The following is a 132,818-nucleotide window of genomic DNA, read 5'->3' on the forward strand; positions in this document are numbered from 1 at the left end:
TAGTTGTGAATTTATAGATATGGTCGTGAATTCAAGAACATTAATCAATTTTGTTAGGTCCTGAGGGTCTCGAATAGGTGTATGGGGGGGGAATACACCTATGGGCTATTTTTAAATCAATCCTCAATCAGAGGGATCTCAGTCAGAGATCAAAACGAAACTTTGCATGCAAACAAATACGCCTGTTTTACTGAAATCAGTTTTGACCAAACAGGGTTGACGACTGATACTGAAAGCTCTTCAGTAAAGAGTTATCAGTTAAGTTGCTGGAACTTAACTAATGCAAGTAAGGGCTTCAGTCGAGTTTGCTAAAACAGAGACGATAACACTCTTCCTGACTATCAGAAGATAGATAAGTCAGACTGATATCGTACGCAGCGAAAATTAAACTTAGTTTCGAAATAGCCTCGGTGGAGCAAGTTGTTGGTTATGGTTTCTCTTTGCAGTTAGTCAGTGTTCAGTTTTATCAATTGAAATAACACAAGTAAGAATGTAAAACTGAAAGCTGTAAACAACACATAGACTTTTACGTGGTTCGGAAAAACCCTTTCCTACATCCACGGTTGGTTGATCAGACCAACAATCCACTCCGCAAGTGCTTAACAGGTGCACTGCAAACCGAACCGTGTGCTTGCCGGGTGCACACAACCGTACACTGAAGAAAACCCTTCTCCAGTACCCACGCTTCACTCGCGTCGGATTTCCCTTGCTTAACACAACCCGTGCTAAGACTCTCAGAGTCAGAAAACCCTTCTGACCTCCGAATCACTCAAAACACTCTTATGTGGGGAGGTTTGAACGAGTGCCAACTATACTTACAAAGAACAAGTTCTTTGAAGCAAGTTTGACCTTTGGCTTCTGGGTAAACAGATATATGCCTAGGGTCTAAGAGAATGTGTGTAATCAGCAGTGACTGATTTTGGCTTTGGAATTCTCTTCTTCGATTCAAGCTTTGGGGAATTTAAGCTTAAGGCTGAGTAGCAATTTCGGCAGAGCTTCAGCTTATGTTGTTGAATCGGTGAAGGTTGAAGTGATCCTCGAGCGCTATTTGTAGGAGAACTCTTGAATAGATCCGTTGGCATAAATCGTCCTCAAGATTTCTTCCGTTGGAGAGCAATTCGAATTTGAGCTGAGGCTTCAATCTTCGAGGTTCCTTGTCTGGGTGGAAACGGCTCTCTTTGATGGACAGGAGATGTGACGTCTCTGAAAAGTAACCACCAGATAGGAATGACCTCTGCAGAGATAAGATTCTGAGATCTCTGCATTTAATGCGGCTGTACTTTGTGAGTACGTGGCTTCCTCTTAACATTGGAAGATCAGTCCTAGGAGGAATGTTCAACTGATACTTGACTTTAGTATCAGTCCTTTGCGCGCATTAAGTAATCAGTCTTCAACTGATTCTTCAACTGATACTTCAGTTGGTATCTGCAGTCTTCAGTCTTCAGTCCTTCGTTCTTCAGTCTTCAGTCTTCGACACCGCAAGCTAAACTAGAAACGAACTATAACACTTGAGTTCAAAACAATTCTAGTCTATTACAATTAAGTCCTATGATTTTTGGTATCATCAAAACAAGGGTTAGGATATTCCACAAGGTTCCCAACAATTTCCCCCTTTTTGATGATGCCAAAACCACACAGTAGTTCTAGACAGCAAAAAGACTGAACTCGCCGTACAAGTTCTAAACATGGGGTGAAAACAGTTCCCCCTTAACAATAGAACCTAAAAACTTGTACTAAGAGTTAAGAACGAAAACAGTTCTAAAACAGAACAAGAAGAAGATAGAAAGACATAATCAGAGCCTGGACAAAGAGTCATTGTCTTCAGGTTGAGATAAAAAAGAAGTTATTTTCATTGATAAAAGACTGATAAGTCATCAGTCTAAGTTACAACTTGAAAACGGAAAAGAACAATACAGAGGACATCCAAACGACTCACGGTTTCTGATTGTAGAGATTGAAAACTGCTTCCCAGATCTGTCTGTCGTCCCTGGAGTCTGGATGAATATTCCAAATCTTGCATAAGGCTCTGACTTCTTTCTTGATCCTTTCTCTGTCGAATCCATTCTTGATCCTTGGTGGAGTCACTATTTTCTTCTGAGGGTCAGGAATCCTTTTTCCATATATTCTCTGAGCGTCTTGCATTTGAAGAACTAAGTCTCGTTCTTCCAGTTGCAACAGAAAATACTTCCAGGCTTCATTCCTGTATTCCCTATCACCTTGGACGTTTGCAAAAACCATCCATTTGGTGTAGCATTCCTTAGTTTTCTCCCACTAGTCGTTCAACTCTGACAGTATCCAACTGTCTGGTCGCTCAAACTTTTCCAAGTATGATACCATTAATCCATTCTTGAAGTAGTGTTCAAGCTTCTGACCTTCCTTTAGAGTTGAAACGAAGTCGATTTTCTTCTTCTTCAGTTCTGGCTCATTTGAGGAGCTTTCTCTGCTTCTCTTTATGTTGGCTTCGACTGAGGCAAAAGTAGGAGCAACCCTTGCGATGATCTCTTCAGCCTTGTTTTCAACCCTATTAAAAATAGAGGGGATCATTTCCGCTTCCCTTCGGATGCGCTTCACTATATCCTCTTCGCCCTTTTTGGCATCAGCGGGAGGAAGTCGGCTTTGCAGCTCTTGAAGATCATTGAACATTTTCTGAAGGAGGGCGGAGTCAGGGGACTCTTGAGGTCGTTGGATTTGCCTTTCCACCTGCGCTAGTCGTTGCAGAAGAGGTTCTACTGTCTTTGTGATGAGGAGGTTGACTTCTGTTCTTGGCATGAATGTCTTCAGAAAGTCAATATGCATTTCTCTGATCTTCTCAGACAGCTCAATATATTGCGTCTTCCTTTGAATCTCCGATTCAAGAAAAAGTCTGTGCAATTCCTCGTGATCCTTCGTGATTTTGGGGAGACCTTTATTTGGATCAAGCATTTCTGCCTTGTATTTGATCAGAGCAACTTCTTCTGCTCCCATCCGATGTTCGAGCTCATTGATCAAGCCGGCATGATAGACCATGTCTGCGGTTGCTTGTTTCTCGAATTCTTCAAGTTTCTTCACAAACTTTTTACCATATATATGCTGTAGTTCGAGCTCGTGTTGGAGTAAGTCGATTTCAAGCCGTTGATCAGCAAGCTGTTCAAGCAGTGCATCCATCGATTTTTCAACATCATTATAAATCCGTAGTAGATTCCTGTGTGGCTGATTGTGTTTCCAGAGGGTAAGGCGCTCGTCAGTTTCTGAATCTGAATCAAATAGAGGAGGTACTTCTGCGCGAGGAAGCTCTACGTGTTCTATTGGAATGTCTGATTCAGCAGGAGAATTCTGCGCTTGCTGACGATCTTCATGGGCTTTGGATGTGGATGCCTCGGCTTGACTGGTTGGAGTAGGACGTTCCGCTCTTTCTTCAGCAGGGATCTGATAAGTTGACTGCTCTTGACTGATGTTGATGCCTTCAGGAGGAGTAGGCACATCAGTGTTCAAGAGGGGTGTCGATGAAGGCTGAGAAGACTCGAAGATGTCTTCGATTTGTCCTTCAGAAACTGGGTGATCAGCATTGTCAGCTGATCTCTGTTCGACTTCTGGTAGAGGAGCATCAACTTCAGGGATGCAAGTTCTGTCTGTTTCGGTAGAAATTGTTGGAGAAGTTGATGGCAAAATCGGCTGACTGATCGAATCAGTCATTGGTTGTTCAGCAGCAGCAGGATCAGCAATTGATTCCACCGGTTGATCAGTGTCACCAACTGGAGAGCTGAGAACATCGGTTACTTGTTCTATCATGAGAGGCTCTTCAGACGTCTTTGGCGTTCCAGCATCGTTGTTGAGTGACATGATACGTCTGAATTGTATGGAAGAATACAAGTAATTCATGGCAAATTTGTCAAAGTCATGAATTACATCCCAAACACTTTCAATTTGAAAGAGGCTAATTAGGGAAGCCTCTTCCATCTCGAACGAGTCTTCGGCTTCAGGGCTGTGAAGACTGTTGATTCTTGGGCATGGCGCCGTCTTCAGGAAGGTATACGTGAGAAGTCTATGAAGGTTCCGGTAGACTTTTAAGGACGTATCGACATCACCAATTAGACGTCGTAGGTGATTCGTAGCATTTTGTTGAGCTTCACTCTGAAGTTCAACAGCTTCATGGGTACCTTTTGAAAGAAAGATGGAGGCTGGTTCTGGGACAGCTTCCAACACTGCTTTGCCTTTGGATTTTGGAGAGAGTTTCCAAGGCATCTCAGTAGGTCTTTTGGAGGGTCTTTTAGGGAGGATGGTACGAACTCGGCGTGGCACATTCGTGCGAGCAGGAGGATTTGATGGAGGTGAATCAGGAGCTTCAGAGTCAGATGATGGTATAGAGGAGATATCAATTACCTTCGCCTTGGGAGAAGATTTGGGTTCTCTTCTTGCCAGTTTGAAGAGGCGAAGACTGTTTGTGAATTCGATCATCTTCGGCCATTGCACAAATTTGTGCTTCTTTGTTCCTTCGATGATGATTTGGCAGACCCTGTTCCCTTGTCGAACCATTGTCGCCGGCCTCGTGTTGTGAGCCTCATTGAAGAGAAGCTTCAGATAGGCTTCTTCCTAGTTGTAGGACTCCTTCTCCATATGAGCTGCCATGACATTCTTCTGAGGTTGTGAAGCTTTATCGGGAGTCTCGGTTGCGCCTATCCAGCACTTATGGATAATTTTGCCCAGCATGGCAAATTCCGGATGAAGATGGGAAAGAGTAACTTGACTTTCCGTCGATTCGGATTCATCCTTCAGTGCAGACTTGAGAGTTTTGTTTGCTTCCTTATCAGTTAGACTGGAGAAGGAATTTCCATTGTTTGGGAGATTAAACAATTTTATGACAATCTCAGAGACGTTGAGAGCCTCTTCAATGCAGATTGTCCCGTTGATGATACTGACTTTTGAGATCAGTTCTTCGGAATCGTTGAACTTGAGATTCTCGTAGAATTCTCTAACAGCATCGTCGAGTAGGTACTTTGGTTCACTGGTGATGAATTTGGTCCATCCGTGCCGGTGAAGAATTTTTGAGACCTTTGAATATTTTGGCTTCTTCTCAAATGATTCCTTGTGCACAGACTGCTCATATCTGACTTCTTTCTCTCTCGATGCCTCCTTCTTGTTGTCATTTTTCTTCATGTTGGTCTTGGCCATTTCGAATAAGAAATCTGTGAAGAAAATTATACAGGAAGTGATCTCACAGTAGAGTGCTGTGGATTTTGAAAGTTAGAGAGAATGCAAAAGTGATGGAAGATGTAATGGAGAAAGTGTGATCGTGGGAGATGAACAGTTTCCTAAGGCAATCGAAAAGACGTGGGCGGTTTGAAATCTGCGCGCCAAATCAGTTTTAATGAATTTTGACGTCCGTGATTAATGCCCGTCAGAGGAGTCCCTTAAAATAAGAGATATAAAAGCAGATATGGAATATTTGACATGATCTCTTACTGAAAATAGGCGGCGTACAAAGCGTGCAATGATTTGAAAAGATATGCATAAAAAGAGGTTTTCAGAATTTGGAAGTCCAATGCAATACGCAAAGTCGTCAGTTAATCATTATCACTTATAGGCCCTATTTTCTTTAATAGTTAAATCGAAAAGTGTATTTGAACAAGTTCCCAACAATCAGTCAGGACAACAGTCAAGTACTGAATGAGCTTAAACAGAGTTCCCCCTAAATAGATAATCCATACTTAACTCAAGTAAATATAGGCAAAGAGAACAAAGACTGAATAATCATAAATCAGCTTGAGATCAGTAAAAGACAATGTATCAAAAGTTGTGCAGAAGAACATAATAAGGAAGGATGAACTAAGACAATCTAAGAACATCATATACAAAATAAAGAGTTTTTGATAAGATGACATTCCTTGATCCTCCCGAGTCCTTAGTTGATGCGGAGTTGTTTGCTTGGCTTCCTTGGGGGACTTCTTTTTGGTTCTTCAGTCATCTTCCTTTTCCCTTTCTTGTCTTCTTCTCGTTTGTCTTTGTCATCAGACTCAGGAACCTCGCTGAATTTGTTTTGGATTTCAAGTTGCTGTTGAAGATGAGTGACTGTTGATTCAAGAATCGCTATTTTGACTCTCAGCTCACAAGTGGCTTCTTCTTGAATGACCAGCCTCTCTACCAGCATTTCAAAACTTTCATCAGTGCAGGGTCTTGCAGATCTTTGCTCTTCAGCTGGTGTTTCTTCATCTCTTGTGTCGGCTGGAGCCATCTGATGCGGTGGAGATTCATGATGGACTTCGGTGTCCTTAGCATCATCTTCTTTGAGAAGACCTCTGAGGAGTGTCAAGTGAGATCTTGACTGGAGATGACAAGTTGTTGAACTTTCTTTTGGTTGAGCCTCGAGTTTTGTATCGTGGCTCTGAAGTGAGGAGAGGGATTTTAGTTGAATTTCCTTTGACTGAGTTTTTCTGTCCTTCAAACAGGTGGATGGTGGACGACACTTGAGTGGTGTCTTTCCAGAAACATGGTGTCTCCTTTGCACTATAAAGAATGAGTGCCGAGACTCTAGTTCCTTGTCGCAGATGCTTGGTGGAATGGGATTCCTTCTTCTCTTCAGCAAGAATCTGAAGATAGGCCTTCTCCTAGTTGAATGGGCCTTTTTGAAGCAGGGTGATCAGCACCAGTTTGTGTGGTCTTGAGAGATGACCAGGGGATCCAAGAGTGCCAAACCAACATTTCTTGATCATTTTGGTAATGGTTCTGAGATGATGATGTATTCTTGAAATGCTCAGAACATTGGTGATGATGCGGTCGGCTGATGCATTGCTCATCAGAGCTTCTCTCATGAGCTCTGTGGCTTCATCATCGGTGAAGAATGGGGCTGGTCCATTAGTTGGGAGGCTGAACACTTCTCTTGCCGCTTTGAGAAATGTTGATGGAAATCCTTGTTGAGTCTGAGAAGTCTTCATTAGTGAAAACAGAAATCTCTGTTTTGAGTTCACTAGTCGATTCATCAATCTTGATGTTGTCGTAGAACTCTCTGATGATCGATTCGTTGAGAAGAAACTCCGGAGAACATTGAATGAACTTCATCCATCCATGTCGTTCTAAGATCTCGTTGATCTCGTTGAAATCAGCAAGATTCTGGAGTGACTCCAGTGTTACAAAAGATTCGTAACAGACAACTTGTTGAGATGCTGATTTTCCCATTTGAATTTTTGAGAGATTTTCTGCAAAAGTTTGCAAATTGGTTCTCACAGAGATTGAACTGTGGATTCTTACTGTTAGTCTTGCAGAGAAAGATACACTCAAAGAATTTTTGCACAAAAGATTTCTCTGAGATTGAGTAAATCTATAGTCGAAGATGAAACGTTTTTGAAGAGAGTGAGAGAGATCGTGCATGAGGCAGTTTCAATAAACGTTTGAAATCTGTGCAAATGGAGTCGTGACACGTGGATCACTCCGCTTGTTAGTAAAAAGGGCGGGATCGTGTGATCATGTGTCAACCGTTTTAAAATAAGTTTGCACGTGTCAATTAAAAAGATTTGAGAGTGTAAATAACATGACACGTCAGACTAAGCACAATTCAGCCGAAAAAGGATAAAGGAAAGCAGTCATAGATACAAGTGAAATCGTTGAGAGAAGCTTACACAGTGATTATCACTAGATACTTCGTTGTTTGAAGTGCAAGTTCCCCCTGAGTTTTATGACTGATTCTCCTTTGATTTCAAATCCGTTGGCTGTTGCTGCTCATTCCTTTCACGTTTCATCTTTCTTCTGTATTGAAGTGATTCTTCACGGATCACTCCTTCGAAGACTTCTGACGTCTTTTTGAATTCTGTCTCTGTTTCCTTGAGACGTTGTAGAAGTTCTTGCTTCTGAGACTGAAGAAGTTTCAGTCTGTTGATCAATCTGCGCTCCTGAACATCTCTTTTGTCTGCTTCGTCTTCATCTGTAATGAAGTGGCGCATGATGATCCTTCGAGCATCTTGCACAAGATCAATCTCTCTAATGATCTGTTTGTGCTCCCTAAGGAGATTTTCAAATCTCGTTCTTAGGTGTTGATACTCTAGTCGTGTTTGATCATTTCTGCTTGCTTCTTTTGATTGAGAATGGGTTGGATTCTGATTTTCTTCTGGAAAGATGAATCTATCTTCTTCATCAGAATCCAGTGTCCCTATCTCAAGTCCGTTGATTCCTCGGAAGTATGTATGAACATAATCGCTGGAGGAGTCTTTCTTGTTCCTGTACATTGTAGGGAAAACAGGGAGAAGCACACAGGAAACAGAAAAAGAACACGGAGCAAGCAATCTCAAGATGGATCTAGAGAAAAGATCTTGAACAAAAACAACAACTCCCTCAATAGGATCTAGTTCAATTAGAACCTAGTCAGATACAGGTAGTTCTTGCGAACAACCTGCTCTGATACCAATTGTTAGGTCCTGAGGGTCTCGAATAGGTGTATGGGGGGGAATACACCTATGGGCTATTTTTAAATCAATCCTCAATCAGAGGGATCTCAGTCAGAGATCAAAACGAAACTTTGCATGCAAACAAAGACGCCTGTTTTACTGAAATCAGTTTTGACCAAACAAGGTTGACGACTGATACTGAAAGCTCTTCAGTAAAGAGTTATCAGTTAAGTTGCTGGAACTTAACTGATGCAAGTAAGGGCTTCAGTCGAGTTTGCTAAAACAGAGACGATAACACTCTTCCTGACTATCAGAAGATAGATCAGTCAGACTGATATCGTACGCAGCGGAAATTAAACTAAGTTTCGAAATAGCCTCGGTGGAGCAAGTTGTTGGTTATGGTTTCTCTTTGCAGTTAGTCAGTGTTCAGTTTTATCAATTGAAATAACACAAGTAAGAATGTAAAACTGAAAGCTGTAAACAACACAGAGACTTTTACGTGGTTCGGAAAAACCCTTTCCTACATCCACGGTTGGTTGATCAGACCAACAATCCACTCCGCAAGTGCTTAACAGGTGTACTGCAAACCGAACCGTGTGCTTGCCGGGTGCACTCAACCGTACACTGAAGAAAACCCTTCTCCAGTACCCACGCTTCACTTGTGTCGGATTTCCCTTGCTTAACACAACCCGTGCTAAGACTCTCAGAGTCAGAAAACCCTTCTGACCTCCGAATCACTCAAAACACTCTTATGGGGGGGAGGTTTGAACGAGTGCCAACTATACTTACAAACAACAAGTTCTTTGAAGCAAGTTTGACCTTTGGCTTCTGGGTAAACAGATATATGCCTAGGGTCTAAGAGAATGTGTGTAATCAGCAGTGACTGATTTTGGCTTTGGAATTCTCTTCTTCGATTCAAGCTTTGGGGAATTTAAGCTTAAGGCTGAGTAGCAATTTCGGTAGAGCTTCAGCTTATGTTGTTGAATCGGTGAAGGTTGAAGTGATCCTCGAGCGCTATTTGTAGGAGAACTCTTGAATAGATCCATTGGCGTAAATCGTCCTCAAGATTTCTTCCGTTGGAGAGCAATTCGAATTTGGGCTGAGGCTTCAATCTTCGAGGTTCCTTGTCTGGGTGGAAACGGCTCTCTTTGATGGACAGGAGATGTGACGTCTCTGAAAAGTAACCACCAGATAGGAATGACCTCTGCAGAGATAAGATCCTGAGATCTCTGCATTTAATGCGGCTGTACTTTGTGAGTACGTGGCTTCCTCTGAACGTTGGAAGATCAGTCCTAGGAGGAATGTTCAACTGATACTTGACTTTAGTATCAGTCCTTTGCGCGCATTAAGTAATCAGTCTTCAACTGATTCTTCAACTGATACTTCAGTTGGTATCTGCAGTCTTCAGTCTTCAGTCCTTCGTTCTTCAGTCTTCAGTTTTCGACACCGCAAGCTAAACTAGAAACGAACTCTAACACTTGAGTTCAAAACAATTCTAGTCTATTACAATTAAGTCCTATGATTTTTGGTATCATCAAAACAAGGGTTAGGATATTCCACAAGGTTCCCAACAAATTTTTTATTTTTTATTTCTCTAAGTCTTGAAATAAACTTCTAATCTTAAAATAATCACCAGTTGAGAGAGAGAGTGAGTGAGAGAGAACAATGTGCCTGGAACCGCTGCGTCCAGAATAATAAATTCAGAACGCCGGCTCCAGAATAACAAATTCAGATCGTCGGCATCCATAATAACAAATTCAGATCACCGCGTTCAGAATAACAAATTCACACCAATTCAGATTGGAAATCAGAATAACAAATCGTAGAGCTTGCTCTCGTCCACCACCATAACTAATCGAAGCTGCTTTTCAACTTAGAACTCATGACTAACTGATTGGAGAAAATTGAAAGAAGAAGAGGGGATAGGAGAGCTTCGAATTCGTCGACAGTTGTGTGTGTTTGAGAGAGAACGTACAGAGCAAGAGGAGAGAGAAAGAGAGAGAGAGAGAGAGAGAGAGAGAGAGAGAGAGAGAGAGAGAGAGAGAGAGAGAGAGAGAGAGAGAGAGAGAGAGAGAGGAGCGCACATTCTATTGTGTCAAAGCTGAAGCATGAAAATTTTGTGGTACTTGGTTATTATGTTGATGGAAATCAATGTGTTCTGGCATATGAATTTGTAAAAGTATATTTTTACAATTCATTTACTATTGTATTCCTATTTAATTCTTTAATTTATTTCAACAGAAATATATTATTAAAATATGGATATATTAGAAAACTTACTCGTATATTTTCATTTTTAATTATTTTTCTTAATTTTTATGTAAATTTCAATCAACCTATATATATACACGTAACGAGAGGGAGTATAATTTGAATTTCCACAAAAATCAATATCCTCAAACCTCAATTAATAATTTAATACGTTTTTGCTTGGTCTAGGAAATTAAACGCTTTGTCGCATCACGAAAATTAATCTGTAACTTCTCAATAGCTCGATTTAAGAGATGTTTGTGATTTTCGGTACTCAGACATCCGATCACAAACATCTCTTAAAATATATACCCATTCTAAAATATATACCCATTTTAAACATCTGATCACAAACATCTCTTCATTTCACTTAGGAGGATGTACTCGTTCAGGATTTTAATAGATTTCTGCAGACTTTTAAAATCTGGGTGTATTCGTTCAAGACTTTTAAAAGACTATGAAAATCTAGAGGTATTCGTTTAAGACTTTTAAAATTCTATAAAAATCTAGAGGTATTCGTTTCAGACTTTTAAAAATCTATGAAAATCTAGAGGTATTTAAAAATCTATGAATTTTATAATTGGACTGATTTTCATTGATTTCATTCAAAAAATACACATGAACAAATCCGACCTCCGACGATGAGAATTCGCAAGATTTCATATTTCAGTGCCGGCTGGGTTACCACGACCGTGGCTCAAGAAGCCAGCGCCGGCTGGGTTGCAACAGTCGCTGGCACCCAGTTATTAGATCATGCAGCAGTTACTAACTATAGGTTGTGTTCTAGAATGCGAATACCTTATTTTCGTTCTACCTTAATAGATTAAAATGTGCAGCAGGTATTGATGGAAAACCAAATATGCATATACTTGTTTTGAAAAGCATTTTTTGTCGGCTGAAATTTGAGCACTATGTTGGAGATCATTATCAATTGTAGGTACAAAAAGTTTATTTGTAAACGACCTCCAGCAGTCATAACTACTGATCCTCAAATATAAGCCAGCGATCTCGGGCTGAAATATAAGCCAGCGGTCGCTGGCATCCAGCGATCACTGTGCGCTAGGTCCAGCGCTCACTTAAAGCCAACGATCGCTATGATTTTTTATTTTAAATCCGTAAAAATCACGTCAAATTCTTGTTAAAATCCGTCCAAAATCTATGTAGATTCCTGTTTAGAATTCCAAAATACATGAAGAATCTGTGTGAAATTCATAGATTTTTAAAATCCAGAAATTTTAAAAATCTACAGAATTCTTGAACGAATACAACCCCCTTAGAGCATCTGCAGCGCGGAGGGCGAAGGGAGCCTCGATCCGCGCCGAAGGAGACGGGCGTGCGCTGGAGACGCGGCCAGGTGCGAGGCGAAGTCGAGCGCTGGACCCGGGGCGAAGGCTGAAAAATTGATTTGCGTGGAAGCCACGCGCGTGAAATTAAAAAAAAAATTGAAGAGTGAATTGAAATTTGCAGAGCGGCTGGGTGGGGAAGTTGGGGAAGAAGGAAGGGAAAAAAGGCTGGGTGGGGTGGGGTGGGGTGGGGTCGGTAGGGTTTCAATTTTTTTTTTCTTTTAAAATCCTATTTATTTTAGTTAATGTAATATTGAATATTTCAATTTTTAAAATCCTATATTTTCTTTATGTATTTTTTTATTATTTAAATTATGTAATATTTTTTTATTGTAATGTTTGAATTTTATTTTTAATAAAAATTTGAAATTTTAAAATTAAAAAGTGTAGAATTGGGGATTTTATTTTAAAATTGGACTTGAAGGAGCACATTTGGTCTCGTTTTGGTCCGATTGAGCCCTAGAAAATTATTGTAATTTTTTTTATTATTATTGTATTTAAATTATGTCTTTAAATTATTGTAATGTAGAATTTTAATTTTAATAAAATATGAATTTTAAAAATAAAAGTGTAGAAATATGAATTTTGTGGAAATGGGGATCTAAGCACCCACCTAAGACACAATGCATTGGAGAGGGGTGTGTCTTAGGTGGGGCCCACTCCTAAGACACCCCTCTAAGCAACAAGTATTGTGGATGCTCTTAGTTTGACTTAAAAGGTATTGGCAGGCTTTCGGTTCTGAAATCTTTAATCCAAATTTTGCATATATACCCATTCTAAAATATAGTGCGATAATCATTAAATTATTAATTTAATCTGATTTTAATATCAATCGAGATTTGGACTAAATTTAATAATGACATAGCTATTCGAATAAATTGATATTGCATAATTTCAAATAGTGATTGCGATGTGTCATTACATACGAGGTTAATTTTATTCCCCGCTAATTATGACACGTCAATTTATTCAACTAGTCACGTCAGCATTAAATTTGGCTGAAATTTAGATTGATGAAAAAGTCAAATTAAATTAATAGTTTGGTAATTATTACGTTATATTTTAAAATTTGTATGTAAAATTAAAATTTGATAAAAGTTCAGTAATCACCACGCTGTCTTTTAAAGTTTGTATTCAAAATCAGAATTTGACGAAAGTTCAACATTTTACTTGCAATTACCCCTTTTTATATATATATTTTTAAGGAGAATTAATAACGATTCTCATTTTCATTGATGATGATTCGAATTTCCAACCTAATGTTTGAAGGGGGGGTGTTTACTTGTCCAAAATCAAAGTTATGAAAATTTCCTCCGCCTGGGATCCAGTTGTACGAAGAAATTATTCTTATTGGCACTCAAACCCTAGGGAAAATCGTCCCTCCCAACTTCTTCTTCTTGTCTGAGAAACCCTAAATGTCTCCGCGATCCCGACATCGATTCTATAAAAACGCAGAAACTATTTAGAAACGAGAAAAGAACATGTCTTTGGGTAGATTAATAAGCGTTTATCACGATGAACAGGTTCCAAGTATATCAGGTGGATGCTCTAGAGGAGGCGTTTCAAGAGAGAGACCATCTGTCTAGAGAGAGAAAGGCTGAGCTGGTGGATCGAACAGGACTGGATGTGGAGCAGGTTACGAGCTGGTTTAACCGGAGACGAAAGCGGGAGCGAGACAGGGAGACGAGGAGGAGGTCAGAACGGAGGAATTCGGAGCTGGAGGAAGCTCTGAGGGAGAGTAGAGAGAGAGAGGCAGTGCTGCAACGTGAGGTTGAAGACAGCAAGAGGAGAGAGACTGCGCTCACGGCTGAGATTCAGAGTTTGAGACACCAAATTGGAGGTTTTGGTCAGCTAATATACCAAGGTTTGTGAATGGATATCAACATGTGCCGGCCTCCAAATTCTATTCAAAATTTGTTCACCCTAAATCTAATGTGTCTGTCAAGTGTGTAATGCAAATAAAGAAATCATTAAATATAATATTATTCTCAATCGGATCGCGGTCGATCGAAATGTTTTATCAAATTATGATGCGCCCCTGAATATGAATAGGGATGGAGACTAACATGAGTTTGTGGTCATGGCGACTTTTTCTCTTATATTTTCATATTTGAATATTATCAATTTATCATACTATACTAAAATAGAGGACAGTGTTTATAAAGATGTGGTGTTATTGATGCTAATGTAGTAATGTGTGAATTGTGATACGATAGTGCTTTGTCGTATGGAAATATATTATATATCCATTGATTGTTTAAATTAATATTTAACACGTGTATTATTGATATAACTAATACATATTAATTTATTTAAATTCTATTTCAATATATAAAATCATTCATTCATAATCTTAGAATATGTCAAGATGATATCTAAGATTTGGGTGCCGGCGAAAGAGTAATGGTAAATATACTATCGAATTTAAAATAATACAAAAATAATATTATTGTTAATTTTTTTTAAAAATAAAATATTATGAAAAATAACAATAAATTTTAAAATATTCTCAATAATTTAAACATAAGAATAAATAGAAAATTAATTAAAAATAATTGTATATATATAAAGAAAAACAAAAAAATAAAAATAAATATTAACTTTGGTCGTTAAAATATTTTGAAAATAAAAAAAAATAAAAAATATTAACAACCGAAAATTCGGCCTTTAACAAAACATTAATTAAAAAATATAAAAAATATTAACGACCGAATTTCCGATCGTTAACAAATTTAAAAAAAATAATAATAAAATAAATAAACTAAAAAAAATATTAACGAATGAAAAATAATAGTATTAACGTTCGAAAATTCAATCTTTTGAAAAAATAAAAAAAAATAAAAACTTTAATTAAATAAATAAAATAATTAAAAATTAAAAAATAAAAATATATTAGCGATTCGGTCGTTAAAAAATAAAAAATAATAATAAAAATATTAATGATCGAATTTTCGGTCGTTAAAAAATAATTTATGATCAAAATTTCGATCGCTAAAATCTTTTGAAAAAAAAAATCGATCGTGAAATAGTCGTAAATCGGTCGTTAAGGCGGCTAAATTAACGACCGAAAATTTCGATCATTAATTTCGGTCGTTATACGCGTGTTTTCTTGTAATGTTCGAACGTTTAAACGACTAAGCCTAGTGTTTGCCTACGTTCCCCGTTCAATTTAATTCCATTAATATAAAGTGTAATTTGTATTCAGTTATTATCATTGATCAAGAAATTGAAAGGAAAATAAAATATATTAATAAACATATAATCCCTTCGTCCCATTGATCTTGTCCTGTTTTTTTTTTTTCTGGGTTGTCCCATTGATCTTGTCTTGTTTTTATATTTGGTAATAATTTTACATTATAAATAATATGATCTCATACCTTTACACATTTTTACTATATTAATTATATTTTTCTTAATAACTATGTTAAAAAAATAGAACAAGTTTAATGGGACGAAAATAATATTTTTTAGTATATTAAGAAAATATCATTTTGAAATGACCGAGTGATAGAGTGAGTTTTATATGACTAAAGATCACAAATTCGAATCATCCTATTTGTGATTCACAAAAGCTATATATTATATGCACATTGAAAATGTCCTTTTAAAACGACCGAGTGGTAGTTTCATAGTTTGAGTGGATTTGTCCAGTGAATACGCACTGAAAATAGTGGTTACAAATTTTCCATGAACCTCATAATTTTTTTTTTATGAGAATCATGATTACTTTTCCTCTCTAATCGATAGACGGATGGATGTAATTAGTAGTAATATTTTATACTTAACGACACCTTATTTAAGTGACAAAATTGAGGACATAAAGATTCTCTTTTATGAGAATTATTGGTTCTATCTCATCGGTGTGCAGTGTAGTCTTCTCATATTTATGTGGGTAGTGGTTCCGTTTGCATGCGGTTATTTTTCTACTTTTATGTGGTGTAGAGGTCTCGTCTATGTGCAGGTAGTTTATTTGATTATATAATTTTTTTTAGGGGATATTTGATTATAATTGATACTTCTTGAAATTCTAAAAAAGTACTCCCTCTGTCCACCAATTTGTGTCCTAATTTATCATTTTTGTTCGTCCACTAATCCGTGTCCTACTTATTTTTAATTATTATTTCTTTAATTACTATCCTTAGATTTTACACTTATTTACACATATATCATTGAGGGACCCACCACTTTTAATCTTAAAAAATGTCATTAGTCAACTATACTTACTAATTGTGGGTCTCTCTCTCCACTTAAGAAATACTCCCTCCGTCCGCCAAGATTATGTAAAAATTACTATATTTGGCGTCCGCCAAGATTATGTCACTTTCCTTATATGGCAATGGTCCCACCATCCTCTTTAATATTTTATCCTTACTAACACTCTTTATTTACAAAAAAACTCACTCAAAATTCAATCTCAACCACACATCTCATAAAGTGGTGAGATCAAAATCATCACCAATTTTATTAAATCTCGTGTCCAAGCAATTTTACATAATTTTGGCGGACGGAGGGAGTAAATAATACTACATTTTTTCTTAAAACTCGTGCCCTTTTTCCTAGGACACGAATTGATGGACGGATGAAGTAATATATTATACATGCACAACTATATATTTACATTAATTTACTAAACTTCTTTAAAAACAAATACATCCCTTCAATTATGAGACAAATTATTTTCTTGAAATATATGTCAAATTTGCATATTATTTCTATAAAAAAAATCTCGCTCCTCGAAGTTTAAAATTGTCTTTCTTCATTTGTCTCGATCACGAGGGGCCGGCTTGATCTTATTAATTTATCTTGGTCCAAGAGATGAGAAAATTTATTAATGCTTGATTAATTTAATTTGTTTGTAGGTTTATGCCTATGTATGATTGTCTTTTTTGTTGACTTATTATTGGCATCATTTTTTTTTTTTATAGATGAAATTATGTCAAAATCTATATAATATATAAAAGAGCAATTTTGTTCCACCAAAATTTTTCTCTCCTCACTTTTCTTTTTTTATTTTGATTCTCTTTTAAAAATCATAAACTTTGATTCATAATTTTTTTTTAATATAAATATTAAATTAAAGATGATGATAAGATCTTTAATTTGATGTAAAAATTATATAAAATAAATTTAAAATAAATAAGTTATTATCATTTAAAGTCACAAAATTATTTTTTTATCTCTTCTCTCTCATCTATGCTCTTCTTTCTCCTATCTTCTTTCTTTAAATGCTACGGTTCTTCATTTTTTTTTTCTATTTCATTCCTTTTTCTATTTTTATATTATTTTTTTGTTAGAAATTATTTTTAATATTTTTTATTTATATTTTTTTCTATTATAAAAATTTAAGGCAACTAAAAATATTAAACTTATATTTGTTCATTTTTATCAATTATAAATAAGGGCTAAGTATCAATTTGGCCCCTGACGTGGAGGCCCTTATTACATCTAGCACCTTATGGGCAATGATGTGCCAACTAAGCCCCTGAAGTACCTATTTTCCTTCAATTAAGCCCTCCGACTTAACGGAGAATTAACACCGTTAACTATTTTTATTTCTTTATTTTGTTGGTGGTGGGACCCACACCTTCTTCTTCACCAAACTCGCCGGAAACACGCCTGTCCGACCCCTACGCCATGAACTACCGCTTCATCGCCGCCGACACGCTTCAGAAGCTGATCGTCCTCACCGGAAATACGCCAGAATCTGGGAATGACAACAGTGGCGGCGTACCCTCCTCCGCCCGAACCCAACAGTCGCCCCTCTCTTCTCTAAATCTCATCGTCGTTGCTTCTCCTCCTGCAACGTCGCGCCACCTAAGTCCGACGCCCATCTCTCTCTCTACCATACGCAAAGCCCCAAATCTCTCTCTGGTAGCACTCGCTCAAGGCAAAAGGGCAAGCCCCAATTCCTCCCCTAAATCGAAATCGCCGCTGCCTGAGCCAAAATCCTGTAACGTAGCCCCTTTCTCTCTGGCATGGTCGATGCCTTCGCGCCGGAGGTCTACTCTGTTCCCCTTTCCCTTTCGATGTTGAGCCCTAGCCCTCCCCCTTTAAATCCGCCGCCGTGGGTTCTGTAATTCCGCCGACTGTATCGTTCTTCTCGGTTACCGGAGTCTCTCTCACCTTTCGAATTCAAGGAAGGGTGCATTCCAGCAGGTTGGAGCCGTAGCCCTTCCCTATCACGAATCATCATTGTTGTCCTCTTCGGAGTCGATCACGTCGTTGCTGGGTTCGGGCGGAGGAGGGTACGCCGCCACTGCTGTCGTTCCCAGATTCCGGCATGTTTCCTGCGAGTTTGGTGTGAAGAAGAAGGTGTGGGTCCCACCACCAACAAAATTAAAAAATAAAAATAGTTAACGGTGTTAACTCTCCGTTAAGTCGGAGGGTTTAATTGAAGGAAAATATGTACTTCAGGGGTTTAGTTGACACACCCCTACCCATAAGGTGCTAGGTAATAAGGGCCTCCACGTCAGGGGCCAAATTGATACTTAACCCTATAAATAATTAATTGGTAGTTCAAAAATTGAAAATTCAAATGTTTTCAGAGTCATGTGTTTATTGAGATTATGTTGTTCATAACTTCAATTTTTTATTGAGATTTATGTTTGCATTTATTTATATTTAAATTATATTTAATATATGTATTTATTTATTTAAAATATCGTTCGATTTCAAGATTGGTCGTGCATCGCACGAGCGGGCATACTAGTTTATTATAATGTCGACATTAATTCACCATGCATGCATTGCGTTTATAGCTGTCGGCAGTAATAGAGACTGATAATTATTTGCAACTAGGTTTAGTAAAATGTAATCATCAAATTGATTGATTGATTGATTATAATCCATCTAATTAAGTGATTACAGATGCAAACTTGGCATTCTGTGACTTTGAGTTGGTGATAAGGTAGCAATTAAGAAATTATACACTTTTGCAATCATTCAGATTAAAGAAGCTAATTAGGAGTAGTTCTCAACGAAATCTACTATTTTTGATGTAAAATCTTGAACTTGTACCACCTATATCTCATTGACAATTTGACATGTCTTAGTGATTTGAAACATTTCTCAAATCATAGTTAATGAGACATAAGAATGTATATATACTATTTTACAGTTTTCCGAAACAGTATGTGTCATCTATCATACTCCAAAAATTTCATTATTATACACAAACATAGCGCTATGATATGTTATCAATGAGTCTTCTTCCTCTCAACCTTTTGTTCATTTTTCCTTCATTTATTGTTTTTATTATATGATTTTCGATTTTATTATATTTAAAAAATACACATTTAAAGAATAAAAAGGCTTTTTTGTATATTTTAAAAATTATAAATCAATCTAATAATTCCGCCTTATGTGTATGCATGACTTTATTTATTTATTTTTAAATGGTAAATACATATAAACAAACTCCTAAAAACATAAATTAATTTAAACTAAATTGATTGACAATATCAATCTAACAAAATTCACACTTCTCCGTCCCAATCAGTTAAATTAAGAAACAATCTTTTATATAAAAGCATCTCTAAGCACCTCGTTAAGAGAATTTAAAATTGATGATTTCATGTCTTAACATTAAAATTTAAGGCTATATTGGTCCTATATATTTTATTATTTTGACAAAAAAAATTGTACATAGCATTTTACTAGTATAAATTAAATTAACTTTAGTGATACATTATATATAGTCTGGAAGGAATTAAAAAACACACTAGAGATGAATCGTCCTAAACAAGCATTATTCGAGGAACTCAAACTAAAAAGTCTTAGTGAATACTCATTTCCTCGAATATTGACACGTTTTCTTTTTTGAGTCGTCCCACGAATCTTGACACATTTCCAAATAAGGTAATAATTATTACATTCTCTTTCTTACTTTGTCACTTTTATTACCTTCTCTTTCTTACTTTATCAGTTTTATAGTAGTACTTCATTAACTACACATTTAATTTAAAACACTAATCTACAACTCCTTAATTTCCGTGTCGAAACCAAACGTGTCAAAATTCATGGGACGGAAGGAGTATATTCTTACCCTCGTAGTTAGTTTTTTTAGTGAAAGACTTAATAATTTTAAATATCATGTGACATCTTTACCATCTTAGTTACAAACTTATTCAATCCACCGATAAATTGCCGCCTCAAAATTGTCTTATTAATTAATTCCTTATTGTGCACAATTAATTGTATTTGGCTAAGTAATTCAATTATTGAACGAGATGTTAGCAACTCATTTGTTTTATTAGGACATTATTCGACTTCATTTTATATATTTTTGGGTATACGTAAGAAATGGCATATTATGCAATCATACAAGAGAGACAAGATCGGGTAGCTAGGCTCTCACATCAAACGAATAAGCGAAATTTGTTTTCTAACGAGTGAATATGCGGTTCTTGGAAATATTCTTTGTTAGTTGTAAAATTAACCACTTATTTAATTAATTACATATTTAATCTTCACACTTATAAATAATTTATATTAGAACATTGTATGTGCCAATGCAGCTGGCATTGACATGGAATCCACAATTCTCCAACTCTCAAGTTTCAATACCTAATCACATCCTGCACCCAAAAAAAATACCTATTCACATCTTAAATTATACTCCCTCCATCCACCAATTCGTGTCCTAGAGAAAGGGACACGGATTTTAAGAAAAAGTGTACTCCCTCCGTCCCAATATTGTTGGCCACATTTGGTTTCGGCACGGGAATTAAGGAGTTGTAGATTAGTATTTTAAGTGTGGGTAATATAGTATAAAAGTAATAAAGTAGGAGAGAGAAGGTGATAAAGTATGAGAAAGAAATTAATAAAATGATAAAAAGTAGGAGAGAGAATGTGATAAAGTAGGAGAGAGAATGTAATAAAGTGATAAAGTAGGAGAGATAATGTGATAAAGTAAGAGATTGAATGTGATAAATATTTCCATTTTAGGAAAGTGGCCAACAATAGTGGGACAAACTAAAAAGGAAATGTGGCCAACAATATTGGGACGGAGGGAGTATTATTTATTTATTGAGTGCAAAAGGGAATCCACAATTAGTAAGTATTGTTGACTAATGACATTTTTTAAGATTAAAAGTGGTGGGTCCCTCAATGGCATATGTGTAAATAAGTGTAAAATATAAGTGTAGTAATTAAGAAAATAATTACTAAAAATAAGTAGGACACGAATTGGTGGACGGACCAAAATAACAAATTAGAACACGAATTGGTGGACGAAAGGAGTATGTTTAGTCCAAAAAATGTTTTAAATCATCTATAATACTTCCTCCCTTCTTAAAATGCATACTAATTTAAGAATGATATAAATTTTAAAAAATTGGTTGAATGGGTTTTGGGCACTAACGATTTCTCTTAAAAACAGTTATGTATGAGCGCTTTTTGACAATAATTAATGGTTCGATAAATTTTCGTTATGTATGTAGTGTTATCTATATGCATATATAGCAATATATATGAAGCATTAATGTGTTATGTATAAGTGTTATTTATTAGTTATATTAGTTATATATATAAAGGAAATTAAATGGGTATACATTTCGGGTATGAACCAAAAATAAAATATGAGTATGCATTTTAAGGAGGATGGGAGTATCAATCAAAAGCTCAAAATTATTAAAACTACAACAAAAAATATTCTAAACTATATATATCTATAATATCAACTAGTGTATAACCCGTCGAAATTCGACGGGATTTTAAATTATAATTTAAATTGTTTATATTATTTTTGTATAATATAATTAATTTTTAATCAATTTAGTTTGATGTAATAAAATTTACATTATACTAATCTTAATTATATTCGTCAATTAAATATTAGTAATTTTTTGTTAGAATAGTGAAAATATCCGTTTATATAAATTTTGTACATTTTTAATATATTGATGGATAATAAATAATTTAAGATCTTATTTTTTATCTAAGCATCATCTCATCTCATGATCATCAAGAACTCGAAAGACGATATCTGACTTTTGAGCATTATCTCGTCTAGACCCTAAAATACTATGCTTGACTTAATGCGTCAGTCATTTGAACATCACTATCTAATGCTTTAAATATCATAATTCACTTCTAAACATCATTTTCATTATGAGCTTGAAAGACCAAGGTTGACTTGTGAGATTATAACTAACTTCTAAACATCATCTTGTATAGAGCTTAAAAATCACCATTTGTGCATCATCTTATTTAGAGCTTAAAATATCATAACTGAGTTTCAAGCATCATTTCGTTTGGAGTTTGAAAGAATAAAACTAATTCGTGAGAATCATCTTGTTTGAAGTTTGAAAGACTATAACTAAGTTATGAGAATCATCTCGTCTAAGGCTTGAGAAAATTGATGTGATATTCAAATTATATAATCAATGTGCTTATTTATGTTTTTTTTCATGGCAAAGTTCAATAAAGATCAATGTGAGAATGATAAAATATCAATGTGGGAACGATGATAAGCTAATGTATGAATGAAGATTAAATATTTTATTTAGATGTATCATTATGTGATTAATGTGGAAATGAAGATTTATTTCAAATTATATTATACGACCTAATTAAATTGAAGAATTTATTTATTTTATATATATCTTGGTATCATTTTCTTTATTTTATATGATCAAATTAAATTGAATAACTTATTTATTTAAAATATATGTAAGTATTATTTTATATGATCAAATTCAATTGAAGAACATATTTATTTCAAAAACATCTATACTTTTTTATTTAGGTTTGCAAATATTGAAATCTAATTACAATTTTTTTAGACCTTGAAAATTACGAAGTTTAACATAAATATAAATTTAATGTGAAATACTATTGCAACTATAAAAAAATGTGGTAAACTATTTTTTATCTTAAATACATATTATAAGTATTTCTTTATCAAGATTTTCTCATGATTAAATTTAATAGAATATCAATGTGGGAAAGATAGATGATCTAATATATTCACGAAGATTGAGCCTTTTATTTAGGTACTGAATTGATGAAGTTTAGTAGAAATTCAATGTGGGATATATGAAAACAAATGTAAAAATATCATAAAGTGTAGAATTGAGAGTGAAACAATACTAAATTGTGAAAGTGCCACTTATGATAGAGAATAGTGAAGAGCTCTTCAATATGTAGCTCTTTATATAATCAATAGATTATTTATTTAAAATACATCTAAGCATCATTTTATTTATTTTATATGGCCAAATTCGGCAATGGTAATTTATTTAAATTTATTTTTATTCAAATTTTGAATTGTGAGATTTAATATAGATTCAATATATGTTAGAATGTTTTAGATCAATTCGGAAATGATAATGTATTTGAAGTAATTTTTCATGAGTAAACTAAATAGAAGAATCTATTTATTTTAAATGCATCTCAAAAGAATCCTTTTATTTATATTTTTTAATGGCGAAGTTCAATAAAGATCAATGTAGGAATGACAAAATATCAATGTGGGAACAATGATAAGCTAATATATGAATAAAGATTAAGCCTTTTATTAAGATATATCATTGTGAGATTAATGTGAGAATGAAGTTTATTTCAAATTATTTTACATGATCAAAATTAAATTGAAGAAATTATTTATTTCGTATATATCTTAGTATCATTTTCTTTATTTATATGACCAAATTGAATAACTTATTTATTTAAAATACATTTAAGTATTATTTTTTATACGACCAAATTCATTTGAATAAGCTATTTATTTCGAGAATATCTATACTTTTATTTAGGTTTCCAAATATTGAAATCTAATTATAATTTTCTTAGGCTCGAATTATGAAGTTTAGTATAAATCTAATATGAAAAACTATTGTAACTATAAAAAAAATATGGAATACTATTTATTTGAAATACATATCATAAGTATTTCTTTATCAAGGTTAAATTGAATAACTTATGAAGCATTAATGCGTTATGTATAAGTGTTATTTATTAGTTATATTAGTTATATATATAAAGGAAATTAAATGGGTATACATTTCGGGTATGAACCAAAAATAAAATATGAGTATGCATTTTAAGGAGGATGGGAGTATCAATCAAAAGCTCAAAATTATTAAAACTACAACAAAAAATATTCTAAACTATATATATCTATAATATCAATTAAAGACCAAAAACTATTGAATTGTAACAAAAATGCCATGATTAATTATTTTTGTCGACGTAACGTGTATTATCAATATTTTATTATACAAATAATAAGTTTACAAAATGATCTTGTTTTGCACCATAATTAAAAAAGAAATGATGAAATTCGATAATTTTATAAATATTGTTGCTAATTAATTTGTTTTTATTTTACAAATTAACCATGTTGATTCCATTTGAAAAGTTGTTGTTGATTCGTCTAAGTTAGTGGGCAGCTAGAAGTTGTTGTCGACTTTTTTGAAATTTTATCATTCTTGATTTGTAATTCATTTGTTCTTGATTAAGATTCTTCACCAATTCTTAAACTGCAATTGTTATTTATTAGCTCTTCACAAAATCTCTTGTGCACCTGCGTGTACGGTATCGTACCAGACCTGAATCTTGATTCGGATCTAATCCAACTGGACTATCCTACCCGAATATCAAATGTTAGTGTCGTTTCGATATGATGTTAGTGTCATTTGTAAAACAAAATAGTATTAGTGTAGTGACCCGCTCTTTTATATATTTTAAATCTAGTAATGAGTGTTTATTTTTGTTCATCAGTGAATGAAAACGGTTTTTATCCTAATATGAATTCAGCTTATGATCCTGAATTTATATTGTTAAAGCAGTAAATGATATTATTTCAGAGTTATAACTGACTTAGCAAAGTCACGTTATTTATTTAAGCAAGATGAAATTAGATTTTATCTTTATTCAAGTCGTGATTTATTTCTGACTCGTGAGTTAATTAAATCTGCGGATTTAATTTAAATATTAGAACAACAAACGAATTAAATCTACGGATTTAATTTAGATTCATTTTATAATTTATCGATTTAAGCGAGAAATCACATGTCGAAATACGAGATTTATTTAAATAAACAGTATCAAGCATATACGAGCACACGATCCATCTTACAGTTACAGAATCACCGAGACAGAGAAAATACATCAATAATTCTCCTCTACATTTTTTTTCCTTTCTTTTTCTTCTCTTTTTCTTTCCATTAATTTTGTTCCCCACTCCATTTTACCACTAAATCTACTTTTTGACTTTCACCACCATTTTCCCCACCACTTTCACCACCAACTCAATTATGCAACAACACATATTGTTCCAGCCATCAAGTCTTTTCTTCCCTCACCAAAACGTGTAGAAGAAGTTGAGAAAGGGAGAGAGAGTTTCCTCCAACTCCAAATTGTAACTTGAAGAGGTATATACTAAGCTTCTTTATTTTGAATTCAGTTGCATATCATCCAAACGGTTCCCAAAACTTCTCAAATTAATTGTGTATCATCTTTCATACATTTTCTATATTTTGGTAAAATTTCAGAATATTTAGAGCTCGCATGATTTATTTATGAATTTGTAAACATCACTGCCCATCTGGAATACATTTTTGGTAAACAATCTTTGGGAGATCATAAGTAAAGTTTCAATCGGTGAAAACCTTTGAAACTTGAATATGTCACTCTAGACTCCCGTATCTTTCTTTTGACATCGGCCTCACCATTTTTGAGTAAGGGAAACAACCGGTATAAATTCTTGAAATCTAGTTCTTATTCCATGTACCATCCAGTAGATTTTACAAACCTACGACTTTGAGGTGGAAAAGGCCGACTTAAATATTTGATTCTCAAGCCTATCTTTCTACTAAATATTCACTGACATGTTGGGAACTTACTTGTTCAGTTTTAGAATTTTTGGTGAAGCTTAAAGTGGTTTTTTCCGATTTATGTTCTGAATCTGCCAAACTTGAACTCTTTTTGTACACTGAACTTTAGATAGTCATATCTTCTAAACCATGAAGGTTCTTAGAGTAAATCCAACTGGAGAGTGTTATGATCTCTCCCTAGTTTCCAGATTGACCTTTGGGGTTCCCAGTGGAGTTTTGTAAAGGGAGATATGAATTTTTAAAGAAAGCCCACTGACTTGGTTGTAATCTGGAAATATGAAATTTACAGATTTTTGCTTGTTAAATACCCATCTTTGAGAGGGCATATCTTGCTCGTTTGAATTGTTTTTCATTCGATTCAAATTGGAGAATGATCCTTGAAATGTCTAGTTTCCAGAATGTCTTTTGGAGCCTCATTTGGAGATCCGAGGTAGATTTGGTGTCTGTTGTAAAACAACCCCTTAAGAGCTCAAGTTGTTGAATTATTTTCTATGTATCAAAGTTTATTTTAAAGGATGTTTCGTGAAAGATTTAGTATATGTGCGTAACAAGTTTGGGACTATTTATTTTAAATGAGGTCCGTTCTTTATTTAAATTAGGATGGACTTTTAATGAATATTTTTGGGATTAAACTATTATTTCTTGATTTATATAAATTATTTTTAAGGACTTATAAATATGAATTTCGTAGGCCTACTGACCTACTGTGATCGACGGTTTGTCGATGTCTAACAGCTTTGAAAATTTTATAGAAAGTCCCTACATGAGTCTTGAGTACCCTGGTAAAATTTCAAGCCATTCCAACTTCGTATGATACTTCTTTAAAATGCAAAACCTAAACTGCACATTACTACTGAGAATTTCAGAGAACAGAGAAAAGAGTCATTTATTTCAGTAGCTTCCTGGGTGATCTAGCTTTCCAAATTTTTATGGTATTAACCTTATTGTGTTATTTAGATATCCACCAAAGTTGAGCCCAGTTTGACAACGTTTACTATTTTTCAAAAATACAAGTTTTCGATTGTTCAAAACTGCCGAACATGGTAGATCGTGGTAAAAACGTCATATCTCTCAAACCACTTGGAGTTTTCGACTCTATTTTTTTTTTATATGAAACTAGACTCGAAGATCTTTCTTTCGGTATGAGTCTCGAGTCCAGGAGATGTCGGAGTCAGAACAGATTAAATTTTGAAGTTGAGTCAGTGTAAAAGCAGAGCATGTTTTGATGATGTTTGATTGTGATTCTTATGTGCCTTATGTTGAGCCTTTTTATTTTATTTTATTTTTTTAATTTTATAACATTACTTGTTCTTATTTATTAAGCCCGATTAATTATGAGATTATAAAGCGAATAAGTTGAAGTATTTATTTTCTATTGACTACGAGGAACGGGGTTTATTTAATTGACGGATTAGAACACCCGATGAGAACGGATTGATTATGATAATCTATCCGACCTCATGTGACGAGCCTTATTTAAATTATTTTATTTCGACAATTAGGATTTATAATAGAATTTCCCAGATTATTATCTCAGAATAATAATTATCGGAATATGAGTCATGCATAGTTAAATTACGCATTCTCATTAATTGAGGATTTTATTCGAGCAGTATCTTATTTATATTCTCGTAATAAAGGTCAAACACGAGATTAATAATCAGTCAAGGAGCTACTGTACCACAGAAAATTTCTATCAGGTGGGCATTACTTTCATATATATCAAATGAGTTTAAATGTTACGTTCAAACAAGTTATTTCATGATAAAAATCTTTGAGTTAAAGTTATTTCAAGTATTGTCTTGCCATAAAATGTTTAAATTTTAGTATGATATCTATCTGCTTTGGCTTTGCCAATGATGCAATCGAATTCGGGTCCTGAGCAGTTGATAGCTATCCTGCCAGGGCTAGTGTACACCAGTGACCGTGAGTCATCTAGCGGGTTGGCCGGTCAAGTGACCGTGAGAGGTGGCCACCTCTCCGGCACAAAGTTCCAGATATGATAGATTACAAGAGAACTTAGTCTGCAGACGAACTTTAAGAATCACAAATGAATTTAGTAAGCTTGGGCCTTTTAGCGAAAAACTCCCTTGCTGTACTGTTTATGATGGCATGACAATTTACAGTTTTGAAGCATGTATTTTTATAATTAGGCATACGTGTCCACTGAGTACTTTTGTACTCAAGCCCTGCATATATTTCTAAATGTGCAGGTTGAGCAGCTGCCGATGGTGATGAAGTGACGAGCGGGATTCTTTTGTCTTATTATGTATTAATGAACTCTAGGGTTACATGTCTTCATACATGTAATCAGAACCTTATTCCGCTGCGTACTCAGAAGTTTTATGTTATTTTGGATAAGTCGGAGTTATCCGAACTTGTTAGTTATTTGAGTCTATACGACAAAAACTCTGTTATATTATAGATATCCATGTTGTTAACAATGATGAAATACGATCCTTTCTTGTTTGATTATTCCCCTTTCTACCCCGCTTCTAATCTCCCTCCATTAGCCACGATTTCCCGGCTTAATTATCCTTAATTAGGACTCGGTCGTGACAGAGTGGTATCAGAGCAGTTTATTTGCTCTGAACCCTAGAGTTAACCAAATTTTCTAGTATGATCACTAGTATGAAAGAGTCAGTCGACAAAAGCTCAGCACTTCATCACATCGTCATGCTCAGCAAGAAAGAATGTGGTAATGATTTTAAAACATTGAGAAGTTCACGTTTTATATGAATGTACTGATGCTTACATTCAAGTTTATGCATTATTGATTGATTAGATATCTCAATGAACTTAGATGCGTTAAGAATGCATGATCACTGTTACGAAAAGAACAATAGAAGCTAGGAACTCAGTCATATTTCACTATAGCCATGGTGAAGAGCTAAGAAAGAGGAAGAGAATCCAATGAAAGCAGTGCAAGCAGAGTGCCACGCACGAATCACTGAAGCAGGCATAGTTCTTCATTCAGGTTGTTCACGCAAGACGGAGCACCTAATCGACTATTGCCTTCGATGATAGTTTAAGTACAATATTGCTTATAAGTGATGAGTGCAACTGATGTAATCAGTTAGCTAATCCCTAATAAGCTGAGACTCGCTTCTAGCCTCGCTTATCACTAGCTATGGCTTGAGGATAACCTTCATGATTCATGTATGAACTTCAGAGTTAGACTTACGAGGGGTCAAAATGCTTTGTATATGATGTTATAATATTACGATTAAAGCTATCAGCTTATAGTTTCAGATATTCGGAACCATTCTACTTACAGTACCTATCGCAATAGATAAGGACATGACTGAGAATCCCTATTGATTACGATCACCTACTACGAATTGGAAAGACGAGATGTGATATGGGTACTAGCAGTTATCAACCATTATGATTGATCATAAAAGTTTACGCAAGTGTATAAGACGAGAGAAGTTCTCGAAGATGGTTTAGAGTTTAATAATAGCTAGAAGCGCCGACAGTGGATCAATGCTGGAACAAATGAATTAAGATTCTAATGAGACCCTAAGGATATACTCCAGATAAGTATATATACCTTAACCTATCGAGGACATCGTCTCAGTTAGAACGTCATGGATTATGCATTTAGTCTGGTAGCCGTAATGAGAGCATTGACTAAGGTCATTCCATGACTTAGTATTACACATGGAGACACATACCCTATAAGGTGCTCAGATGAGCAAAAGCTATTTCCTTATTGAATGCGTGATGATTCAGAAGGTCTTTTGCAATAACACGGAAGAGTGCTTCAAATTATATGGTTGCATTTCAAGCGCTATGTGAAGGAACACTAAGTACTAGAAGTACTACATTAAGATCATATAGAGGAACATTATTGAGTAAGGTCGAGCCTACCTTATTTCGCCTATAGAAAATGTTTAAGGATTGCATTAAACTAGGAGGCAGACTCCAAGTTTGAGAAGCTCTAGAATATTCTCAAGGACATGTTCAAGATATTAAGAAGAAAGTGGTGATTTTAGACCAAATATACCTTTTGCAGCCAAGGAACAAGAATTGCCAAGTTCGGAAAAGTATTTCCGAATGACTGAGAAGTAGTTGTGTCGGACCTGGCCAGTCCACATGGCCAAAATCTCAGTAGTCGTCATATATGGGTCTTTAAACCTATATATTTTAAACCTTCATCTGAAAAGCCAAACGGGTTCAGACTATTAGGTCATTTCGTTTCGACCTTTCAGTCAATTCATTTCTACCCTATGGTTATTCATTTTCAATTGTTTGGCAAATTATTGAAACACTTTGCCTAATTGCCATTTGTTATTTGAATCATTGCGATCTACTAGTTGTTGGTAGATTTTCTGTGACCCAAGGACAAACAGATACTTATCTGATTAAATCAGTCAAACACATATGCTTCAACCCAAGGGTCAAGCACGTAATGCATACAGACAATCTCTTGTGCATTTAGTAGGACCTTATTTGTGTATTTCAAAAACGATGATCATTTCGATGCTTTTGTATGCCCCTATGTTGGCTTAGTTATTTTGACTAGTATTAGTACGGAAACGCTGGTTAATAGGGCATTTTGGAACTGAGATCTTTCATGATGAATTTGCAAGATAGCCAGTTCATCATGTATAATGCTTGAATAGATCACCATATTTAGATTCAAATGTTGATGAAATAGTCCTCATTGATACTAATTTCCCATGTCTATGTAGCGACCCTATCAGTCTTTCGCGGCAAGTCGAACCGCTATGTTTTATTTATATGTTCGCTTAAGTTTTAGCAGGAGCAGAACTCGATGAGTTAAGGAGTAACTATAGAAACGATAGTATGTCCTTATTGCATTTTAATGCGCTGATAACTTGTGTTTTTACTCATTAGAATGCCACCAAGACGAGGGCGTCCGAGAGGAGGGGGAAGGATTCCCCGTAATGATGAGAGAGGCCCAGAAGCAGGGCCAGAACCTGAATTAGTTCAACCACCTGTTCAGCCAGAACGGCGGATTGAGGAATTATTCTTGCGACAGAACCCACCTACCTTCAACGGGACAGGAGACCCGGCAGAAGCTGAGACTTGGGTTCGCGCTATTGAACGCATTTTCAACTTCCTGCGTTGCACCGACCAAGAACGCCTGACTTATATGTCCTTTCAGTTGACTGGGTCAGCTGATTTCTGGTGGGAAGCAAGGATGAAAACGATGGCAGCAGAGCAGTTAGAAAACCTGACTTGGGAACAATTCAAAGCCGGTATATATGACAAGTATATACCCAAGAGCTACCGCAAGAAAAAGGAGGCTGAATTTTACAATCTGAAACAAGGAAAGATGTCGGTAACTCAATACGACAGGATGTTCTGCGATATGTCTAGATATGCACCGGAACAAGTTGACACAGATGAGAAGATGGCTGAAAAGTTTTGTGCCGGTCTGAGGCACGAGATTAGGATGGCTTTGGCAAGCCACGGAGGATTGTCTTACACTGAGTCGCTCAGCCGAGCGTTAGACATTGAGGCAGCCATGCCAGGAGAAAGACTTGCAATTATACCTGCGCCAGCACCTCCACATGATCAAAATCATAATCAGAATTTCAAAGGAAAGAGGAGATGGGACAACAGTAACCCGAACCAAGGCGAGAAGAGGCCATGGCAGGGACGGGTCTTCCAGTCACAAGGTTATGGAAGCCAGGGCGCACCGAAACAGATGGGAAATAACCAACAAAGAGCCCCACATTGTCCCAAATGTAACAAAAGTCATATGGGAATTTGTAAGGCCGGCAGTGATAGTTGCTATATCTGCAACCAGAAGGGGCACTATGCAAATCGGTGCCCGAATAAGCAACATGGAACGAGTTTAAGGCCAAACCCACCTATCCAGGCTCCGCATCTGCGAGCAATCCAAGCTCTGTCCCAACCATACCCAAGGCAGCAACCACAGTATCAGCAGCCACAGCAGCACCAACAGCTACAGTACCAACCACAACCTCAACAACCGTATCAGCAACAGGCCCGCCAACAACAGCAGCGACAACAGAAACAACATGAAAAGCCTCGTCATGCTAGAGTCTATGCTATGAGGCAGAAACAGCCCGAGAACAACCAGGGAAACCTGGCAGGTATGGGCATGCTACTCAATACTCCTGTTGTACTTCTATTTGATACGGGCGCATCGCATACTTTCATTTCAAGTACATGTGTTGACACATTAAAATTTAAAATGGAAAGAGCTGACCAGAAGTTGAGTATATCATCACCTATAGGAGGGATGACGACAGTAGATCATGTGTGCTTGAACCTAGAACTGAACATAGGGTCACTCAAGATTGTAGTGAACAACTCCTATGTTATACCGATGGGAGATGTGGACATAATCCTAGGAATGGACTGGCTAGTCGAGAACTATGCCACCATCCTTTGTAACGAAAGACGGATATCGTTTCGACCCCCAGGAAGGGAGCCGTCACATTTCCACAGAATTAGTATGGGAAGAAGAAAAAATGATCATCTCCGCCCTGCAAGCAACGAAAATGATGAAGAAGGGATACCCAGCTTACCTCGTATACTTGCACGGAGAATTGGGTACTGAAAAGAGTATAGAAGATGTAGAAATTGTACGGGACTTTTCAGATGTATTTCCAGAGATTCTGCCAGGACCACCACCGGACAGACCAATTGAGTTTACCATTGATTTGGAGCCCGGGGCAGCTCCCATTTCGAAGGCACCATACCGAATGCATGGCTCCTAAAGAGTTGGAAGAACTCAAGATACAACTGCAAGAACTTTTAGAACTTGGATTCATTAGGCCAAGTGTATCACCTTGGGGTGCACCCGTACTTTTTGTGAAGAAAAAGGATGGCACATTGCGAATGTGTATAGACTATAGAGAACTGAACAAAGTGACACTGAAGAACAAATATCCTTTACCAAGGATAGATGACCTCTTCGACCAGCTCAAGGGAGCAAGCGTGTTCTCGAAGATTGATTTGCGATCTGGTTATCACCAGCTGAAGATTCGACCAGAAGACGTACCTAAGACGGCATTTCGAACTAGGTATGGCCACTACGAATTTGTAGTTGTGCCATTCGGGCTAACCAATGCGCCAGCTGTGTTCATGGACCTCATGAATCGAGTGTTTCATCCGTACTTAGACAAATTTGTCTTGGTGTTTATAGATGACATCCTGATCTACTCGAAGAACGAGAAAGACCATGAGGAACATCTGAGAATTGTCCTAGAAACGTTGAGGACGGAGCGCCTTTATGCCAAATTCAGCAAGTGTGAGTTTTGGCTCAGCGAAGTCACGTTTTTAGGACATATTGTATCATCAGAAGAGATTAAAGTGGACCCTGAAAAAGTGCAAGCGGTGCGTGAATGGAGATCGCCTACTAACCCTAATGAGATAAGAAGTTTCTTAGGATTGGCAGGTTACTATCGGAGGTTTATGGAAGGATTTTCCAAAATTGCAAGGCCAATGACGCAACTACTCAGGAAGGGAATAAAATTTTCTTGGACAGAGGAGTGCGAGAAGAGCTTCCAAGAACTCAAGGAAAAGTTGACTACGGCACCAGTGTTAGCCGTCCCAACAGCTGATAAGGAATACGTGATCTACACATACGAGTCCAAAAATGGACTTGGTTGCGTGCTGATGCAAGAAGGAAGAGTGATAGCATATGCGTCACGATAGCTTAGGCCACATGAACTGAATTACCCGACTCATGATCTGGAGTTAGCTGCAGTGGTGCATGCGCTGAAGATTTGGAGACACCACCTATATGGAGTTAGGTGTGAAATATTCACAGACCACAAAAGTCTGAAATACTTTTTCGAGCAAAAGGACCTTAATATGAGACAAAGGAGATGGCTCGAACTAGTGAAAGATTATGACTGTGGTATTAACTACCACCCAGGCAAGGCCAACGTAGTGGCTGATGCATTGAGTCGTAAGACTCAATCTAAATTGGGAGCTCTCATCACTCGAGAGACGGTGCTCATAAGGAAATTTAGCAAAATGAGCATAGAAGTGGTTAAACCACCAGGGACGATAGCAAGCGTTGTGGCAACGGTACCTAACTTGAGGAAGACGATCGTAGAAGCACAAAGAAAAGACGGGAAGATGGAAAAACTACGGGAAACAGTAAGGAAAGGAGGCGTCAAGAATTATCAAGAAGCATCAGATAATGCTATCCTCTTTGAGGGAAGGATATGCATCCCCCACGATGATGAGCTTAAGGATAAAATCATGAGTGAGGCTCACGATACCCTTATACTGCCCACCCAGGGAGTACTAAGATGTATCAGGACCTAAAGAAACACTTTTAGTGGGAAGGCATGAAGAGAGACATAGCGTCATTTGTGGAGAAATGCCTGGCATGCCAACAGGTGAAGGCCTTACACCAAAGGCCATATGGAAAACTACAATCGTTGGAAATTCCAGAATGGAAGTGGGAGCACATCGCAATGGATTTTGTGACCAGTTTGCCCAAAACAAAGAGAGGAAACACTGTCATTTGGGTAATAGTGGATCGACTCACAAAATGTGCTCATTTTATACCAATACCGATCACACACGGGTCAGACAAGCTAGCTCAGTTGTATGTTCGAGAGATTGTACGCTTACACGGTGTACCCGTGTCAATCACATCAGATCGACACTCGAAGTTCACATCTAGATTTTGGATGAGCTTACAGAAGGAGTTAGGCACGAGGCTAAATTTCAGCACCGCCTTCCACCCGCAGACAGATGGGCAGTCTGAAAGGACAATTCAGACCCTTGAAGATATGTTGAGAACAGTGGTGTTAGACAGAGGTGGAAGTTGGGAAGCAGTGCTGCCGTTGATTGAATTTGCCTATAATAACAGTTACCAGGCAACTATCGATATGGCACCATATGAGGCATTATATGGAAGAAAATGTAGATCACCGCTTTATTGGGATGAAGTGGGTGAGAGAAAAGTTTTAGGACCAGACATGGTCAATGAGATGGTTGAGATAGTCCGCCAGATCAGAGGGCGAATAAAAGAGGCACAAGATAGACAGAAATCTTACGCTGATGCACGTCGAACTGAGTTATGTTTTGAAATAGGAGACAAGGTCTTCCTAAAGGTATCTCCTACCAAGGGGATAACTAGGTTTGGTGTCAAGGGAAAACTTAGGCCCCGATTCGTAGGACCTTATGAGATTTTGGAGAGAATAGGCCCAGTAGCCTATAGGTTGGCGTTACCGCCAAGCTTTGGAAACGTTCACAATGTTTTCCACGTATCACAACTCAGGAAATACGTTTTCGATCCAAAGCACATAATCCACCAAGAAGAGATGATCCTTTGTCCAGACTTGAGCTATGAAGAAAGACCAGAGGCCATTCTAGATCGAAAAGTACAACAACTCAGGAATAAGGCAATCACATCAGTGAAAGTCTTATGGAGACACCACGGACAAGAGGAAGCCACGTGGGAGCTTGAAGACAAAATGAAGGAGAAATACCCCGAACTGTTTTAGAAGAAATATGCAAATTTCGGGACGAAATTTTTGTTAAGTTTACGAAATTTTTTGTTAAGTTTACAAAATTATTTTTGTCGACGTAACGTGTATTATCAATATTTTATTATACAAATAATAAGTTTACAAAATGATCTTGTTTTGCACCATAATTAAAAAAGAAATGATGAAATTCGATAATTTTATAAATATTGTTGCTAATTAATTTGTTTTTATTTTACAAATTAACCATGTTGATTCCATTTGAAAAGTTGTTGTTGATTCGTCTAAGTTAGTGGGCAGCTAGAAGTTGTTGTCGACTTTTTTGAAATTTTATCATTCTTGATTTGTAATTCATTTGTTCTTGATTAAGATTCTTCACCAATTCTTAAACTGCAATTGTTATTTATTAGCTCTTCACAAAATCTCTTGTGCACCTGCGTGTACGGTATCGTACCAGACCTGAATCTTGATTCGGATCTAATCCAACTGGACTATCCTACCCGAATGTCAAATGTTAGTGTCGTTTCGATATGATGTTAGTGTCATTTGTAAAACAAAATAGTATTAGTGTAGTGACCCGCTCTTTTATATATTTTAAATCTAGTAATGAGTGTTTATTTTTGTTCATCAGTGAATGAAAACGGTTTTTATCCTAATATGAATTCAGCTTATGATCCTGAATTTATATTGTTAAAGCAGTAAATGATATTATTTCAGAGTTATAACTGACTTAGCAAAGTCACGTTATTTATTTAAGCAAGATGAAATTAGATTTTATCTTTATTCAAGTCGTGATTTATTTCTGACTCGTGAGTTAATTAAATCTGCGGATTTAATTTAAATATTAGAACAACAAACGAATTAAATCTACGGATTTAATTTAGATTCATTTTATAATTTATCGATTTAAGCGAGAAATCACATGTCGAAATACGAGATTTATTTAAATAAACAGTATCAAGCATATACGAGCACACGATCCATCTTACAGTTACAGAATCACCGAGACAGAGAAAATACATCAATAATTCTCCTCTACATTTTTTTTCCTTTCTTTTTCTTCTCTTTTTCTTTCCATTAATTTTGTTCCCCACTCCATTTTACCACTAAATCTACTTTTTGACTTTCACCACCATTTTCCCCACCACTTTCACCACCAACTCAATTATGCAACAACACATATTGTTCCAGCCATCAAGTCTTTTCTTCCCTCACCAAAACGTGTAGAAGAAGTTGAGAAAGGGAGAGAGAGTTTCCTCCAACTCCAAATTGTAACTTGAAGAGGTATATACTAAGCTTCTTTATTTTGAATTCAGTTGCATATCATCCAAACGGTTCCCAAAACTTCTCAAATTAATTGTGTATCATCTTTCATACATTTTCTATATTTTGGTAAAATTTCAGAATATTTAGAGCTCGCATGATTTATTTATGAATTTGTAAACATCACTGCCCATCTGGAATACATTTTTGGTAAACAATCTTTGGGAGATCATAAGTAAAGTTTCAATCGGTGAAAACCTTTGAAACTTGAATATGTCACTCTAGACTCCCGTATCTTTCTTTTGACATCGGCCTCACCATTTTTGAGTAAGGGAAACAACCGGTATAAATTCTTGAAATCTAGTTCTTATTCCATGTACCATCCAGTAGATTTTACAAACCTACGACTTTGAGGTGGAAAAGGCCGACTTAAATATTTGATTCTCAAGCCTATCTTTCTACTAAATATTCACTGACATGTTGGGAACTTACTTGTTCAGTTTTAGAATTTTTGGTGAAGCTTAAAGTGGTTTTTCCGATTTATGTTCTGAATCTGCCAAACTTGAACTCTTTTTGTACACTGAACTTTAGATAGTCATATCTTCTAAACCATGAAGGTTCTTAGAGTAAATCCAACTGGAGAGTGTTATGATCTCTCCCTAGTTTCCAGATTGACCTTTGGGGTTCCCAGTGGAGTTTTGTAAAGGGAGATATGAATTTTTAAAGAAAGCCCACTGACTTGGTTGTAATCTGGAAATATGAAATTTACAGATTTTTGCTTGTTAAATACCCATCTTTGAGAGGGCATATCTTGCTCGTTTGAATTGTTTTTCATTCGATTCAAATTGGAGAATGATCCTTGAAATGTCTAGTTTCCAGAATGTCTTTTGGAGCCTCATTTGGAGATCCGAGGTAGATTTGGTGTCTGTTGTAAAACAACCCCTTAAGAGCTCAAGTTGTTGAATTATTTTCTATGTATCAAAGTTTATTTTAAAGGATGTTTCGTGAAAGATTTAGTATATGTGCGTAACAAGTTTGGGACTATTTATTTTAAATGAGGTCCGTTCTTTATTTAAATTAGGATGGACTTTTAATGAATATTTTTGGGATTAAACTATTATTTCTTGATTTATATAAATTATTTTTAAGGACTTATAAATATGAATTTCGTAGGCCTACTGACCTACTGTGATCGACGGTTTGTCGATGTCTAACAGCTTTGAAAATTTTATAGAAAGTCCCTACATGAGTCTTGAGTACCCTGGTAAAATTTCAAGCCATTCCAACTTCGTATGATACTTCTTTAAAATGCAAAACCTAAACTGCACATTACTACTGAGAATTTCAGAGAACAGAGAAAAGAGTCATTTATTTCAGTAGCTTCCTGGGTGATCTAGCTTTCCAAATTTTTATGGTATTAACCTTATTGTGTTATTTAGATATCCACCAAAGTTGAGCCCAGTTTGACAACGTTTACTATTTTTCAAAAATACAAGTTTTCGATTGTTCAAAACTGCCGAACATGGTAGATCGTGGTAAAAACGTCATATCTCTCAAACCACTTGGAGTTTTCGACTCTATTTTTTTTTTATATGAAACTAGACTCGAAGATCTTTCTTTCGGTATGAGTCTTGAGTCCAGGAGATGTCGGAGTCAGAACAGATTAAATTTTGAAGTTGAGTCAGTGTAAAAGCAGAGCATGTTTTGATGATGTTTGATTGTGATTCTTATGTGCCTTATGTTGAGCCTTTTTATTTTATTTTATTTTTTTTTAATTTTATAACATTACTTGTTCTTATTTATTAAGCCCGATTAATTATGAGATTATAAAGCGAATAAGTTGAAGTATTTATTTTCTATTGACTACGAGGAACGGGGTTTATTTAATTGACGGATTAGAACACCCGATGAGAACGGATTGATTATGATAATCTATCCGACCTCATGTGACGAGCCTTATTTAAATTATTTTATTTCGACAATTAGGATTTATAATAGAATTTCCCAGATTATTATCTCAGAATAATAATTATCGGAATATGAGTCATGCATAGTTAAATTACGCATTCTCATTAATTGAGGATTTTATTCGAGCAGTATCTTATTTATATTCTCGTAATAAAGGTCAAACACGAGATTAATAATCAGTCAAGGAGCTATTGTACCACAGAAAATTTCTATCAGGTGGGCATTACTTTCATATATATCAAATGAGTTTAAATGTTACGTTCAAACAAGTTATTTCATGATAAAATCTTTGAGTTAAAGTTATTTCAAGTATTGTCTTGCCATAAAATGTTTAAATTTTAGTATGATATCTATCTGCTTTGGCTTTGCCAATGATGCAATCGAATTCGGGTCCTGAGCAGTTGATAGCTATCCTGCCAGGGCTAGTGTACACCAGTGACCGTGAGTCATCTAGCGGGTTGGCCGGTCAAGTGACCGTGAGAGGTGGCCACCTCTCCGGCACAAAGTTCCAGATATGATAGATTACAAGAGAACTTAGTCTGCAGACGAACTTTAAGAATCACAAATGAATTTAGTAAGCTTGGGCCTTTTAGCGAAAAACTCCCTTGCTGTACTGTTTATGATGGCATGACAATTTACAGTTTTGAAGCATGTATTTTTATAATTAGGCATACGTGTCCACTGAGTACTTTTGTACTCAAGCCCTGCATATATTTCTAAATGTGCAGGTTGAGCAGCTGCCGATGGTGATGAAGTGACGAGCGGGATTCTTTTGTCTTATTATGTATTAATGAACTCTAGGGTTACATGTCTTCATACATGTAATCAGAACCTTATTCCGCTGCGTACTCAGAAGTTTTATGTTATTTTGGATAAGTCGGAGTTATCCGAACTTGTTAGTTATTTGAGTCTATACGACAAAAACTCTGTTATATTATAGATATCCATGTTGTTAACAATGATGAAATACGATCCTTTCTTGTTTGATTATTCCCCTTTCTACCCCGCTTCTAATCTCCCTCCATTAGCCACGATTTCCCGGCTTAATTATCCTTAATTAGGACTCGGTCGTGACAATTAGTGTTATTTTCAAAATAGTGTCATTTGTAAAACAAAATAGTGTTAGTGTTATTCCAAGATCGTATGAGTGTTAGTGTCATTTCATAAAAAAAATGGGTTAGGATAATTCAACTGAGCCAGGATTCGGGTCGAGTACAAACACCCGGGTTTAAAGGAGACCACCTCTTAGCTCTTTTAGATTTTTTGAACTTGTGGTTATTAAATTATCTTTTGTTTAATATACAACACTAGCGTTCCGCCAACAAAAATAATATTGTACTATGTGATATCATGGATATCTTACTTTCCTTCATGGCCCTGTGATATTGTACTTTCTGATTTGAATTAATAATATTGTGTTTCTTCCCGCTCAAAAAAAAAAGTATACTACAACACTAGCGTTCCGCCAACAAAAATTGTTATCCATTATATTTTTATTACAACTTAATTTAATAGTTCGGGCATATGATTGATATTATCATAATTTTAGTATATTTTATAGACTATACAAATAGTTTACGACTTCAATATATTTATCCTTTTCAAATTAATATGAAAGAACGGTAGATATATTTGGAAGAAATTAATGGAGTAACCTTATGAATTATATATGATCATAAGAAACATTCCTTCACATATATGTAAAACTGAAGCAGGGTGGTATAGAAAGAGGTTTCCTAATATATTGCCCATATAATTTATTAAAACTTGTTTTGAGCTAACATTTGATAAGATATCAACTTGGCTGCTCGAAGCTCAATAAGTGGTGATTAAATTAAAACTAGTATACAAACACTACATGAGTTTGAGTTAGGTTTAGTTCAAGTAGTATTACTTTAATTAATTTGTTCAAACTTGACTATATTAAGTTATAACCAAACAAAATGAAGAGCATGCAATTATTGAATCTTAATGATATTTTAAACAAATTTTAAACTTAATGATCACTGGCTCCATTTGACTCGTCGACAAATTAACTCACAGACATGTGTATAATATAAATACATAGTGTGTGTATATATAAATGATGTTCATAGCAGCAAACTAGTAGGATCTCTTGTTACTTGCCTCAACACCATTTCACAATGTTCTTCAATTAGTATTTTGGAATATTTGAGCTCTAAATAAGCTCTTGCATTCGACACAACGACGTCGGATAACCGGCGGAAAAACTTATCCAGGCATGGGTATGGAGTATAACTTTAGTTATTTGTAGCTGCATTGCCATGGCTACACTCCATATCCAGTCCTGGCTAAGTTTCTTCTGCTGCTGCTGCTTCTTTTTTCGTATATGTCCAATCTCAAACTTAGGTAAATAACTGCTCCATACTTTCATATAATATAATATGTGTGAAGTTGAATTTAAAGAGAATTGATAATGATTTTCCATTTCCTCATGATGCGTCTTACCACTGAGGCTAGCTTGTGATACAATGCATTATTTTATCTCTAAACTCTAAACTAATCCAACAGCAATGCAATGGTTGGGCCTCATCTTTACCCAACTCTAAACTCTAGCTAATACATGTTCTTGAACTGAATTAAGTGACGTTGCACTACAATTGTTGATTTCCAATTCCTATATATTCTACTAGACTTGAATATATGTTTAAGAAATTCCTCTTCTTAATTATGTAAGGATTGGATTGAAAACCATATCTTTGGAGTATTTACTTTTGAGGATTGATTAGCCTAGAAATATAAGGTTAAAAGCACCTCCAAAGGCAGCGGTAGAATAGCAGCTGCCGCTATTTGAGCAGTGGAATCATCTCCAGCAGCGCACTTCACGCTACTGTAAAATAAAGGGACTGAACACTCGTGCTTCATGTATTCATTCTGCTACTTCTTTTTTTCTTCTTTTTTTATTGTATTTGTTTTTTCTTTTATGTTTAGAAATATGTGCTTATTTTTATTTGATTTAATTTGTGCAATTTATTTTATTAGTTTTTATAATTTATTTATATTTTTAAACAACATAAATAAAATTTAAAAATACAATAACATAAATTACAATATAAAGCACAATAACATAAAATTACAACAATATAAAAATACAATAATATTAAACTAATGATATAATAAACTATAGTTAGATTCAAGGTCACTTAACAATGCAATATAAAGCACAATAACGTAAAATTACAACAATATAAAAATACAATAATATTAAACTAATGATATAATAAACTATAGTTAGATTCAAGATCACTTAACAATGCAAGAACTAGCTAGATCATTTTCAAGAATTTCTTGGACGCTATAATAATAATAAAAAAAAAAATCAAAGATAAAGCATCTCATTTTGCGCTTCGTGACGCATTAGTCAATCACATGTGAGAGTGATGAGGAGTAAGGATCTCATCAGCGCAGGACCTACGAACATATATAAGCCTATATGATTAAACTAACAGCGCAGGACTATAATGATCACAAGGCGATAAGCTAAAGCGTGGAAGCCACAGAGATAACACGTCTGCGCAGTCTCAAAGGCAAGTGACCAAGCCATGCTGAGGAGTCGCCTGCGCTGTCTCGAAGGCAAGTGACCAAGCCGTGCCAAGGAGTCGCCTACGCTGACCTTGAAGATAAGTAGTCAAGTTGTGTCAAAGAATCGTCTGCGCAGAACTGTCACACAACATCATCGTCAACAAAGAACTTATCCAAGGATCGAAGGAAAGACAACATCACATCACGGGCTCCAAACACAAGTGAGGAGAACCAAGAGAGACGACACTTGTGCAGGCGAGATGATACCAGCATGCGTTGTCCTAAGGAGCACGTAACATCTGTAAAGCTGCAAAGTTAGTTATCAGAGAATATGCTTCAAATGACCCTTGTTCGTATCGCAGCATGTAGAGTACGTGAATTGTAGTAGAAAATCGGATGCACCATTTGCCCTTGTAATCTCCTATAAATACCCACTGTAATCTTCTTCAGAAGTTAAGTTGAAAGAAATCATATAAAAGTGTTGTAACGTTTTGAGTCTGCAAGTTTTCTACAAGTTTCCTCCGACAACACAGGTGATCTACGACGCCTTTATCAACGTTTAGTTAGGTGTTGGTGTAAGGCTTCACCAGGGGGAATTTTCTAATTTAGAAAATTAGTTGCTATTATCATTTAATTTATGCTTTGTCAAATTACGTAATGTTTAATTCTAAGAAAAAGTATTATAATGTTAGTTTTTATGTTATTGAAATAAATTAATCGTTCTGCAATATTGGAATTTATATTTTTTATCAAAAATATTTATATTTAATTATAGTTATAATTAATATGGTTGATCAGAAATATAATTATATTTATAAATATGCATGATATATAATAATTTGATTGATAAAATAATTTAATAATAGAAAGCATAAAAATGAAATATTACATTATAGATTGAAATATAGAGTTGATTGTTAGAGATGAAAATGAAATACTCTACAATAGAGTGAAGTACACTCTTGTAGAGTTATCCTTTGGAGATGCTCTAGCTAATTCCTTATTTACTACTTCATCCGTCCATAAAAAGTATGAAACTTTTGTCATTTTTTATGTCAATAAAAAATATGACACTTTCTTTTTTAGAACATGGCTCCGCATCCTTTTTTTTATCTTTTATCCTTACAAATACTCTTTATTTATCAAAACAATCATTCCAAAATGCAATCGTAATCACTTATTTCATACATGATGTCATCCTTTTGGTCGACGGAAGGAGTAAGAAAGATTGAAACTATGAGATATTTCCAGGCCCTTGATAATTTCTTTCACTTGAGCTAATTTGTTTGATTCAAATCTGTCACGACCGGCCCTAATTAAGGATAATTAAGCCGGGGAAACCGTGACTAATGGAGGGAGATTAGAAGCGGGGTAGAAAGGGTATAATCAAACAAGGAAGGATCACATTTCATCATTTAACAAAAGAAATATTTATAATATAACAGAGGTTTAATCGTATAAACTCAAATAACTAGTAAGTTCAGATATCTCTGACTCAGCCAAAATAACATAAAACTTCTGAGTACGCAGCGGAATAAGGTTCTGATTACATGTATGAAGACATGTAACCCTAGAGTTCATTAATACATAATAAGGTAGAAGAATCTCGCTCGTCACTTAATCACCATCGGTAGCTGCTCAACCTGCACATTTAGAAATATATGCAGGGCTTGAGTACAAAAGTACTCAGTGGGCACGTATGCCTAAGTATAAAAATACATGCTTCAAAACTGTAAATTGTCATGCCATAATAAACAGTACAGCAAGGGAGTTTTTCGCTAAAAGGCCCAAGCTTACTAAATTCATTTGTGATTCTTAAAGTTCGACTGCAGTCTAAGTTCTCTTGTAATCTATCCTATCTGGAACTTTGTGCCGGAGAGGTGGCCACCTCTCACGGTCACTTGACCGGCCAACCCGCTAGATGACTCACGGTCACTGGTGTACACTAGCCCTGGCAGGATAGCTATCAACTGCTCAGGACCCGAATTCGATTACATAACTGGCAAAGCCACATCAGATAGATATCATACTAAAATTTAAACATTTATGACAAGACAACAATTGAAATAATTTTCAGTTCAATGATTTGTAACGAAATAACTTGTTCAAAGGTAGCATTAAACTCGTTTGATAGATATATAAAACTGAAATTAACAGTTAAATCATCTCATGCATTCATTCGTATAAGAGGCCTACGACACGCAGGGGATCTCTATATACGTATAGTAAAAGTAATGCCCACCTGAATAGGCAAAGCCTGTCGTTTAACCTTATCTCTGAATCGGAATAGCAGTGCTAATCCTTCTGATGCTCAAAGCCTACAAGAAATCTATTCTCAATAGGTCTCCTTGAATCTAATCTTAAGTCACGGTGAGTTGCTTAATATTCTATGATTCACTTAGCCGGGTTTTCAAAATTTAATGAATAAATAATTGAAAACATTTCTCTTGAGTTAAGAACACCAACAATATTCTTACTCATATTTCTTTAATAATTGGAATTATAATTAAAACCAATTAAATACTTTTATTGCAAGTAAAAATGCAATTTCATGTCATGCTTAACATATAATAAGTAATTTACTTAAAATATGCACATAATAATAATTTAATATTATTATGAAAACTAGTCTTTGAAATAAATTAATTAAACTAATTAATAGTTCAATTAATTAAAATAGGAAACCATTTAAATAGATGAAATAGGATCCATGCTTAAATAAATAATAGCCCATATAAATTTAAAAGATGAGGCCCAACTCAATAAAATAGGAATGGCCCAAACTGAATAAAATAAATCGAGCCCAGCTAAATAAAATTAAAATCGGCCCAGGCTTTTAAAAATCGCAGCCCAAATCTATTTAAAAATCGGCCCATCACTCATAAAAATCGGCCCAAATACTCGGCCCAAATCATTGAAATAAATCGGCCCAACTCATTGAAATAAATCGGCCCAAATGATAGCCCATCACCCAAACCCAACTTTCAAGCCCAACAACCAAAACCTACATCTATTCTTCCTCAAACTCACGCCGCTCCATCACTCTTCTTCACGAAAAACACACGCACACACTCACACAAAAGCTGAATCTCTCTCTCTCTCTCTCTCACGGTTCACGCCAACCCGCCGCCGCAGCCTTCCTCCGGCGAAGAGCCGGCGACTGGACCTCTCCCTCTCCCTCGTTTTCCCTCTACCTGCACAACACGACAGTCGCAGCATCTGGAACCAACCACCGTCTCTGTCTCCCTCTCGGATTCAGGCTCGCCGAGCCCTTGCTCAACTCTGGCCGACGGCAGCAGCTTCATGCCGCCACCATCGCCGCCGAAGCTTGCCGTAGCAACAGCGGCAGCCGCTGACGACGCTCGGCTCTCCCCTCTCTCATCTCCCTCATCGCACCAACACCCACAGACGCCATCCCTCATACTCTCTCTATTCTCCGGCGACGCAACAACAACAGCTGCCGCCGACCGGTGACTCCGACTCTCTCTGAATCGACGAGAAACAGGAGCATCAAGCCACCGCCGCCGTCGCCAATCCTCCCTCTTCCGTCCTCCCTCGATTCTCAACCCCAGCTCTCTCAACTCCCCCTGTTCTAGGTTCGGCAGTCGCGGTCAGTGGCTCCACGCCACCACCGTCAGCACACCTCTCTTCCATCGCCCTCTCTGCCTTTCTCTCTTCGGCTGGTAACAGCCGCCCTCCGTGGTGCTCGCCGGAGGAGCAGCAGCGACAAGCCGCGCCACCCTCGGCGTCGCAGCCACCACGCCACCGTCGACAGCAGCAGCAGATGAGGCGGGCTGCCACCGGCGCCCTTCCCTTTCGCTCAAGACCGAAGATTTAAAACAGGGCTTCAAGACTAAATCCTTTCTTTTCATTTTATTAAAGAAAAACATGTTTCATATGTAGTATATAAACACAGATGGTATGCACATGTATATGAATGCTTTGTTCAAAAGTCTTCATTCAATTTATAAGTGAGAGTAAGTGACGTGCATACACAAAAACATGAATTGTTGTCTGCTGTACATTAGAGGTTTGAGTACTGGAGGAAATCACTGAAACTGAATTTGGGGTGCTAACCGTGCATGGAGGTAAAATGGGCAGAGTGATTTGTAGATGAAGTCTTTAGAGCTTTCAGCTGAGTTTGTGAAGTCCGTGTGGTATAGCTGAACTTCTGTGGGTGTAGCTCCGCACTTAGTTCCTTGGTATGTAGGAGAAATGGTGAGTGGAAGGGAAAGGGGGCAAGGTATCGTGTGAGTGGGGAGAGTGGAAAGGGTGAGTGGAAGTGAAAAGTGTGAGTGGGTGGGAGTGAAAAGTGTGAGTGGGGAGAGTGGAAAATGTGAGTGAAAGTGAAATAAAAATATAATAAAAAGTCTTCCGGTTTGTACTATGAAAACTGTAATAATCGTTCAGTGTTCGTTTAAACAAATAGCTCGTGTAGATGCTAAATGTTAAATTAAATAAATATGCAATGCATATTAATTCAATAACTAAATTTACAAATGTTTTTGTACATTATTTTTGTTGGAATTAAAAAAATAAATTCATTTTCTTTATATCCGGCGTGAAACATCTTACTTCTAAGTTCGAAAATAAATTCTAAATTTAGCTCGAGGAAACGGGGTATTACAAAATCATATTGAAAGAGTGAGATTATAGAAATCCTAGTTTTAATGATAAAAAAAACTTAATTATACTCTCTTCCTTCCTAAAAATTGTGGTATTGTTACTATATCGGTATGTCCCTGAAAATTGTGGTATTTCCTAATTGGAAAATGACCCCACAAATTTCCCCTCTCATTATTTACAAAAAAAATGTGGGAGCCAATCTTCACTCGAAACGTAACTATCACATTTTTTCTTAAAACATGTGCTATTTCTATTGAACTACAATTTTTAGGGATGGAGGGAGTATATTTTACTAATCATGCAAAGTAAATGTCTCTTGCCTTCGTTTAACTCTAGTCCAATCGCATAGTTCTTCAACTTTAATTATTGAATTAGTATGAGGCCATTTTTTATGCGTTAATTATTTGACTAGACCTGTTAGCCATAAGTTTAGCTAGAATTTTAATTGGTAGAAAAATCATATTTAATCGATAGTTCAACAATTATCACGCTAAACTTCATGTAAAATCAAATTAATTACCTCGTCGAACTTTAAAATTAATATGAAAAATCATAATTACATGAAAGTTCAATAACTAATGGGCAAAAACTAACCCAAAATTAACTACATTTTGGTTCATTCTCCCCTTAAAACGGAAAATCTGGTTAAATTTAAATATTCTAAAATTTTGTAACAATATGTAAAAACCTTCAATCTTATACCAACATATGTGATGGTAGTGTCTAAACTCCTCTCCACTTAGAGTTTAATTAATTTGGCCAAATTTTCTTCTTGGGTGAAAATGACAAACTGTAAGTCATGTTATTAGTTTTAAAAATTAAAGTTAATGATAAAAGGCTAATTATGGATAAATTTCATTGTTTTAGAAGCAGTTAAAGGGTTTATACTTTATAGTACCCACTGAAAAAGGTTCATAGTAGTTTCCAGTTTGACAACCCATTTTTTCCGTTGCAGACCAAAATAATTAGTATGAACACATCTCAAAACAAAGAGTAATAAAAAAATGCTAGGTCATTCTTAACCCTTAGCTCGTGCTAACAGTTCAAATTTTAACAAATTGATACAAAAAAAAAAAAAAAACCAATAAAATAAAATAAACATAAAAATTGAATTGGAATTGGTAGGGCAAAAACATAAAAATTCTATTTCGCATTTTGTAAAAATTATTAATACAAATAAACAACAAAAGAGAAGAGAGAGATAAAAATTAAACTGGAATTTGTTGGGGTGTCGTATAGACAGCCCTCCAAAAAGAAGCGTATGCCGCTTAAATAGCGACGAGCACACGGTATTCTTTAGTAAAAGGCGAAAGAATAGTTCGCTATGTGCTCAACGCGCGGCTGCTTGAATTTCACATCTTTCCGCTTCTTGTTTTATACTCTATCTTACACGCTGTACATCTTCTTAATCTCCGATGTGGGACTCAGTCCTCTTTATTCTTTCAACTTTAAAGTGTTCTACTCGTTACGTGTTTAGTAAAACGAGGTTTTGATAAAATTTTACTCCCGTTTTTTCTTTAGATGAACTTTCCCTTCCTACACGTTATGAAATGCACTTTTTAGTCTTTGAAAACTAGATATATTCCATTACAATATTTTTAAAAACTATCCTTATTAGACGACCATGTTAAGAACACTCTTCGTATAGATACTAAAAAAGATGAATATCATTCTCTATTTTAATCTTTAATGCCTTCTTCTTTTATCCTAATAATAAAACTTATCAATTTTATCTCAATCTTTTCAATATGTGTCAATTATATCATCAATATGATTATAGCACTTTTTCAAAGAAAACCCACGATTTCCACTATTCGCCATATTTTCAAATTTTATCATCGAATATCCAGCGGCAAAACAACTGAATCGAAAAGTTGAACATAGAAACAAACACCCGATAATTCTAATTGGAAATGCGGGTGTCTATATTTTCAATTTTATAGAAAGTTATGTTTTTATAATTTTGTTTCTGAAAATCTATTATTTTATTTATTATTTTTTTTATATATATATATATATATATAGAGAGAGAGAGAGAGAGAGAAAATACTTATATAGAAGCTACATTAATCACTCAGTCTACCTATATATAAACAACAACAAAATATGAAAATATTTATTTAAGTATAAAAAAATGCATATAGTTACATGAGAAACTATATATACATTCCGAGACGGATCTATGTTACCAGCTATTGGGGCACGTGCCCCCACAATTTTTTCATTTACTTTTTACTATATATATGGTCGCATTTAATGAAGACCATTCCCTTAGATAAAGAATAAAGACCAAATCAAGGCTATTCATCTCACTCTAATCAACGGTTCATATAATTTTCTGATTTGATTTTTCATGTAATTAAATATTGGTTAATTACATTTATTTAATTCGAAAAGGGCAAATATGTCCACTCAAATCCACTGAAATCTGGGATCACGTTGAACAAATCCCGGAAATTCCTCTCTTCCCATTCTGGGACCTGATCCGTCAATGAACATAATAGGTGAACATTAGATTAATGTTCATTTGTTTTCCTACGAACATATCGACGAACATTAGTATGTTCATTAGTATTTTCTACGAACACTACAGATTTGCAGATCCGGCGGCGGCGCGGCGGTTGCCACCACAAGCGTCCACGTGACCGCCCTGGACGGCCTGGTGAACGTGAACTCCCTCTTCACCGCCGCCGTCTTCGTCGGCCGCTCCTTGGCGACGCCGACGTCGACAGATTGGGGAGATTGGGGAGGGAAGGGAGAATGGAGGGGACAGCGACAGTCTCGAACTCGGAGGGAACGGCGGATGAGACAGAGGAGGAGATGGAGGCGAGGAGCAGCAGCAGCAGCAGGAGGAGATCCCGGTGGCTTCGCCGGAGAAGAACAGTGTGGGAGAGAGAGAGCGTGAGTTGGGAGAGAAAGAGAGAGAATGAGTTGGGAGAAGAAAATACGAAATAACAAACCTAACCTTTATTATATAAAATAAATGAAATAAAATCATAATTAAAGGTTAAATTATCACCCTTAGATTAAGCAAGATCAACGCACATGATTTCGTCTTTATTCTTTATCTAAGGGAGTGGTCTCCATTGAACTCTCCCCTATATATATAGGAAGAGGTTCAAGAAAGAACCACTAAATAAAAGAACGGAGAACCATTTTCAGTCATTCGATCATCAAGATCTATGGTGGATGCATCATCTTGTTGGATGAATGCAGATCCTGGGTTCGAATCCTGAAATAAGCAAAAAAAAAATATTTTTTTGAGTGCGTTAATTTTAACAGCGAATGCATTAATTTTTACAGTGGATGCATTAGATTTGATGGTTCTCACGTTCTCACAAATAATGTAGTTATCTCTAGAACCACACCCTATATATATATAATTAAAGTATTTAATAGTAAATAATTATTCCCAATTAATATAATACTTGGTTTGAAATGGTATTTTTTGCAATGAATACAAAAAAGAATCGTCTATGCAGTCGGATGAGAGATAAATGGATAATTGATAGATTGATTATATATATTGAGAAATAGATTTTTGATGGTCGATCATGCAAATATTTCAATCAATGAAAACTTGTAAACTGTAATTCTAATAAACTTAAATTATATGTAGTATAATTTTTTTTAATGTATTTTATATTAATAGTATGCTTAGATTTTGGGGCCCCATAATAAAATATTTCTGGATCCATCCTTGTAGTTGTAGACATCCTATATTGAAGAATGAGTTTCAAACTACAAATTAATACTCATAGTTCACGAAAGAACTTTCCTATTTTTATTTTCTGAAATGTCCTCAAAATAACTTGCTACCTATTTTTTGACTATACTCCACCACTTGTAATACTTCATTTACTCTTATTTTTCACCTTTTTTCACTCTCAATACTAATTAAAACACATTTTTAACACTACTAATATACTAAAAAAAAAATTATCCACTCTCAATACACTCGACAATATTTTCTTAAAATATGTATCACATCCTCCTAGGAAATTCTTTCATTGACGAAAGAAGTATATGTTTTTTTTTTTTGCAGCGGTGCATAACAATCATTATATAAAATAAAGGGTTAAATGAATGTAATATCACCAACTTTAATCGAAATCCATATCTAACACGAACTTAAAAAAAAATTATACACTAACTTTAGTTTGTGTTCAATTTTTGCACTGATTTCTGTTTTCTCCAAACTCAATCCTATGTGTCATTGACGTGGCTTGTCAGTATAAGCTTTTGTATTTTTTGGCTGACGAGCAAAACGATTGTTTTGTTACAAGCTTTCTCTCTCACACATTTGATTCTTTCCCTACTGCAGCCTCCCCACTTCATTTCTCACCACAACCATTATCTCATTCTCTCATTCCTATCCCTCTCTTCCCACCTCTGTCATATGCCGCTCCCGCTCGTCGCCGCCTCCTCAAACATTGTGTCGCCTTGACCCTCACCTGTCCCTCTCGCCGCCATCAGCCACTACTGCCTCCACCCTTTGCAAAACCCCCTTCTTAGTTTCGTCCGCCTTCTCAAACCCTGCGTCGGCTCCACCCTCTGAAGAACCCCCTTCCTAGTTTGGAAAATCTTTTTTTTGAAGGATCCTAGTTTGGAAAATCAACATTTCATTTTTTATTTTTTGTGGGTTTTAGTACCAGTTTTAATTTCAAGGAGAAGGGGTTTAAAATCTTGTGGGTTTTGTGGTTCTAAAATCTTCTGCAATCTTCGTCGGGCTCATAGCAACGACGCGACGATTTTGATTTGATTTTTGTCGGGCTTGTAGCAATTTCGTCGGGCTCGTAGGACTCCACCCTACACCAGATTTGAATTTTTGCTTCGTGGATTTTGGGATCTAGTGAGGTTTTTTATTTGCTATGTGTTTGTTGGCGGCCAGAGATGAAGGGAAGTCGGCGACCACCGGAGATGAGTTTGGCAATGGATGAAAGTGCATGTTGCCGGATATGAGTGTATCGTGTTTTTGTCTGTGTATGTATGTGTTGTCTCTGTGTAAATCGATTTGGAAGACAATTTGGAAGACACATCATTGCTACGTGATTTTTTAATATCACCGGAAAACAAATCGGTGCAAAAATTAAATACGAACTAAAGTTAGTGTATAAAAATGAATTTTTCTAAGTTCGTGCTAGATTTAGATTTCGATCAAAGTTGATGTATTACATGCATTTATCCCTAAAATAAATAAATAAATTTGGATTGGACATCAAATCTATGAGACCTCCTATCATGATTCAATTGGTTCAACAGTTATGTTAAATAAATAAATAAATAAAATACTCATTTTGTCCCCCAATTTAGTATATTTCCATTTTACTTCGTTCTCCAATTTAATAATTTTTTTTAATTTTTAATAGAAGTACTCCTCACAACCCTATAAAATGTGGATCCATTATTCTACTTTAATAACTTTAACACTCTTATAAAGATGAGACCCTTATTTCACTCACAACACACTCAAGTATTTTATTAAAACTCATGTAATTCTCAAATGGATACTAAATTGGAGGATGAAGGGAGTACATCATATAAATATAAAAATATTCATAACTTGATAATTTATAATGTAAAAATCCATAAAATTCACAAGAATTAAAAAAACCAAAAGAAATGGAGTATATATTATGTAGCCATTTTCATGGAGGTGATCTTCCTTTTCTTGTAAGCTTGATGCTTGGCCGCAATCCTGAGCTTCCTCTTGGCATTTCGTGTTGGATTCACCACTGCCATCACCTTCTCTGCTTGTTTCCTTTTGTCACGCTTCGCCTTTATATTTTTGCGTATCTTGCTGTAGATTTGGACGAAATTCTGCACTCCGATGATGTCTCTTATGCTTTCGCTCACCTCTTGCGCTTCTTGTTTCAGATCATCTGAAATAACTTGACCTGTGTAGCCTTCGCAGACCCTGTACAATGGCAACAACAGCTGATACGCAAAGCTACGGGCATCATCAGATACCCCGTAGCAATCCAGGAGTTTTGGCGATATTGATTTGTAAAACTTGAACACGATTTTCATCTGCAAGAAAGATCAATCAGAAAACGTGAAGCGAATGTAAAGATTTTTGTTTGAAATAATGCAGATAGCCACAAAGAATGTTATTTTCTAGGGAAATTGTCAATTTTGGACCTAAAAGTTTTAACAAAATATGAAATCCAGACCACTTTCAATATCATGATAAATGTAGCTTGGTATCAAATCTAGAATGGACTCAATATTATAAAATGTAGTCTAGATTTGATATCTTGTACCTGATTGACCTCCATCTGAAAGGTAAGCTTTCCCATTCTCTGGAGCAAATAGGAAATAAAGGGATGCTGGTTTTGATCATGTTCACCACTGGCATCAGAAATATAGGATTGAAGGGTTCTCTTTCCTTTTCTTGGATCAAGAACACCAAAAGCTTTAAGGAAACGATCTTTGTCGGCGTTGTCCAGGTTGGACCAGAAACTAGAAACATCCGTGTTCTGTAACGAGGAATGTAGAGCTGCAACTGAGAAGACAAGGTTTTGCATGATAATGATGCCAGTTTTGTGGTCGTCGTTGAATGGCACCTTCAGTTGACAGCATAAAGAAACAGCTATATGGAAAAGTATGCTGGGTTTCATGAGGTGGAATGCTCCTGCTGTGACTTTGGTTACTGCGGCGAAGTAGGAGGACAGAATCCGGCATGATATGTTTCGCAACCATATGTGAGGATGCAACAGGAATTCACACATAATTTCCCAAATATCCTCGAGCTCACTATCGATGAACATGTCATGAAATTGGCTTAGGATCTTCTCTAACATAACCAACGAATAATATGCCTCCTTCCAGAATGGAATAGCTGGATCATCTTGACTCGCACTCACAGCAGACTGAAGAATGTTTCTCATTGCTGGAACTACTCTAATGAGGTGCAATTGAAATCTCTTTCCAGTAACTTCCACTAGTAAACCCAAAACCTGTCAAGCCAAATCACAGAGTGGTACAAATTAAGAGATGAATAAAAGTTTATTAAAACAAATTTTCATACTGATCTACCTGTGCCGCAGCAGCCCGTAGGCTCAGTTTTCCATCAAGGTACCAGGAAAGGCTATGCTCAAGTATCAAGTGAAGAGAATGAGAGCTAACATGCCGAACAAGACACGTTATTGCAGCAGCAGACATGGAACGCACTTTTCTTTCATCATCATTCGCCAAACACATGACCAAATGTACAAACAGTGTTTGGGATTGTGCATCTACATCATTCCGTGGAAATTTTAATATAATAGCATGGAGCATCTCTAGGACAGATTCCCTCCCACTGGAATGCTTGTAACTGTAGGAGATATAGGTCAAACAAATTATGATTACATACGAATATCAGAAACACACACACCAAGTTCTCGGAGTTTACCTCAAATTTTCCATTAAGAAATTTAGATGGTGTTGCTTGAGCTTCTGAGAAAGATGATAACCAAGTAAAAACTGAAGCAAGATTTGCCTACACTTCTTACGGATAGGCTCATCTTGACTTTGTACCATTAGTTCTGCAACAATCCGCACAAGATCATATATCTCAGGAACAACCAGCTTTCGGTGTATGATAGCCTTCAACAGTGAAAGGGCGATGAATGAGGGGCTTTTAGCAAAATCAACAAACAATGGAAACTGGATCAGCATACGCAATTGATCAGCTGAAAGTGTGACTCTCTTGCTTCGTAGAAGCGTTGTTAACAACTTCATACATGACTCCGCCAGCTGACTGTTAACATTGACTGAACCTTGTGCTATAACCAACAAAGAGTTCTTTATCTTGTCAGCTTGCGACTGAAGTGATGGCAATGGCAGACTTACTATCAAAGAGAAACATCTAAATGCAGCTGTTATAATGTTATCATACTTGGAACTCAAACATTGACCCAATAAACTGACAAAAGGGTCAAGCAATGATATAAGTTGACCATCCTCAGGGTTAGGCTTCAGTTTTTTCAAGTAGTTATGCAAGACTCCGAGAGCAAATGCAGTTATCATATGAGAAAATTGTCGATCGACATTCACTAATCTCTTGGATGCAACTGTTTGGACGCTCTCATCATCTCTATTGTCTGCCCAGGAAATAGAACCATTTGCGTGTTCATTACATTCATCGCCAGTTCCATCTCTAATGAGGCAATATGAAAATATAAACAGCTCAGTCTGTTCCACCGATGGATTACATTCAATACCAGCAGCTACGTGATATAACATGTTCTCCAATTTTAACTTCAGCTTCTGGGTGAGCTGCTGCTTATGCAGATGAACTGTAACAGAGGAAACAAGTTTCAAAGCATGAGTTTTGAAAGTGACATTCTGGGCAATCAATTTTAGAGTTTCATAAGATTTCTGCTTTCTTGTCTCTTTCATTTTAGAAGCGATTTTATCGACCTCTTTCTCATCAGAAACACCCCCAAGAATATCATTCTCTACAACAGAAAGGAGGTCCCCTAAGCAATAATCCAACTTTCCACCAATGGAACTTGTGAGGAACTGAGACAGCAAGAAATTGAGTGTGTATCCTAGCACATGTAATTCATAGCCTCTCTTCAGTATTCCCTTCAAGACTTGGACAATAAACTGCAAATACTCCAATCCTAATTCCTTTAAGCAAGCAGACAATGCAGACCTAGCCTCTTCACGTACACTTTCCAAGCGATCTTTTAGAAAATTCGAAATGCGGTGAACAACAGTTGGAAGTTGAGAGTCCATGATATCACCGGGTAGCAATTTTAGAAGTTTCAGTGCAACCAGGCTGATGTTAACATTGATCTTGCCAGAATCAGACACCAACAACTTCTGAATCTTGGGGAAAATATTTTTGTGCAAACTCTGCTGTATGACTGGTAGTTCACCCCGATCAGTGGTCCTAATCAGAGTTGATGAAGAGTTCATACCAATGGCATATGAATCAGGTGCATCAGAAGCAGATACGGTAGCTTTCTGGATCAAAGAGGATTCCTCAAAATGGAAATGATCCAGAATGGCACAGATAACTCGCGACAAAAGCTTTTGCTTATCTGGTTTTAGTGCCAAATAGCGAAAACATTTGGCTAGCAAGGCGTAGTACTGATTCCACTTCATGCAACCAGATATTGATGACAGGGAATCAATACATGCACTTCTTATGTGCTCATCCTTCCCATCTTGTGCATCAAACAGCATGCTGAACAGCATTGGTACAAACACTTGGTAGGTGATGACCTAGTAAGTTCGGAAAGATTAGTGATGTTACATAACAGAAATAACTACTATAGTCAGCATATGCAAAAGATAATTTGAAAAACATACCTTGGACAGATTCCCTGAACTGACAATGTTGCTAAAGCGAGAGAGTGCTCTCGCTCTCCTGTGTTTCTGCATTAAGGAAAATGACAAAAAGCACAGATCACATGAGTATTGCTCTCAGTTGAATATAAAGATATTTTCCAGAGAACTAGAAGAGGATTTACCTGTAAGTGTACTATGTTTTTGAAGAAATCTTGTTCAGCATCATCACTACAGAGGGCCCAATATGAATCAAGGTTTGCTTCCTTTGGAAGCTTCAGCACCATTTCCCGAAGCAAATCAAGCCAGACCTGAAACCAACAAATACATGTTAAAAGCAGTGTTGCTTCCAATTAACCTTAAATAAGATGATAGCTTGAGCAGGTATTTTAAATTTTATAGATCTGCCGTAATTAGATACTCCTTGTAACATTAAATCAGGCACTTGAAGGTTCTAATCTCAACATATCCTTGATCTGGATAGCACAAAAAATCCCCATGGACAACTCAGATTTGCAATTAGCAACTAGCATGCTACAAAAAGGAACCACCTAAGGATTGGCATAAAAATAAAAGAAAAGGAGAAAATATAAACTTCAATACCTTTCTACTAGCACCTTCCTTGTTCATTGCATTTCCCATATGTTTAAACAAAAAGTTGTTCACTATGGGCTGAATACTGGCTCTAGACCATATTTCGTCAGATTCCAGAGATCCACTTAGAATCTCGCCACAAAATTCAACAAAGGAGAGCAGTAATCTGAATGCACTTTGCCGTAATATCATTTCTTCAGATGACATGTCATTTACTGCATGAGCCAAGACTGGCAATGCATGCTCTTTCTCAATAGTATAAAAAAAATTCACATTAACCTTCTCATAAGCAGAGAGTACTTTGTCATAGTCAAGACCACCCATCTCCATTGCAGAGGTTGCATTTAGTTCACGAAGAACTTTTGCCTGCATGCAATAAAGACATAGGAGAAACTTAAAAACCCTTTCTTCAAGGGGGAAAGAACATAAATTATTTATGAGAATTATCTAGAGACTTGCACTACCAATGTTAACAAAGAAGAATCATTTGAAGCAACAGCATCAAGGACATCGCATATAGAGTTACGAATAGCCAAATCAGCTGAAATAAGAAGTGGGGAAAGCGAATTCAAGATCTTTTTACTGCTGCCACTTCCCAAGACTGTTACCACTCGGCCGATGATTTGCAATATATTGACGCAGGTATCTGCAAGATCAAAAACATCAGTTGGTAATAAATTCAAGATAATAATCATATTTTAGAAGATTGGAATGGTCAGAGGCTAACCAAAATTAAGGCGTTTCTTTGAAAGAAATGGGAGCAATATATCAACAAATGTTTCAGCAGCTGATGGTTCCTTCACATACTCTGATAACAAGTTGAAGATGGTCATATCTCTTTTTACCGGGAATTTGAGCAGAGGCCTACAGGAAAAAGGTCCACGGATGTTAGAAGATTAACTGAAAGGTCAAATATTCAGAGAAATTTCTCCTATATTTGGACAAATCCAGATTTCTATAATCCTATTGGGTTGAGAAGGTGTAGAAACTTCAAAAGAAAGTCACATAAATATTTAAACATCATAGACACAATAACTTGATCCAAAAACCGGAGTTAGTTAAATTTCAACGTAAAAAGAACCCTGCACCCACTGGTAAATGACATTTCACGTAATAAAAACACCAAGACTCAGATACATGTTACTTATAATTTATCAGCTTAATTCAGATTTAGCTCATGTTATTTTGAGATCCAGGCAATGGAAGGGTCAAGGGACCACTACTCTAGTTATAAGTTCTACAACAGCATCTTCTGTTGGATCTTTTTGTATGCTTAGGTAACTTCTGGGATATTTTCATCTCTCAATCCTAAACCAGAATCTCAGGAGTGTTTCAGACATACATTGAAGTGTTCTTTTGTGCAGTCCTTACATAAAAACTAGCCACAGAATAACAATCACAAACTGCAGATGTTTCTCTCTCCTTCACATGACTACCATAGCATGCAATGCTTTTAGATGCAGTTAAAGGTGATGTATACATATCAGAAAACCTACTATTTGATCAAAAGCCACTCCATGATCATACACTACATAAGGTGGTTGTAGGTTTACAGATTGTTCTATGAGTGTCAGAGCAAATGTATGATTATAGACTACATAAGGTGGTTTTGTTTATAAAATATGGAATAAACTACAAATTTCTAAGAAACTAAAATCATATTCACACAGCACTGCACTGGCATATTACTAAATTACTTAGTTAAAAACTTAAAACATGTATCTATAACCCCAATATATTAGTCCCTATCCAATTACAAACAAGTAGGCTGTAAGCCTGTAACAATAATTTACTTTTGAATTATTAAGAAATGACTCATGATAGTTCCATTACATCTCATTTTCCACTTATGGTTTGAACATGTTACCCAGCTTAGAGACTCTAGTGACTAACATGGTATAGGCTAGCCCCCTGGATCAATTATAGTATTTGAAGGCTATAACTAAAATCCAAAACCCACCCAATCATTAAGAAGGAACACGACTAAAAACACCTAAGTTTATACATTCTGAAAAAAAAAAAAAAAAAAAAAAAAGAAGAAGATATTATTAAGGATGCAAAGAATTCACCCAACATGATTCATATGAAAGTAAATATTGTCACTTATTGCAAAACTTTTCTAGAAGTCCACCATCCTAGTACAAAAGACATTTGAAAAGTAATCGAAACGCATCAAATCGGATGGACTGAATTATGTAGCCAGAAAATAAGACAGCCATTAAGCAAATATGAGTCATGTAGACAATAATAAACATATAAGGATAAAAAACGTCATGTCATAGCTTCAAGATAAAAGGGCAATCTTAGGTCATTAACAGAATAAATTAACACCAGCAAACAAACAATATTGGTGGGGGGGACACTTCCACTAACAAGGATGAGAAGACAGGAATACCTCTCAGTCGCATTTTCTTTGGTGAAAATACAATGCAAGCCGCGCATAAGCTCATTGAGATGAGGAAGAAAAACTCTTTTGACAGTGACATCTTGGCTATCCAGTGCATTATCAAGCTTCAACAAGTTTTTTACGAACTTCAAGATACAAGACAAAATGGATTTTGAAGCTGGTGGAACACTAAGCATGGAGAAAACGTCAGGCACAAGATTCTCCTCCTTCGATAATAGTGGAACAAGTTTGTAACTTTTACTCATTGCAAGAAAACAATTAAATAGTGAACTTGGCTTTTGGATACAAAGACCTTCCTTCTTAAATTTAGCAACCAAAGATTTTACTGATGTAAAGAACAGGTTCCAAAATGCATCTCCAAAATCATGATCATCGTACTTATCAAGAACAAGATATATGACCCTAAGGCTTAAGGACCTCAAGTCCCTAATTTGCTTCCTCTCCTGCAAATTGATAAATAATAGGTCAGTTCATTTTAAGTCCAATCACCCATGACCTCATGCACAAACTCAACCATGCACAGAAAACCATAAAATAAATAGTTGAGCCAATATCTAGCTCAAATATTTGAATATGACTGCACATAAAGCAATTACTAAATGTTAGGGAAGTCCCAAAGCAGACTAGAAATTAACAATAAAAATTAAAATTAATAAGAGTTAACTCGTAAACTTAAAAGATACTGTTCTATATTTGTCTTTCCTACACAAACAATACACGATTCCAAGCATCACTACCAGTCACACTTGGAAAACACTCCCTATTAAACAGATATAACCGTGAGGTGGCATGACACGAGTTATCGAGAAAATAGCCTTCTGATCCAACAATTTAAATGACTTAAAACATACTGACTGGATCACTTTCTTATTGTACAAGAGATGCAGGTTCAATAATAGATTGCAAAATCCGAGAACAACGAAAACATACTGCCAATTGTTTCAACAACTTAAATCTTTCTCACCACCAAATAGCATGCATGAGATAATTCCTGATACAACGAAAAAGGCAAATGCAGAAAAGAAAAGAGAAGGCTGAAATTAAGCAAAATAATCCGCTGGTACAGAAGCGGATAACTTCACTGCTTATTATTACCTTGATCTTATTCTCATCATTGACTTGAACCTCGGAATCTTGACTGCCAAGAGCTGATGTGCAGCTAGATGAGATGAGAACCACACATGTCATCAGTAGATTAAGAAAGGGCTTAAGGCGAGATTCATCAAAAATTGCCAAAATATCTTCAACAACGTGCAGGAAACCATATTTCTTTTTCCAAGATAGAGTTTCTATGCTATTTGAGGTCAAATGCATCAAAATATGAGATGCATCAATCTTGAAGTTAGGACTCTTGGACGGTGCCCAGACAATTTTGCTGATTTCATCACCACCATGAGAGACAGGAAGTAAGGGCTTAACTATTAACCAGAAGAAAAGAGGAAGCTCGTCAAGATCAAGCTCTGCCAAAAATTCCAAAACTGCCTTTCGATGATGTACGCATGCATTCTGAAAAGGCGAAAGCACCTCATTGAGATTTACATTATATTATAGAAAATTTAAGTGAAAACCACACATAGAGAGTTATGAGCATGCCACATGTTTTATATAAGTTACCTTCTGGGTACCAAGCATTTTCAAATTTCTAACTTTGGGTGTTAGTATCCGTACGACTACAGGCACAAGAGAAATTCTATGTTGCTCATCAACAGAACCCATTGAGGTTCTGGATAAGCTCCACCTTGCAAGCTCATCCCGCAGATCTTTTGCATTAACTAGATTTTTCAAATTCTTGCTGTATGGAAGTAAAAAGTCATCCTTCCAGTTCAACAAGCAATCAAGAACTTTCATCTGTAAATCAGCATCATTTTGATCAAGAAGCCTGCAGTACCAATACGAAAAGCCCAGATCAAACACAAAAGGTAAGATATTAGTAATGTGACAAAAAATAGGGACAATGAACAAACTTGGCGATACTTATTACTCCTATGTCTTAAATAAAAAGTGAAGACAAAAGATACATAAAACACTACCAATCTAGCACTGCAGCCACTTATATAACCAACCTGTACAGAAGAACATCTCTCAAAAATCGACCTTGATAAAAAGCCCTAGGATTGGGCAACAATCTGAACAAACTTAACCATTCTTTAAGAACGCCCTTCCATTCTTTCCCTTTATGATCCAGTGCAAAAGATTCAACACTGCAAAAAAAATTGAGACATAAACTTACACATGGTCAACTAAAAAACAATAATATATGATGATAATTTCATACAAACAAGAAGAATCAGCAAATATAAAAGAAAATAATAAACATAAAAGCACCTTGTGAGTTCTTCAACACTGTAACCCAAAAATTTAAGAAATAGAGGTACTATTTGGCGAGAGTGAGATTCAACTATTGAAGGAACATTCTGTAAAGACTGAATCAAGAGGGACAAAATTGTTGCACATGGAGTACTGTCAAATACACGAATGATATCAGACCTGAAGCATCCAATCAAACCTACAAAATTAACCCAGAGTCAAGAGTTACTTGGGTTTGCAGCAACATAAGTAGTTATGATGTGGGAAGCTTATGTGGCACAAATGCAGTTCCATAAGAGACAAGAGACAAGGCAGAAACACAAGAAAATAAATTACCAGAGTCCTCAGTAGAGTCAATATCGCCTCTATCATGTTTGTGATGAGATGCTAGAAAATCAGATTGACAATGTTCGAGATAATTAATATATCTGGTCCACACGATCCCAAAATATTGGCCTACGAGGACATTGAGACACTCTAAAGCTGGATTCCAGATATCGCTAAATCGGTTATGAAGTATGCCAAAAATTCCATTTAAAGCTGCAATTATATACTGATCAGCAACTCTATGAGCACTCAAACTCGTCTGTAATTTAGAAATTCGTCGAATAACTGTGCAGCTTGTTGCAATTGAAATAGCAGTCTCTTCAACAGAACTGAGTAGTCTAAGAACCTATGATACCACAAAAAAATATATGATGAATTCGCATCTGACACGTGATATTATATAGAAGGCCGAAATTATGTAAATGAATCTTACATTATTATCAGGCCCATCCACTAGACTAGTCTCAGAGACATCAATTCCTGGATTATTTTCAACAGGCTGTTTCTTATCTGAATTTTGATCATGTATAGATTCATAATGGCACAGTATGCACAGGGTAGAAAGGCGGATCTCTCTATTGGAGTGGCTTAGATTGTCAGAGAAAATGTCTAGAGCAGCCAGTGAATTTCCAACTATATGCTCCGGAAGATACAATCGACCTTTCCCATGTGATGCGCTGAAAGACCAGAATATAGTGCCATGTCAAGAGGAAGTGTTATGCATTTAGGAGAAAGCAGAGACAATATATAAATTTATCGGGAAAATATATATCTTACTCAGAGACTGATTTCAAATGATCTGCTACAGCAGATAATATGTGAGGTGACAGCCTATATCTTTTTGCAAGATCCAAGAATTTTGTCATTGTAGACTCTTTAATACCCCTCCTAGAAGCCAACTTGTTATAAGAACACAATGCGGCCCCAAGCAAGCTATACCAAGTATTTTGTTGGAAGCCTGCAGGCTCTACAAAAATATCACATGCATATGTATCATTAAGCAAATAGCAAATAAACAGATAGAACAAATAAACAACACAAGATCTTTCTAGAAATAAATTGGCAATTCAATTACAGTGTGCTCAATTGTGATGCAAAAATGAACTTGAAAACTTAACCATAAATGATCTTTACTTTTAGGGCTTGTTTGCTATGTAGTACGGGAAAAAGGCTTGATATACTTGACTAGGATGTTTTTAACCATATAAGGTATCGCATCATGTTTGGTAGGGATGTATTAGAACATCTACAACATATAATCCATTGTTTGGTATGATGTACTAAATTATACTCCCTCTGTCCCAGATTAATATGCTCGCTTTCCTTATACAGACGTCCCAATTCAATAGGCTCATTTCCTAAAATAAAAACTACAATACCCCACAATATATAATGAATACCCTCAACGTAATATCATATATTACACACTATGCCACAAAAAAACCACTCTCTCCTAACACAAAATTGAATAGGCATTGGTTAATGACTTACTCGATTCCACCATAAGAAGCTTGTCAGTTGAATTTATGAACTCCATTAACAAGGATGAACTTTCTTGGCCATCTGCTAAATGAGAATAGCAGCCAATAACAGCCCATAAGACAGCCAACTTATTTTTTTGAACAGGATGCAAATTCCCTTTTACAAAAATATTGATTTCCTTAATCCAGTGATGAAGAGTCTCTTCAAAAAATACAAAGATCCTTGAGAACTCCTTGGATTTCCCATCCCAAAAGCTAGAGCCAGTCGCTTCCAGTTTCTCACAGAACTTCATCATTAAATACAAGACTTCTTCATCATACATTTTTATTAAATTATCAAATGCACTGCAATCAAATAAAAAAAAATTAGATAAAGAATGAAGATTCAGAAGAAATAAAAATAGCAGGAAGCTATTAAAGTTACCGCATTATATTTGTTCCAAAGACATGGTAAATACTGGGGTCCAGTGTTAGAAGATCTCCAATGAAAATCAGTAGACTGTAGCAAAGAATGTGTGAGAATCACAAAGCAAAGAGAGCAGATAACAAAATAATTATATGAAAAAGATAAGTTGAAAGCAATACCTTTCACTTGCTATATCAAACACCAACTCCCACTGTAAACAAACTCGCAGCAAAGCAGACATATTCTTAGAACTGGAGAGACCACCAATTACACAAAGCATTAGTTGCATAACTTTTTCAATAACTTGGAAGTGTGGGTCCACATTCTTCATGGTAAGACATGGAACAAAAAAAGTTTCCACTAGCTTGCCGATAAGTTCGATCAATGTTTCAGAATCTGTAGAGAAATGAGAACAAAACTTATATAATACCGCAAATCAGTAAATGGAAGTTAGAAAGAAGGTAAGCCACTTGAAGCCCACCTGCAATTTTGGCAAGATAATCATTTTGCAAAGTAGAAACAAGCAGGGCCAAAAGGCGAGTCAGGTGTTTAGAGTTCCCGTTTGTCAAAGACTCTGTTATCTTTTCCATCAAGCATTTTGATATGAAAGAATGTTCCACTGGATCCAGCTTGGCGTGCAGTCGCTCAAAGGTCAGGACAAGAACTTCAAGAACAGGTCTTGAGTCTGGATGTGAGCATTATATTTATGAATAGATCAAGGAATTACAAAATGAGGGACAAAGGAAATGGTAAATTCATAGGATGTAATAAGATAATGTTATACCAAGATCATGGGAAGCCAAAGTACATCTCTGTCACAACTTCAAAGGGGTATACTGTGTATCCAGATCTTTTGACACTCAGAATTTACTAAGTTATCCAATGTGCTTGTTATATTTAAACAGGAAAATACAAAATCTTTGTGAACTGGCAAATTTTACAGCATCAATATCAAGAACAAAGCCACTATTTTTTAATTTTGAAAAAGATGGCGAAAGACCCAATTTGCATTTTTCTAATCAGAATTTGCTAGTAATATTCCACAATTAAAGGCTAGCCAACTTTCAAAGGAACTGTGATCTAAAACGGCAACTCATTCAACTAAGGAGTTGACACTACAAACAGTAGCAAAATGTTGTGCTAATTGCTTGCTAAAAGAATTTCTGAGTCAGAACCAAGCAGTATAAGATCATGCAAAAATTACAAACCTTTAACCCTTTGACCATTGATATTGAAGGAAGATTCATCAACCAGAAGTGCCAATAATGTCTCAGCCGTTGAGTGCAATCTTGACGAGGTACTTCTCATAGCATGAGATAGTAGCGCACTAACCCCAGATTTCCTCATTTCCGATGGTTCCTCAACAACTTCAGTCATAAGTTTCAGAATACCTGCTCGACATATGCAATTAAAAATTGATCTCTCCTAAATAAACAACCTACAAACAAACAGAAGTACTAAAGAGCACACATAATTCGTCACACTTTTTTTTTACTATTTGATAAAGATTAAGAGTCAAAAACAGAATGGGCTAAACATAAAATATCCCCATCATTCCTTGCATATAGCATATATTAAATAATTTAAATGCTCTAATATGAGAGGGGAAGTCAGATGAATGGATATATTATGCAATGCATATACACCAAGTACTAATCATTCACATATACAAAGACTGAAGCTCACTCTTGGGAGTATTATTAAGAGAAAAACTAATGACAAGTTCACCAGGAATAAACATAATACATTTCTTTAGTTGCTGAATTCGCGCCTTCCTTTTTCTTAAAAAATATGACACTGACTCGGCCATCAATTCTTGAACACAATCTTTAGGGTAGTATCGTAAGCTTTCCGTGATTCTGTGGAAGAGTACAACATGAATAGAGAAAGCAAGTGAAGAAATAAAAAATTAAGCATGTAAGAAATCCAAAAATATTAACCCTTTCAAAATTGGATATGCTTTCTAAGGGACAGAGAATCCCTAGTTAGTCTTTGATGGGAGTAGCCCAGAAATCATAAAAATCATGCATAATCATATGACATCTATAGGCAATCCATAGACATAGACATCCATGGACATAACACAGTTCTTTCAGTGTGCTCCCATATTAAGTTATATGCTATACTTCACACAAAAATATCATGACTTCGGAAGTGAATGACTGATCAAATAAAATTAACTCTTGGCACCATGAATGCAAATATTGCTACCTGAGAATATGGTCGATTGTAAGATACTTCTTCAGATTTCTCATTACATGTGACCATGATGTGAATATCTGCAGCAAGAACAGCAACTTCGTATAAAATGTTTCCAGAATAAATGAATGACAGATACACATATTGAGACTGTTATACCTGCTTAATGATCTCTGGGTCCTTATCAGCACCACTTTGAAGAAGCAATTCCAAAGAATCAAGAATTCTTGAGAGAAATCTAAAAAATAAGGATGCAACAAACTAAAGTGAGTACTTAAAGACAGTAAATGGAAGAAAAAGGTCGAAAAAATAATACTCCTTCCGTCCCATAAGAGTGTGCCCTTATTTCTATTTTGGGACGTCCCACAAGAGTGTGCATTTGCCATTTTTGGACACTACCCCACCACTAACTCTTTATTTCTTACTCTTATTTTATAATAAAGTGAATCATTTTTTCAACTCTCAATACACTCATCTAACATTTTATTAAAACTCGTGTCACCAAAAGTAATGCACACTCTTGTGGGACGGAGGGAGTATATAGTTGGAGCATCCATTCTACAATTTTAACCAGATAGTCTGCCAAGGGTCATAGATAGACCAGGAAAATGAGTTGTTTCCCTGTCTCCACTCAGACCCAACCCACGCTATCTGGAATTGCAACATATATTACATGGCATTAGATTATTTTTGGCGCACCAAAAAGAGTTACACCAAACTGTACTTGAGCTTGAGCAAACTATTGCAAAATAAATCGCATCTAGAAAACATTACAATAAGACCAATGGATTTTGAGAGATTGAGAAACATAAATGGAAAAAAATGAACTTACGGTGTAAAATCGCCCAAGAGATCTTCAGATAAAGCAGGAATCAGCCTTGCAGACAAAAAGGAAATGCCAACAAGAAAAGAGTAAGGTCCTCAGACATAACAAAAATATAAGGAACATAAACTAACAGAAAGTAATGCTGTATCAGTATTATAAATACAGGAACTTGACCACGAAAGATACATAGAAGTTCATCAACCCAAGAATTTAAGCCAATTACAAGATTAAATCAGCATAAAAGAGGTCAGCAGCTGCAGCAATGCCTTGATATTAAATAAAGTATTTACATAAAGGGAAATGTGCATACATGCACTGACAAGTTAAATGTAGTTGATTAGAAGAAAAGTGAGCCCTCATTCCCCATCTCATCCAAGAAAGAAATAAAAAAGTATATGTCATCTAGTAGATAAGTACCTCAATATTGGCTCAAGTGAGAGCCTCTTTTCCATTTTCAAGACAGACAGAAGGCTTGATACAATCAAATCCTTCTGCAAGATAATTAGAGGAAGTGTTTGTACCAGAGGAAAAATCTCCTCGTAAAATGATATAAAATCTTTGGCAGTGTTCAGCTCCTGTCATGACGAAAGTTGCAGACCAAAGATATCAAACACTAAGGGCATACCACATGATTATCAAAATAGCTCATTATCAACTGAGTTATAGAAGAATTACTATGACCCCTTAATATGGAGGAATACAAGATATGTGAAAATTAGAAAAAACTGATGCAGTTTTGCATGAAAGAACAAGTTGCCGAATGTTGTGAAGGATGCGGCAGGAAAAGTAAGTATCCAAAAGAGTATAAGACTGTTGTACGGATTCTATATGAGTAAAGAATTGCTTATATCCTAGCAGTCAATGGAGTTGTCTAACTCTTTTGGGTATATCTTATGCACTTGAGTCAAAGCAATTAGTGGAATTAAATCATTTTTGCTAAATGGTAAAAGACATCAATGAAGAATCAAGAAAGATCGTGTAGTTACAACCATGTTAAATTGCATGCAGATTAGTTAACTTCCAACCATGTAAAATTTCAGGTAGGTGTACAAAAGGCTGAAGTTTGTAATTCACTAATTCTCAATCCAAAGAGCCCGTGATCTCATCCATCTGTCAGTTGGAAGTAGAATCATATTTTTCCAACATACATCATATACGGCTAATATAACAATATTCCAAAAACCCAAAGAACAGGGTTGCTAAAACAGTAAAAAAAAAAAGAACATATAAAGAGACATACTCTGCATTCTATAAGACAGTCGCGGAAATGGGACGAGCCTTCTGAGGTCTTATCTTTCAGTTTGTCCTCTCGTTTCTTATCTTTGTTGAGACTTCGGTACACATCTCTACCTATGTTGATTTCCTCAACTCCATGTGAAAACGTCTTGAACTAAACCACAGAGGAAAAACATTAATCAAGTAGCACAAAATGATAAAGCATTGAAAATTCAATTCTCCCCCAACATTGCAGCTACGAATCATAAACTCACAATACAACCATCAAACTATAACTATCACAAATCACACATACAAGAACTAAAAATTCCATAAACTCACAATACAACCATCAAACTATAACTATCACAAATCACACACACAAGAACCAAAAATTCTGTTCACGTGAACTTACAACGAAAAAATTCCATAAACTCACAATACAACCATCAAATAACTATCACAAATCACACATACAAGAACCAAAAATTCTGTTCACGTGAACTTACAACGAAGCGGCCGCGGCGGAGGCAAGTGGAGTCATTGTAAGACTTTACTGCCGCCATGAAATTCTTATGCTGGTCACCGGTTGCCTTGATTGCTGCTTACTGAGAGCTCCGGCGACGCCTTGCATGCAAGTCAGGGTTTTAGATTTGGACAAATTCTATTTTTTGGTCTATAGTAAGCCACTACTCATTTTATTTATTTTCAATTTTATAGCAAAACAATTTAAAAACATACAAAATTCGGTAAGAATAAAATTCTTTTCTTATTTTCTTCTTTTCAAATTTCAAAGCAAAATAATTTAAAAACATACAAAATTCCGTAAGAATAAAATTCTTTTCTTATTTTCTTCTTCGTTAATCTTTTCAGTGTGAGTTCTTTCTTCCATCTTATTTGTTTTACTCGATTATTTTCTTATTCCTCTATCACTTTTTCTTCTTATTTTTTTGATCCTTTTCTTCTTCTTATTCTGAAAGTACTAATTTTTGCACTTCTTAAAATAATTTGTTCAATTTTCTTCTTCTTCTCCAACACTTTACTTCTTCACCAGCATATGTTGCTTGTTGCCTTACCAGGACCAAAATCGGTGGTTGTAGCGTAGAAAATCAACTACGATAGTGGTACGCGCGTTGGACGGCGTCGCGTCGCGATGGGGTTTAGTGGCTCTAGACGACAGCGCGACTTGGCGAAGCTGTGATGATGAGATGAAGAAGCACGACAACAACAACGAAACGAGTAGCAGCAGCGGTGATGTAGCGGCAAATCGGTGATGGCGCTTGTCCGGCGGCGACGTCTGGGTAGTATACTACGCATGAGAATATTAATAGTTTAATATTAATATCAATCTATATATATAGATAAACACAGATTTGGTATTAGGTTAAGTTTTTAAGTATTGGTTAATGGGTATTCATCAAATATTTTCTCAATAAATAAATAAAAATTATTTATAAAAATCACTTTATATTCTTATTTAGTGATGAGTTCAATTATTAAATAAATTAGATATTGATTTAATAACAAAATAGTTTATTTGAAAGAAAATAGAAGTATAAAATACTTAAAATTATGTTTACAATATTATTTATATTTTTAAAATATTTTTTATTCCTATAGTTAATTGATGAACAAATCAATATATTTTGCATAATCTTAATATTTGTCTATATTATTTGAACTTAATTATGGATAATTGGATATTCTATTATACACAAGAAATTCGATAAGATATTCATATTGTGTAACATTAGTGGTGTAACTCGTCGAAATTTGACGGGAATTACTTTATGTTATAATTTAAATTACTCTATATTATTTTTATGTAATAAAATTATTTGTATATATATTATTATTTTAATTAATTTAATTTGATGTGACACATTTATTTTTGCCAGTTAAATGTCAAAGTCTAGTTGAAATAATAGAAGTATCATTTCATATCAACTTTTATTTGATGAAGTTTTGAGAGCCACAAGCTCTAAAGAGCTCTTTTATTTGATGACGGGCATAGACATTTATCAATATCACTAAATAATTTTTTTTCTAAATTTTTATTCTCTTATTTTTTATATTAATATTTATTATGTAATTGTTTGAATTTCTATTAAAATGGGTAAATTATGTGCGTGGGTAGTGAACACTAATCACTACACATTTTTATGATGAGAACAAGTAATAAAATTATTTTTTATATATCAAATTCAAATATATGGCTTCGATATAATATGGTTTCATTTACTATAACTATAAAAATAATTAAAGTGATTACCCATCGAATTTAGACAGGTTACACACTAGTTTTCATTTAAAGAGTTTTGTTAATAATTAGCCACCTTAGTATCATTTCGGAAATGGTTAATTGTATCAAAATACCTGACCTTTTTTCCAAAATTTGGTTTTTGACAAACTTTTTAATTGTAGCAAAAATTTTAGCTACGTTTCAATTTATTGCAATGTCCGTCCCGCGTATATTTCCGGCCAAATCCATTCATTTCCGGCCAATTTATTTTAGCTACGTTTCAATTTATTGCAATGGATTTGAGACGATAATGTTTCATTACCCGACACGACATGCCACCTAAGCTTTATGGAGGTCCACCTCAGCATGGATTTGGCCGGAAATATACGCGGGACGGACATTGCAATAAATTGAAACGTAGCTAAATTTTTTGCTACAATTAAAAAGTTTGTCAAAAAACCAAAATTTGGGAAAAGGTCAGGTATTTTGATGCAATTAACCCTTTCGGAAAAATATGTTAAGAAAATACTATCCAGTATGTGTATCAGAAAGCTTCTAGCTTATTAAGAAAAATGAAAACCAAAAACCTTGTCGTATTTTCATAAAAAAATGAAGGGTTAATAGCCGAAAAATACATGAACTATCACCGGATTTGCATATTGCACACGACCTTTAAAATTAGCCCCAGAATACATTACCTTTTAATTTAGTTATAAATTGCACACAGCGAAATTTCCGATCACTCTTAAGTTTGACCGGCGATGACGTGGACAATATTTAACATTACATGTCGTACTCGTGGCTTTTTTTTACACGCTGGCAAGCCACGTGGGCAAAACGACGTCGTTTTGATAAGAAGAAAAAATAAAAAAATAAATAAAATTAAAAATGACTCATGGCCTTTCTTGCGCCTCCTCCAGCGGCGACTTCTTCTTCAGCGGTTCGCCGGCCCAGGAGGAATCTTGCGTCCTCGTTGGAGACTCGATGGCGGAGGTCGGCGTCCTCGTTGGGCTCGTCATCAGATCTGGGGATCTGAGGGAATTGAGTTGGGGGCACTACGCCTAAGCCCTAGATCTACATGTTGCGACCGTCGCCGCCACCTCCCTCTGTCCACCGGCGACCGCAGCGAGCTACAGCCGTTGCCCTCGCTCCGCGGCTCCTCTTGTCTCCCTCACAGGCGCGCACGCACGGCCAACCACCGCCAAGCCCAGCCCAAAGCCCCCTTCTCTCCACACTCCGGCGACAACAATGGCTTCTTGCCGCCGCCGCTGCGCCGTAGCTCAGATTTCCAGCAACGACGTAAGAATCACCCACAAACCCGTCTCTAATCCCACCGCCGTGATTCTCACCTTCAACCCCAAGGCACTCAACAATCAACAATCAACAACCCCATCTCCCTCCTCGCCGCCGCCGGCGCCACCCCCCAAACACAGATGAAGTGCCTCCACCGCTTCCGATCCACCGCCTCGGCTCGATTTTAGAAATTAGCGTTTTGGTGGATTTGTGTTCCTTCAACGATTTAGAAATTAGCAGGAAGCATAGAAGCGATTTGGTGCACTGGATCGTGTTCCTTCAGCAATTTAGAGAATAGCATTTTTTTATTTATTTATTTATTTATTTAAAAAAGTTTTACAAAATGGCGTCGTTTTACAGGATCACCGGTGCGTCCACGTCTGCAAATTCCGGGAGACACGTCATCTAGGATTTAAGGGATGGTCAACGCATGTGCAAATTGCAATTAAATCAAAAAGTGGTGTATTTTGGAGCTATTTTTTAAGGTCATGTGCAAAATGCAAATTCGGTGAAACTTCATGTATTTTCCGGCTATTAACCCAAAAATGAAAACCAGAAATCTAATATCACACTCTTATCTTTATCTTTTATTTTACCATGCGGCTTAATAAAAGTATTCAATGAGCTCTTGAGAGCTTCTGGCTTATTAAGAAAAAATAAAATTGAATTTTTGATATCTTGTATCATGTATCATTTTGAATTTCATTGGAGTATATAATGTGATTTCTTTTCTTCTGTACTATTTCTTTTCTAAAAGATGACTTTATTCTACTCTCTTTGTTTGATCTTTATTCATTTTTTGTAGTTTCTTATATTCTTTGTTTAACATAGATTAAGAGTAGTTTTTGATTGATTTTTGTCCCCTCTATCTAGTAACATATACATGTATTTGTTGAAGCCGCTAGGCACTCCTATTGCAAAGGCGCATGAACTATATCTATATATTTAGGGCGCGTGTGGTAGCCCTGAAATGGGCATATTATATGCTTAGCAGGTCTTTTTTCAATGTTTGGTAGCCCACTAAATTTTGAGAGCAGGCCCGTCTAAAAGTCAATGGCCCGCTCCTAAACACTGTTCCACCATTGAAATGAAACCAGCCAAATGGGTCGGTTAGAAATTAAATGCTTGAACAATAATAATTTCCATTATGATTTTACCCTTCGAAATCTACAAATTCAAACATCAAAATTGAGGGCGGTCTTTTTTTTTCAAACAGAAGTCTTTGGATATTGGAGTTCGTGGGAGGGAGCTTCATATTTTGGGCGAATGCGAAGAAGGTGAGCCGGATTATGGGCATTTCTGTTGTATGTTCGAACTATTTTCTTCAATTCTATGTATCAGCACACGGCGTTTGTAATCGCAGAGGTGTAGTGGTTAGGGTTTTATTTTTACTTCGTCTGAAATAAGGTCTTTCTTTTCATTTCAATCATCTATATTTGAGGCATTCATATCGAATGTATTGAATTCTCCTAAAATATCATTAATTCATTGCAGCGTTGCTGGAGGGAAGCCACTGAATTCGAGCTACGATCGTCGTGCCTCTGCTACAAAAGGTATGACAAGTATAAGAATTGTGATACTGCCTCGGCAAAAAGGTGAAGCAATTTCCATTATTTCCACAAATCTTAGTTCACGTTAAGGCCATATTATGAATTGAGATAGAATAATTACAAAAATGGATGAATATTGTAGTAGAAAGTTGTGTGCTCTACGTGTAATGCCCTGTCTTGTAGGAGTATTTTATTCTTGCCATCTTTTTGTTGTGTTATACATGTTACCTAATCTCATGTCTTCTCTTTGAGTTGAGCCCTAGTTTTTTCAATTGTGAAGGTTACAGATGCCAATTTCTAAGCATGAGAGTGAATATTTGTTGTTGGTATTGGAGAAAATTTATCTTGTGCTTCAATGTCAGCTTATCGTTGTAGTCGACTTGGTAACTAGGATTAAAACAAGAAAGAGAAAATGCAACGAAAATGAAACGCGATATAGTATGATTGAAAGAAGGCCTGCCCAAATTGGGCATTTAACTAAGATTACAGGGGTGAGTGATATCGATTGTATTTCGAACTTGCGTATGGACCGCAACACGTTCGGCCGGCTGTGTCAGGTGTTAAGGCAATTAGGAGGACTGAGTGATGGTAGACACGTAAGAGTAGAAGAGCAAGTAGCAATGTTCGTGTCTGTGCTTGCCCATCACAAAAAGAATAGGGTTATTGGCTTCGACTTTTGGAGATCCGGGCAGACTATTTCAAGGTATGTTCAAAAGGTCCTAACTGTATTATTGAGGCTTCACACGTTGCTATTGGTGAAACCTGAGGCTGTATCCGAGAACTCCACGGATCCAAGATGGAAATGGTTCGAGGTACTAACTACATACATAAGAATGATTTACTAGTTAACAGTGTTTCTATATCTCATTTTTTTGGCTGAATTTTATATAGGGTTGTTTAGGTGCGGTAGATGGCACCTACATATCCGTGATGGTACCTAATGCCGATAAGCCACGGTATAGGACGCGGAAGGGATTAATCTTGACGAACACATTAGCTGCTTGTGATCGGAATCTAAAGTTCTCATATGTACTCTCGGGGTGGGAGGGATTCGCAGCTGATTCACGGATCTTGCGCGATGCCATTAATAGGTTGCATGGATTGAAGGTGCCAAAGGGTACATGTTACTTGCACCGTATAAGATCCATTTACGATTTATATTTTAAAGAATTAAACTCAACATAATAACTCGCTACTTTTGTGTCATATATGTGATAGGAAATTATTATTTGTGCGATAATGGGTACGCCAATAGCGAGGGATTTTTGGCGCCTTACAAGGGAGTAAGGTATCATCTAAAAGAGTGGGGACCTACATCTGCCAGGCCACAAAACGCCGAGGAATTGTTCAACATGCGGCATACAAAGGCTAGGAATTGTATCGAGCGTGCGTTTGGGATTATGAAGATGCGTTGGGGAATACTCCAGAGCAACACATTCTATCCCGTGAAGATCCAGAATCGGCTTATCATGGCCTGTTTCTTGTTGAACAATTTCATTAGATCTGAGATTGTCAATTATCCCATCGAAGAAATGTTTGACAACCTTGCTGTCAACGATGCGGAGGCAGACGAACTGCACGAACAGTGCATTGACACTGTCGAGGTTTCAAACGAGTGGAATGCTAAGAGGGATGCCATTGCACAGGCCATGTGGCAGAGCTTCTACCTAGGGGCATAAAACATATTAGCTACTTTTTTTTGGGGCCTTCTATGTTTTGATAGCTTCCAAATTTATGGCCCAAGTTTGTGAATGAATGCTTAAACATTTTGCTGCATCATATACTTGCTTAATGTGTTTATGTAATGCATAACCTTCTAATCTATGTTTGTCCAAGTTTATGGTGTGATGAATATGAATGTGTGCTTTGACATTTTGCTGCATCATATACTTGCTTACTTGTCTTTGCTTGTTTGTTTGTGCATTTGTGGTAGGAATATGGAAATCAATGAGGAGGATGTGAAACTCGTGCCCATGTGTGCATGTGCTGAAGGCAGGATGGTTGTCTTAAAGGCTGGTAGAAATGCAATGAACCCAGGACGTTTCTATTACAAATGCCCTTTGAATAACAGACACAAGTTTAGCTTCTTGTGGTGTGATGAATATCACAAACCAAGTGATGATCAGTTTCCAGATTTTCTGAAGGGGCAATCTTGTATGCCAAGATAAGTAGCAAGGTCTGCGGGTGCTGAGACGAACTACACCCAATGGAGTGCCTCAAACGTGCAGCTAAATTCGCAGAAACGTTGCTCTCAAGATGTAGCTGCTGGCCAGATTGCAATCACTATGTTCATGTCGTTGGTGCTTGTGTTAGTTGGTTATGTAGTGGGAAAATTCACTTGATTAGATTTTATCTATTAAATAGGCAATTAGATCATGGATCCACAACCTTTTTTGTATATGCCATTGAACATTGATTAGATTTTCTATGAACTTTATTGCACGTCAATTGGTTGATTAGTAGACATTATTTGAACCAATTATGTTAAAGTATATTTTTGATATCAATGGAATATATGTTTCCACACGCAATTTTATTAGGTAATCTACTATATGATGAACATCGAGCCCTTGAGAAAATCCCAAAAAAGAGTGCAGATTTTGTTATTTGTTATTTGGCACTTTGTTTTCATATATTTTTGTTATTAGTTTGCACTTTCTTTCAATAATGAACTTTCTTTGTAATTTCTTTTCATATATTTTTGTCTGTAATTTGCACTTTCTTTCTAATTTAAGTTTTGCAATATTAATTAAAATAAACATCCCCTTTGACGCCATTTTCACATAATGATTTCTAATTAGTTGGCATGCATATTGACATGACAAGGTTAGTAAATGAAAATTTATCTCCTGCAAAAAAATTTAAGGGCCTGTCAAGGAAGCTGCATTTTTCCATCTCTCACGCCACAAAAAATCAGAGAACTTGAAGATGGCTGGTAAGAAATCTTCAGGCATAGCACCTCAGTCGTGGTTCTTGTATCCAGGAAAGTGGACACGGGCGATGGACGCCAGACTCATGCGCTACATCATTCGAAATGCCAGAGGGTGCAAGTATCAGCCACCACACAAATGTCGCCATGCACTTGAAGCTGCAAGGGATGAGGTCAATCGCTACTATGAAGTTGATTTTGACTTGGAAGCAATCATAGAGCGTGTTTCCTTTCTAGATGAACGATACATCACATATAGATCCTTGATTGACCATCCAGAAATGAAATATAATGTTGAGGAAAATCGCGTCGATGCTAGTGATGACGTGTGGGGGAGATTGTTCAAGGTCAGAGAATTTTGCAATTTTCTGCATTATTGATTATTTATGCAATTTATTCACATACATTCATTGTTTTCATATTTTTTTAAAGGAGAAAATATTCAACCAAGCCTATTTCTACGCTGGAGATCCTGAGTACTACAAGCTCTACATTCTCTTTGGTGGTAATGTGAATAACTGGCTCAGACGCCCACCAGTGATGGCAAGCTACGGATCACCATGTGATTCACCAATGGAGCAATCTGGTCATTTCTTCTTTTCATCTGACTCAGAGGAAGAGGTTACATCAAAAGATCCCAACCCTCACCAAACTACCACAAAAGATGCCGGGAAATCGCAGGTGTCTGCCGCTGCTCCGATTGAAGCTCATGGCCGTGTGGTAACTAGAGGAGAATGTGGGAGCTCTGTTGGTTCATATGCCCCTCACTGAAGGCGTATAATGGATGTGTTTATGTGTTAGTAAGCTTTTGATATGTCTGTAACTATGAGGCATTAATATGATGCCCTCATATGTTTTTAATTTCTGTGCTTCAAGACAATAATGAATACGCCGGGAGCACATTGGGATCAGCATACAAACTGCATTATTGCAGCCGAAAAAGTCTGTTGAAGATGATAAAGGTAACATCTTTGTGCCTATTCTCTTCATGTATCTTATTCATTATCACGTTACATGCAGGCTATGCAGCAACAATTGACATGTTTGTATGTGCTCTGTTAGGATAACAACTTTGTACAAGCCTACTACTACTCCGGTGAGCCGGAGCATCGGAAAATGTTCAATCTCTTTGGACCCGATGAAATCAAAACTGAACTATCACACACAGTCATCCTCATCAGTGATACTGTCCCGGAACAGGGGAAGACCATCGATTTGACTCAAGAAGTTTCTTCCGACGATGATGTTACCTCCCCATCTCTGGTTAATGTCAGGAAAACGCGCAAAAAACTCACTTTCGGTGACAATGATGCTGAATCAACTGCCCTAGGGTATGAGACTTCGCCATCCCGCTGTGAATGTCAGTGTCCGCAAAAGAATACTCCACCAACGAAAGGTAAGAATGTTGTAGCAGGGGGCAGTTCTTGTGCATCATGTAGCCCTTTCAAATAGATCAAGCCGTGTGTTTCAATCTCTTTTGATTTTGTAATAGCCATTTGCATATCATGGCTCTAGTATATATATATATATATATATGCTCTGTTTAGCTTAATGGCTTGTGAAGCCCCTAAGACTCTATTTGCGAAATGTGAAGCCCCTAGGTCTCAATCCTTTTGTATCTATCAAGTCACCTATGTGAATTATGAATTAGTGTTATCTTATGACTTATATAACTTCATTTTCGTAATCCATCAAACAATTGCAAGAGATGGATAATATAATGGCCACAACATCAAACGAAAAGGTAAATGCAAGTTATAATAATATGCATCATATATATACAAATCTGGAACTATCACACAGTAGTAACAGCCACACCATCAAACCAGCAAAATATGTTATCACTGCGCTCTATCAGGTATTTAGTAGTGTCATCAAGCTAATCCCAAAACAGCACTATATAATATATTACAAATTAAACTTGAGAGCATGCAGAATAACAAAAAAGCCGAGACGCACTCCAAGCGACTCACTTGTCACCCATTTGAAGAAGCCTCAACACATAGGGTGCCCTTGCATCATCCGGAAGGCTCATGAATATTTCAAGCCGTTCCACCTTGAATGCAAGAAGCTCTGCTACATCGAACTTATCGTTCATCGAAAGTCCTGGCATCTTATTCAGAAACTCATAAGCCTCTTTCCTCGCCTTAGCCAAATCGAATTTGTAGCCAATCCTACTTGACATCATCTCCAGCCTTTGCTCGGTAGTGCGCATGATTTCACCAAGAAATGCATACACATCTTTGAGATAATCATCATTCTTGCGTTTCCTGCTTCTTCCTCCAACTTTGCTATCAGCCTTCGAACTCTGACAAATGTTATCACCAGCCTCAGTATCAACGTTTGTTTCATCCTGCTCATCGTTGATGTGACCCTCTGCTCGTGCCTCAGCAACATTGTTGTTGTGTATCATCTCATTGTATGCATCCATGACATTCTCAACATGCTCGCCAGTAGCCCTATCCTTGCCGAACACTTCCTTCCATGTTTCAAACATAGGCCACGCCTTGTAACGCATCCCCTTTGCGTTTGAATCCTTCTGCTCAAGCCAACAAGACGCCCAACAATTATAAGACAATACACAGTCAGTTATAAAGTATGCTACACACACATAGATAATTGATTAGAACCACAGTACCTTCATGATGGTGTCCCACTGATCATTGTCGCAGTCTATCATGAATGTACCATTCGAACTAAAGCCAACCCCAGTGATCTTCACCATCTCCACGAGAGAGTTATAGCTCTTCTTCCAGGCACTTATCTTTGAGTTAATGTGCGGCATTCCCTTTAGATCAGTGTCCGGAAAGGCCTTGGCCATTGCACATTCAAGCTTCGACAGATAACCTGCTCTGAATCCATTGTCAGGTTTCCAACCATTCGCAACCAACTCCTTGAGAGAGGCCAGGAGTACTTCCTCTTCCTTATAAGTCCAGCTGCGCCTTGTTTTCTTAGATTTGTTTGCACGCTGGCGGGAAATGTCGCTACTCCCTGCTTCTCCGTTTCCTTGTGAAAAAAAAAAGGTTTGGTAACATATGATTCGCAAAATATAAACAAAATCACAAGTGATAGAGTCCAAAATAAAACACCAATTCAAAACCATAGAAATACAAGTTCATTGCAGCAACAATACTCAATGGATTTTTTTCAGGTACAATTCCAAATTAAAAAACCTATGAACTCTGGTTTTGAAGAGTGATAACACAATCGAATGCAATAACGAACTTAAATGAACCGAAAAGAGAGTTAGAACTCACCCAGATGCATTGGATTCATTGCGTCGGCTGGATGATTCTACCCAAAGCAAATGGAACTGTTCTTCGTTTTCCCTCCTTGCCTTTGTGGTTTCCCGCTCAATAGCTAATGAATGGGATCCGTCAATTTTCCCCCCTAAAATAGGCCCAACGCAAATTTTGACATTTCGGTCATTGTGGGGAAATTGCAGGGTTAAAAATGTAATTTCACTACATAAGCTCAATTTTATATGAATACACCAAACACATTTTGCTTATAGTCGTGTGTTCATGTGGTGCCCACCAAACACACACCACTTGAAACAAAAACAACATAAACTCTGTTATTAAAATGAAGATAATTTATAATGCATTAACTCATGGAGGCTACCACACGCGCCCTTATAATTGTAGTTCACCGGCATTCTGTTCATTAGGACTACGCCAAGTGCATACTGCTTGGGCCAGGTATCACTCAGTAATGTGATTTAATCACTGATCTACCCTATATTAGATATGAATTCCTAAGAAAATGAAGCCTTTCAGTTCGTTTAACTCATAATTTAAGGCTCCACCTTAGTACAACTCATGTATATAAGATACTCCCTCCGTCCCGATTTTTAGTATAATTGAGAGTGACACGAGTTTTAATAAAGTGATTATGTGTCTTGTACGGGTCCCATCTTTTATGTTACTTAAAATAGAAATGGATACTAAAATGTGGGACGACAAAAAAATGAAATTTGGATACTAAAAGTTATGACAGAGGGAATAGTAAATATATAGACAGGAGAACATATATTTCTATACTCTAAAGGGTACGATCCTTAGTAGTACACGAGGTGCCACTATTCTCCTAGATCCTTGAAAGAAGTTTATTATTCTTGATTGTTCTTTTGCTCCTTATTTATTTCGAAAAAATGTGTTAAGAAAATACTATTCGGTATGTATATAAGAAAGCTATCCTCTGATGCTGGAGGTGCATTTTATCAGCTTTAGACAACTGGTATCTTGTGGTGTCAATGCTGCAGAAATCATGTTTGCCTCACTAATCACTATAACAATCATCATGAAAAGGCTATGCTTTTTAAAAATTAATCTACAACGTCAATATTACACTATTCAGGAAATTAAATTAAAAAGGTGAATCAATCAAAATTAATCTAACTATGTTATCCATTCTCCTACTGTACACAATACACCATCATACATAATCATAGCATTTGCAATACAACTTCTCCCAAAACAAAACAAAAAAAAAAATCATTTATAATACACGAGTAGAATTTATAAGCAATGCGCTTTGCTGAGTTTACTCCATAATAAGATTCGGCGGATCTCCCAAAAACACCAACTCAGCTCATCGAATTTGTTTTCTTCATCTCGACTGCTTAAGCTTTCATTGCACCCACACATAATCAAACACAACAATTAAGTAAAACAATCAACACATTTCATCAAATTACATAATCATCACATCTACGATCTCAAAAATAGCAACCAAGAATCGCAAAAACTTAACTATTTCACCAACAAACAAAATATATGCATTCTATTCAGACAAATAAGGATAAAAATCATAATTCATGGCAGTCATTTAAATGAAAAAAAATTAAAAAAATCTATAAATACCAAAGCAGACAAAAATGCAGAAGAAGGAGAGGCAGATAATAGAAATGGAAACTAAAATGAACAAATGAAAAGAAAATCAGTTGAATTTTAAGGGAAAAGCCCGCTGATCCATCATCGGCAAGCTCCGGCGGCAGGCAGTCTTCATCGCAGTAGAAGCAGAGAAAAGATGACGACGGGGATGGGAGGACGGAAGACGGAGCCACCAGCAGCCAACAAGGGAGGGCGGCGTCCGATCTCCGATAGCCCCCAAATTCCCGGCGCCGCCCCCTCAGCGCCCCCACTGCTCAGATAAGATCAAGTAGGTTGTGCCCTTGCTGCACTACTACCCTCCATTATATAGATAGCCTAGATTTCCCAATTACACGTCATCGTCTCTGTGTGGATTTCCTTAAACACCCCTTTATATTCTTCTTATTACTACACAACCGAATCATCCGCGGGGGCGTGTACATGCCCAGAAAACCCTAACCCTACTCCCCCAACTACATTTGGCCAAACCTACTCTCTCTCTCTCTCTCCTCTCTCTCAGGTAACTGTACTCTTCTTGTTTTGTCGCCTTGTTGTGCTGCTAATTGGATGCCGCATGGATCACAATTTATATGGGGTAGGGATATGTGGATTTTATCGCAATCTTAAGCATGTGCTGTTCGCGGTGTCTTCTTGCAGGTTTCCCGTACACTGGATATGCTCCTTCTGTTTTTTTAAAAGCTTGATTGGATAGCAAAACATCATTTTTCAATAAGGTAATTGAGTTTGCTGAAGATAATACTTTTGAGGCTATTACAGAGGCTTAGAATTTGTCGTGCCTTATTGGCTTGCGCATGAGCTGCTATCCTCAGTTTCTATTTTTGAATTCAGGGCCTTTTCTTCCACTGCCTTGTTTCCTGGGCATAACTTCATGTGTGTATAATTGTTGGGTCATACACGCTGGAAGCCATAGCAGTGATGGAAAATCTTATGCGTTCAAAGTGGATTCTTTTGTGATTCACTGTTAGAGATCTCAGTGTCCCACATCTGCATTTTGTGGTTTCAGGTTGTCAATTATGGCAGAGCCCTCAAAAGTCATTCATGTTCGTAATGTGGGTCATGAAATTTCTGAGGTATAACATCTCCTTGTACGGTGCCTATCCAGTATAGTGAATTGTAATTCACTCCACGATTTTGCTCTTTGTTGGTAGTATATTTTTATGCTTGTTTACCTGCTTTGATATTCTAATCAGTATTCAACCCCCACAAGCTGAAATAGTGAAAAAAGTGAAGGTTTTGTACTGATGATGTGAATCTATAAAATATATGTGATCAAGTGGTTAGTAAATGGATGTGGTCACTAATTATACACAGGATAAAATACAATAATAGAAAAACATATCCTTCATTAAGTAGGCTAGTTCCTCTAACTGAAGAAGATCCTTCATAATAGAGTCATATGTGTTGTTACTAACTTAGCTGGAATTTTGGATTATACCAGTATGAAATTGTGCTGTAGCACTACCCTTAGTCTCTCCAGCTAGTAAGTGTTTGACTGTATGTTTTAGCCTTATTGTATATGATACTGTTTATTTGTTGATTTTGAAAATTTTGGTTGCTAAGATTTCCTATTCTTCAAAAGTTGATTACTTAAAGGGCTCAATTCAGAAATTTAGTCCCAATCTTTTTGTCCATTTCTAATTATAAAACTATTTCAGCTGAGAAATGTGTGATAATATAATAAATTCCATCACTTCAACCTTTTAGGACGTAGATTATATTACATTTCCATTCTTTCCGAATGCAAATAATGGAAAAACTTCTGTTACTCTGTCTCTAAAATGAAATATGGCCGAACAGTTTTATTTGGGTTCAGATTTAATATTATTTTTACGCTTTTCCAGAATGACTTGCTGCAGCTGTTCCAGCCATTTGGAGTCATCACCAAACTTGTGATGCTTCGAGCCAAGAATCAGGTCATATTCTAGAAATATGTGCTCAAGGAACCTCCATATGTATGGCTGCATTATAACTGTCTGATATTGCTATTCATATCTAAACTGCAGGCCCTCCTCCAAATGCAAGATGTTCCTTCAGCAGTAAATGCATTGCAGTTTTACAGTAATGTCCAACCGAGCATAAGGTAATTTGATAAATAATATAACCTCTTTTTTCCAGCATCCAACTTTATTACAGAGTTCTTCCCTCATCTTATAGGCATTATCTGTTCTCTTACCGATTCTACTTTATACCTATCAGGGGAAGAAATGTTTATGTCCAATTCTCGTCACACCAGGAGCTAACAATTATGGATCAAAATTCGCAAGCACGAGGAGACGAGGTGAGTATTATGTACAATGTGACATTTTTTATTCAATTGTTAATTGTTATTGCATGATGTTTGCTGGCTTCTCTCTGCATAGTAAATGTTTTATGTCTTGTAATGATTGCATGTTAGAGCATCCCTAGAAGCCATTAAATTTCCAAAACATACAATTTAAGTATTTCTCTAGAATTTTCAGTGGACAATATTTCTGCAACCAGGATATATTTTCAGATAATTCGATTTTAAGTAGCATTTGTATTAGTGAAAAATAATGTAATTTATTTTAATTGAAGAATGTTGTTGGCACGATGCTTCTTTAGTATTTCCATGGAGTTCTTCATAAGTTGAATATACATATGGTTGTGTCTTTAGGTGTAATTATCTGTAAATGGTATCTAAAGATCAATATTTGCTGATACAAGGTATAAATTACTAGTTTGAACATTAGTATTAGAATTTTTTTATACCCATTAATGAATGTAGCTTCACATATGAACACACAAGTTGAACTGTTGGTGGTTCGTTGCGTAGAAGCTAGACACTTGTGCTGCTCTATTGTTTGGGCAAGTTGCACCGTACATGATGTTGCATGCAATTTGTAGGGTAGGATTTTGATTAATACGGATTAGAAATAGTTCTGCTTGAGATGTTGAAGCTCTGTGTGATATGTGACTGTTGGTACTTATTGAGATAAACCCAATACAGAAGTGCTTGTAAATTGTACATCATCAACTAAAATGCATGAAAGGAGCATATCTGAAGTATGAGCATATATATGAGCCTGCAAACTTGTAAATGTTGTTATTGGCTGGGAATTATCTCGATATGGAAACTTTGATGTAATATAATCTTCATGTCAGTTTAGTTCTTTCTTGGTCATATATAATTATTTTTTACTTAATAAAGTCTCTTCTTCTTGGATGCTATTTTCTCTTTTATACATTGAAATAAGTATCAGAAGTATGGTGTCAGCAATTATTAGTTATCGCTGACAAATACTAAAGCATGTGCTTGTTTGGTGTTTCTTTTCCCATTCAAGTATCTATTGTTGGTGTCTTCAGCAACTACATTATCCTCCTTCATGTGTATTGGACTCTTACTTGATGGCTTCCTTAACTTTTCTTGAGGGAATTTTTCTCTGTGAATGGAATCTTTAGATGTTGGTTACGACTTGTATTATATTGTAATGGATGTAGTGATATTTTTCCACTTGCTTTAGATTTTGTTCTTATAAATTGTGTATTTGATGTGGACTGCCTGCTTGATGTTGGTTATTCTAGCTCTATATGTCCATTTCCTTTTCTCTTTACTGTATTCTTTTCTATTCATTCCCTTCTCTTCTCTCTCTGCTGTCTCTGGGCTGGTTTGCTGTTGGGGTCTTCTCTCTATTCTGTCTCTATGCTGGCCTGCTGTTCGGCTCTCTCTGGATATCCAGCCTAACCGAATCCTCTTAGTTACGATACATCACATGCTATACCCTATTACTGTGGAAGTGCTGCATCAAGTTTTTTCTCCCCATGGATTTGTAGAGAAGATCGTCACATTTCAGAAGTCGGCTGGTCAGCATCTTCAAATTTTCTCTTACTCACTTTCTTAAATTGGTATTGGTTAAGGTGTATGAAGAATGTCATGTCTAAACGTAGAGTCACCCTTGATGAGGAATACCTCTATATGGATTGTTTGCATAATTGCATTCCTTGCACTAGGGATCAACTTAATCAGAATTTGTTGTCTTTCTAATTATTTTATTTCTTTGCTGTATATGAGTTCAAGATTTTTCATCCCTTACACTTTGAAACCATTACTAAGTGCTAGTTAGCTGTGTAGTACCTGACAGACTCCTATGTGGAGAACTGTGCAGGTTTTCAAGCTCTAATACAGTATCAATCACATCAAAGTGCAATCTCAGCAAGGAACTCTCTTCAGGTATTTCGAGCATTAAATTGTTAGGTTGAATCACATTATTATTGGTATTGAGTCAGTTTGTGTCTTGCTACAGGGACGAAATATATATGATGGTTGCTGTCAGTTAGACATCCAGTTCTCAAAGTGAGTAAACATTAAGATTATTGCTCAGTACATGTCACAATCTCCTGCAACTCTCTTCATTGTGCTAGGCATTTACTAAGTGTTAATTTTCTCATGCAGCCTTGATGAGTTGCAAGTGAATTATAATAATGAGCGTTCTAGGTATTTTTATAAGCTAAGTTGTTGATTATTCATCAATTCTTTGTAATTTTGCTGCAAATATGATCGGTGACTTCTTGTTCTCTTTTTCTAGGGATTTCACTAACCCTTCCTTGCCTTCGGAACAAAAGGGCAAGTCCTCTCAAGTAAATTCATTCTCCTTTCTGCTCAAAAAAAGAAAAAAAAATCATTCATTCTCCTTTAGTAAAAGAATTGACATAATTAATCATTTGAATTGAAATAGTTTTCTGATTGGATATTGAATATTGTTCTTGTTATGGCAGCCTGGATATGGAGATGCAAGCATGTATCCCCATGCAGGTGCTTAACTTATTTTACATGTTCTTATCTTTTGGTTCTTTTTAACTCTATTACCATATGTAACCTCTCTCTATCTCTGTTGTCTGTTCAGTGGGATTTACACAGGTGTGTACCTTGCTGTTTAATGGCTCAAAATTATGTAGCATTCTTTAACACCCTGGTACAACTATATTTGCAATTTCAATTTTGCTGGAGATGTTGCGATTTCTTATTGAAGCATGACATATTGCTGTTTATTTTTCCTTGTAAAAGCTTATAATAAAGAGTCAGAAAAGGGAGTAGAAAAAATATTTTATTAATTTGAACTTGAAGGGGTAAAATAATAGTTAGAAATGGAATTCCACGACAACTTGTTATTTAGCTAAATAAGTCTAAAATATCGATGAATTAATTATGCTCTATCAATGTTCCATTGATCAAGCCTCCCGATTATGCATGAACCGTGGCCAACTGTCAAGTCAAGCCTTCAAACCTCATGGTTATCCCTCTTTCATGGCCATTCTTATCCTCATAATTCCCTTGCTGATCCTTCAACAACAAAGTTACGGATATTCTCTAATGACCACGTGATTGAACCAATCATACGAATACTAATACTTCCTAACAATTAGCAGTGGCTATTGCTACTTAGCCCAACATTGCTACTAAACAAAAGCCCGCTTTGTGTATCAATTGCCTTATACCATATCCTCCACTTTAGTAGAGCTTCAAGGACTCGATCATCCTCTCACCAAGGACATCTTTCTTGTCATGCAATCCTTTGGTTTTCTTCTTATATAACTTACCATTTTCATACGAGAAAAATCTCATCTCTTCAAGCTCGTTGAATTGCAACATTCTAGCTCTCCCAATATCCCTACTAAGCTTCTTGGTGACCCAATAGGCTTAGTGCTGTTAGGGAACATTTCTAATGGTGTTTTCAATTCAAGGTTGTATGGTAGGCCCATAAAGTATCTTTTAACCTTCATGAGCAATTTAAAATTCGCTATCTTCCCAACTATGCCTTTGATTGAGGTAGGAAGTAGCGATCTTATGTCTAACATTGTACTTGGCCAACAATCTCTCTTAAGATCGTGTTTACAAAGTGGTGCTTTCATCACTTATAAGTGCCCTTGGAGTACCAATATGAGCGAATACATGCCTATGTATGTAAGAATGATGACCACTTTGGTGTCATTGGTAAGATTTGTCACTTTTTCATCCATTTTGATGTATAATCAACAACCACCAATGTCTACAAGTTACCAAAGGAAGGAGGAAACAACAAACTCAGTTCCCCAAACATCGAACAATGCACTACAAAGTTGCATTTCTCTCAATTGAGAACCAAATTTGTTGCTTCACACATTTCCAATACTTTCTCTAAATTAGGCATACAAGTGCCAAAAATGGCCATCATGCATCGTTGGATGGTGATATGACCGTTGTTGATTCTCTTCATAGCCCTGAAGTGTCTTATTTGCTCATTTGGACCATTCCTTGTCTTTCCAAAGAGTCCTTTATTTTAGACTTGAGAAAAGGGGGTATTCGTTGATACTCAACAAAAGATCTTACAAAATTACAAACCATCAAGGAAACAATAATACTCGTTTCCTCCATAGGGCAAAGTGGTGTTCTCTTGATCTTAAGAGGCAATAGAAATATGGTTATAACCTGCATAACCATCAAGGAAACAATAATACACCTCTTCCTCCTCTTCTTCCTTACCTCCGCCTTCTTCACAAACTAGCTTATCTCTTAGATTTCACGTGGCTCAGTTCACCCTTCTTGTCTTTATGCTTTAGCCTCCTTATCTTGTCAACAAACTCTCTTCTTCCCATTTGCCTTTGTGTCTTCTCTTGTCGCTATTACAGAGCCTCAGACCTATGCTCAAGCCTGTCAATTTATTGAGTGGTGACAACCTATGCATAAGGAACTTTCTTCCTTGGCTAAGAACAACGGTTGCATCTTACTCACTTGCCTCCAAAAGAAACTAGCACCGGCTGCAAATGGGTTTACCCAGCGAAGTTCCTTGCTGATGATGGATCTATTGACATGTATATAATTCACTTAGTTGCTAAGGGCTTCATACATATAAGGCCAGAATTGATTTATATATAATTGGTTTTCTCAGGCTTTTGACTATTAAGAATGTGTTTCAACATGGTCATTTGAGTGTGGAGATCTATATGGAGTTACCACTAGGCACTAGGTCTGGCAAGTCAGAGGGAGATTCCTACACCTAGAACTAAATGCAAACTTACCAAGTCCTATATGGTCTCGAACAAGCTTGGAAACAATGGTTATTGGTTTCTCAAGTCCTATGCAGATCATTCATTTTTTTTAAAAGATCTAGAAGCACTTTTCTTGGCTTCGTGGTTTATGTAAATGAAATTCTCTTGTCTAGCAATGATACACCAGAGGTGACACAGGCACATTTAAAGACCTTTCTTGGAGAACAGTTTTAAGACAAAGTTCTTGGAGTCATTAAGTCCATAAATGAGTATGTCAACACAAGTATGCACTTGATTTATTGATTGATGCTAGATTCCTTGGCTGCAAGTCATATAGATGGTTGATTGGCAGGTTACTGTACATGTGCATTACTAGGCCTGACCCTACCTTTATAGTGCACAAGTTAAGTCTGTTTGTTTCCAAGCCATGTTCACATCATATGTTGCCAGCCATATGTGTACAGATATGCATTAAAGGGTCCATTTTTGTCATATTCAGAAGTTGGACCAGTTGATGGAGTTATGAGTCAGGGAAGGGAGTAGAAAAACAAAATTATTTATTTGGAGGGATAAAAAACAAAAGATTTGAATGTGAATCCAATATCTTGCCCTTTCTGCCTAAGCTGGTAATCAGCAAAATGTAGTTCATTGGTTGTCTCTCCTTCACAAGAATGACATTGTTCATAGGTTAGTAAATAAGTCTAAATCAATGTTCCATGAATGAAGGCGATCAAGATTCATCATTCAAGACTACCAATTTTTCATAAATCAAGGCTATCAGTCAAGCCTCCTTATATTATCTTTTTATTCCTAGTTCAGTTTCCTTTAATAATATTTCAACGAGAGTAGACCATCCATGCTTTTTGCTTTTCATATACGACTATTCGTTCATCTTAGAAACATTACTGTCCATTCATATCTGTAATCTCCCTCCTTGGTGACCAAACAAGAACTGATAAGATATTGATCGAGTAGCAGGTAATAAGACAGGCTTGTTCCTCTGCAATTGGTGGTTAGCAACAAAATTTGGCACTATGTAGAAGCACTATCGAGTTATGTATGGTTTCACCTAATTTCACTTGAATCTAACAATCTGTGGTCGCCTCTGTGTGGACACTGCCTCTTTGTATGCTTTTTTGATGGATTCGTTGTAGAACTTATGCTAGATCTTTTCTCGTTGCTTGAACTGTAGTTGGGCAATGCTGCGGCAATTGCTGCTGCCTTTGGAGGGGGTCTGCCACCCGGTATAAGCGGTACAAATGATCGGTGCACAGTTCTTGTATCTAATCTGAATCCTGATGTAAGTTTCTGCCTGATTTTATTCCTCTCCCTCGTAAACAGACACACATACCAGATACATTTATGGTGCATATATGCCCAAGCTGTGCTCTCCCTGTCTTTTATGCTTTAAAATGGTATAAATTATAAAATTTAAATTTCAAAGGTGCCTCAGTCTCACGCATCTTACCTTCTTTTGCAGAGAATAGACGAGGATAAGCTGTTTAATTTGTTCTCGATATATGGGAACATTGTTAGAATCAAACTTCTCCGAAACAAACCTGACCATGCATTGGTACAAATGGGTGATGGTTTTCAGGCTGAACTGGCAGTTCACTTTTTGAAGGTCCACAGACATTTCTTCTTTTTATGGATTTGGTTGATTGATTTGGGATTCATTATGCTACCCTGCTGAATGAAATGGACTTCTTCTACACCTCATTATAAGTGATCAATTGGGAACATTGCAAGAGTTAACTAGGCTCTGCCCATAATTTAATCTTTTTGTTGTTTTTAGTTTCCAGACCTTTAAACAGATGATGTTTTAGTAAATGTGCTCTCTATTTGTTTTGTTTTTTTGTTTACCTCTGATCTTCTGTAGCATAATATGATGGCTAAGACTTGCATCTACTTTTTACTGTGTCTCTTAACATCACTATTTGTTGCATTAGTATCATAACTCATTTCGCTAAAACTTCTCTATAATGTTGCTTTAGTTTTAGAACCTGCTGTCATTTATGCTGTTAATTTCATGTCTATGCTTGTCACTCGCATCTGTTTCTTGTGTAGGGGGCTATGTTGTTCGGGAAGCGCTTGGAGGTGAATTTTTCAAAGCATCCAAACATTACAACTGGAGCTGATACCCATGAGTACTCCAACTCAAATCTCAATCGTTTCAATCGCAATGCAGCCAAAAATTACAGGTATTGTTGCTCACCAACAAAAATGATCCACATCTCAACTCTCCCCCAGGATGTAACTGAAGAAGAAATAGTAAATCACTTGGAAGATCATGGAACAATTGCTAGTACAAAACTGTTTGAGATGAACGGAAAGAAGCAGGCTCTTGTCCTTTTTGAAAATGAGGAGCAGGCTACAGAAGCTCTTGTGTGCAAGCATGCTACATCCCTTGGCGGTTCAACCATTCGAATTTCCTTCTCTCAGTTGCAAACCATTTGAGAGACTTTATTGCAAATTAGAGATGGACCCATAGACTGTATGTTTCTGTTCCCTGTTGAATTCACTGTTTCTTTCACATTGTTTTGCCAAACCTTGATATATATTCTCATCCTTCAAGCCTCCTTTTGTGATATGCATATTTTTTTTCTTACAATTAAATGAAGATTTGCATTCTGTGTAATGTATATTCTACCCTATGGCACGGTTCTTTTAAGGTTTCTTTTTTTTTTTTCCATTCTTCCATCACTCATATTTAGCAGGTTTATCAGTTCTAGTGCTGTCACATTGGATCTATATCATTAATGTGGGAACCACATCAATACAAACGAGAAATGGAGTTTTTTGTTTATTGATGCAACTTTAGTTTCTGGAATCATGGGCATCTCACCGGTTCTTTCTGTGTTTCATTAGCTTTTTGGCATGGAATATAAGCTCTTCTTTCTGTTGAATATAATGGGCTGCAAATTATAATATCTATTGCGTGAGATTCTTTTAGCTTTTGAGGAATTTCATTGGAAAAGGAGTTAATACTGTCGTTAAAGGTTGACCTTTTCATGTTTCCTGTGAAGCTGTATTAAAAAAAGTTCATCGACAGAGTTAGTGGTTATGTGTCATTGGATGATCTGTGAAAGGAAGAATTGTTTGTGGACTTGGATATGGAGGGCATATTGTTGCTATTGCCTTGAATTCTAGCTTCTTGTCCAATTAGAGAAGTCAATGATGCAATTTGTCATTTTTATTGGTGATTGTTTCTGATTTGAGCCACTTTTTGTTTCAGGTGCAGGAGAGAACTCAAATGGAGTTCACTTTTGAGTACAGCGAACTGGGAGCGGAGCTCATCGCATCATAAAATTGAGAATATTGCACCACCCCTTCCCTTCCCTTCCCTTCCCTCCCCTCTCTTGTTTCCTTTCTTGTTTCTCTTACTGAATCACAACTTTCTGGGATTTTATAATGGACCGGAGACAATAAATTTGTAGTGATTTTGCAGTGTGTTGTGCAGCGTTTATCAAGTTAGGTTGTGTTGTGCAACTCTTTTTTCCTCTATTATCAAGTTGCCTAACTTGCAACATGTTATCTGATTTGGTTTGTGGTGTCAAGATTCTTAACGCATAAGAAACTAATTGTTAAATGTCGTCACCTTACATTACAGGAGTTTTCGTGTTTCTATTTTTATTGACCAAGCAGATTAAAAAAATAGGGTTTTTTTTGGAGATTAAAGAAATATATTACCACTTGAAAAGTGACTAGTCATCCTTTCTCCTATAGTTGTTATGTTATGTATATCTTGCAAGTATTATTTTATAAGTTGGTTTGATCGGAAAAGCATTCAACGTTATTATCTTCTACGTGTTTAATCTTGCGAGGATATCTACAAAAGCAAACGCGAGAATTAGTGATTCACGCCACCGTCCATTTCCCAAACTTCTGCTAACATTTTCTCTCACTCATCCTTGCAAACGATAATAATAATAAATATTGTGATCAATGCGTAGTCATAGACGAAGTTCAAATTGATGCCATTTTTTATTATCTCTAAATCCGTTGTTCACCAGAATTACCTGATCATTCAACAAACATTTTTTTTATTATTATTGTAAGTTGTGTTGATTTCATATTAATTACTCCCTCCGTCCACTAATTGTTGGCCTACTTGCCTTTTTGGGCCGTCCACCAATATATGTCCTATCTATTTTTGAAAAGTTTATATTCATATTTAAATACACTACAAGTCAAACACACTTTTAAATTTTTAATTAAACAATTTATTTAAACTAATTAAATCCTACCTACCAATTAAATCCTACACTAATTAATTCCACCTACCATATTAATGCTATCTACCTATCATTAAACCAAACTTACACTTAAAATCAGAATCATTCCTATCAAAACCCTAGCCGCCTCGTTTCTTCTCCCCCATTCTTGCTGTTGTTCGTTCTTCATTCTTCCAAACCCAGCCGCCTCGTTCTTGACCTTTGGCAAAAAATGTCCGATTGGAATCACATCCCTACACCCCCCAGTGTCGATTTCACTCTCGACGCTCCCTCTATCCACTCGACGCCCCCTGCTTACCCATTATCCTTTGATACGCCCTCTTATTTGTTGGAGGATTACGAAACCCACTCCGATTTCAGTGAGTATGTACCTGAAACAAACTTGGCTTCACTCGAAAATGACGAATCGACGCCGGCGGACGGAGTAGAGACGTCGGATCTCGCTGTTGACGACGAAGAGACGCCGGTTGTTCGCGCCGATGACGAATCCACTGCGGGACAACTCCAATCGCGATCTGAGGTTGAATCGAGCACCGGTGGACTCGCCGTTGACGGAGTAGAGACGCCGGGTAACGTCGACTCGTGGTCTTGGAAGTATGGGTTGTCTCCAGCCTTCATCAGAATCATGCTGATTTACTTTCCGGGCTTAAGCAATATCCCCTAATCAGGTGTTAACTCTCTCATGCACAAATGTGTTTTTTTATTATTTGCTTGCTCGATCTGTGATTTCTGATGGGCTCGTTGCTCGATCTGTGATTTGCTCTGTCTATTGTTGCTCGATCTGTGATTTCTGATGGGCTCGTTGCTCGATCTGTGATTTGTTATGGTGTTGTTGCTCGGTCTATGATTTCTGATGGGCTCGTTGCTCGATCTATGATTTGTTGAAATGTTGTTGCTCGGTCTGTGATTTGCTCTGTCTATTGTTGCCCTATGATGTGTTTTACTGAGGGTTAGATGAAAGCCACCACTAGGGCTTCATTCCCTAGTTGTTGGAGGTTTTCTCTATGTCTGTGTTGCTGGATTTGTGATTTGTTATGGTGTTGTTGCTCGATTTGTGCTTTGCTATACTATGGTTGCTGGTAACTGTATATGTGATGCTATTGTTGGAGGTTTACTGTCCCTCTGTTGCTCGGTCTGTGATTTGCTTGCTCTATGGTTGCCCTATGATGTGTTTTACTGAGGGTTAGATGAAAGCCACCACTAGGGCTTCATACCCTAGTTGTTGGAGGTTTTCTTCCTCTCTGTGATCTGTGTTCTGTGATTTGCTTGCTCTATGGTTGCCCTATGATGTGTTTTACTGAGGGTTAAATGAAAGCCACCACTAGGGCTTCATACCCTAGTTGTTGGAGGTTTTTTTCCTTTCTGTGATCTGTGTTCTGTGATGTGTGATGAAATCTGTGATCTGTGATCTGTGTTCTGTGATCTGTGTTTTGTGATCTGTGATCTGTGTTCTGTGATGTGTGATGAAATCTAAGCAAAGCCACCACTAGGTATTGAAATCCCTAGTAATTGGAGGTTTAATAAAAGGTCTATGATGCTTCCTTTTTAACAAAATAAAGGCTGAGACTAAAGCCCTATGTTTACATCATAAACAACCCTATTGAGTTGTTTCTAGTGTAAACACACACAAAATGAGAACAAGAAAACTATACTAACCCTTAGCCAAATCCAAAATGATGCATAAGCCCCCCCAATGTCATAATTTGTGCCTGCATTCACATCAAACTGCGTCACATGAGTTAGGCTATCTTTGATAAGTCCTTCATTCAATTCTATGCATTCTGGCAGCATTCCATCCTCAAGAGTCTTGATTTGTTTATGTGTGGAATCTTGTAGTCATTGCTTCCTTGAACTCGCATAATCTCAGTTAAACACCCTTGCAATGTCAAGAAGACATTGTTGAGTGTAACTGATGAAAGCTCTTCGAAAGAAATCAACACATTCTGAACTAGGTCTTCTACAGTTTTTGCCATCTTGTCATCCTGCAGTGATTGTATAGCCCTAAAAAAACCTAAATCATTGACATTTAGGTCAGGTGAGTTGGCTGGTTGGCAAACTAGCTCAATGTTGAATCCATCACTGTTGGCAGCAGCTATAAAATCTGGATCGTCTTTGTTGAAATGTGGTTTTGCATTATCCTGTTGAATAAAGATATGCTTCATTTGATCTGATTTTGGCCACTTCTCTTTGATTGCTGGTATAACCTGAAATAATGTGGCAAATAATGTGGCAGCAGCTATATGATGAACCTAAATAAGGTCTGATAGTTGAAATAAAATGATGTTAACTGAGCATTACCTGTTTAATTATGCACTCTTTGATGACCTCTTTGGTTATTGATCGAATTGGCTTCACTTCTAAAACACCCTTTGCTCTGTTTTTCGATTTTCTCTTGGTTGCCTCGAGTGTAGTAAATGGAAAGATTCCAATCTTTCCATCGAATAGCTCCTGCCCATCTGCTGAAAATTGTGGCCTAGTGACAGTACACATAAACATCACCTTTGTGATGAAACGTTTAGACTTGCATGCTCGGTAAGGGTCTGTTTTTTCAGGGAGTAGGTAATACCTATCCGATGTCTTGGTCATATAGAACCATTTCTCGTCTATATGAACAACGTTATGCATGCTTTGATAACTGTACCTCGACATTGCTGCATCATACACTACATTACTTAAACAATACTTCATCCTTGCTATCTTGTTTACATCAGTCAACTGTGGTTTGATTGCACTTGTATGTGGTCTTAATTCCTTTCTTTTTATCCACTGCCCAAGTAAGCTCTTGCTAACCCCTAACTTGACAGCCATTTTACGAATTGTAGACCTCTCAAGAATGGACAATGACTTAACCTTCTCAACATCAAGTTTTTTCCTATCTTTGTGAACTGTACCTTTGTGAGCTGATGTGAATATCATTGTTGTACCTGACTGAATCTTATGTTTTGTTTTGCTCCAGAAACGACGCACCGTTCGGCTCGACACACCAAACATAGCAGCTGCCTCCTTTTGTGCTCCATCGTTCGTTTTCCCGTTGGTGCTATTTGCGAGAAGCCAATGAGCCATAGCATTTTGCTCTTCTATTGTTAGGTGTTTTTTGGAAGACATGAGCTCCATTGTTTTGTTTTGAACCTTTCGAATGATCTGTAAATGATTCTGGAATAGTGTGTTTATGTTTAAATAGGTGACTAATTAATGTATTTGGAGGGAGCCGAAATTTGGAGGCTTTCCCTCCACAAATTTTCAGTTTAGTGAAATGGAAATTAATGCTTTTTTTAATTCTCTGTTACTGCACTCCTTAATTTACACATGGTGGGTCCCAATTAATTTAAAAAATGGCAGCATTAGTAGAAGAGAGAGAAATTCCAAAATTATTGAATATACTAATTGTATTGACTTTGTTAAATGGTGGGTCCCATTTTCCACTCAACTAATAAAAATACATTTTTTCTTAAAACCCGTGTTTTGCCTCCTAGGCCAACAATTAGTGGACGGATGGAGTAATTATTTTACTTAATTGCTTAATTCAACTAAGGGAAGAAAAGTATCTATGTTTCGGATTTAAAGAACTAGGGTGGGTTAGTTTCTTCTAGGAATTTAAAAATTGCAAATTGAATGAACTATATATCTTGGATCTAGCGAGAAGAATAGGAAAAGAAGGCAATATTGAAAAATAAAAAGTGGGTATTGGGCGAGGTGAACGCACCTTGTCTATTAGAATTTAGATGTGTAGGTGTTGAGTTGTCAGATATTGTGGGCCCGTGTTCATCACTAGCTGCACGTAATCGGGGATTTGAATTATGCCATTTCTAGTATTATAGAGATATTTTATAAAGAGCATAAATTTAAAATGCTCATTTTTATTAAATTGTAATGAAAAATGTCTATTTTTATAAAATTATTGTATTTATACTTAAATTAATTGAATTGCCCTTAATATCTCAATTAATGTACTTGCAAAATAAAAATAATCTGTTGTCTAAAAAGTAGGTTGTCGTCCGAACGATAGACTACTTTTCCAGCCGACAATCTACTTTTTCTTGTAGCAAATTAAATTTCACAATCAAAAAATGAGTTTGTCGGCCGGAAAAGTAGGTTGTCATCCTTTTCCGACAACATACTATTTTTTCTTATACATTTGTATTTGTGTCGAAAAAATGTAAGACTTTTTTACACAAAAAATAATGTAAAGCCATCAACATCCAAGGGTAATTTCGACTATTCACTTTAATTTGGGCATAGGATCAAGATTTTTATAAAAGTGGACATTTTTAATTAAAAGTTATAAATATAGGGCATTTTTACCCATTAACACTTTTATAAACTATTCGTACTTGGTTTTGTACTATTCTCAAATAAGTGTTTATATTTTGTGGGTTATTTTTCGTCCGATAATTCTGGGCACTTTGAGATCAGCAACAAATTTACGCGCATGGTGAAGATTGGCAGTAGATTGCATCACAGTCCTAGATATTTTGGGATCAACAATAAAATCTTATTGGTGGTCATGATTGGCAACACTTTGCATTATAGTCTTGGGGATACTAGGATCAACCAAAATTGTGGCGCATGATGAAGAGTGGCAAAATACTGCTTCACTATCTATGACACCTTGGGAACAACAAGGTGCAGTCGCGCATGGAGATTAATCATGCTTACCCGTAGATGAATATGAGGCGGGTGAAGACGAAACCGATACAGATGCTATTGGATATTTGATGAATGATGAGCACATATGATTTACGTCGAGTGAGTTTGTAGCTTGGGTCCATCGTGAAGTTGGGCTAAGCAGATTAATTTCCTTGATAAACTATGGTCGGGGTCGGCTAGATGATGATAATGGTGATGAAGATGTGTTGTTTCATGATCATGTCGAACTAACTAATTGATTAGTTCAAGTGATACTGTTGGATGTTGTAACCTCATTTGTTGACTTTGAACATAACTTATCTAGAGTGATGAAGTCGACAAGAATTCATATTACACTCGTTGAAGTGAGTGTCCCTAAATTTAATAACATATGTATTTATTTTAAGTGCAAGCACTTACAGAAATGTCATTTTTAAGATGTGTGCATCGTCTCGTGAAGGTGGAGGATTTTGAGGAGTTTATAAGTTTATTGGAGCACCCATGATCACGTCAGGTTGGTCATGTAATGTGGATAAAGGTCCATTCAAATTTGTTTGTAGCCTATTTAGCTAAAAAAATGCACGAACAGGCAGAAATCATGAAGCTCAAGTCAACTATGAACGAGCTTCAACATAAATTCGGTACTTAATTACTAACAAATTTACAAAATAAAACATTTAAGCAATCAATTACGAATTGGCAATAAATTACAAATCAATTACTAAACGAAAATAATTAACTAATCAATTACTAATTACTAATAAATTACTAACTAATTAATTAAATCATAAAAAAGAAATAATTGACTAATCAATAAACTAATCATTTACAAATCAATTAAATTATGAAAAGAAAACATTTAAGTAAGCAACTAATTAATTACTTACCAATAGTTTATTAACTAATTAAAATACTAATCAATTACGGATACTAATCAAGTAATAATAAAATTACGAATTGTGCCGATAAAAATGCAATTGTGTAAGAATTTTATCACCCACTAATTATTAGTTCTAGTTGATTTTGCTGAAAAAAATATAAGATTTTTGTTTTATAATTGTAAATGTGATGTAATCATAAAAATTAATTTAAATAAGTTAGGCATGAAAACAATAAATTTATAAGAATGAACATTTTTAATTCTAACTTAGTCAATATAAATATTTTTAACGAGGCAAATTTCCTTCTATCATGTGTATGGAATGGACCTCAAGTGTTGTGGTGGGCCGTGGGCATTTTACTTTTACCATGAGTTTTGCGAATAACATTTTTACGTCCAAAAAAAAAAATCAATTATACTACAATGTAAACATGGTTGGTTTAAGGTTGCATCTTTTAATAGTGTTTGAAATTTGGATGGTGTCTTCATAATATAGCCGTTAGTAGTGGATTTGCATATAGTATTAAAAATTTGTAAGAGGGGCCCTGCCTGCCCTGTTTGTCCAGATATAGTCCTATCATCAATCGAGTTTATCGCCCACTAATAATTGGCTCTTGTTTATTCACTTCCCATTCATTCACACACAAAATAATTAATATCTACGCTGTATTTTGTTTATTTTTTATTTGGATTGATTCAAATTAAAAGCGTAAAATGTACTCCCTCCGTCCCAGCTGAAATGTCCTGCTTTCTTTTTTGGGTTGTTCCACTTGAAATGTCATGTTTCCTTTTTTGGCAATACACTCTCTCTCTATACTTAATATTTAAATAATTTCCACCAACTCACTTTATCTACTTTATACACATTTCTTAATCTCCGTGCCGAAAAGAACCAAAACATTTCAACTGGGACGGAGGGAGTACCTGATGAAGAGCTGTATCTATATAAAGTAAAAGGATGCGTCGCTTTCCCTCTGTAACCCCCATTTCTCTTCCTTATTACATATCAGATTCAGATAGATAGATTGTGTCGGCAGTCGACCTCTGAGTTGTCGACTTCTTCTTCTTCATCCTCTCTCTCCTCGCCTTTCAGGAGAGAGAAAGGAAAAAAAAAGGTGCTGGTTGCTTTATAAGAAAGGGTTGGATACCATTCCCATCCTTGGCTTAAAGTTCAAACAACCATCTCCTATATTCTCTCCACTACTTATAATTTTGTTGGAAGTTTTCACTCACTTTGTCCTGTTCCTCCTCATCTCTGTTAATTAATTTTTTTCCGCTTTGAGTCGATTCGATCGGATATATAGGTAGAAAGGTGCGATCCTTTTTCAATTAGTTAGAGGAATAATAATAATGTGGAGATCAATAGTAACAGTAATGTGTTTGGTATTATTGGAATTGGGGGTTTCGGGGCTTGGGGTGAACTGGGGCACCATGGCAAACCACAAGCTGCCGCCGAAGACGGTGGTGCAGCTGCTCAAAGACAACGGAATCAACAAGGTGAAGCTCTTCGACGCCGATCAGTCCACCATGAGCGCTCTCGCCGGCTCCGGCATTGAAGTGATGCTCGCCATCCCTAACGCCGACCTCTCTGCTATGACCACCTACAGTCGAGCTAAGGAGTGGGTCCGCCGCAACGTCACCCGTTACAACTTCCAGGGCGGTGTCACTATCAAGTACTCCTTCACCATTAATTAATGCTTGATTACCCTAATTCTGTCTTATCATTACTTTGTTTTCCTCAATAATTAATAGCAACTGGAATTTGCATTACTACTCTTGATCCTTAATACTTGCTATTTCTTTCCCAAACCTAAAAATTTCATTTTCATAGGTTGTGTATTGATGATATTAGTTAAGTTTAGGTTTGAATGCTTGAAATTACCTTTGTGCAGATATGTTGCAGTTGGAAACGAGCCATTCCTTACATCCTATAACGGCTCCTTTCTGAAAACCACATTCCCAGCTCTTGAAAACATTCAGAATGCCCTGAATGAAGCCGGGTTTGGCGAGTCCATTAAAGCAACCGTGCCCTTGAATGCTGATGTTTACGGGTCCCCGGAGAGCAACCCGGTCCCGTCTGCTGGGAGGTTTCGCCCGGATATCTTGTCTCAGATGACCGAGATCGTTCAGTTCTTGGGCAAGAATAAGGCGCCCTTCACAATAAACATCTATCCTTTCTTGAGTCTCTATGCCAACGAGCACTTTCCCGTTGACTACGCCTTCTTTGATGGGGTGAGTAGTCCCATTCTTGACAATGGCATCCAATACACCAACGTATTTGATGCCAATTTCGACACATTGGTTTCGTCTCTGAGAGCAGTGGGACTGGGTGATATGGAGATCATCGTAGGGGAGGTGGGCTGGCCAACGGATGGGGACAGGAATGCCAACATAAACTACGCCTTGAGGTTCTACAGAGGACTCCTACCAAGACTTGCAGGCAACAAAGGAACCCCTCTTCGCCCCGGCTACATTGAAGTCTACTTGTTCGGCCTTCTTGATGAGGACGTCAAGAGTGTAGCTCCGGGTAATTTTGAGCGCCACTGGGGAATCTTCAAGTACGACGGACAGCCCAAGTTCCCCATGGACTTATCCGGACAGCTACAAGACAAATATCTGGTGGGAGCTCAAAATGTAAACTATCTCCCTAAGAAATGGTGCATGCTTAAGCCGGACGCCAAGGATCTCAGCAAACTCGGACAAAACATAAACTTCGCCTGTACCTTTGCCGACTGTACCCCCCTTGGATATGGTTCCTCGTGCAACGGCTTAGATGCCAATGGCAATGCATCCTATGCATTCAATATGTACTTCCAGGCCCAGAGTCAGAAGGATACCGCCTGCGGTTTCCAGGGCCTCGCCACCGTCACTGATCAGAACATATCTCAGGGAAACTGCAATTTCATGATTCAGATAGCTACTACATCATCATCATCTTCCACAAGATTCACACACCTCTTTGGGGTCACCTTACTTTTGCTCTCCCTATCCCTCTCCCTCTTGTAGATAGATAGATAGATACCCCATCCTTTATATTTGTTTCAGTTTTGATATTTATTCACATTGTTTGGGCAATTTTCCCTATCATATCAAAACCAGACTCAGATTGAATCTATAGCAACTTCATATTCGTTTGCTTCTCTGTTTGAAAGCAAATCACAAATTGATCAGTGTATGATTTGTAATCTCATCATAGATTCTGAGATTTGTTTTTTATTGACTGGGAGTTGCTATGTGGAGAGAGAGTATATTTTAAATGGAAGAAGACAAATTCATCTTGCTAGTTTAAGGAGAGAGTCCTGCAGTTTTCGCAGAACAAGATATCAATGTTGGTTTCGTTCAGTACCTCAACGGCTACTATGCTTATTTTATCTTAATTTTTTTTTCTTTTTTCGGTTGAAAGAGCAAATAAATTTTAAAGGTCGCATGATAGGGAAAATGAGATCTTTAACCCTAGGCATTAATTTACCATGATCAACACATTTTTCCCTTTACTTTTGTGTCAAAAAAATGGTGTTCATACTTTTCCTCTACTATAGGTTTGGACTTCATCTCTATTTGCAATGAACGAAATTTGACAAGTTGGTGGCTGATCTCTACAACTAGCAAGAGAATAAAGAATAATGCCTACACAGCATTCGAGTTTTTGATCACATCTATATAAAAGTAATTATCAAAAGGTGGTTATAGCATTTTCCCAAGATAGAGACTGTTAAAAAAGTAACAAATGCTCTCACAAAGCAGACTGCATCCATGAATTAGCAGAGCACAAGATAAAATGGTAAGTTTGAGATTCTCCAAAAATTTTCCCCAGCCAAACAAAATGGTAGGACAAACACATAAACATCTTACAGTAACATTTCTAAAACGCATGTCATGAAAGCAGCATACATCTACCAACTATATATCGGCACCGCCAACTTAATCTTCATCCATCCCTGCAGGTGCAGGCGGCCTTGGACCACCAGCTGGTTTCGCCATAATGATCTGAACAAAACAAACTTCAACATTTAACATGTTGATACCTAAAAAAAAGTTTTACATTTACAGGTTGTGTATTACCTGATCCACACGCAAGACGGTACAGGCAGCATCTGCAGCATACTTTAGAGCAAAGAATCTGCACAAAGATATAATTAAATTTCTTCCTCAAGTTTACATAACATGTTTGAAGAGCAGGAATACTGCTTCCACCAAAATTACAATTACAGTTTTCACTGATTTACATAATGCAATGTCTCCTGCTTACTTTTAGTATTTTAACGATTAACACAAACTGTAATTGACTAATTGCTAAACAACTTGTTTTGATATGGGTGTATTAACATTACTTTACTCTTAGAAAAAGCAGCTTACTTGGTAATGTACAGATCCCATATATTCAAGGTAGACACATCCTTGCAGGCACCTTCCTCCAAATCAATGCCCACTTTGGTGTTACCAGATGCATGCTCAGCATACAAAGATGATATAATTTCAATAGCATTGAGCCCAGCATTTTCAGCCAATGTCTTAGGTATCATTTCAAAACTTTCAGCAAATTTTGCTATTGCATACTGATCCAACCTGGATGGAAACGGCTTCATGTTAGGCAAATCATTCTAAAACAAATCCACTACTGCTCTAGTTGTGCAAATTCAAGAAACTTAATACTAAGCAATTGTTTATTCCATTCCATTTGGGGGGAGGGTGGATGATAATTCACCTAAACCAAGCAACCACCTTCATTTCCCTTCCTATTACCCCCTCTCATACCCCATACCAAGCACCATATTATCCATTTTGCTTCTTTAGCTAGAACAAACTCAAGAAATAGCTAATGTTGCAGAGATGCTATAAGTTGGGCAAAAAAGTGCTGCATTTCCCAGGAAGATAAACATGTTGGCAACCATAAACTGGATATAAAGGCATTGCCAGGCAAATACCCTGTTTCTTTCAAAGAAAATTCTTTCAGTCTTTTAGCCAATTCAATCTCAGTAGCAGCTGCTCCAGGTACTGTCCGACTATCCCTGCACATTGCCTGGTGGAGAATAGCATAAAAACTACATTGAGATCTTTTATCAAAATAATATGAAATGGAAACTCGAGAATACAAAAAACTGATAATTTCCCATTTTCTTATGGCACAATAGAAGAAAAGATGACCAATAGGTGAAAACCCACAACTTTTGTATGAAAAGTACCTTGTATGAATTTACACCATCGTCAATCGCTCTTTCAAGATCATCCAATATGCTGTCAGTGCTCCCTCGCAGCACAACAGTGGAAACAGAATTTCCTCCTTGCTCATTTTTTACAATTGTAACCTATTAGACATATGGATAGTGAGTTAACAGAACTAAGGGTTAACAGTAAGAGGGACACAAGCTAGTTCACATACTCTTGCCCCGCCTATCTCCTCCACTGAAACAGAATCAACATATCCAAGATCATCTGGATTTGGCTGGCTTAGCTTTAACTGCCAACATAGAAACATAGATAGAATATCAGAACCCCCAAGAAAAGTGTGCATAATGTTCTCTTCAATCAGCAATACTTACAAGAGCAACTGCACCAGTGGTGCGGCAAAATCGTCGTAATTCAAATTTAGAGCTGATCTTTAACACCATGAGCCTACAAAACCATGTTTTGGAGATTCAGTTACACATGGCAAGAATCCAACAAAAGGAGCTATTATGTACTTATGAAAATAAGCATATCATAATACTAGTTTTTTTGGGTGATATGAATAGCTAAACTCATGCACTATGAAGCACGGGATTGGAACGCCGGCCTGAATGGTGTACTTGTGCATCATAGCTCATGGTAGATGGAGGGAATGACTATTTCATACTTTGAGATAAACGTTCCCATGGGGATGGAGATCCCAATTCTAAGACATACCAATCATGGGAAAAGGAATGAACATAAGAATGACCATTTCATTCTTATTCCATTCCTTGTATCGATCGCATGTTATATATTAAGCATCATTCATGACAATATGTAATGTGGACAAAGCACCAGGAAGAAAGAGTTTACTGAGAAGGATTCAGGCTTTACTTATAGCGCTCGCAAAAATGCAATGCCATTTCCCCAACAGCTGCTCCACTAACAATAACCTTCGCACCTGAATCTGCAACTGCTTTGATAAGCTCCTCAACCTTAGCTTCTTCAGTCTTTGCATAATTCTCAAGCTGCAAGGCAAATAGCCATGTGATAAATATGCATCAAGCATATGAGTAGAACAATCATGCTCTGCATGCAACAAGACTTGGAGTTTGGTTCCATGAAAGCAGAGGCCAATTAGAAGATAAAGCTAGAACTTGTTAGTAAGAACTGATTCAAAACCTTATAGAAGGTGAATGTAATTAAGCCCTAGCCCCTATGAATAAATATAGAAAAGTTAAAAGGAAGCTGATGCTTGGTAACTACTTAGGGTATGTCGCATGATTAACATGTACCAGTACCACAAACAATTTATAAGGCAAAAGGGCACATTTTGAGCAAATTTCTCAGAATATTGATCAGAAAGACAAATTCTTGAGGGATACCTGCTCAGCGCTATGAATAAGAACAGTTCCTTTTGTTTCAGTTGAAGTTGTATCAACACCCCCAACAAAAACTGCAACCTGACAAGTGATGGCAATGGATCATTGTAATGTGTGTGGGCTATGCAACGAAATCCAAAAAGGCCTAAACAAAACAGACTTTCAGAAAATGGATACCTTGGCATTTTCCATTTTCTTTATAGTTCCCGCAGCATCACTTTTCAACACCATGCCCCTGACTACTAAAGAATTATTCAGACCTCCGCCCAATAGCTTTGCAACTCGTACATTATCCACATTGAAATTTGTTGGGTTCTTGGGGCAAACTTGTATACAAGCCTTCAGCAAAAAGGTTGACATGAAGAGAAGTCAAATGTTTAAAATTGCATACAAGCCTTCAAGGAAAGCTCGTTATAGTTGAGAAATATGGAAACTTATAATAACATTGCATGAAACAGTATAAAGAAGAGAGTTACCTCAGCAATGAGGGAGCATAACTTCTCTTCTTGTCCGAATTGTTTACTTGCCACTGAGGCTCTCATTCGTGGAATCACCTCATCTTTTTCTCTCACATTCATATTCTCTGAACCTTTTTCAACCAGTTCCTCAAGTGCCTCAATGGTCTACAAGAACAAGATACAATGTTTAGCATCAACTCAAAAGCCACAAAAGCTGTTCGCAATCAGTGAAAATGAAATTGGCAATGTCAGACCTTATTAATTGCCTTTGTGTATCCAACAATGATCTCGCTTGGGTGCAGTCCCATCCTAATAAGCTCTTCAGCATTTTGGAGAAGCTCCCCAGCAAAAGAAACAGTCAAATTGGCTCCATCCCCAATTTCTTCTTGCTGTGCTTTCCCAGCTAAAACCAAAAGCTTGGCTGCAGGATGCTGAACCTCCAGCTCATTTACAATTGTTGCAGCATCATTTGTGACAAAAAGCTTATCCAAATGATTGATAACCATCTTATTCATACCTTAACCAAAAAAGGGTAAACGTGAGAAGAACTGGATGAAGACTGCAAATATTAGAAAGCCTGATGAGTTTAAGAGCTTTCCTAAAACTCATAAATAAAAATTTAAAATAGATCTCCAATTGGAAGTAATAGGAATGTTCAATAAAGAAATACTACAGTCCCCATTCATCATAGTTCCTCTAGTGAACTCAACAAAGATTGTCTTTGTTGAAGTTTCTCTGAGCTTGTTATTGGCAAAGATGTCAACAAGCAGGAAACAGACACAAGATCAGTATGCAGTCAAACCAAATTCATCAGATTAGTTTGGCAAGCTCTTGTCTGTGTCTACTGAATCCAGTCAGGCCCCTATAACCAGCATAGAAATGTATCTTATTCATGAAATTCTCAAACAAGACCAAATTTTAAGCTAGAGTGAACAAAAGTTGGTATTAGTTAAATTGTAACTTGACTCTTGAACTCATAAAAAGTTTACAAGCTTAAAAAGCACCTAAATTTATTAGAATTCTAGTTGTTTGTTTTTCTGAGAAAGGCTCGCAAAAATCAGTACTAGAACCTACACAATAAATCACACTTGTTTACTTGTACAGCAATAGCCAAAAGGATAAATAACACTTGTTTCACATAGTCGCTTACACAAGAAACACTAAGTAGATATCGATAAAGTAGGGACAGGACCTTGGACTAGCTCGGGCTACTGCAAGCACACAAGTTAATGAGCTAGTTCAAATTCAAATAAGAGGAGCTTCGTTGAATCTGAGGAGATTCGCACTAAAACTCCAGAGTCGATGGCATTGAGTAAACACAAGGAAATGATTACCATTTGGGCCGAGGGAGGTGCGAGTGATGGTGGAGAGCTGCTTGCAAGCGTCGATGTTCTTAATGACGGCTTCGTCGAGGCCGGAGAGATGGCGATGGCCCTCTTTGAGCATGGACTGTATGCCATAGGGCTGCATCGAGAAACCTACCATTTTCGTGTGAAAATGAAAATGAAATGCAGTGCTTCTTTCTCTCGATCTCAGAACAGAAGCAGCAACCAACCCTAGATCAAAACGAATGAACCGCCTTTTCTACTTCTTCTTTTTTTTCTCTTTTTTCTAATAAGGACGCGCAAATGGTGTTCTTCTTCCATTGGTTTAAATAATACTCTAGTTTGTTGCCCATCAAAATTCGATGGGAATTAATTTTGTTATTAATTTTAAATATAAATTTAATAATTATATAATTTACGGATTATGAATTTCGTTTATATACTTGTATTCGTTTTAAACTTAATTAAAAATAATTTTACTATTCATTTTCATTCTAAATTCTAACTACCCAAATATGCTTAACTCTATTAAATATCTAATCAAATATAAGTTGTTACGATAATTAGTTATCTATCTCAATAAAACCTCATAACATTTCAAAAAAAAAATATTAACAATAAATAATAAAAAATTAAAATTTCACGTAAGCATGTAGATAACCTTTTAATTTATTTAGATTCTAAAATTAATAAAGTCTTCCGCAAAAAATAAATGTGAATTCATGAATATCTATACATATATGAATAATAAAAATTATATAATTTATGCACTCGTTCATATACGTTTTAAATTTGAAATTGCAAAGTTGGATATCATGAAGCGTAATATTACTATAATCATATTATTAGGTCTGGAGGGTCTCGAATAGGTGTATGGAGGGGGGGAAAGAAAATATACCTATAGGCTATTTTTGCTTCAAAATAATCAAAACGAAACTTCAAACACAAACTCACACAACCTGTTTTACTGAAAGGAGTTTTGACCAAAACAGGGTTGACGACTGATACTGAATACTCTTCAGTAAGGAGTTATCAGTTAAGTCAAAGACCTTAACTGATACAAACATAGATGTTAGGAATCTTACTGACTATCAGAAGATAGATCAGTTAGACTGATAACACACGCAGCGGAAAACTTTTGTTTCGTAATAGCCTGTGAGTTAAGCACGTTGTCGGTCTTTGGGTTTCTCTTTGCTATTAATCAGTTTTCAGCTTAAGAAGGGAAGAACACAAGTAAGAAAGTAAATACTGAAAGCTGTAAATAACACAGAGATTTTTACGTGGTTCGGAAACACTTTCTACATCCACGGTCAGTTGATCAGACCAACAACTTCACTGGGCAAGTGCTTACGGGTGCACTGCAAACCGATGCTAGTGCTTACGGGTGCACAGCAAACCTGAACGTGTGCTTGCGGGTGCACACAACCGAAACAACTGAAGATCCAATCTTCAGTACCAACACACCTTGTTGGATTTCTCACTCCTAGCACACACTTGGCACTAGGACCTCACAGAGACAGAACACATTTCTGAACTCCTTTTCGACACAAACATTCAATTCGGTAGGTTGAAGAGAGGTTTGAAAACTTGCCAACTAAACTACAAATAACAGGTTCTTTGCAGTTAGTTTAACCTAGGCTTTGGATAAACAAGGTTTGCCTAATGTCTAAGAGAATATATGTAATCACCAGTGACTGATTTTTGGCTTTGGGATTCTCTTCTTCGATTCAAACTTTGGAGAGGTTTGGCTCTGAGCTGAGTAATGATTTTGGCAGCGTTTCAGCTTATGTTGTTGAATCGGTGAAGATTGAAGTGATCCTCAAGCGCTATTTATAGGAGACGTCTTGAATAGATCCGTTGGCGGAGAAGGTCTTCAAGATTTCTTCTGTTAGAGAGTAATTTGAACTTGGGCTGAGGCTTCAATCTTCGAGGTTCCTTATTTGGTGAGAACGGCTACTTTGAAGAGCAGGAGATTCGACATCTCTGAAAAGGTAATCACCAAAAAGGAATGACCTCTGCAGAGAAAGGACGATCCTAAGATCTCTGCATTTAATGCGGTTGTACTCCTGGAGTGCGTGGCTTCCTTTGAACGTTGGAGGTTCAGTCCGAGGAAGAATGTTTAACTGATACTTGACTTTAGTATCAGTCCACTGATTCCACGTGACTCGCATTAAGTAATCAGTCAAAACTGATTCTTCGACTGATGCTTCAGTCGACAACTTCAGTCTTCAGTCTTCAGTCATTCGTTCTTCAGTCTTCAGTCTTCAAAACAGCAACTAAACTAGAAAAAGAACTCTAACACTTGAGTTCAAGCAGTTCTAGTCTATTACAAATGAAACATATTGATTTTGGTATCATCAAAACAAGGATTAGGATATTTCACTAAGTTCCCAACACATATTAATCATTACAACCTCAAAATTACAAATACTGATATATTTTCTATTTTTTGTGTATGGATATAAATAAAATTTCCTTGATCATGAAGTATAATATTACTATAATCATTACAACCTCAAAATTACAAATACTTATGTATTTTCTATTTTTCGTGTATGGATATAAATAAAATTTCGTGTATGGAATATAATTATATAAAATTTCCTTGATATACATACAATAATTTTTAGATATTTAATTATTTTTTAAGGGAAAAAAATGTTAATAATTAAATTTAATGGTTATTTTGTATATATCCATGAGGTCGAAGATAATTTTTCAGAGAATATAAAATTAAGGAGAATCATATACATTTTTTAATTTGAAATTGCATAGTTAGATATCATGACGTACAATAATTAAAAAAAAATGTGGTTGTCAGAATCCATACAAACTTTTGGCTACATATGCATTTCACCCAACTTAATTCTTATTCTTTTTTTCTAAATCTCTAATCAATTTCCACATCTAATTAAATAATCATACAGACATATAAAAAAATTTCAATAGCATGTTCGAATCTTTGAAGGAAAAAATGTTAATAATTGAATTTAATGGTTATTTGATATATGTCCATGAGGTCGAAGAGAAATTTTCAGGGAATATAAAATTAAGGAGAATCGTATACGGTTTTAATCTGAAATTGTAAAGTTGGATATCATGAAGTATAATGTTACTATAATCATTACAACCTCGTAATTACAAATAGTTATGTATTTTCTATTCTTCGTGTATGGATATAAATAAAATTTCCTTGATCATGAAGTATAATATTACTATAATTAATCATTACAACCTCAAAATTACAAATACTTATGTATTTTCTATTTTTCGTGTATGGATATAAATAGAATTTTCTTGATATGTGGAATATTAATATAATGATTTTTAGATGTATAATGATTTTTATATATGGAAACTGATTAAAAATTTAGAAAAAAAATAAGAATGAATGAGAATTGAGAAAAATTAGATTGGTGTGATTATACGATTACACGTGGGATATGATTTATTTTGCTATTCTATTATGTATAGATGAACCATGGTTCGCTCTAATTTATAAATTACTTCATTTTTATTTGAATCTTAAACATCTTGCTTACATATGGAAATTTGCAGCACTTTAATGTTTCGAACAATAAATGACTATTTAAAAACTTAAGGCCCATGTAAATACTTTGAACTCAAATAAAAAGTGTGGATCATTTCTTTACTCTTACCCTAAATCACTCAATTATAAATAAAATAAGAATATAGAAACTATTATGATGTGAAGTAAATAGAAGTGAGGCAGCATAAGCGTACTTGAACGAGGGGAGGCTTGATGAAGGTTTGAGAAATGTCAAAGTAAATTGGCTGCAATAATTTGTGGAGAAGTGGTGTGAGGTGAACATAAGAAAATTGGCTTGTTCCGACTGCCAAGTGATGGCAAAGAAAAACTGAATTGAAGTTGTTTGCTTATTGGCGTGAATGGGCTAGGTAGGGCAGCTATGGGCGGCTGTTAGGTGGCTATTGGACGGCTATTAGGTAGGTAGATGGGCTAGTAGATTGGGCAATTAAAATTCTTCAGGATAAAATTACCGAAACTGTAATAATCGTCAGGGTTCGCTAAATAAATAGCTCGTGTAAATGCTTGAATGCTTAATTAAATAAATATGCTATGCATATAATTTAAACAAATAAATTTACGAATACTCCTTTTTGTAAATCATCTTTGTTGGGATTAAAATAAATTTCATTTTATTTATCCGGCGTGAATCATCTAAATTCTAAGTTCCAAAATTATTTTAAACTTTACTGTAAGAAAACGGGGTATTACACAACCGATCCAAGCAGATATGTTAATTATTTTCGCTAATTAACCTAATCTAGCAAAGTATTTATGTTAATTATTTTCACTAATTAACCTAGTTCATTAAAGTAGTTGAGTGTTTACTCAAAGTTAAGGAACCCCCACTCATCGTGACCGGCCCCTAACTAAGTCGGGTTGTCACATTATCACATGTATTCAAAGATTATACTATTAAATTAATTTAAATAAAAATTACATTTAATTATTAGCATAGTGACCTTTATTATGTGAAGAAAAAACTGCTCTTTTATTCATCCTTTTTTCTATAATTTTTTTTCTCAAAATTATGCTATTTTGGTTAGAAAATTATATGCAATATGCATCTTATAAAGATTGCGACACAGGCTTTAGTTTGATATATGATATATAAAAAAATAATTTTGAAATGAACATGTAATAAACTTTTAAAAAATTTGAACAAATTATATATACACACACACGATTTGTTCTCTGTATTTTTTCTTAATGTTATGAATTTTCAATTTCCTTCTATCCAAAAACACAGTAAGCATGCATGAGCTAAAGACGAAGCATTTACATTTTTAGTAAAAAATTGTTACATATAAAATATTTACATGGCTCGTTTGTTTGATATGAAAGTAATGTTAACTGAGAATATTATTCCTGAAAAAATGATTCCATGAAAAATGAATCATATAGATAATAGATTCCTTGACTTATGTTGGAAAACACCAAAAATAACTGTTAGGATTCTGAATTTGTATCACTAATTAAATATAATTAATCAATATATGTAAGAATTAAATTGCAATTAATATGTACAAAATTTTTATCACTTTTTTTAGTTATAACAATGTACATATTAAGAAGGTTAATTATATGGTTCATAATTTTACAATTTAATTCAAATTTCTTTATATTAGTAATAATGATAATAATTACAACAACTACAACAATAAAGAAAAATAATAATAATAATAATAATAATAATAATAATAATAATAATAATAATAATAATAATAATAATAATAATAATAATAATAATAATAATAATAATAATATACAACATAAAGTATGATTTATAGTTCTAAGAATTAAATCAAGATTTGCTTAAAATTAAATTATTAAAGAATAATAATAATAATAATAATAATAATAATAATAATAATAATAATAATAATAATAATAATAATAATAATAATAATAATAATAATTCAAAACACATACTAAATAAAAATTATAGTTTGCATTTTAATAAAATAATAAAAATATTAAATACGTAAGTAAGTAAGAATCTTGTGAATAAGGAAAAAGAATATATAAGAAAATTATGAAATAAGAATCTTAGAAAGTTGCACTACTTTCTTTGTTTTCAAAATCTTTATAATTATTCTTATTTGTTAAAAATTTAACAAAACACATGAATTTAATATTTTAAAATCAGATTATTTTCTTATGACAAATTCCGTGCATAAAAAAAAATCCCCCAATATGTATTGCGTTGGTGCAACACTAATTACATATTTACATTAAGGGCCAGTTTGTTAGGTTCGTTTACGTTAGACTATTAATTAGTATAGGCTCTTCCCGCTGTTTGATAGTGTGGGCTAATTACCAAGAGGGCCCGATGGAGCCCGTAGGCCTGTTGTAATTTTCAAGAATTCGCTTGGTTATGAAACCACCGTGGAGGGCCAGTTACCATTTCTGGAGTGGTAGACTAATTTCCCAATATCAAAATTGCCCCCACAAATTTGAAATTACATCATATTTTCGAGAAAAACTCCATCAGAGCCTTCATCCTCGCTTCTCTCGAGCTGGTAAGGGTTACAACCTCTGAGCTTCAGAAAATATGAACGGCGCCGTAAACTGAGACCTGTTTCACCGACGAATTTCTCCCTCGCTTTTGGTGAGTCTATTATCTTGTCGTTGATTTGATTTCTAGGGTTGTAATGTTCTTTTGTTCATGTTCTTCGTAGCATTTTCATATACAACTTCTTTCTAGGGTTTCATCTGCAGACGTCGAATGTAAACTCGATTTCGCATATTCTGATGTTTTCATTGCACAAAGTTTTAATTTTGCAAAAAATGCCTCAATTTCTTAATTCGTTGGTGTAAACATTACCTGGTTGGGTTGAAGCCATGAAAATGAGCGGTGGAAAATAAAGCAAGATGCAACAACAGGATTCCGTCGACTGTAGTAGAAGACGGCGTAGAGAAAAAGGGAATTTTGGCAGTGGGATTTTGGCTCTGCGAAAATGGTTCCCTCCAAATAGCTGATTTTATTCCTTTGCATTTTCATATGCGATTTCTTGTGATAGTTCAAAGGGTACGAGTGTCTTTATTGATTTTATTTGAGGGCATAAATGTCATTTCGTTTCTTAGTCTAATGAGTAGTGACGTCTATCAAACAATGGACAACGTTTATCTGCCAAATTAACTAAAGCTATCAAACACACCAATGGACTAATAAACAAGGCTTGTGTACAATGGGCCCTCTAGCTTGTTTAATTTAGTCAAGCATTGTCTTGCCTAACCAATCAAACATGCCCTAATAATTTAATATATTGAGAGCTCGTTTGGTTTTCAGTTTAGGATTAGTCAGGATAAAAATTATTCAGATAATTAGCATGGATTACTAATATTGAATGCGTGTTTGATATCATAGCTAATTAATCCTGAAATGTGCTTGGTATCCATATGAATAGGTTGGATAAACAATAAAAATACCAAAATTATCCTCATCTATTTTTGAAAATCCCTAGCGTATCCTTCCACATAGCCCACTACCCATTATCAAAACAACCACTTCATTTTCGGCCCTTTCACCACCCAGCCAAGAATAGGAAGAGTCTCTTACCAGTTTCAGCCGAGAAGAAGCAGATTCGACAGCCTCCATTGAAGCCGTTTCAAGGTCAACGTCTCTGGCGAAAAAATGAGCCAAGCAACAACAGGTTTTCCATCTTATCCGACGCTTCGTTTCTTTGTTGAGATACAATAAAATCTTGCCATATATGTGGGATTGGGGTTGAGATAAACTTATTTTCTGCATTCATGTATAATGGCCATTGGTTTTGGGACACAAAAATGTTCAAATCTGTCATATGCGTGTAGTTTGAATGAACATCTACTAGAATAGTGAAGCTATGTACAACGAATATCTACTAGATTGGTCGGGCCGCGTATTTATTTTCAGCCTTACGTTTCCGTCAATATGTGATATATGCTTTTAGCCTTTTCATATCAAGATTGAATCATCTGTTTTATGGAGTTTCATATTAGCATTTTATCGACAACAAATGCAGTTCATAAATGTGTTCATAAATGCAAGTTGCGAGTGCTCAATACTTGAACAAAATTGAAATTTTTTTGGTGTTGTAGCCACCGGCGGCAGTACACGTTCTGGCAAGAGTAACAAGACGGACCAAAAGCGCCGTTCTTGGTCCACTGACGAAGAACAGGTTTTGATTACATCGTTGAAGGAGCTCGTTGCACAAGGCTGGAAATCCGACAACGGATTTCGCGGCGGCTATCTGAATAAGCTAGAGGAGTCTATGAGGAAGGTGTTCCCGACCACTGACTTGAGAGGAATGCCACATATCAACTCCAAAGTGACAACGTGGAAGAAGACGTACTATTCACTTTGGAACATTCTCAAAGTGAGCGGAGTTGGCTTCAATGTTAACGGGAAGCATATGATTGACTGTGACGACGAGCAGTGGGAAAACTTTGTGGTTGTAAGTACGGTTAACTCCACTACATTTATCTCGATTGTTGGCTTCGCGCGTGCTTGTCTTATGACTACTTCTCCATTGTTTTCCAGGCCGATAAGAGCGTGAGTAATTTCTGTTACAAAAGTTGGCCTTACCTCGAGGATTGGAAGCTTATCTTTGGCAAAGATAGGGCAACGGGCGATGAGGCCGAGGACCTAATGGAGGCGGCACATGATATGTACCGGAAGATAGACCTTAGCCAACTCAATGATGGTGGCGACTACCACGTCTCGCTTGAGGACATATTTGAGAATGATATTTCATGTGACAATGTAAGCCAAACCCGCAATCGGGAAGAGAGCATACCCGTTGAAAAGGAGGCTCCAACATCAAGCAAGAAACGGCGTCGTAGTGTAGGTTTCGATGACAAGTTCTTCGAGGCATTACATGAGGTTGGTCGGGGCACGGAATCGAGACTTGAGACTATATCAAGCCGAATGGGGTACGATTTTGATGTATCAAAGGCGCGCAAAGAAGTGTTTGCCAAGTTGAGTGGTATACCCGGGCTATCACAGACCGAGAAGTTCGAGATATGCAACATGCTTGCTAAGGAAGTGGAGCTCCTCGACGTCTTTTCTAGTCTCCCCGAAGGTGCGAAGGAAGACTATGTGTTGTTCCTTCTTGCTTCGAAGCACAACTGATTCTACAGCGTTAGGTAACGATGGAGGCATTTCTTTTGTTTGTCTTGAGGTATACGCACCTGTTTCACCCGTCTTTTGAATTTTGAATGCTTCACATTGTTTGAAATTTCCATCGTTTTTTCTCGAATATTTGTTTTGCTTTTGAATTGGTTGACATTGTTCTAAGTTCTTATTGTTATGGGAATTTGGATTATGATATACTCCCTCCGTCCCGCGAAGCATGACACGTTTGAGTTCGGCACGGGAATTAAGGAATTGTAAATTAGTGTTTTAAGTGTGTAATTAATAAAGTATAAAATTGATAAAGTAGGAGAGAGAAGGTAATAAAAGTGATAAAGTAGGTGAGAGAATATAATAAAGGTGATAAAGTAGGAGAGAGAATGTAATAATTATTGACAAAAAAGGAAACGTGTCATGCTTCGTGGGACAACCTAAAATGGAAAGTGTGTCATGCTTCGCGGGACGGAGGGAGTATTCCTTTGAGGTTTGTTCTTGTTCTTATAAGTTGTTTTTTCTTCGTGATATTGCTTCGGTGAGCTCAAATGCATCTAATTTTGCTTGATATTTCATGTATCTAACTTATCAATTTCCATATAATTTGTTATAATATTTCACATGAAGCTCAAATGCGTGTCTGTAAGCTAAAAAAAATAAAAAATAACCAAACTTAAATTTTCTATGAAAGTACATATTCTCTAGTCCTTCTCGACTTCCATGGCCACCTCACCTCCATAAATCAATAAATATTGCGCGTACTAAAAAAAATAAAAAAATTGTTATGTACCCCCAAGCTTCTCATGTAATTACACCTCACTGATTTGTTCATTTTCAGTAGCATTCTTTCCAAACATTTCCTAAGGACAAGGGAACAAGATCAAATGCCTGCTATGGGAGGTACATGCAAAACGTCAAGATTTCAAAAAATGTTCTCATTCATCGTGCTTAATGATTGTATTCAAACACCTAGATTTTAAATGGTAAAAATATCTTATTACCCCAATAAACAAGCAAAAGAAAACCATTCAATAATTCAGAAAACAAACCCCCATCCTCTTCAAAGAATTTTAGTGAAAACAAGAATTCTCGATCCTCAAGATGGCAGAATTTTCAGAAGATCTTGGGGCTTTTTGGATAAAAGTACATTTAGCAAGCACAGATCAATCGTTCTTCACCACGAAGTATAGCTGTGTAAAGTGAATATTGATTCCTTATATTGATTCCATCAAGCAAATCCTTATCAATAAAAATACAGTCAATAAAATTTGGCCTACGGAACTCACCTTTGGGGTTATCAGGTTTGTGAAGACGTTCCTCTTTATGCTTCCCTACATTTTGTGATCACAAACAAACAAAATTTGAATTAATTCCAAGGATTATAAAAATGATGCTTCGAAATAAATCAAATGACACAACTAACGCAAATGGATGCAAGCATGCAAGGTGTTTTCATAAATATAATCTTCAAAGCTGAGTTTTCTAATTACAATAGATGAGTTATCAATATTTTAAAATACAATAATTCGAGAATTGGGTGAGGCTGATTTTCTGAACCCTTATGCATCAATTTTTCATTTTACCATCGACGAATCGTGCAATTAGTTTGGCGAAAAAGTACAACAACAATCGGAAAACAATAGACGAACAAAAAATTGGGGTTGAAGAGCTAGGCCAGACCTGATCCGGAAGATGATGTTGTTGTTACACCCGCTGTGTCCAGATTTCCGATGGGATTCCGTCAATTGCCTTTGGAAATTTTCGCCCCCAAAACTGCAGTCACAAATGGAATGGGAAACGATGGAGGCGGTGAGAAGCTAGGGCAAAATTCTCATCGAAATTCGCGAGAAGGGTAGCAAAAAATTAATCTAGATCCGCAGGATAAAAGTTATCGGATGGGGGAGGAGGTATTATTAGACGGGGTTATTCTTGCAAATTAAGACCGGGCCCTTTATTAAACCTGGGCCATCCGCATAAGCCTAACAGAATGCCAAACACAACATAAATCTAGAATAAATTAACTTATGCAGGGTATAACCCAATATCAAACAGGCCCTGAAGAGTGTAACACTTAAAAGAATAAAGGGTTAAGTATCAATTTCATCCCTAACGTGTAGGCCCTTATTACGTCTAACACCTTATGATCAGGGGTGTGTCAACTAAGCCCCTGAAGTACCTAATTTTCTTCAATTAGCCCCTCCGACTTAACGGAGAGTTAACACCGTTAACTATTTCATTATTTATTTATTTTTTTATTTCATTGGTGGTGGGACCCACGCCTTCTTCTTCACCAAGCTCGCCGAAAGCTCGCCAGACTACAAAATTCGAAAGCTGCAGTCTTGAAACTCATCGGAAGCTTGCCTGAGCTCGACAACATCCCAAACACTAGCTCAAATACGTGTTTCTCAATATACTCACAAATGTTATTTGTGTAAAACAGCTCAGATTTATCAGGAATCCAATCCCCATAAAAATGATCACATTTTTCTTCACTATCTGCAAATCTTTACCACATAACGAAATGAGTGGAGCACAATCATTCATTCGAAGTGTACATGACCATCTGCTCAAAGTATAAGAAACCAAGAAATCAACATAGTATTTCCTAAGCAATCCCTTCACACATTTTCAATCAAGTTGAAAAATGGCTTCTTCAACCGACCCAATTGACATAATTCTCAAACCCCCCGAATTCAACCTCGATTCCTTCGCCCATGGATTCCTCGCTCAAGAATTCTGTGAGCGAGGCTGGAGATGGAGGGATGGAGGTCGCGGGCGGCGCCAAGGATTTGGAAGGCGGTGAGCATCTAACGCAGGCCGGAGACGGAGGATTTCAGGGACAGATGAAACGGTGAAGCTCGACCCAGAGGGTTTTTTGGTCGATCCTACAGCTAAACTGAAGAACCCAGATGTTTGAGAGTTTCCTTGAATTTCCAGATTTTCTTTGTTTTAGAAAATTGTCGTGAATCGCCAAATCGGAGGTGTTCGATGAGATTTATGAGGTATTTGAGGTTAATAACCCAACTGTGATTGAGTCAGAGATTGAAGATGGATGAGATGGAAGAATTGATTTGCAGATTAGGGGATAGAAATCGGTGTATTTTGCAGATGAAGAAGATGGGGTTTCCTTTGGTGCACGGCGGCAGAGGTTTTTGAGTGGGGCACACAGAATTAAATTTTTAAAAAAGTAAAAACAAAAAAACAGACGGAGTTAACTCTCCGTTAAGTCGGAGGGGCTAATTGGAGGAAATTAGGTACTTCAGGGGCTTAGTTGACATACCTCTGGCCATAGGGTGTTAGACGTAATAAGGGCCTACACGTTAGGGGTGAAATTGATACTTAACCCAATAATAAAAAGAACTAAAGAAAACAAAATTTTATTATATTTCGCTTACAAACAATTATTATATGAGTGGATTTTGAAAATAACATATTTCTTTTAATAAACTTAAAAATTACCTACTAAGATAAAAATTTAAAAAAATACCCACACTTACCATATTACCCTTTACCCTTAAAAAAAATCTTTTATTTCCCCATGCCCTGCCCACCCCCCACACCCCACACCCCACACTTACCATCTTACCCTTTACCCTTAAAAAAAACTTGTATTTTTCCCTACTCTGCCCACCCCCCACGAACCTCCCACCCCCACCCACACCCCCCGACCACCCACCCCCAAGTAAAAAAAAAAAAAAATACTCCATCCCTGCTCTGCCCCACCCCCCACCCCCAAGCCCCCTTTTTTTTTATACTCCCTCTGCCCTGACCCCACCCCCGACCACCCATCCTCAAGCCAAATTTATTTTTTTACTCCGCCCTGCCCTGCCCCCCACCCCGGACCCCACCCCACCCACCCCCGACCACCCACCCCCAAGCCAATTTTTTTTACTTCCTCCTTGCCTTGACCCCACCCTCCCCCCCCGACCACCCACCCCCAAGCAAAACAAAATATTGAATTCATAATTTTCTTGAATTCGCAACTTAATTTTCTTGAATTCACAATAAGATTTATAAATTCACAACTTAATGTTTTTGAATTCACGACCACATCTATGTATTCACAACTTAATATTCTTGAATTAACAACTAGATTCATGAATTCACAACTAAAACTATAATTCACAACTAACTCGATGAATTCACAACTGAATCGTTAGTGTTGGTTGTGAATTCGAGTTTTAAAACTCGAATTCACAAATAGTTGTTTTGGTTGTGAATTCTCGAATTCACAACCAATTTTATGAATTCACGACTGAATTGCTATTGTTAGTTGTGAATTCGAGTTTTAAATCTCAAATTCACAACCAACTCTATTGCTAGTTATGAATTTAAGTAGTCGTGAATTTGAGTTTTAAAGCTCGAATTCACAGCTAGCTGTTTTAGTTGTATTCACAACCATATCTATGAATTCACAACTAAAACTAGAATTCACAACCAACTCGATGAATTCACAACCGAATCACTAGTGTTGGTTGTGAATTCTCAAATTCACTACCAGTTTGATGAATTCACGACTGAATTGCTAGTGTTAGTTGTGAATTCGAGTTTTAAAACTCAAATTCACAACCAACTCTGTTGGTGGGGTCGGGGGTCTGGGGGGTAGGCAGGGCAGAGGGAGTAAAAAAAAAAGTTTGGCTTGGGACAGGGGGAGTGATTTTTTATTTTTTTTAATTTTAGTTTTAGGGGTAGTTTAACCATTTAATATAAAAAGTGGGTAATTTTTTACAAAAAGTTGATATATTTATAAGTTTTTATTTGAATAAGTAAATTTTAAGTTTACTAAAAAAATGTCTACTTTCATATATTGATTCTTATTATATTTATAATTAGCAAAAAAATATTTAAGCCCAAAAAGATTAACACAAATTATTTAACACCACTTTCCAAAATGCTGTAAGCGCTCGTGGTTGAAAATGAAGCATTTACATTTTAGTAATAATTTGCCAACAAATATTTATATGTAGACAACTATGCAGATTCCGCCATCCTACATAATAGTATGATTTAAAAATTACGATAATGAGATGACACATAGTTGGAGAACATTTGTAGAAACTAAAAGTTGGAAGGATCGATTATAAAGTCAAAATATATTAGAGAGTATTAGTTTTACATGAAGCATGTGATAAAATAAAATTAGTTTAGAAGAAAATCAATTTGAGATCTTAAAGCTATCCCTAAATTGCACTCCAACCCACAACAATTCAAGACATTTAAGTTTAGGCATTAATCACTTTATCGTATGACTAATATATATATATATATATATATATCCCTTCAAAAAAAAAACATATATATATATATATCAACTTTTTAACAATATATGGGACAATGTTAGAGCACTGTATACCAAGAATTCTGGAAAATAAAATGGCATGGTAGTAATTAATTTATATTTTTGATCATAAAAAGTTTGAAAAATTAAAAGTAAAAGACAATAAAGAAAGACAGCGAGAGGCAGAGGGGGGCGAGGGCTGGCCGCAAGCAGGCAGGCAGTGGATGTTTTCTTTTCCTTTTTTTTTTCTTTTTTATTTTGATTTTTATTTGTACGCAGAGAAACGGAGAAGATTGGCGCATACACAACCCTATCCAAAATCTTAATACACCCTTTCGTCTTCCCGTTTGTATCCAGTTTTCCATCTCCATTTTAGGTAAAATTTCCACTGAAGATCTGTTCTTTGATCGCCTGATCGGATTGATTTTAGCTCTACATGGAAAACGATTATTCTGCTTTTGTGGTTTCTGAGCTCTGATTATCAATATGTGTAGTTTGCATTTTGCTGTTAGTTATTTCAATCCATTATATTTGCAGACAGCGGTGCGTTTGAACTGACATGCTTATCGGTGGGATTGTTCGATGTTTTATTTTTCCATCTACTTATTTTTGCCACTTTTCTTTACTTATGTGTGTTTTAGGCCGTGCTCAAACAAAAACTCTTTTTTATTTGATATCTTTATTAGAGTTTTCCCCTTTTCGTTTTTTTCTCTTTGTGTGCGTGTTTGGGTGAAATTGCCCAAAATACTGCTCTGCTGCTTTTAAGTTTATGGGAGAACAAAGAACATTGATTTGAAAACAATATGTAGAGCATAAAGGCTTGTGCTTAAGTGTTACTTTTCTGAAATTAGCATCTTTTATGCAGCCATTTCCTTCGGAAACTATTTGCTTGGGAAATATTTATAGCTTTTGTAATATAACTGGTCCTTGTGTGCAATTTCTTCTAGCTTGTTGGTCCTCTGTTGCGTCTGATAACTTCAAAATTAATGTGTTTCTCTTATGCATAGAAGGTGGGGAATGAAGCAGAGGTGATTTTGCATGGGTGACGATGCCAGAATTGCGTAGCGGAGCACGGAGATCAAAACGGCTTGGCGATCTCCATCCTGACCCTCAAACCACTAACCAAGCCGAGAATCTTCTTGCACCTGCTCCGGCTAGAACCAGAAGGAGAGGACGTGGGAGAGGCAATGCAACTGCTATAGCAAAAGGGCCTTCTGCAGCAACACCCACAAGGCCAACTGCTGCTGGTAGAGGCAGAGGGGTTAGGTTAGTAGATTTAGAGCCAGAGCCACCTGGTGGGGTTCTTCCTCAAACAGTTGGCCTTGGGGCTCCTGAAGTTGCAGTTAAGAGAATAGAGGCTGCCCAAGATAAGGATATTGTCATGGCTGGTGGAAGTCGGGATAAAATAATGGGAGTTGAAGAAGACGCAAGTACAACTCCAGTACCTGATAGGGTAATTTCATTTGAAACTTCATCAAATATCTTTTCTTATCTACCGTGCACCCTGATTGATGGGTTCTGACCTCAGAGATTGCATGCTTCCTTTTCTATTCGTGTGCAGAGAAAAAGAAGAAAATGTTAACTTTTGTTTCTCGATTTATCTTCTATTTATTTTGCTTTTGGCAACATGACAGCTGCTGAGACTAGTTTGTTGGTGTAGGTACAAGTGGGTAACTCTCCTCTGTATAAGACAGAAAGAAAATTAGGTAAGGGTGGATTTGGCCAAGTTTATGTTGGTAGAAGGGTTAGTGGAGGCAGCGAAGGACCTGGACCAGATGCTATTGAGGTATTATCTGGCACACACTATTGACATATGGGTATCCTTTAATTCCTGCCTCTCTCTGAATTTCATAGGAAATGCTTTCTTTTTGCAGGTTGCGTTGAAGTGTGAACATCGGAGTAGTAAGGGCTGCAGTCATGGCCCTCCATATGAATGGCAGGTGTACAAGTAAGTTGTTTGACCCTAACTTGAAGAGGATGTTATCTTCATTAACATGTCCACTCGCTGACTTTTGTTTTCCTTCAACAAAGTGCTCTGAATGGATGTTATGGGCTCCCATGGGTCCACTACAAGGGTCGGCAAGGAGATTTTTATATTCTGGTAAGTTTTGAAATTTAAAAATCAGCTAAGAATTTTTCCATGTTATTCCAATGAGTAAATATTTTCAGGTCATGGACATGCTCGGACCTAGTCTTTGGGATGTCTGGAATTCTTTGGGCCAATCGTAAGGCTCTCTTTCCTCCCTTCGCCCCCGCTCTTCTTGCTTTTCCTTTTTACACACGGTTGTTACCTTTCTTTGATGATGATCGGTTGAAACAGGATGTCTCCAGGTATGGCGGCTTGCATTGCGGTTGAGGCTATATCAATTCTTGAAAAGCTTCATATGAAGGGGTAAAATCCACTTGCTATGATTTTAAGTTTCATAAGGATAAACCTTGAGTTCAAGTTACTTTTGTCACTTCAATACACAATTGATTGTTTTATTGTTCTCTGATACTTAACTAGGTTCGTTCATGGAGATGTGAAGCCAGAGAACTTTTTACTCGGTCAGCCAGGGACCGCTGAGGAGAAAAAGCTATATCTCATTGATCTTGGTCTAGGTATGTTACCTCTTTCTAGTTCTTTTTGGCAACCTCTTTTAATTAGAGCTTCAGCAACCCTTTTTGAAAGGCAATGCAAAAACCTCATCTCTCTCTCTCTCTCTCTCTCTCTCTCACACACACACACACACACACACATATATATTTTTTGACAAGTTTCGCATAACTCTGCAGTGCTCTTCCTTAGCTCATGGTTCAATATCTTCATCTCATTGGCTCCTTCTTCTTTGACTATTTCACTTTATCTATAGAAATTCCTCTTAACAAGATTGTTGATGCAGCTTCAAGGTGGAAAGATGCATCATCTGGTCAGCATGTTGAATATGATCAGAGGCCAGATATTTTCAGGTTTGTGAATGTGCATTTGTTTGGACATATATACCTTACATGGGATGAGGCTTGATTTTCATGAAGAACGACGACATGGGACTTAGTCTAATATATCAAGAGCAAATATCACACACACTTAATATGATAGGACTGATTGGACAATTTTAGTGAAGTATATCATTTTAGTGACCAACTTTGATGAACTATGAAGTGCTACACCTACAAATAAATCTGACAAGAAACTGCTTTCACATTACATTCCTTTATTAAGACTTAAGAGTGAACTCCTTCCATCACAGGAGTCAATCCTGGGTGATGCCTCTATCTTTATCTACACATTCTAAAAGTTAAGCCAACCAGCCAACAGAAGATGATTGGACTGTTTCTGCTGTCCATATTTAATGTAAATCAACTAGGTTACATGCAAACAATTTTTTTTGCTCAGAAGGTTATTATGTTTTTTTCCACCCATCATTCTTATTTCACCAACGGCCTACCTAATTGCAACGGAAAAAGTCATATCTTTTTTCTTTTTCTCCCCCCCCCCCCCCCAACGGCAAATTCAGGTTGTTTAGGACACTTCTAACCCAGTCAATGTTTTCTGGCAGCATTTGATTGTTTCATCATAGCTTAGACTCTGTCAGAATTCTTCTATCTTAAAAAGAAAGAAAAGAAACGATCTTGTTGTGTTGGACAATTGGTGGCTAAATAATTTGTGATGGAATAAAATAACTTATACCACCTCATTACATGAAATTTATTTTGATACTCATTATTTTATGGGAACTGACAAAATCTAATGGCCTATCAACAGAGGCACAATAAGGTATGCAAGTGTTCATGCACATTTGGGTCGTACAGGGAGTAGGAGGGATGATCTTGAATCGCTTGCATACACACTAATATTTCTCATTAAGGGGAGGTTACCATGGCAAGGTTATCAGGTGAAGTGGCATAAATGGTTTAGTAAGTTTTGGTACCTTATTCTCATTAGTCTTGACTTATCATTCCTCATTCTTGTCTTGGGATAATGACAGGGTGACAACAAGAGTTTTCTTGTCTGTAAGAAGAAAATGTCCACTTCTCCTGAGTTGATGTGTTGCTTTTGCCCTGCTCCGTTCAAACTGTTCCTTGAGGCTGTTAGTAATATGAAGTTTGATGAGGAGCCAAATTATCCTAAGCTGATATCACTTTTTGATACTCTTATCGACCCATGTGTGTCGTTGAGACCAATAAGAATTGATGGAGCACTCAAGGTAAGTTATTAGGGAAACCACATACTGGCATTAACTTTGTGCTGTCAAGTCACTTTTAAGTCTTATGATTCATCTTCAATTACACAGGTTGGGCAAAAGCGTGGAAGGTTGCTCATAAACTTGGAGGAGGATGAGCAGCCAAAGAAGAAAATACGACTAGGTAGTCCTGCTACTCAGTGGATTTCAGTGTATAATGCACGTCGCCCTATGAAACAGAGGTGAGTGCCTTAAGTATTTCATTGTTCTGCTATGCACAACCAAGTTACATCTTTGATCTTTCATTTATATCTCTTGCACATGCTTGCAGACCTTGTTTGTCTATTCTTTGATTCTTCCTTGTCATAGGTGGCTAGAAAATGTGTAAAGAAAAAAGATGATGTATAATAGTTACTCTTGTAGCTTTTGTTATAGATCAGTAGAAACAGCTGTGAGACTCCAAGTAGACTGAACGATGAACCTTGTTTCAACAACTTCTTTGACATTCTACCAGTGGCTGAGAATAAAATAACTTGTACTTGAGTTACTGTTGAAGTTTTACTTCTCTGTTGCTCCTATATTGAATGTGAGTGCATGCAGACACGTGACATTTCTTCACTTTCTGTGAAAGACTGTTTGATGTATATTTGCTTAGGCATATGGCTTTACTTACAGCATTAAAGAGATGGTGTTGTACTTAATCTTTTCTAGCACTTTGTGGAAAGTGAAGTTTATTTTGTGATGCTGATGCAGACTTTGGGTGGGTCATAAATCAACCAGGACGTCTTTTCTGAGAACAAATTATAGGTTCAAATGAATTAGGTTGTTATCATCCTAAACTATAGGTAGTATATTGGAATTTTATTTCTTTTAGTGATTACACGAGTAACTAGAGTGCATCTTATGAAACCATGCCTCCCATATGTTTCCACAACTCGGCTTATTTTTATTTGTTGGCACTTCGACATAAGAAGTAGCTCACTTCAAGCCTTCCCGAAAAGGTATGCATTTTCATGCTTGGATTATAGATAGCACGGGCCACATAAATGCAAAGGTTTTAAGAAATTTCAGTAACATTGCCACACATAAATGCAATAGTTTTGCGTCTCAAAAAAAAAATGCAATAGTTTTGAGAAATTTGAATGACATTGCCAGTTTGCACTTGCTAAATTTTTTGGACGTTGGTACCTCTCAAAATTGATAGTGTCTAAAACAGTATTTTGCATACAGGTCCTGTAGTTAGACACATAAGAGAATACCTCATCTCTGATTTATTCCTTGTGAGTGCTAAGCTTGTTTTGTTGTATTTGTAGATACCACTATAATGTTGCAGATTCAAGGCTACGGCAGCATGTAGAGAAGGGCAATGAGGATGGTTTATATATTAGCTGTGTGGCTTCAGCGACAAACCTTTGGGCCTTGATCATGGATGCCGGGACAGGGTTCAATGCACAAGTGTATGAACTTTCAGCTGTCTTCCTTCATAAGGTTGTTTGTCGAAACTTACGATTCAAGTTATATAGTTCTTGCAGTGTTTCTTCTTATCCTGGCTGGACTCATCCCCCAGTTTCACTAAGTATCTGATTTTTCTTGTTAGGATTGGATAATGGAACAATGGGAGCAAAATTATTACATCAGTTCTATAGCTGGTGCAGCTAATGGAAGTTCACTGGTTGTTATGTCTAAAGGTTTGCTGGAGCGTGTCTCTTTTGCACTCATACATAATGTGTCGGTCGGTTATTTATTAAAATTTTCTAGGGTGAGATGGTATCTGAGATCCTTTGCTTTTGGCTTTAATTAGGAACTCCATATACCCAGCAGTCGTATAAAGTTAGTGAATCATTTCCTTTCAAGTGGATAAATAAAAAGTGGAAAGAAGGTTTCCATGTCACATCCATGACCACTGCTGGCAGTCGTTGGGGTGTTGTGATGTCTAGGAATTCTGGGTATTCCGAACAGGTAAAACTTGATTGTTGAGTTGTACATATTAATTTAGATAGATAGTAATTTTGACAACGGAAAGACTTGTTCATAGGTTGTGGAGCTCGACTTTCTTTATCCCAGTGAAGGAATACACCGCAGATGGGAAAATGGTTACAGAATTACATCCATGGCTGCAACTGCTGATCAAGCGGCCTTTACGCTGAGTATACCTAGACGCAAAGTGATGGATGAGACCCAGGAGACCCTCCGGACATCTGCATTCCCAAGTACCCACGTGAAGGTACTTGTGTTGTATACTTTGGATTGGAGAATTGGGAAACTTGGATCTTTCTGCTGACTTTTTCTTATTTTAATTTTACAGGAAAAATGGTCAAAAAATCTCTACATCGCATCAATTTGTTACGGTCGAACTGTTTGCTGAATCTGCATCTTGAAGTTGGAAGCTGAGATATCTGATTGAGTTGAATGACTCTGATGCCAAATGTGGTATCCTGTAAAACTTTGGAAATTATTCTACAAAATGACTGGAAACAACACAGAAGATTGGCGATGAAAAAAAGCTGTAAACAGGCATAGCCATGGGCTTTGCCATTTTTCGTTTTGATTTTATAACGAGGATGAATTGTTGATCATATTTGGGTGTTGTGTGTGTGTTGAGACGAGAAGGGTTAAGTCTCTGATGAAATTGATATGATATCGCAAGTGAATGCAAAGTTGCCACAAAATGAATAGTATTTCCCTTGTAAGACAACGCAAATTTGGGTCCATAATGAATTAGACATGGCCACGGTTCGGTTCCCGGTTTGAACCGAAATCGGAACCGTCGGTTCCTAGTTCCAAAAATTGGAACCAGAATCGAACCGGAAATTAACCCTTACGGTTTCGGTTTTGAATCGTGAACCGGCGGTTCTGGTTTCTATTTCGAACTGTTGGCTCCAGTTCGAACCGTGAAAACTGTTCGAATTTTTTTTATACTCCCTCCGTCCCTGAAATAAGTTCCTCTTTTTCCATTTTGGGACGTCCCCCAAATAAGTTCCTCTTTCTTTCTTTCTATTTTTGGACAACTACCCCACCACTAATAATACTTTATTTATTCTTATTTTTTACTTTTTCACCACTCCCAATACTAATTATACTCACTTTTTCACCTTTTCACCACTCTCAATACTAATTATAACATATTTTTCTCCTCTATCAATAAACTTTACCATTTTCCTTAAAGCCCGTGCCGTCCCCAAAGAGGAACTTATTTTGGGGACGGATGAAGTATATAATTTGTATTGTTTTATGTATTTTTGAGTAAAATTTAATGAAATTTGCGTTAATAAAATAAAAGACACAAGAAAATATAAATTTCATAATTACTTTATTTTCTAAATTGAACTTACAATTCAAAGTTACACCTTACAATTTACAAATTATAACTTTTGGATGCTAAAATAAAATTAAGGCAACTTAATTTACAACTTGTAATTGGGGAAAAAAAGAAATAAAGGGAATCAGACTTGAGCTTAATTATAACATTTTAGTTATAATTGAGTTGCCTACGTATCCCGAATGAATCAAAGTCCACATAGTTCTCTTACCTTCGTCTTACCTTTGGTGACACCGTACAATCATGAAGTCTTCTACATGTCGAAGTTGAAGTCATCGTCGAAGTCTTCGCCTTCGGTGCATTGAGACGACTCGCTCGCATCGGTGGTGTTGCCTTCGGTCGTGGATATGGGGTACTCTACGAACAAATAATCTCATTTGTTTTCTTGCTCTCTTGCTTCGGCTAATGTATGATCTTTGAGTAATAGTTGGGCTTCAAGATTATGCGGTGCCATTTGAGATCTTCGTTCGTTGAGCATGTATACCGTTTCGCTAAAAGCTTGCTCGACCGCTACAGTTGATGTCGGAATGGAAAAGATATCTTTCGCCATGATTGCAAGGATGAGGTATTGTCCTTGCTTCATTGACCACCAATTTAACACGCCCACGTCATTTGGCCCTGTATTAAGTAATTCCCCCCCCCCTCCCCGGCTCCCTAAGGTATTCTTCTAGTTTGAAAAATTGTGGTTGACTACTAATATGACCTTTGTTTGCGAAATTTTTTTTAAGCATAAGACCCTCTTGAGTACTAGTGTCAAATCCATAAGAGGAATGGCCACTACTCCTAACAGTTTGTTTACGTGCAACATTTGCACCATATTTTGAAGTAAAATCTTGAAAAAGATTTTGTAAATCACAATAAAGACTAGTTTTGACATCCAAAAAGTTTGGCAAATCTATAAGTAAGATCCTCACAATATTTTATATCTCGAAAAAATTGATAATAAATTTCTAAAAGATTGCACACACACCTTCGTATTTGAAAGACGGATCTAAACATTTTGCAATTAAAAAAATAAATGGAATATATTTAAAATATTTTAACCATTTAATAACCATAAATGTAACGAGTTTTTGTAAATTTTCTTTAGTACTACAATGTGCTAATTGAGCTAAAATCATAGTACAATGAAGAAGAATACGTGAGCAAGTAGGATAATCGACACCCAATAAATCTTTAGTAGCCGTGGAACCGTCGGTTCACGGTTCTACGCGGTTCCAGCCCAGTTCCACGGTTTGGTTCCGATTCCAAATTGGGAAGCGGCGGTTTGAGGAAATGGAAACCGTAACCGAACCGACCGAGCACAGTTTCAATTCCAGTTCGGAACCGTTTTACACAGTTCTGGTTCCAGAACCGTCCCGGACGCTCCGGTTCGACGGTTCGGTTCCCAATTTCAATTTTTTTGGGCATCTCTATAATGAATAAAACAGTTCAATTACAAATGACATGCCGTTTAATTCCTTTCATTTTGCACTAAAAAACGAATTCATTTTGGAATTATAATCAATTATATTTGGTGTGATCTGACTGATTACATTTCACCACTACTCTCTATAACCAAACAACAAAAATGGGAATAGAATAATTCAATAGTAGCATATTGGTGTGCTTGTTTCAATATCTGAATACAGACTATATAAGTGTTTGTTATGAACTATATTTACTTGCAACATTTTAACAAGATTTTGACTGTAACAAGAGCCTAACCACTATATATATGAAATGGTAAGAGTTTAGATATTTGCCAACATATTATGTAATTCCAAGCATATTAATAGTAAACGTAAATTGGTTAAAAAGGCAAGAAAGAAAGTAAAATAGAAAAGAAAGAACGTACTTAGATTGGAGTGGCAACAGCTTAGTTGGATCAATGAAGAATTTATCGCCACAAATGCCCTCCATGATAGAGCATGGCCTTGGACGCATTTCTTAGTGGGAGTTGGGCAGTAGCCCAATATTAACTATTAGAGTATTTCTTAATTAATTGTTTAGAGTTAGTTTATTTAGTTTTTGGATTAAGGAATAAAACCTATCTACATGGCCTAGGATTAGGTTTATTGTTAGAAAACTTTGTGTTTTGATTAGAGCATCCACAGTAGGGGTGACTTGATAGATGGGGGACCACAATGAGTAAGGAGGCAGTGGGGTGACTTGATAACTGACTTGATCTTTTTAATTTTGATTTTTGTATTTTTTATTTAAATTTAATTGCACAATTTTAAATAACACAATTTACTTAAAAAACAAATTGCATTAATATTAAAAACCTAAAAATTACATTAAAAAAAAACCTAAAGACATAATTTAAAATTACTTAAAAAAATCTAAAGACATAATTAAAAATTACATAAAAAACCTATCTAGTCTCCACCGCCCCTTCGCCGAGCTAGGATCTCTGCCACCCGTTGCTTATGCCATTCGAGTTGCTCCGGAGTCATGTCGGAAGTCTTCATGAACATGAACCGATCGTCATGGATCTCCCTCTAGAGGGCATTCTTTTTTTCGTACATCTCCATGATTTGGGTGATCTTGTTATCGGACTTCTCAAATATCTCATTGGCCTCGAGCGGAGCCTCTGAAGCTTATGATGCCGACGACTTCCCCTTCCCTTTAGCCGTCCTCGCCGCCGCTTCGTCGTTTTGTTTCCAATCGGCTGGAAAGACGTGATTTTCTCGCCCGACACCGAGGTGGTGAAGTCGCTCGTCTCCGACGTCTTCGTCCTCTTGGAGGCATGCACGTCTCCCTCGAGGTACATAGACTTGAACCTTTGGTTGACTCGAAGCATCTTCCATGCATTCCAGTAGGTGAAGTTGCTGGAAGTGCTCTTAGCGGCGAAGATAGTTTGGGCATTCTATTGGAGCATGTCGTCAGAATGGCCGGAAGGCCACTTGGCGCACGTCTCCACCCAGATATTCTCCCATAACTTCACATCCGCACTCACCCCGGCGAAGTGTCCCTTTATTTGGCGATTTTTGAGGTTGGCGCCGATTAGGGGGTTCACCCGGTCGAGAATCCATTGCCAATAAGCCTCCCCTTTTGGTCGACACCCCGGATGGCGTTGTTGGTCTCCTCTGTCCAAATTCGGACAATAAGGTGTGTCTCCTCGGGGGGGGGGGAGGGGGGGTAGGTGTGATCGGGGATCCTTCCTTCCTCCGGCATAGGAGTCGGGGCCTTCTCTTTGAAGGTCATCGCCTTCCGCCGCCCTCCTTTCTTGAGCTTCAACGCATTGTGGGCGGGCCGTGCCTCCTCCTCCTCGCCGCTTTGTCGAGGTTCCTCCTCCAAGTTGAAACCCGAAAAATCGGGATAATAATCGCCGGAGAGGTCGGGAACCCAATTTGGATCGTAATAGTTTGGATTGTATAGATTCATTTTTTTTAAAGAATTTGAGAGAGAATGAGGAATAAGATAGAAGAAGATGATTGTGGTGTTTGAGGAAGAAGGATGAATGAGTATATAAAGAAGAGAGAGAAAAAAAAGGGAAAGTGGAAGCCAACGGTCAAATGATCGATTTTTTTAAATAAAAAAATTTAAGTCGGCAATGACTCTTTTTAAAAAAAATTAATTTTTTTTAATTAGGCACGTGTCACACACGCGCCATACATATCGCCCATCGTGTCTCACCCGATAAATCAAGTCTCCCTCGAGTCTCTCCTTGCTACAGTGGGTGACTCGATCAGTGGGTGACTGGAGTGGCGCCGATCAAGTCATCCACTATGGGTGCTCTTAATGGCAAAACTAACAATGTAAATTATGATGATCACCAAAGCCATCTGAAAGATCATGAAATTTTCAGCTAAATTGCAGTAAGTTGATATCTAAGTCTATGAAGAAATGATTTAGAGAAATTCTATGAAGATGTCAAAGGCCGTTAAAACTCAACTAAAGATCCAGCTACAAAGGAATCCCAATTGACGAGAAGATCCGGCTGAAGAACAAATCTCAGCTTGAAGGATCAGCTGATGGCCCAACTAATCAGTTTGGTGCTATGCATCCAACACAAAGATTTGTCTAAGTATGAAACACGAACTAGCATCAGTCCACTCAAGCTGACTGACTGAAGGGTTCGAAGCTGATACATGTCTAGACTCACTTATGTCACGTCAACCCTAAAGTCAAAAGGGTATCAAGTCACTTTGAATATTTAATGCCACAGATTTCCCATTAAATGTGGATCCCCCTTTTTTTCAGAAGAAAGTACAACGATGTCTGCAGAATGTCAATCTTAGAGTACGAATGTGCAGATCCAACTGTCACTACCATTCCTTGATTCAAACGAGAAGTTTTCAATGAATAAAAAATAGGAATTGAAGAAAGCTCATTCTTACGTCTCTATTCAACTCATGTTTATATATTCGACGGATGATCAAGACACGTGGGTGGATTCTCCAAACAGAGGAGACTCCGACATTGCTAAGTTCTTAAATATTCTAACCCTGGTTGTTCATATGTCAATTATAGCAATTGTCCGATATATAAGGAATTCATTCTTTGTTGTAACATTCCAAGTTTATACTTGAGAATAAATTTACAATTTCTAAACTATGAATCTTTATTGTAAACATTTTAAGCCTAGACCTGAACATACTGAATATACCAAATTGTTCTTCATTGTAACAGTGTGTTCACATAGTTGAAAAATCCCCCCTTCTTAACCTCCCATACATTGTAAGAAATAGGTGTAGAAGTAAGGAAGAAGTAGACAAATAAGCTTAAAATTCGAAGTTCGAAAGTTGGCGAAGTAACGGGTGCTACCGAGAAATAGCGTACAGTGACAATCTACGTAAATTGTCAATTATGGTCATGACCGCGTAACTCGTGTGATCAGTCTAACGTAACTGACTAGTCAAACTGACTTGCAGCTCTAAAACAATAAATCCAAAATTAAGGGATTCTCATGCTAATCAAGATCATAGATGTATGAGTGTTTTCCGCATCACGTAAAACTGCTTATGTTTGTACTTTCAGTTTTTCCTTCAATTTTGTTATATTTGCTCAAACAGCTTCTCAAATTGATCAACAAAACTGACCATCAACAAACCACGCAAAACTGATTATATTTTTACAATCAATATTTTATTTCAGTGTTACTTTATATGCTAAACTAATCAGCATATTGATCATAAATATCACGATCACCATAAGCTCAAAATTGTTTATTGCATTTCATCAGTAGGACTCAAGTCACTGAACATTAAACTGAGCTGTCTAAACTGAAAATATAACTTAAAAGATTTTCTAAGCGAGTTAAAACTTACCACCACATTCCGCACATGCTTCAATTATTAGTTCAACTGATCAATTACGAGCAGTCAGTAGAATTACTAACTGATCACTCTGTTAGGTAGGATTTATTTGGACTCCAGTCAGCTAACTTCAGTTTGTTGATCTATGTCACTCAGCTGACTCATTATCAGCTAGTTTGCCTTAGAACGCTTAATCTAAAGAACGAGTAAAAATCTCTAACTAGTGTATTACCCATACACCAATACATACTCGTCGTGGGACCAACATTTGTTATCGTGTCTAACTAGGATTAGATTATTATTAGTCTTTATTTATATTCTTCATTATGTTATAAGGTATTATCATTATTGGTATCCAATTTGTCATTTTCGTCAATCTTCATAAAATGTATCCAATTTATTTTTGGTAAGTTTTTCGTTCACAATAAAGTGGGACCGTTACTCCACTAACAACACATTCAACTACTTTATTAAAACTCGCGCTATTTAAAAATTGATACTTTTTTATAAAGACAGAGGGAGTATTAAGT

General features: G+C 36.5%; 8 protein-coding genes, 5 long non-coding RNA genes and 1 other non-coding gene across 19 annotated transcripts; 8 read left to right on the top strand and 6 right to left on the bottom strand.

Moving 5' to 3' along the window:
- Window positions 1-13,459: 13,459 nt before the first annotated feature.
- On the top strand, window positions 13,460-13,816 carry LOC130990517 (homeobox-leucine zipper protein HOX20-like). Its single transcript, XM_057914746.1, has one exon. It carries the CDS (start codon window positions 13,460-13,462, stop codon window positions 13,814-13,816), a length of 357 nt encoding a protein of 118 aa, XP_057770729.1.
- An 11,076-nt stretch (window positions 13,817-24,892) lies between these two features.
- LOC130988835 (uncharacterized) lies at window positions 24,893-28,257 on the top strand. 2 transcript variants are annotated; one of them, XR_009090217.1, is made up of 2 exons: window positions 24,893-25,320; window positions 27,996-28,257. It is a non-coding gene; the product is annotated as an uncharacterized LOC130988835 (long non-coding RNA). The 2 variants fall into 2 exon arrangements; XR_009090218.1 differs by lacking the exon at window positions 24,893-25,320 and adding an exon at window positions 26,189-27,482.
- A 7,811-nt stretch (window positions 28,258-36,068) lies between these two features.
- On the top strand, window positions 36,069-39,458 carry LOC130988832 (uncharacterized). The gene is made up of 2 exons (XR_009090213.1): window positions 36,069-36,521; window positions 39,197-39,458. It is a non-coding gene; the product is annotated as an uncharacterized LOC130988832 (long non-coding RNA).
- A 1,018-nt stretch (window positions 39,459-40,476) lies between these two features.
- LOC130988826 (uncharacterized) lies at window positions 40,477-41,449 on the top strand. Its single transcript, XR_009090207.1, has 2 exons — window positions 40,477-40,838; window positions 41,167-41,449. It is a non-coding gene; the product is annotated as an uncharacterized LOC130988826 (long non-coding RNA).
- A 1,981-nt stretch (window positions 41,450-43,430) lies between these two features.
- Window positions 43,431-46,255, bottom strand: LOC130988828 (uncharacterized). The gene is made up of 3 exons (XR_009090209.1): window positions 46,089-46,255; window positions 44,254-44,329; window positions 43,431-43,654 (listed from the first exon to the last, which is right to left on the bottom strand). It is a non-coding gene; the product is annotated as an uncharacterized LOC130988828 (long non-coding RNA).
- Window positions 46,256-47,862: 1,607 nt separating this feature from the next.
- Window positions 47,863-47,980, bottom strand: LOC130991088 (U5 spliceosomal RNA). The gene has a single exon (XR_009091051.1). It is a non-coding gene; the product is annotated as a U5 spliceosomal RNA (small nuclear RNA).
- Window positions 47,981-52,173: 4,193 nt separating this feature from the next.
- On the bottom strand, window positions 52,174-68,884 carry LOC130988750 (uncharacterized). The gene is made up of 30 exons (XM_057912695.1): window positions 68,758-68,884; window positions 68,191-68,308; window positions 67,707-67,856; window positions 66,884-67,041; window positions 66,473-66,517; window positions 65,800-65,878; window positions 65,653-65,720; window positions 65,188-65,300; window positions 64,650-64,832; window positions 63,923-64,126; window positions 63,621-63,837; window positions 63,460-63,534; window positions 63,046-63,380; window positions 62,332-62,521; window positions 61,988-62,231; window positions 61,564-61,900; window positions 61,246-61,426; window positions 60,984-61,121; window positions 60,535-60,799; window positions 60,016-60,426; window positions 58,909-59,363; window positions 57,241-57,377; window positions 56,978-57,159; window positions 56,523-56,879; window positions 56,105-56,230; window positions 55,944-56,009; window positions 54,034-55,856; window positions 53,676-53,955; window positions 52,901-53,596; window positions 52,174-52,667 (listed from the first exon to the last, which is right to left on the bottom strand). Exons 2-30 carry the CDS (start codon window positions 68,245-68,247, stop codon window positions 52,272-52,274), a joined length of 7,968 nt encoding a protein of 2,655 aa, XP_057768678.1. The 5' UTR covers window positions 68,248-68,308; window positions 68,758-68,884; the 3' UTR covers window positions 52,174-52,271.
- A 4,406-nt stretch (window positions 68,885-73,290) lies between these two features.
- On the top strand, window positions 73,291-74,445 carry LOC130990518 (uncharacterized). The gene is made up of 3 exons (XM_057914747.1): window positions 73,291-73,578; window positions 73,658-73,883; window positions 73,985-74,445. The coding sequence occupies exons 1-3, from the start codon at window positions 73,291-73,293 to the stop codon at window positions 74,443-74,445; spliced, it is 975 nt and encodes a 324-aa protein (XP_057770730.1).
- Window positions 74,446-79,880: 5,435 nt separating this feature from the next.
- LOC130988778 (polypyrimidine tract-binding protein homolog 3) lies at window positions 79,881-91,021 on the top strand. Its single transcript, XM_057912736.1, has 17 exons — window positions 79,881-81,089; window positions 81,227-81,303; window positions 81,594-81,660; window positions 82,432-82,503; window positions 82,594-82,670; window positions 82,787-82,868; window positions 84,289-84,412; window positions 84,715-84,779; window positions 84,853-84,902; window positions 85,002-85,043; window positions 85,135-85,186; window positions 85,325-85,361; window positions 85,453-85,466; window positions 88,767-88,874; window positions 89,055-89,198; window positions 89,642-90,068; window positions 90,810-91,021. Exons 3-16 carry the CDS (start codon window positions 81,604-81,606, stop codon window positions 90,029-90,031), a joined length of 1,314 nt encoding a protein of 437 aa, XP_057768719.1. The 5' UTR covers window positions 79,881-81,089; window positions 81,227-81,303; window positions 81,594-81,603; the 3' UTR covers window positions 90,032-90,068; window positions 90,810-91,021.
- A 2,560-nt stretch (window positions 91,022-93,581) lies between these two features.
- Window positions 93,582-94,923, bottom strand: LOC130990519 (uncharacterized). Its single transcript, XM_057914748.1, has 2 exons — window positions 94,108-94,923; window positions 93,582-94,013 (listed from the first exon to the last, which is right to left on the bottom strand). Exons 1-2 carry the CDS (start codon window positions 94,921-94,923, stop codon window positions 93,582-93,584), a joined length of 1,248 nt encoding a protein of 415 aa, XP_057770731.1.
- Window positions 94,924-97,939: 3,016 nt separating this feature from the next.
- On the top strand, window positions 97,940-100,478 carry LOC130988769 (glucan endo-1,3-beta-glucosidase 8-like). The gene is made up of 3 exons (XM_057912727.1): window positions 97,940-98,031; window positions 98,233-98,988; window positions 99,208-100,478. Exons 2-3 carry the CDS (start codon window positions 98,666-98,668, stop codon window positions 100,319-100,321), a joined length of 1,437 nt encoding a protein of 478 aa, XP_057768710.1. The 5' UTR covers window positions 97,940-98,031; window positions 98,233-98,665; the 3' UTR covers window positions 100,322-100,478.
- A 507-nt stretch (window positions 100,479-100,985) lies between these two features.
- Window positions 100,986-105,955, bottom strand: LOC130988766 (T-complex protein 1 subunit theta). 2 transcript variants are annotated; one of them, XM_057912723.1, is made up of 13 exons: window positions 105,638-105,955; window positions 104,558-104,820; window positions 104,322-104,468; window positions 104,023-104,184; window positions 103,849-103,926; window positions 103,358-103,491; window positions 102,856-102,928; window positions 102,696-102,773; window positions 102,499-102,621; window positions 102,241-102,335; window positions 101,672-101,881; window positions 101,378-101,435; window positions 100,986-101,302 (listed from the first exon to the last, which is right to left on the bottom strand). In XM_057912723.1, exons 1-13 carry the CDS (start codon window positions 105,786-105,788, stop codon window positions 101,237-101,239), a joined length of 1,638 nt encoding a protein of 545 aa, XP_057768706.1. In that variant the 5' UTR covers window positions 105,789-105,955; the 3' UTR covers window positions 100,986-101,236. The 2 variants fall into 2 exon arrangements, with proteins under 2 accessions (XP_057768706.1, XP_057768707.1); XM_057912724.1 differs by lacking the exon at window positions 101,378-101,435 and having other exon boundaries at window positions 100,986-101,340; window positions 101,652-101,881; window positions 105,638-105,942.
- An 8,971-nt stretch (window positions 105,956-114,926) lies between these two features.
- Window positions 114,927-116,317, bottom strand: LOC130988837 (uncharacterized). Its single transcript, XR_009090220.1, has 3 exons — window positions 115,966-116,317; window positions 115,572-115,616; window positions 114,927-115,145 (listed from the first exon to the last, which is right to left on the bottom strand). It is a non-coding gene; the product is annotated as an uncharacterized LOC130988837 (long non-coding RNA).
- Window positions 116,318-119,616: 3,299 nt separating this feature from the next.
- LOC130988755 (casein kinase 1-like protein HD16) lies at window positions 119,617-126,302 on the top strand. 4 transcript variants are annotated; one of them, XM_057912706.1, is made up of 18 exons: window positions 119,730-119,776; window positions 119,843-119,939; window positions 120,571-121,016; window positions 121,224-121,349; window positions 121,438-121,511; window positions 121,595-121,664; window positions 121,733-121,788; window positions 121,884-121,955; window positions 122,070-122,164; window positions 122,446-122,512; window positions 123,309-123,438; window positions 123,532-123,750; window positions 123,838-123,968; window positions 125,040-125,214; window positions 125,324-125,414; window positions 125,528-125,685; window positions 125,762-125,950; window positions 126,032-126,302. In XM_057912706.1, exons 3-18 carry the CDS (start codon window positions 120,612-120,614, stop codon window positions 126,089-126,091), a joined length of 2,118 nt encoding a protein of 705 aa, XP_057768689.1. In that variant the 5' UTR covers window positions 119,730-119,776; window positions 119,843-119,939; window positions 120,571-120,611; the 3' UTR covers window positions 126,092-126,302. The 4 variants fall into 4 exon arrangements, with proteins under 4 accessions (XP_057768687.1, XP_057768686.1, XP_057768689.1 ...); XM_057912705.1 differs by having other exon boundaries at window positions 119,756-119,776; window positions 120,574-121,016; XM_057912704.1 differs by having other exon boundaries at window positions 119,617-119,939.
- The last annotated feature ends 6,516 nt before the right edge of the window (window positions 126,303-132,818 follow it).

Source organism: Salvia miltiorrhiza, chromosome 6 (assembly GCF_028751815.1).
Source record: "Salvia miltiorrhiza cultivar Shanhuang (shh) chromosome 6, IMPLAD_Smil_shh, whole genome shotgun sequence".
In the NCBI taxonomy this organism is placed as follows: Eukaryota; Viridiplantae; Streptophyta; class Magnoliopsida; order Lamiales; family Lamiaceae; genus Salvia; species Salvia miltiorrhiza.

Excerpts from the sequence above, each read along its gene's own strand:
- LOC130990517 (XM_057914746.1), top strand. The coding sequence starts at position 13,460 with ATGAACAGGTTCCAAGTATATCAGGTGGATGCTCTAGAGGAGGCGTTT.
- LOC130988750 (XM_057912695.1), bottom strand. The coding sequence starts at position 68,247 with ATGGCGGCAGTAAAGTCTTACAATGACTCCACTTGCCTCCGCCGCGGC. Across the intron at positions 56,010-56,104 it reads AAAACATAGTACACTTACAG|AAACACAGGAGAGCGAGAGC; the intron begins GTAAATCCTCTT and ends TCCTTAATGCAG. Across the intron at positions 53,956-54,033 it reads TTCTTAATGGAAAATTTGAG|TTACAAGCATTCCAGTGGGA; the intron begins GTAAACTCCGAG and ends TATCTCCTACAG.
- LOC130990518 (XM_057914747.1), top strand. The coding sequence starts at position 73,291 with ATGGACCGCAACACGTTCGGCCGGCTGTGTCAGGTGTTAAGGCAATTA. Across the intron at positions 73,579-73,657 it reads CAAGATGGAAATGGTTCGAG|GGTTGTTTAGGTGCGGTAGA; the intron begins GTACTAACTACA and ends AATTTTATATAG. Across the intron at positions 73,884-73,984 it reads TGGATTGAAGGTGCCAAAGG|GAAATTATTATTTGTGCGAT; the intron begins GTACATGTTACT and ends TATATGTGATAG.
- LOC130988778 (XM_057912736.1), top strand. The coding sequence starts at position 81,604 with ATGGCAGAGCCCTCAAAAGTCATTCATGTTCGTAATGTGGGTCATGAA. Across the intron at positions 84,780-84,852 it reads CAGCAAGGAACTCTCTTCAG|GGACGAAATATATATGATGG; the intron begins GTATTTCGAGCA and ends GTCTTGCTACAG. Across the intron at positions 88,875-89,054 it reads TATCTAATCTGAATCCTGAT|AGAATAGACGAGGATAAGCT; the intron begins GTAAGTTTCTGC and ends CTTCTTTTGCAG.
- LOC130990519 (XM_057914748.1), bottom strand. The coding sequence starts at position 94,923 with ATGGAGCTCATGTCTTCCAAAAAACACCTAACAATAGAAGAGCAAAAT. Across the intron at positions 94,014-94,107 it reads AAGAGTGCATAATTAAACAG|GTTATACCAGCAATCAAAGA; the intron begins GTAATGCTCAGT and ends ACATTATTTCAG.
- LOC130988769 (XM_057912727.1), top strand. The coding sequence starts at position 98,666 with ATGTGGAGATCAATAGTAACAGTAATGTGTTTGGTATTATTGGAATTG. Across the intron at positions 98,989-99,207 it reads CAGGGCGGTGTCACTATCAA|ATATGTTGCAGTTGGAAACG; the intron begins GTACTCCTTCAC and ends ACCTTTGTGCAG.
- LOC130988766 (XM_057912723.1), bottom strand. The coding sequence starts at position 105,788 with ATGGTAGGTTTCTCGATGCAGCCCTATGGCATACAGTCCATGCTCAAA. Across the intron at positions 103,927-104,022 it reads AGAAAATGGAAAATGCCAAG|GTTGCAGTTTTTGTTGGGGG; the intron begins GTATCCATTTTC and ends ATCACTTGTCAG. Across the intron at positions 102,774-102,855 it reads CCACTGGTGCAGTTGCTCTT|TTAAAGCTAAGCCAGCCAAA; the intron begins GTAAGTATTGCT and ends CTATGTTGGCAG.
- LOC130988755 (XM_057912704.1), top strand. The coding sequence starts at position 120,612 with ATGCCAGAATTGCGTAGCGGAGCACGGAGATCAAAACGGCTTGGCGAT. Across the intron at positions 121,512-121,594 it reads TATGAATGGCAGGTGTACAA|TGCTCTGAATGGATGTTATG; the intron begins GTAAGTTGTTTG and ends CCTTCAACAAAG. Across the intron at positions 121,956-122,069 it reads GAAAAGCTTCATATGAAGGG|GTTCGTTCATGGAGATGTGA; the intron begins GTAAAATCCACT and ends ATACTTAACTAG.